This window comes from Fringilla coelebs (assembly GCF_963513975.1).
Source record: "Fringilla coelebs genome assembly, chromosome: 1".
In the NCBI taxonomy this organism is placed as follows: Eukaryota; Metazoa; Chordata; class Aves; order Passeriformes; family Fringillidae; genus Fringilla; species Fringilla coelebs.
The window spans coordinates 151,881,077-152,015,773 of NC_140028.1; the positions used below are offsets into that span (position 1 = coordinate 151,881,077).

The following is a 134,697-nucleotide window of genomic DNA, read 5'->3' on the forward strand; positions in this document are numbered from 1 at the left end:
ATAAAAAAAAAAATTTAAGATAGGACAAAAGCAGAAAGGAAATTTCCTTCAATTTTGGCAGATAAAAAAGAGACAAAAAAGTAGAAAATGAGACTAAAAGTTTTCGTTTAAGTGGACGCATGGGTGGCACGGGGTGGAAGGTTCTGAAATCCTTTTCAGACAGCAGAATTTATCCTCAAGTAATTTGATTTTCCCTTTATCTTTGTTCCACAAAGCTTCTCCAAGCACGTGTGAGAGCACCAGCATTCCCACAGAAACCACACGTTCCCAGAAAAGCAGCGAGGGTTGGAGCCCTTCAGACACTCGGGATTCCAAACAGAGCAGGGACAACAAAGCAAACACAAAATAAACAGAATTTCCCCCTCTTTAAAAAGAAAGGTTTTGAATATTTATGTTTCGCTTTGTTCTTCTCTGGGAAAATTCCAACTCTCAGAATCCGAGGAAAACCTCAGATTTCTTTGGGAGTCAGAAGTGCATTCCCAGCTGGTGCAACCACTGAGGAAACTTTGGGAATGCTGCCAGCAAAATCCAAAATCTTGGAATTTTGTTGCTAAAAATCCTGATGGTTTTAAAGACAATCTTAAGAGTTCTGAGAAAAGGGGATAAACCAACGGAATTCCAAGACACGGAGAAGTGGAATTGGAGATTCCAGCAAACACAGCATGGTTCTTCTCCTTGAGGGATGAAGGAATGGGAGAGATGGGAAGGAGCAGGACCTCCAGTTCCCACCAGTGTGTCCAGGGAAGAGAAGGGAGCTGGGAAGAGCCGGAGAACTCCTCATAAAGCTGGGAATGTTCATCCTGAAGAGGAGAAGGCTCCAGGGAGAGCTCAGAGCTCCTTCCAAGACCTAAAGGGGTTCCAGGAGAGCTGGAGAGGGACTGGGAACAAGGGATGGGGGGACAGGACACAGGGAATGGCTTTGAGCTGGAAGAAATAGATTTAGATGGGATTTTGGGAAGGAATTCCTGGCTCTGAGGAAAGTGAGGTCCTGGCAGAAGTGCCCAGGGAAGCTGTGGCTGCCCCTGGATCCCTGGAAGTGTCCAAGGCCAGGTTGGATCCCCCTGGGACAGCAGAAGGCGTCTCAGCCCAAAGCAGGAGGTGGGAATGGATGGGATTTAAGGTCTCTTCCAACCCAAACAATTCCAGGATTCCCTGAGCAGAATAAAGTCTCCTCTGGCTGCCCCTGACTTTATAATCAGATGAAATCTCAAATATTGCTGATCTGGGACACAACCAGCCTTTTCCCCCCTCACCAAAGGAATTTTAGGGCAAGAACAGTCGTGCTGCTCATACTCACCAAATGATGGATCCGAGGAGACGCCGGATCTTTTCCAGCCTCAGCAGGTGTGAGCGTGTGATGCCGACGTTGGAATGGGATGAGGAAAACATCCCCTTTCCTGTCAGGATATTGCTGCCAAACACTTCTGGTCACGGCAGCTCCAAAAGCCAAACAAGGCCTGAAAACCACAATAAAGATGGAAAAATCCTTTGGGATAAAGGTAAAGATTAAAAAAAAAAAAAAAAAAAAAAGGGGGGATAAGAGGAATCATTAAGAATGGAAGTATTGAGGATGGATTGATGGGGGATGATGGAGGGTTATCAAATCCAGGGGGAAAGGCAAAGGGAAAAGGGACTGGTCATTCCTAGTTTCAGTGGAAGAACCAGAGAGGCTCAAAGGAGATCAGGGACTGGAGTATCCAGCACAAAATCCTTGCCAGAGGATCCATGGATGCCTGAAACCAGCAGGATTCCAAAAGCAGCCCCACCACCTCGGGACATGGGTTAACTGGGAGAAGAGCAGTGGGCACCTGCCCTGTCCCATTCCCGCTTCCAGGAGCCAGCAGGGAGGCAAGGAGCGACTTTGGGCTGGGCCAGCGTGGCCATTCCATGGTCAGACATGGATTTGGGGAGAGAGATCCATGCCAGGGACATGAAATTCCACTCACTCATCCTGGGTGCTCCCCACTCCTTCTCCAAGGCTGGAGAGGGACTGGGGACAAGGGATAGAGGGACAGGACACAGGGAATGAGGGCAGGGATGGATGGGAGATTAGGAATTGGGAATTCCTGGCTGGGAGGGTGGGGAGGGGCTGGGATGGAATTCCCAGAGCAGCTGTGGCTGCCCCTGGATCCCTGGCAGTGCCCGAGGCCAGGCTGGAGCAGCCTGGGACAGTGGGAGGTGTCCCTGCCATGGCAGGGGTGGAATGGGATGATCCTTAAATTCCCTTCCAACCCAAACCCTTCCATCCATAAATGCACCCATCCCACTCAAGACCTCGGATTTCCTGCAGCTGAGCGTGCAGCAATGGAACCCAAGAAAAATGACCCAAAAGCTGGGCCAGAATCAGAAAAAAACCATTTGAAGTCCCTGTCATCCTGAGCATTACAAGAAACAGAGATCAGCTTGGTTTCATTCCTCTGACAGCAGGAATTTTTTCCAAATGGATGAGTTTTAAGCAGCTGTCACCAGCCCAAGGCCAGGCTGGACAAGGCTTGGAGCCCCCTGGGACAGGGAAAGGTGTCCCTGGCTGGAGCAGGATGATCCCTAAGGACCCTTCCAGCACCAACCTGGAATTTTGGGTTCTGTGATATTCCAACACCAGCTTGGAATTTTGGGGTTCTGTGATATTCCAGCACCAACCTGGAATTTTGGGGTTCTGTGATATTCCAGCACCAACCTGGAATTTTGGGGTTCTGTGATATTCCAGCACCAGCCTGGAATTTTGGGGTTCTGTGATATTCCAACACCAGCCTGGAATTTTGGGGTTCTGTGATATTCCAACACCAGCCTGGAATTCTGGGGTTCTGTGATATTCCAACACCAGCCTGGAATTTTGGGGTTCTGTGATATTCCAGCACCAGCCTGGAATTTTGGGGTTCTGCGATATTCCAACACCAGCCTGGAATTTTGGGGTTCTGTGATATTCCAGCACCAGCCTGGAATTTTGGGGTTCTGTGATATTCCAACACCAGCCTGGAATTTTGGGGTTCTGTGGTATTCCAACACCAACCTGGAATTCTGGGGTTCTGTGATATTCCAACACCAGCCTGGAATTTTGGGGTTCTGTGATATTCCAACACCAGCCTTGGAATTTTGGGGTTCTGTGATATTCCAACACCAGCCTGGAATTTTGGGGTTCTGTGATATTCCAGCACCAACCTGGAATTTTGGGGTTCTGTGATATTCCAGCACCAGCCTGGAATTTTGGGGTTCTGTGATATTCCAACACCAGCCTGGAATTTTGGGGTTCTGCGATATTCCAACACCAGCCTGGAATTTTGGGATTCTGTGATATTCCAGCACCAACCTGGAATTTTGGGGTTCTGTGATATTCCAGCACCAACCTGGAATTTTGGGGTTCTGTGATATTCCAACACCAGCCTGGAATTTTGGGGTTCTGTGATATTCCAACACCAGCCTGGAATTTTGGGGTTCTGTGATATTCCAGCACCAATCTGGAATTTTGGGGTTCTGTGATATTCCAGCACCAACCTGGAATTTTGGGGTTCTGTGATATTCCAACACCAACCTGGAATTTTGGGGTTCTGTGATATTCCAACACCAGCCTGGAATTTTGGGGTTCTGTGATATTCCAACACCAGCCTGGAATTTTGGGGTTCTGTGATATTCCAACACCAGCCTGGAATTTTGGGATTCTGTGATATTCCAACACCAACCTGGAATTCTGGGGTTCTGTGATATTCCAACACCAACCTGGAATTTTGGGGTTCTGTGATATTCCAACACCAGCCTGGAATTTTGGGGTTCTGTGATATTCCAACACCAACCTGGAATTCTGGGGTTCTGTGATATTCCAACACCAGCCTGGAATTTTGGGGTTCTGTGATATTCCAGCACCAATCTGGAATTCTGGGATTCTGTGATATTCCAAAACCAGCTTGGAATTTTGGGGTTCTGTGATATTCCAGCACCAATCTGGAATTTTGGGGTTCTGTGATATTCCAGCACCAGCCTGGAATTTTGGGGTTCTGCGATATTCCCACCAGGAACGCCATTTCCCGCTCATCCTCCAATCTCCTGAGCTGCTGGCTCGGGGTGACATCCCAGAGATTCCTGCTCAGTTCCCATGGGCTCCAGATCCTCCATTCCTCCCCCTGCAGAAGGACAGGGTGGATCTGATTCCCGGGAAGCACAGGAGACCTCTGGGATCAGCACCACTGGGATCTTCCCTCTTTCCTGTTTTCCCCCTCTGGATGAAGTTGAAGCCTTGAGGGAAAGGCCCCCTGCCCCCAGAGCTCTCCAAGGAGCCATCCAGCCTTTCCAGGTTTTATTTGGAAAACGTGAGCACTTTGTGGCAAGCACCATTTAAAATTTCCCATTTTGTTGTCGTCGTTCCGGCCGACGCAAAAAAATCCCTGGATTTCTAATTCCCGTTTATTAAACTCCATTAAAAAGGTAAATATAGCAACTCCCCTTCAGAATGGCTTCCTCTCCCTTTTCCCTTCTAATTGATTATTTCTCCAAGGTAAAACTTTTCATGCAACGGCCAAACATCAGTATTAATTAGATTAATTAGCAGGGGGAGCTGTTAATTATTTTTTTTTCGAGGGCTGTAAAGCAGAAATGAAACAAAACTCACTTTATATCCTCAGACAAGCGTGTGTGTGTTTATATATTCCCTAATTCCTGCCAGTTTTCCTCCTTTTTTCTCCTTTCAAAGCACTCCAAGCAATAACCCCGGGGATGAGAGAACCCTTTCTGTTTATCCTCCTTTTCCTTCCAATAAGGAATAAGCTCCAAGGGCATTATTTTAACAAGGCCCTCGTAATCCTTTAACGGGGTTTGTTGAAAATAAGACCCAGCACTGCCAGACACCAGGCAGCAAAAAGCTGCTTAGTGCCAAACTCCTTGGCACTGGAGAAGCTGGGAATTGGCAGAGTTTCCCTCCTGTTTTCTGTTGGAATCTGCACTTTCCTGGGAGCCCAAAAGGAGTTCAGGCAGCACCTGGGATGGGGTCCCTGTGCTGAAGGAGTGAGCAGGATAAAATTCGCTCTGGTTGATTCCAGGATGGGATGAGCCTGAAGGAATTGGAGGGTCTCAGTGGTACAGGGATGGAATCCTTGAAATGCCACAGAGATGTGGATCCCAGATCCTGGGGGAAAAATCAAAGGTGTCCACGCTGCTCTCCGTGGAGAAACACAGGAAAGCACAAAGTCTAAAAATCCTAAACCAGAGAGAAATTATAAAACAGCAAACTTGATATTAAACATGATCCTAGGAGGGTTTAAGGCAACAGTTTTGTGGGAAAAATGAGGATCCGAAAGAAATGTGCCCAGGAGAACCAGGGAAGGGGGAATCCTGCCCCTGTGTCCTGTGCTCAGGTGAGGCCCCACCTGCAGAGCTGCCCCAGCCCTGGATCCAGCACGGGCAGGAGCTGGAGCTGCTGCAGAGAGCCCAGAGGAGGCTCCAGGGGGATCCCAGGGATGGAGCAGCTCTGCTGGGAGGGAAGGCTGGGAGAGCTGGGAATGTTCACCTGGAGAGGAGAAGCTTTGGGGTGGCCTCAGTGTGACCTTGCAGGGCCTGGAGGAGCTGCAGGAAAATGGAGAGAGACAATTTCCAAGGGATGGAGGGACAGGACACAGGGAATGGCTCCCACTGCCAGAGGGCAGCGATGGATGGGAGATTGGGGAGGAATTCCTGGCTGGGAGGGTGGGAAAGGGCTGGAAATGGAATTCCCAGAGCAGCTGGGGCTGCCCCTGCATCCCTGGCAGTGTCCCAGGCCAGGCTGGACACTCGGATCCCCTGGGATAGTGGGAAGCGTCCCAGGGTGGATTTTCTCCTTTCCCAACAGCTCCAGCAGTGGCTAATTGACAATTTCCCTGTGATCCTGGATTTTCTTCACCTCCAACCTTCCAAATCTGAGCCAAAAGTTCAAACTTGCTCTCACCTTGCCCTGGCTGCTCCTGGCCCTGATCCAGGGAGCTGCCACCTCCTCCTGATCCTTTCAATCCAAAGGAAAAGTGTCTCCAAGGGTGGGATGGGGCCCTCAATCAATCAATCCATCAATCCATCAATCCATCAATCCATCAATCCATCAATCCATCACATCCCACACAGATAATGAGAGACATGGATAAACTTTTACAAAATCCAGATAATCTCCCCTGGCTGCTTCCCCTCTGCCCAGAGCTCATCCCAGCGCTCCCATTTTCCATCAGGAAAAAACAGAAAGGGAAGGAACCACCCAGGAAGAACCAACAGGGCCTGGAGATAAGAGCAGGTGGGAGAGCAGGAGATAAGGGGAAGGATCAAACGCTCTTCCCTGCTCTTTTCTTCCTCTCTGCTTCCTGCCAGGAGCAGCTCTGCCCTCCCACCTGTATTCAGGTGACAGCAGAGCTGGGATTCATGCCAGGGTCACGTTTTTCCTGAGGCTTTCCAGAGGCAACAGCCCTGAAATCCTAAATTCCAATGTTCTTATCCTGTGCTGGAGAGTCCCAGATTTGTGCCAGGAGATGCCACGGGAATTCCAAGCCTCGGGAACAGGTGGTCCCTGATCCAGGTGACAAAGCCACCAAAATTTCCAAATTTAATCATGCCAAAAGTGAGGTTTTCCTGAGGTTTTCCAGAGGTACCAGCCCTGAAATCCTAAATTCACATGTTCTAATCCCGTGCTGGAGTGTCCCAGATTTGTCCCAGGAGAGGCCTCAGGAATTCTGAACATCAGGAACAGGTTGGTGCCTGATCCAGATGACAAGGCCACCAAAAATTCCAAATTCAATCATGCCAGAAGTGAGGTTTTCCATATTTTCCAGAGGTACCAGCCCTGAAAACCTAAACTGAGAAGTTCTTACCCAGTGCTGAAGCTGGAGAGTCCCAGATTTGTGCCAGGAGACGCCATGGGAATTCCAAGCCTCAGGAGCAGGTTGGTCCCTGATCCAGCTGACAAAGACACCAAAATTTCCAAATGTAATCATGCCAGAAAAGTGAGGTTTTCCAAGTTTTCCAGAGGCATTTGAAAACTTAAATTCATGTGCTCTGATCCACAGCTGAAGGGTTCCAGGTGTGCCAGGAGATGCCACAGGAATTCTGAACATCGAGAAGAGGTTGATATCTAATCCAGCTGACAGGGGCACAAAAAAAAGAAAAAATGCAAGTGTTTGAGGCTTTCCATGTTTTCCAAAGGCACGAGCCCTGAAAACCAGAATTCCCATGTTCTTACACAGTGCTGAAGCTGGAGAGTCCCAGATTTGTCCCAGGAGAGGCCATGGGAATTCCCAGCCTCAGGAACAGGTGGATCCCTGATCCAGCTGACAAGGCTGCCAAAAAGTCCAAGTTTAATAATGCCAAAAGCGAGGTTTTCCTGAGGTTTTCCAGAGGCACCAGCCCTGAAATCCTAAATTCACATGTTCTTATCCCGTGCTGGAGAGTCCCAGATTTGTCCCAGGAGAGGCTACAGGAATTCTGAACATCAGGGGCAGGTTGGTGCCTGATCCAGACGACAAGGCCACCAAAAATTCCAAATTCAATCATGCCAGAAGTGAGGTTTTCCAGCTTTTCCAAAGACACCAGCCCTGAAATCCCAAACTGAGAAGTTCTTACCCAGTGCTGAAGCTGGAGAGTCCCAGATTTGTGCCAGGAGACGCCATGGGAATTCCAAGCCTCAGGAGCAGGTTGGTCCCTGATCCAGCTGACAAAGACACCAAAATTTCCAAATTTAATCATGCCAGAAAAGTGAGGTTTTCCAAGTTTTCCAGAGGCATTTGAAAACTTAAATTCACATGTTCTCATCCACAGCTGAAGGGTTCCAGGTGTGCGAGGAGATGCCACAGGAATTCTGAACATCGAGAACAGGTTGATATCTAATCCAGCTGACAAGGCCACCAAAAAAATCCAAATGTTCAAGGTTTTCCATGTTTTCCAAAGGTACCAGCCCTGAAAACCAGAATTCCCATGTTCTTGCACAGTGCTGAAGCTGGAGAGTCCCAGATTTGTCCCAGGAGAGGCCACAGGAATTTGAAGCCTTGGGAACAGGTTGGTCCCTGATCCAGCTGACAAAGCCACCAAAATTCCAAATTTAATCATGCCAGAAGTGAGGTTTTCCAGGTTTTCCAGAGGCACCAGCCCTGAAATCCCAAATTGAAAAGTTCTTACCCAGTGCTGAAGCTGGAGAGTCCCAGATTTGTCCCAGGAGATGCCACGAGAATCCCAAGCCTCAGGGGCAGGTTGGTCCCTGATCCAGCTGACAAAGCCACCAAAAATTCCAAATTCAAACATGTCAAAAGCGAGGTTTTCCATGTTTTCCAAAGGCACCAGCCCTGAAACCCAAAATTCCCAAGTTCTTACCCAGTGCTGAAGCTGGAGAGTCCCAGATCTGTCCCAGGAGATGCCACGAGAATTCCAAGCCTCAGGAGCAGGTTGGTCCCTGATCCAGCTGACAAAGACACCAAAAATTCCAAATGTAATCATGCCAAAAGTGAGGTTTTCCAAGTTTTCCAGAGGTACCAGCCCTGAAAACCTAAATGTTCATGTTCTGATCCACAGCTGAAGGGTTCCAGGTGTGCCAGGAGATGCCACAGGAATTCTGAACATCGAGAACAGGTTGGTCCCTGATCCAGCTGACAAGGCCACCAAAAATTCCAAATGTAATCATGCCAAAAGCGAGGTTTTCCAGGTTTTCCAGAGGTACCAGCCCTGAAATCCTAAATTCACGTGTTCTTATCCCATGCTGGAGAGTCGCAGATTTGTCCCAGGAGATGCCATGGGAATTCCCAGCCTCAGGAACAGGTTGGTCCCTGATCCAGCTGACAAAGCCACCAAAAAATCAGCTGGAGAAGCTGATCCAGGCCTCAAAGAAAACCCCAGAAGAGTTTCAAGTCATCTCTGTTCCCTCATTTTCTCCATCCCTCAGGGAATCTCATCATAAAATCCTGGAATTTGAATTGGAAGGCACCAAGCAGGATCATGGCTATCCAAGTCCTTGCACTTGGGTTTCCCATCCCAATTCCTACAGCCTGGACTTTGGGAGTCTCAGGGGTGGCTTGGGATTGTCAGGGAGGTGACCCCAGCACTTCCACAGCTCCAGGAATGTTCCACCCAAATTCCAAGCTGGAGCCACAATGGGAAATGGCTCCTCCACCACTCAGATCTCCCCCTTCCTTTGAAATTCCCAGATTTTGGGACCACAAAACCCAGTAACAGCAAGATTGGCACATCCAGGTGGCTCCAGAAAAGAGGGAATTGGGAATTGTGACTCTCTGGAAGTGGAGCTGTTTATCCAGAGTTTGGATGAAGCCTAAAATCAATCCCTCACATTAACACAAATCATCAAAACCACCAAAAAACGCGGAAATGAACCCAATTCAGAGCTGCTCCACTTCCCAAGAAAATATTTTCCCTCAGGACAGAGTTTAGGGACATGGTACTTCCCAAAAAAGCCTTCCCAGCTTATAAAATGGGATTACTGGAGATTTTGAGGGGCAGGGAAAAAGCTCCTTATCCTGGAATGATGGAATCCCAGGGTGGTTTGGGCTGGAAGGGACCTTCAGGATGATCCACGGGCAGGGACAATTCCAACTATCCCAGGGTGTTCCAAGCCCTGTCCAGGCTGGCCTTGGGATCACAGCAGGGGCGTCCCTGGGGGATCCATCTCACAGAGCTTCAGTCACCAAATCCCACTGGGATGCTCCAAGGGCTGGAGCGCTGGGAATGTTTCCCTGGAGAGGAGAAGGCTCCAGGGAGAGCTCAGAGCCCCTGCCAGGGCCTGAAGGGGCTCCAGGAGAGCTGGAGAGGGACTGGGGACAAGGGATGGAGGGACAGGACACAGGGAATAGCTGAAAGCTGAAGGAGGGGAGATTTGGATGGGATATTGGGAAGGGATTCCTGGCTGGGATGGAATTCCCAGAGCAGCTGTGGCTGTCCCTGGATCCCTGGCAGTGCCCAAGGCCAGGAGCCCCCTGGGATAGTGGGAGGTGTTCCTACCCATGGAATGGGATGGGATCATCCTTAAGGCCCCTTCCCACCCAACCCATCCTGGAATTCTCTTATCCCCACAAACAGGAGAACATTTGAATTCCCAATCCATGCTCCCACTCCCACCTCCCCCACCCAGCTGATCCAGCTTTATCCATCCACAATTCCCACCAGCCTTCCTTGTCTTCTTTAATTTTTTTTTTTTAAGGAATTTGGCCCAAGGTATTTCCTTGTAAATTGGAGCACAATTTTTTTTTCCATGATTTCCATGGATTTAAAAAAAAAAAACAAACCCCAACCGTGGTTACAGCCCAGGAGAGAGGGGGAAAAAAACCTCACCCCGTTCTCCAGGGGTGTTTATGAGCTCAAGTCTTCACAACTTCTTTTTTTTAATATGGAAATGTAGAAAAAGATGCATTTCAGGAGTTTTTCCTTTTTTTTTTATTTTCTGCCCCCCCCCTTCATCCCTCCATCCCACTCCTTTCCCTAACAGCCCTCCCAAAAAACACCCCGTGGGCATTTGCTGTAATAGAGCAGAAAAACGAGGCCAAACCGCCCGGGAGGAGCCGAACCCGAGGCGGAACGGGACTTTTCTCACTCTGGGAATTTGCTGTGCTTGGAAGCAGCCATCCATAAAAACAGGGTGGAAAACCAGGCGGCCCCAAGGATAGGGAGAGCGGCTGGCACCGGGATCGAGGGTTTCACTCTGGGGATGCAACAGGGGCGGCTCCCAAGGCGTTTCCTCTCTTTTTTGGGATGCCTTTTCCAAGCCTGACTCACCTCCGGCAGCTGGAAAGGCTCTGGAGAGGATGTGGGTAAGGAAGAATTCCCAAATCCAGGAATCTCCTCTGATGATCCAAGGGGAAGGACAGGCTGTTCCAGAGGGAGCCGTCCCTGAGCTCTCCAGAGCCTCATTTTGGGTCCTGTTCCCACATTTGGCACCTGGGACACGGAATTCCCGTCTGGAATCCCTCAACTCCCTCACGTTTTGGGATTCCCCGATGGAATTTCAAGCTGGTGTGGGATTCCAAAGAGTTTGGGATCTACAGCCCACAAAAGGAGTCGGGAGTCCCAGAAAATCCCAGAATCCTGGAATGGTTTGGGATGGAAGGGATCTTAAGGATCATCCCATTCCAATCCACCTCTCATGGAAAGAAGGGCTTGGAGCAACCTGGGATAGTGGAAAACGTCCCTGGGGATGGGGCTGGATGATCCTAAAAAATCCCTTCCAACCCAATCCACTTGGGAATTCCATCCAGCAGCACCTCCAGCTCCTGTTTTCCAGCTGGGTGTTCCCAGCACGTCCCAATTCCGCGGACTGCTCCTCCCCAGGGCAGGATTTCTTCCTGTTAAATCCATGAGAATCCCACCAGCCCCTTTTTCCAGGATTTTGAGGCCACTCTGGAATATCAGCAACTCCTCCCAGGCTCGCTGAAGATCACGGAATTCTGGAATGGTTTGGGTTGGAAGCTTAAAGCTCATCCAGGGCCACCTTCCAGCAGGGAATATTTTCCATATTTTTAATCCCAAATAAAGCCATCCTAAAGCCCAACCCCACAGAATCCATGAAATCCCATTCCACAGGAAAACGGGGATGGATTTTTCCCGCTAACTCCCAGCCAAGTGAAGACAGGAAAGAAAATCACAATTCCAAGAGATTTAATAAGGAATTACAGGTGGAAAATCCTTCTGGCACATGGAATTCAGCCAATGTACAGCTCCAGGATGGGTTTCCCAAGGAATATTCCAAGTTTTTTGGGATATGTTGGACTCAACACCACCCACAAAATACGGAGTCGGTGCTAAAACCACACGACAATAAAAAATATGGCACAAAGAACACCCAAAAACCCCTCAAATCCAAAAGATCTCCTTTTGGGAATTCTGGGTTGGACTCAATCCACCCCCAGATCCCACCCCAGCCTCAACAAACAGGGATTTGGTGCAAAATCCACTCGGAAATCCATGGAAAAACGAGGTGCAGGACGTTCCTTCTCCTCTCCTGGTAAACCAGCAGCGATTTGGGGTGGGAAACAACAGGAGAAATTCCAGGAGGATTTTATTCCCAGGAAATAATTGATGGATATGGAATTATCACTGGATTTTCCAATAAAGTGCATGCCAGGAAAAACTTGGAATAAATTTTACTCCAGTCCTAACTAAGCTGAGGAAATACAAACCTTGCAAACAACACCCTCGACGTGGTTCGGTGTCTTTTTCTCCCAAAATTAGGCTGGATTCCAAAAAAATGGGAAAAAATTCCCACAGAATCCAAGGATTTGAAGCCTCACTGTTCAAAAATATTGCACTGAAAGTGTCGGATTTGAAAGCGACACCAAAAATACTTAAATTGAAATCTAAAAAATAAATAATTAAAAAAAAAAATTTAACAACAGCTCCTTGGAGGTAAAAGAGCTGGAAAAGGTAGGGATTGATGAAAGGGGAATTTTTTCCTATGGAATATCAAAAATTTAGGAGGGGAATCCCTGCTCTCAACAGAGCCAAGTGTAAACTTCAGACGTTAATTGAAAATATTCCCTTTTTTTTAGGAATTCTGGAAAAGCCTTGAAATGTTTCATCACCACTGAGTGCAAATAAATTAAAAAATCAGGATCAGCTCCAAGGGATTTTAGGGAAAGAGCTGGAGAGAGAATTCATGGGCTGGACAGCAGCAAAATGAAAAAGCACATTAATGGATGAATGAATGAATGAATGAATGAATTAATTAATTAATTAATTAAGTCAGGTTTTGTCACATCCCTTCCTATTTACAGGGTTTGGCAGTGGAGAATCCACGAGTACTGTTTCATCCCGATTGGAAATTTGGATCTTTACACCCTAAAAAAGCTTCCAAGCCTCATCCAAGATCCAAATGTGATCCAAGGTCCAACCCTCATCCAAGATCCAACCATCCAAGATCCAACCTTCATACAAGATCCAAACCTCATCCAAGATCCAAACATTGGAAATTTGGATCTTTCCACCCAAAAAAAGCTTTCAAACCTCATCCAAGATCCAACCATCCAAGATCCAACCTTCATACAAGATCCAAACCTCATCCAAGATCCAAACATTGGAAATTTGGATCTTTCCACCCAAAAAAAGCTTCCAAACCTCATCCAAGATCCAAACCTCATCCAAGCTCCAACCATCTGTGATCCAAGATCCAAACCTCATCCAAGATCCAAATGTGATCCAAGGTCCAACCTTCATCTAAGATCCAACCATCCAAGATCCAACCATCATTCAACATCCAAATCTCATCCAAGATCCAAATGCCATCCAAGATCCAACCCTCATCCAAAATCCAAACCTCATCCGAGATCCAAACAGTGTCCAAGATCCAAACCTCATCCAACATCCAAACATTGGAAATTTGGATCTTTCCACCCAAAAAAAGCTTCCAAACCTCATCCAAGATCCAAACCTCATCCAAGCTCCAACCATCTGTGATCCAAGATCCAAACCTCATCCAAGATCCAACCAACCCTCATCCAAGATCCAACCCTCATCCAAGATCCAACCCTCATCCAAGATCCAACCCTCATCCAACATGTAAACCTCATCCAACATCCAAACACTGGAAATTTGGATCTTTCCACCCAAAAAAAGCTTCCAACCCTCATCCAAGATCCAAATCTCATCCAAGCTCCAACCATCATCCAAGATCCAACCATTTGTGATCCAAGCTCCAACCATCTGTGATCCAAGATCCAACCTTCATCCAAGATCCAACCTTCATCCAAGATCCAAACCTCATCCAAGATCCAACCTTCATCCAAGATCCAACCATCGTCCAAGTCCAGGAACTGCTTCAATCCTCTCAGGAACTCACCCCCAGCAGCGCCATTTTCCAAACCTCATCCCAAACCCCTCCCAAAGTGTCTCTGGAAAATCCAGTCCTGAACATCCCGGCTCCCCCTTCCTCCCGCTCTCCCCGGCGGTGCCGTTCCCGGCGGGAAGCTACGTCAGCCTCCTCATCCTGCGGTTCTGCCGGTCGATGGTGAGCGTGGCGCGCTCCACGGAGCTGCCGATGGAGTCCAGGGCCTCGTCCTGCCGCTCCAGCTCCGCCTCCGTCTCCAGGGCCAGGCCCTTCAGCTTCTTCAGGATCTGCCAGAGGGAAACACGGAGAGCTGCGGTGAGGGCTTGGGAGCAACGGGAGAATTCACGGACTGACTCCCCAGAATCCCAGAATTTGGGTGGGAAGGGACCTTAAGGACCATCCAGTTCCAGCAGGGACACCTCCCACCATCCCATGTAGATCCAGCCTGGCCCTGGACATTCCAGGGATCCAGGGGCAGCCCCAGCTGCTCTGGGAATTCCATCCCAGCCCCTTCCCACCCTCCCAGCCAGGAATTCCCAATGCCCAATATCCCATCCACCTCTGCCCTCTGGCAGGATATTTTTCCCATTAGAAAAAAAGAAAATGAAATAAATTAAAATCAAATAAAATCAAAGAAATAAAGTCTAAAAGAAAGAATAAAATAAAAATTAAAATTTAAAAATAATATAACATTATTAAAATACAAATGAATTAAAACCAAATAAATGCAATTTATAAGAAAACAAATAAAAAAATAAAAACAATTATATTTTAAAAAAAGTAAAATAACATAAATAACAAATTGAAAACAAAAATAAAAATATAATAAAACAAAAATTAAAATATAAATAAATTAAATAAAATGAAATAACATAAATTTTAAAATAAATTTTTAAAATTTTAAAAATTAAATTAAATAAAACCAAAATAAATTCCTGTATAATACCATAAAATACCATCCAATAAAATAGCTGGAAAACTGCAGGGAAATGAATTAGCAAAGAGTTCAGAAAAAAGAAGTCAGAGGGAAAAAAATAAAAAGAGGCCCCTCAGCTTGGGAAGGACCTCGGGACACTGAGCACATCCAGAGGGGACAGCGAGGCTGGAGAGGGGCTGGGAACACAAACCCTGAGAGGAGCCCTGAGGGAGCTGGGGGTGCTCAGCCTGCAGAAAAGGAGACTCAGGGCTGCCCTCATCACTCTCACAGCTCCTGAAAGGTGCCTGTGCTCAGCTGGGCTGGGCTCTGTCTGCAGCAGCACTGACACAGCCAGAGCACACAGCCTCCAGCTGTGCCAAGGGAAGTTTAGGTTGGTGTGCAAACCCAGAGCACTGGGAATATTTCTGTGTCTGCTCTGGGTGCCCTGACCCCAGGGCAGCACTGACTCTGACCCTCACTCATGGAGAAAGTTTCCCAGACTTCAAGATAGACTGGAAGCCACAAAAGTGTGCAATAGATTACAGAGAGCAGTGTGGGTGTGTCACTGGGTGAGAAATTGAGGGTTTGGGGTTTTTAGTGTGCTGTGGATGGCAGCAGGATGGAGGGCACAGGGTGTCATCCTGGGTTTCTTCCTCATGCTGCTTCTTCCTCCTTCTCCATGGGTTTGGGTGGCATTTTGTAATTGGGCAGAAGAGTCTGCACTGGGGCTCTGTGGGATCAGTTATTGGGTTAAAAGGGAAAATAATCCAGGTGTCAGTTCTTCATTGGACAGTTCAGTCTTAAAAGGCCTTGGGACAAGAGATTGTTGGGCATTTTGTGCCTTCTAATGAAAAGCTGCTGAACTCCCAGCAGTGAGACTGTTTCACTGATCAGAAATAATAAACACCTGAGTGTGAGCATGAACTGCTGTCTCAAGTGCCTTCAGTCCAGACCCAGGGAAACCCAGAACCAGAAACACCACAGGCTGGATAGCAGGGAAAAGTTTTTCCCAGAAAGAGTGATAAAGTTCTGGAATGTTCTGCCCAGGGAGGTGGTGCAGTCCCCATCCCTGGGTGTGTTTAACAAAGCCTGGATGTGGCACTGGGTGCCAGGGCTGAGTTGAGCTGTTGGGGCTGGGTGGGACTGGATGGCCTTGAAGGTCTCTTCCAACCTGGGAATTCCAGGGAATTCCATCCCCATTCTCACCTGTCGGAGCTCCTTGGCTTCCTCCTGGGATATTTTCTGCAGCTGCACCTGCTCCTTGTCCGTCCCTTCGGCGCTCCCCGCCGGCAATCCGGGATTCACCGCGGCTCCCAGGAATCCCGTGGCTGCCAAAGAAATCCCACATTAAGGAAAAATTCCTGCCTGGAAAGGAGGGGAAGCTTCAGGAATTCCCAGAGAAGCTGGGAAATCCCTGGGAATGCCCAAGGGTAGCTTGGGATAAGGGAATTGCTGCTCATGGAATCCTGAAGGATCGTTCTGGAATTCTGGGATCAAAGTGGTTGAGCTGTGCTTTGCCCCGTGGGAATTTGGGAGGAATCAGGATCCAATTCTGCTTTTCTGGGAATAATCAAAGTGTATTCCTTACAATTTCGTTTTATTTTTCTCTTTTTAATTTTCTCTTTATTTTTTATCTTTTATTTTGTCTTCATTTCATTTCATTTATGTTTTGTTATTTTAACTTCATTTTTATTTTATTTTTATGTTACTTACGTTATTTTATATTATTTTGTTTTCTAAATCATTATTTTTTAAAATTTCATTTCTTATTTAGGGAGTCTTTGGAAAACAGGATCATTTGGAATGTGGGCATTCATGCGAATTCTCAGCTGGTTTTTGGGATAAAATTGGATCAAAGCTGTTCCAAAATTTTAATGTTTATTCCCCCAAAAAAACCACTGGGAAAAAGTGTAAAGCAGCTAAAAAAGTTCCAGATAATAATATAGTAATAGTAATAGTAGTAATAATAATAATAATAATAATAATAATAATAATAATAATAATAATAATAATAATAATAATAATAATAGCAATAATAATATTGCTGTTTTGTATCAATGACAATAATAATAAATTCATACATAATTAACAATATTTTAAAAATAGCCAGTAAGTATTGGATAAAAATAATTCCCTAAATTCCTTTTTCACATGGAATGAAGCCAAAAATCGACATTTTTGGGAATTTCTATAAATTTAGGCATAAACTGAAGGCAGGATTGGTGTAAACAAAAGATCCAGGTGGGATTGTGGCAGTTTTGAGGGAAAATCTAGAATTTTCCCAGAGATTTCCATGCTCTGCAGGGATTTTTATCCTGGAAATCCTTGGATTAATTTCCTATTGGAAAACACAGAGAGGGGAACAAAAAAACCTGATTGGTTTTCCCTCCTGATTTAAGAAAAAGGGAAAAAATAAGAAAAGAAAAGGAAAAAAATCAATTTTCCATGGAAAAATCCCATAGGATCGCACACAGTCCGTGAGTGCCACCTTGTGACGGAATGGGAACGGTGACAAATGCAAGGAAAACACAAAAATCCTGGAAAATCAGGATTTTCAGCAGCTCCCCTCTGCTTCCCAAGATTTTCTAAATTAACCAGGGAAGGAGAACAAGACCCAGCAGGAAAAGCTCTGGAAAAGGGCTGGAAATCCAATTTCCTGGAATTCCATCAGGAACTGGGAATTTTTTGGGATAACAGGAAATTCCAGAGGCCAAAATTTACTTCCTTAAAAATCCAGCAGCTTTTCCGAGCTGGAATATTCCTCAAAACCAGGATATCCCCTTCCCTGCTGGAATTCCAACCAGAAATTGGTGGATTTATGAATTTATCCCAATTTTCCAGTTGTTCTTGGCACTGGATCTATCTTTTCTTTGCTCCTTTGGGATTAAAAATTAGGAAAAGAAAAGGATTCAGGGATGTTGGAAGGAATAAATTTTAAGCTGCTGAAAATTCCCAAAGTTGGGCTAAAAAATCCCATCCTGGAATTTTAGGATTAATAGTAGAGAATGTCAATTTTCTTCTTGGGAATTTTCAGTCTCCAAAGTTGTCTTGAAATGATTCCAAAATCTCTGGAATTCCCACACCTGGACTTGTGTAATATCAAAATCCTGGGGTTTTAATAGGGGAAAATCAGGTTTATCCCATGTTCTAATTCAAGATTCCTGGATATTTAGGGAAAGTATTCAGGATTTAAGGGAATGAAAGGTTTAATATAAATATTGGATATTGCACATGGGATACTGGATATGATTTATTAGATATTGGATGTGGGATATTGGATGTGGGATATTGGATATTAATTCCTGGATATGAGATATTAAACATTGACTATGGAATATTGGATATGGAATACTGGATATGGGATAGTAAATATGGGATACTGAATACTGGATGTTGGATATTAAATATTGGCTATGGAATACTGGCTACTGGATATTGAATATTGACTACTGGATATGGGATATTGGATATTAAACACTGTTATTAATTACTGGATATTAATTATTGGGTATGAGATATTAAACATTGGATATTGGATATGGAATATTGGATATTAAACATTGGATACAGAACAGGGAATATCCATTTTGAAACACTGGATACCAGATATGAAATGCTGGATATGGGATACTGAATATTGAATATCAGATGTTGGAGAGGGGATATTGGATATTAAATACTGGGTATTATTTATTGGAGATTAATTATTGGGTATTGGATATTAAATACTGGATATTGGATATGGGATATTAAATATGGGATACTGAATATTGAATGTTGGATATGGAATATTGGAAATTAAATATTGGATATGGGATACTGGCTAGTGGATATTGAATACTGACTACTGGATATGGGATATTGGATATTAAATACTGGATATAGAATATGGAATATCCATTATTAAATACTGGATACCAGATATGAAATACCAGATATGGGATATTAAATATAGGATAGGGAATATCAGATGTTGGACATGGGATATTGGATATTAAATACTGGACATTGGATATGGAATACTGGCTATTGGATATTGAATATTGACTACTAGATATGGGACATTGGATATTAAATATTTGGTATTATTTATTGGATATTAATTACTGGGTAATACTTGATATTTGATACAGAACATGGAATATCCATTATTAAATAGTGGATAAGCATATATGAAATATTGGATACAGGATATTAAATATGGGATACTGCATATCGGATGTTGGATGGGGATACTGGATATTAAATATTGGCTATGGGATACTGGATATAGGATATTGAATGCTGACTACTAGACATGGGATATTAGATATTAAATATTGGGTATTAATTATTGGATATTAATTATTGGGTATTGGATAATAATTCTTGGGTGTTAATTTTTGGCTATTGAATATTGGATATTCCCTTCCAGCTGGGAATTAACTCCAGGAAAAGCTGCAGCAGTGCCAAAGGCTCTGAAGCCACCTGGAGTTTATTCCTGGAATTTATCCTCACCATGGACTGACTGCAGGGCCAGTTTGCCTCTGGAATATTCCTTGGAAAACCTTTGGAGCCTGGAACCCCCTGGCACCCACCTGCCTGCCAGATGGACGTTCCCGAATCCACCTGATATTAAACACTGGATACTGGATATTAGATAAGGGATACTGGATATTAATTATCAGATATTGGATAGTAATTATTGGGTATTAATTATTGGCTATTGAATATTGGATATTCCCTTCCAGCTGGGAATTAACTCCAGGAAAAGCAGCAGCAGTGCCAAAGGCTCTGAAGCCACCTGGAGTTTATTCCTGGAATTTTTTCTTACCATGGACTCACTGCAGGGCCAATTTACCTCTGGAATATTCCTTGGAAAGCCTTTGGAGCCTGGAACCCCCTGGCACCCACCTGCCTGCCAGATGGACATTCCCAAATCCACCTGATATTAAACACTGGATATGGAATATTGGATATTAAACACTGGATACTGGATATTAGATAAGGGATACTGGATATTAATTATTGGCTATTGGATAGCAATTATTTGGTATTAATTATTGGCTATTGAATAGTGGATATTCTCTTCCAGGTGGGAATTAATTCCAGGAAAAGCAGCAGCAGTGCCAAAGGCTCTGAAGCCACCTGGAGTTTATTCCTTGGATTTATCATGGACTGACTCACGGCCTCTGGAATACTCCTTGGAAAAACCTTTGGAGCCTGGAACCTCGCTGGCACCCACCTGCCTGCCAAATGGACGTCCCCAAATCCGCCTGAGGAGACTTCCTGGCTCCAGCAAATCCCAGAGCATCCTCCAAGAACTGGATTTTCTTGCTGAACTGCACCTGCAGGATGGGGATGACCTCGGGCATGCGCGCGGCCAGGAGGCGGTAGGAGGTGTCGGGCTTGCCGATGAACCTCTGCCGCACGCTGATCTCGTAGGGCGTGTGCACCCAGATATCATCCACATCCCGCGCCTCGAAGCGGTGCAGGAGCTGGGAATTGCAATCCCTGATCTCCAGGCCCGAGGGAAGCACGGCCAGTTTGCCGGGTTTGGCGTTGGAGTCTGTCCTGTGGGTGATAATCACGGGGATCCGCAGGATTCCCTCCTGGCTTTTGGCATCCGGGGCCGCGGGGCTTTCCTTGGGCTTGGCTTCCACGGGGGTTTTCCAGAGTTTGGTGCTGAAGGGCCACCAGGAGGGAGATTCCAGCTCTGTCAACAGCCTGGAAGAGGGAAGGGAGAGCTGGGAGAGGGAAAAGCTCTGGATACTCCAGCAGCTCCCAGAAAATCCCCACAGACACGGAAATTCCTTCATCCCTCCTCAAACACACTCACAATTTCCCAGGATCCAGGTGGTTCAAACCCCACCTTCTCCTCATAATCCACTGGAAAAACTCCCAGAATCCCAGCTGGGAGAGAAGGAATGGAAGTGGATTTTTCCAGGCCCATTTCCATGTGTCTGTTCCTCAACATTCCCACACCTGCCCATCCATCACCATTTCCAAGGCCTTTTCCTGCTCCTTTTCCTTCATCCCCTCAGCCTGATGTCTTTTCCTTTGCTCCACACCAAAATTCCCAGAAAAAAACCCTAAAAATTCCAACTTGAGGCTCCAAAATCCGGCAGAAACTTCCCAGAAGTGTCCAGACCCCACCTTTCCATCAGTCTTGGTGCAGCTCCCTAAGGAAAACATTCCCAGCAAACAGGGAAGGGAGCCAGGGGCAGGAATTGTTCAGGTTCAGCTCCTGCTCCGAGGACAAACATTCCCCTTTTTTTCACATGAAAACCGACAATAATCATCCCTAAAATCCCAATTTAATTCTGCTTTCATTCCCTGTTTTAAATCCATTAAAACCTTGGGATACTCCCAGGAATTCCCAGCTCCATAAATTCAATAAAAACTGGGAAGAGCCCTCTGGAATTGCCTGCTGCAGCTCCGAGCTGGGTAATGTTCAGCCACCCCTGAATCCGTGGAATTCCAAGTCCCTTCCCACACCCCGAGTCCTCTCCCATTCCTTCCCTCTCCTCGTGCTCCAGGGCTGCATTCCCCAAACTCCTGCTGGAATTTTATCCACAGGCTTGCAAGATAAGGAAACACTTGGCACAAACATTCCCCAGGAGCCCTGGCTGTTCCCTGGCTGTTGGAGCATTGGATTCCTGCTTTGCCCTGGCTGTTGGAATTTTGGATATTCCAATCCTGCCCTGAGCTCACCCAAAATTCCCAATTGTGGCTCCTTTCCTTCCTTCCCATTCAATCCAAAGTGTTTTAAAGGCTTGGGGATATTCCTAGAAAATCAAAGGATTTCCAGGGAAGCTGTGGGGGGAAAAGGGGGGGGGACAAAAGAGGGTGGGAAATTAAAAAGGGCGGGAAGGGCAAAAAGGGAAGGAAAAAAACAGAGGGAAACAAAAATGGTGGGGGAAAAAATCATGAGGGAAAAATGGCAGGGAAAAAGGGTGGGAGAGGGAAAAAGGGCGGGAAAAGGGGAAAAAGGGCGGGAAAAGGGGGAAAAAGGGCGGGAAAAGGGGGAAAAAGGGCGGGAAAAGGGGGAAAAAGGGCGGGAAAAGGGCGGGAAAGAAGCCGGCACAGCTCCGGATTCCCAGGAATGGCAGCAGGACGGGCACTGCACACACTGCTCAGCTCCACTGATCCCAGTTTTATTCCTTTGGAGCAGAGCACGGGTGGGAGGAAGGAGACTGTGGCACTCCTGAATTCCCAGAGCTGAATTCCCAACATCCCCTGAGCCCACGGGCACAAAAGGCCTGGATTGGAAGGGATCCTATGGATGATCCCATTCCATGGGCAGGGAATTCCCATTGCCCCAGGGAGCTCCAGCCTGGCCTTGGGCACTGCCAGGGATCCAGGGGCAGCCACAGCTGCTCTGGGAATTCCAGCCCAGCCAGCAATTCCCAGTTCCCAATCTCTCATCCATCCCTGCTCTCTGGCAGTGGGAGCTATTCCCTGTGTCCTGTCCCTCCATCCTTGTTCCCAGTCCCTCTCCAGCTCTCCTGGAGCCCCTCCAGGCCCTGCCAGGGCTCTGAGCTCTCCCTTGATTTTTCCCTCCTCTAGGTGAGCATTCCCAACTCCCTCAATGTTTCCTCATGGAGCTGCTCCATCCCTCCAATGAAAAATCCAGTTTCATTTCCCGAAGCCCTCCCCCAGAAACTCCAGGCCCACCAAACCATTCCCAGCTGTGGGAACGCTCCCATTCCGAACCTGTCAGCCACATCCATGTCCCCCTCGATCTTGTGCAGTCCCCTCATGATGTTGTCGAACTGTTCCCCCTGGGAATGCAGCACCTTGGCCGTGTCCTCCAGGCGTTTCTGGGATCCCTCCAACATTCCCGTTAATTCCTTGCCCTTGCTGGACTCCAAGGCCGCTCCCGCTCCGGCCTCCTGGCTGGACAGCAGCTGCTCCCTCCAGAAATGTTCCAGGATGTTGAACACCACATTCCTGTTGGGATGCAGGGAGCTGAACCAGTGCTTGGTGCCCTTCTCCAGGATGGTCAGGGAGCTGAAGATTAAATGGGAAGATTCCTTCTTGATCTCGCCGATCCCGGAGAGATGGAAATCCACCAGGAGCTCTCCCGTTTTGTCAGCCGTGAATTTGATGGAAGTGGGAGTCAGGGAGAGCTTCCCAGGGATCCATTGTTTGCTGGTGTCCAGGTAGTAGGAGCAGGGCCAGGAATGGATCCGGATGTCCTCGTTCATCAGCTCGCTCTTCCAAGCCTCCTCTCGCAGGGAAACACTCTCCAATCCAGCAGGAGACACTACAGCCCAAGGGGGAAAAGCAGGAATCCTGAATAAACACACAGGAATTTATCTGGCTCCTGGCTCTCTTCTGCTGGATAGACAAGGAATTCGGGAAGCATTTCTAAGCACAGGAATATTCGCTCTGGAAAAGCCCATCATGCATTTTCCCAAGAATTCCATTCATATCCTGGAATATTCCCACTCCCAGCTCATCCTCAGCTTCCCACAGACCAACAAGCATTAAGGGAAATCCAGGATATCACAAAATCCCAGATTTCCTCTGGAAAAGCCCATCAGCATCACCAGCCATGCATTTTTCCACTAATTCCATTCATATCCTGGAATATTCCCATTCCCAGCTCATCCTCAGCTTCCCACAGACCAACAAGTACTAGGGGAAATCCAGGATATCACAAAATTCCAGATTTCCTCTGGAAAGGGCTGCCAGCATGTCTTGCCATCCCATTTCCCCAATAATTCCATTCTTATCTTGGAATATTCCCATTCCCAGCTCATCCTCAGCTTCCCACAAACCAACAAGTGCTAGGGGAAATCCAGGACATCCCAAAATTCCAGATTTCCTCTGGAAAAGTGCCCATCAACATCACCATGCATATTCCCAATAATGCCAGTCATAACCTGGAATGTTCCCTCCCCTGCTCATCCTCAGCTTCCCATAGATCAACAAGTACTGGAAAATCCCAAATATCCCAAAATTCCAGATTTCCTCTGGAAAGGGCTGTCAACATCACCAGCTACCCCATTTTCCCAGTAATTTCACTCATATTCTGGAATATTTCCATTCTCAGCTCATCCTCAGCTTCCCACAGACCAACAGACACTGAGGAAAATCCCAGGTATCCCAAAATTCCAGATTTCCTCTGGAAAAGCCCCATCAGCATCACCAGGTATGCATTTTCCCATGAATTCCATTCATATCCTGGAATATTCCCACTCCCAGTTCATCCTCAGCTTCCCACAGACCAACAAGTACTAAGGGAAATCCAGGACATCCCAAAATTTCAGATTTCCACTGGTAAAGTGCCCATCAATATCACTGGCCATGCATATTCCCAAGAATTCCAGTCATATCCTGGAATATTCCCTCCCCTGCTCATCCTCAGCTTCCCATATATCAACAAGAAAACCCCAGATATCCCAAAATTCCAGATTTCCTCTGGAAAAGCCGATCAGCATCACCAGCCACGCATTTTCCCAATAATTCCATTCACATCCTGGAATATTCCCACTCCCAGTTCATCCTCATCTTCCCACCAAGTACAAAGGGAACAAACCAAGAAGTACTAAGGGAAATTCAGGACATCCCAAAATTCCAGATTTCCTCTGGAAAGGGCTGTCAGCATCACCAGCTACCCCATTTTCCCAGTAATTTCACTCATATTCTGGAATATTCCCATTCTCAGCTCATCCTCAGCTTCCCACAGACCAACAGACACTGAGGAAAATCCCAGGACATCCCAAAATTCCAGATTTCCTCTGGAAAAGCCCCATCAGCATCACCAGCCATGCATTTTCCCATGAATTCCATTCATATCCTGGAATATTCCCACTCCCAGCTCATCCTCAGCTTCCCACAGACCAACAAGTACTAAGGGAAATCCAGGATATCACAAAATTCCAGATTTCCTCTGGAAAGGGCTGCCAGCATGTCTTGCCATCCCATTTCCCCAATAATTCCATTCTTATCTTGGAATATTCCCATTCCCAGCTCATCCTCAGCTTCCCACAAACCAACAAGTGCTAGGGGAAATCCAGGACATCCCAAAATTCCAGATTTCCTCTGGAAAAGTGCCCATCAACATCACCATGCATATTCCCAATAATGCCAGTCATAACCTGGAATGTTCCCTCCCCTGCTCATCCTCAGCTTCCCATAGATCAACAAGTACTGGAAAATCCCAAATATCCCAAAATTCCAGATTTCCTCTGGAAAGGGCTGTCAACATCACCAGCTACCCCATTTTCCCAGTAATTTCACTCATATTCTGGAATATTCCCATTCTCAGCTCATCCTCAGCTTCCCACAGACCAACAGACACTGAGGAAAATCCCAGGTATCCCAAAATTCCAGATTTCCTCTGGAAAAGCCCATCAGCATCACCAGGTATGCATTTTCCCATGAATTCCATTCATATCCTGGAATATTCCCACTCCCAGTTCATCCTCAGCTTCCCACAGACCAACAAGTACTAAGGGAAATCCAGGACATCCCAAAATTTCAGATTTCCACTGGAAAAGTGCCCATCAATATCACTGGCCATGCATATTCCCAAGAATTCCAGTCATATCCTGGAATATTCCCTCCCCTGCTCATCCTCAGCTTCCCATATATCAACAAGAAAACCCCAGATATCCCAAAATTCCAGATTTCCTCTGGAAAAGCCAATCAGCATCACCAGCCACGCATTTTCCCAATAATTCCATTCACATCCTGGAATATTCCCACTCCCAGTTCATCCTCATCTTCCCACCAAGTACAAAGGGAACAAACCAAGAAGTACTAAGGGAAATTCAGGACATCCCAAAATTCCAGATTTCCTCTGGAAAGGGCTGTCAGCATCACCAGCTACCCCATTTTCCCAGTAATTTCACTCATATTCTGGAATATTCCCATTCTCAGCTCATCCTCAGCTTCCCACAGACCAACAGACACTGAGGAAAATCCCAGGACATCCCAAAATTCCAGATTTCCTCTGGAAAAGCCCCATCAGCATCACCAGCCATGCATTTTCCCATGAATTCCATTCATATCCTGGAATATTCCCACTCCCAGCTCATCCTCAGCTTCCCACAGACCAACAAGTACTAAGGGAAATCCAGGATATCACAAAATTCCAGATTTCCTCTGGAAAGGGCTGCCAGCATGACTTGCCATCCCATTTTCCCAATAATTCCATTCATATCTTGGAATATTCCTACTCCCAGCTCATCCTCAGCTTCCCACAAACCAACAAGTGCTAGGGGAAATCCAGGACATCCCAAAATTCCAGATTTCCTCTGGAAAAGTGCCCATCAACATCACCATGCATATTCCCAATAATGCCAGTCATAACCTGGAATGTTCCCTCCCCTGCTCATCCTCAGCTTCCCATAGATCAACAAGTACTGGAAAATCCCAAATATCCCAAAATTCCAGATTTCCTCTGGAAAGGGCTGTCAACATCACCAGCTACCCCATTTTCCCAGTAATTTCACTCATATTCTGGAATATTCCCATTCTCAGCTCATCCTCAGCTTCCCACAGACCAACAGACACTGAGGAAAATCCCAGAACATCCCAAAATTCCAGATTTCCTCTGGAAAAGCCCATCAGCATCACCAGCCATGCATTTTCCCATGAATTCCATTCATATCCTGGAATATTCCCACTCCCAGCTCATCCTCAGCTTCCCACAAACCAACAAGTACTAAGGGAAATCCAGGACATCCCAAAATTCCAGATTTCCTCTGGAAAAGTGCCCATCAACATCACTGGCCATGCATTTTCCCAAGAATTCCAGTCATATCCTGGAATATTCCTTCCCCTGCTCATCCTCAGCTTCCCATATATCAACAAGAAAACCCCAGATATCCCAAAATTCCAGATTTCCTCTGGAAAAGCCGATCAGCATCACCAGCCACGCATTTTCCCAATAATTCCATTCACATCCTGGAATATTCCCACTCCCAGTTCATCCTCATCTTCCCACCAAGTACAAAGGGAACAAACCAAGAAGTACTAAGGGAAATTCAGGACATCCCAAAATTCCAGATTTCCTCTGGAAAGGGCTGTCAGCATCACCAGCTACCCCATTTTCCCAGTAATTTCACTCATATTCTGGAATATTCCCATTCTCAGCTCATCCTCAGCTTCCCACAGACCAACAGACACTGAGGAAAATCCCAGGACATCCCAAAATTCCAGATTTCCTCTGGAAAAGCCCCATCAGCATCACCAGCCACGCATTTTCCCATGAATTCCATTCATATCCTGGAATATTCCCACTCCCAGCTCATCCTCAGCTTCCCACAGACCAACAAGTACTAAGGGAAATTCAGGATATCACAAAATTCCAGATTTCCTCTGGAAAGGGCTGCCAGCATGTCTTGCCATCCCATTTCCCCAATAATTCCATTCTTATCCTGGAATATTCCCATTCCCAGCTCATCCTCAGCTTCCCACAAACCAACAAGTGCTAGGGGAAATCCAGGACATCCCAAAATTCCAGATTTCCTCTGGAAAAGTGCCCATCAACATCACTGGCCATGCATTTTCCCAAGAATTCCAGTCATATCCTGGAATATTCCTTCCCCTGCTCATCCTCAGCTCCCCATAGATCAACAGTTACTGGAAAATCCCAGGTATCCCAAAATTCCAGATTTCCTCTGGAAAGAGCTGTCAACATCACCAGCTACCCCATTTTCCCAGTAATTTCACTCATATTCTGGAATATTCCCATTCTCAGCTCATCCTCAGCTTCCCACAGACCAACAGACACTGAGGAAAATCCCAGGACATCCCAAAATTCCAGATTTCCTCTGGAAAAGCCCATCAGCATCACCAGCCATGCATTTTCCCATGAATTCCATTCATATCCTGGAATATTCCCACTCCCAGCTCATCCTCAGCTTCCCACAAACCAACAAGTACTAAGGGAAATCCAGGACATCCCAAAATTCCAGATTTCCACTGGAAAAGTGCCCATCAATATCACTGGCCATGCATATTCCCAAGAATTCCAGTCATATCCTGGAATATTCCCATTCCCAGCTTATCTCAGCTTCCCACACAACAACAGGCACTGAGGAAAATCCAGGATATTCAAAAATTCCAGCTCATCCATATTTATAAATTCCTGCTCCTTCCCTTTCCCCTCTGGCATCTCAACATCCAGGCATGTCAAACACATTGCAGGAATTCTCCAGGAATTGTCAATATTCCTCATGAATTCCCAGTATTCCCCAGGATTTGTCAATATTCTCCAGGAAATCCCAGTATTCTCCAGGATTTGTAAATATTCCCCACAAATTCCCAATATTCCCCAAGATTTGTCAATATTCTCCAGGAAATCCCAGTATTCCCCAGCAATTCCCAGTATTCTTCAAGAAATCCCAATATTCTTCAGGAATTCCCAATATTTTCTAGGATTTGTCAATATTCTCCAGGAATTCCCAGTATTCCCCAGGATTCATCAATATTGTCCAGGAAATCCCAGTATTCCCCAGGAAATCCCAGTATGCTCTGGGAATTCCCAGTGTTCCTCATGAATTCCCAGTATTCTTGAGGATTTGTCAATATTTCCCAGGAAATCTCAGTATTCTCTAGGAAATCCCAGTATTCTCCACAAATTCCCACTAGTCCCCAGGAATTCCCAGTTTTCTCCAGGAAATCCCAATATTCCCCAGCAATTCCCACTATTCTCTCCAAATTCCCAATATTCCCTAGGAAATCCCAGTATTCCCCAGCAATTCCCAGTATTCTTCAGAAAATCCCAAGATTCCCCAGAAAATCCCAAGATTCTCTGCAAATTCCCAGTATTCCCCAGGAAATCCAAGTATTCCTCATGAATTCCCAGTATTGTCTGTGAATTCCCAGTGTCATCCAGGAAATCCCAGTATTCCCCAGCAATTCCCAGTATTTTCTGGGATATGTCAATATTCTCCAGAAAATTCCAATATTCTCTGGGAATTCCCAGTATTTTCTGGGAAATCCCAAAATTCTCCAGGAATTCCTTCCATCCAATCGATCCCAGCTTTGGAATGGGCAATTCCACCCCTGGAATGGCTTCTCTCCACCCTTCCAGAAGTTTCTTGGAGCCAAGGGTTGGAATTTTCCTGGAATATCTTCCTCATGGCTGTGGTTTCCAGCACCAAGGCCTGCTTCCATCCCATAATTAATTTGGGAATGCTGATGACATCACTGGGATTGCATTGCTCCATGATCCATCCCCTTCTCCAAGGCTCTGATGTTCCACAGGATCACAGATTCATTCCAGGAGCTCTGGAATTCTGCTGTGCATTAATGAGATTCCCACTAATTACTCTCCTTAATTCCATCCCAATCCTGTCCCTCCAAAAAAGGAATTCCCAGGAAAACAAAAAAATTCCTTCTTTGGGAATGCTGAATTCCTGATCCCACCCTGAGATCTGCCAGGGTTTTCAGGCTGCTGCATCATCAATTCCTTAAAAAGTCCAGTTCCAAAGATTTTTTAAATTATTATTTTTAACCATTTTAAGCTCAATAATTTTAATTATTTTCTTAATTAAATACACTCAAAATTCCAATATAATTAAGATAAAGATTAGTCCGTGCTATATCCCAACAAAATCCTTTATTTGCTTTCCATCCCTTACTTCCATGGATTTTTAATAAATTTTTCATTATTAATTTCAGAGATGAAACGGAAAAAGAAATCAGCCATAAGCTGACAAAAAAAATTGGAATTTAAAGTGAAAATTCTCCACCTCTTTTGATCCAATAAATCCCCAACCCTGGAGAAAACTGTGGGAAAAGAGGGAGCAAAATCCCAGGAAAATCTGATTTCAAGGAGTGGTTACAGCCAAGTTTTCAGCAGGGAAAAAAATCCAAAGGAAAATAAAACCAAGGCTGTTCCCAACATGAAAACTCCCTAAAATAGCAAGGATTTATACTGAATAAATTAAAAGAAGCTCTTCCTGAGCCTCATCCCAAGTTTCTATTCTGGATTTGTATCCATGGAATTCTCAGGAAATTTTTCCCTCACGGTTTTCACCAAGGAAAAAATTCCAAAGGAAAATACAAGGAGGCCATTCCCAAAATGAAAATTCCTTTAAAAATCAAGGATTTATGTCTAATGATAAATTAAAATAATTTCTTCCTGAGCCTTACCCTAAGTTTCTATTCTGGATTTGGATCCATGGAATTTTCAGAGAGGAATTTTCTCCCTCAGGATTTTTTCCCAAGTTTTCACCAAGGAAAAAAATTCCAAAGGAAAATTCAACTGAGGCCATTCCCAAAATGAAAATTCCTTAAAAAATCAAGGATTTATATCTAATTATAAATTAAAAGAAGCTCTTCCTGAGCTCTTCCTGAGCCTTAGCCCAAGTTTCTTACCTGGATTTGGATCCATGGAATTCTCAGGAAATTTTTCCCTCACGGTTTTCACCAAGGAAAAAAATTCCGAAGGAAAATTCAACTGAGGCCGTTCCCAAAATGAAAATTCCTTTAAAAATCAAGGATTTATGTCTAATGATAAATTAAAATAACTTCTTCCTGAGCCTTACCCTTAATTTGTATTCTGAATTTGGATCCATGGAATTTTCAGGGAGGAATTTTCTCCCTCAGGATTTTTTCCCAAGTTTTCATCAAGGAAAAAAATTCTGAAGGAAAATTTAACAGAGGCTGTTCCCAAAATGAAAATTCCTTTTAAAATCAAGGATTTATATGTAATTATAAGTTAAGAGGCTTTTCCTGAGCCTTAGCCCAAGTTTCTTACCTGGATTTGGATCCATGGAATTCTCAGGAAATTTTTCCCTCACGGTTTTCACCAAGGAAAAAAATTCCGAAGGAAAATTCAACTGAGGCCATTCCCAAAATGAAAATTCCTTTAAAAATCAAGGATTTATGTCTAATGATAAATTAAAATAACTTCTTCCTGAGCCTTACCCCAAGTTTCTATTCTGGATTTGGATCCATGGAATTTTCAGGGAGGAATTTTCTACCTCAGAGTTTTTTTTCAGTTTTCACCAAGGAAAAAAATTCCAAAGGAAAATTCAACAGAGGCCATTCCCAAAATGAAAATTCCTTAAAAAACCAAGGATTTATATCTAATTATAAATTAAGAGGCTTTTCCTGAGCCTTAGCCCAAGTTTCTTACCTGGATTTGGATCCATGGAATCCTCCAGGAGCATTTTTCCCCCTCAGGGAAGAATTTTTCCCCCTCAGATATTTTTTTCTCTTCCAAATTTAAAAAAAAACAAACTTGAAGGCAAAGGAAAACACGACAGAGGCTGCTCCCAAAATGAGAATTCCTTAAAAAGCCAGGATTTGTAGAGAACAGGGAATGATCCAAGGCTGGCAGGGCAGTTCTGTCACTGCCCAGGTTTTATCCCTGGGTTTGTCTCTGTCCTGTGACCCCTGACTCACCTGCAGCTCCCGGCTTTACTCAGCTCCTCCTGGCCTGAGGGAAAACTTCCCAAGGAAAAACCCAGCTGGGATTTCAATCCTTTTTTATATTCCAAGGAAAAATCCAATTGAGAATGAAATCCCTCTTTTTTCCCCCCAAAAAAATCCAATTGGGAATGAAAACCTTTTTTTGTTTCCTTTTTCCCAAGTTCAAATCCAGTTGGGAATGAAATCCTTTTTTTTTCCTAAGGAAAATCCAGCTGGGAATTAAATTTTTTTTTATTCCAGGAATTAAATCCCTTTTTTTTTATTTTTTCAGGGAAAAATCCAGTTAGGAATGAAATCTTTTTTTTTTTTATTCCAAGGAAAAATCCAGTTGGGAATGAAATCCTTTTTTTGTTTCCTTTTTCCCAAGTTCAAATCCAGTTGGGAATGAAATCCCTTTTTATTCTAGGGAAAAAATCTAATTGAGAATGGATCCTTTTTTTTTTTTTCCCCAAGGAAAAATCCAGTTGGGAATAAAACCCTTTTTTTATTCCAGGGAAAAATCCAGCTAGGATTTAAATCCTTTTTTTCTTATTCCAAGAAAAAATCCAGTTGGTAAAGAAATCTTTTTTTTTTCCCCTAAGGAAAAATCCAGCTGGGATTAAAATCCTATTTTTTTTTCAACAAAAAATCCAATTGAGAATTAAATCCTTTTTTTTTCCTTTTTCCCAAGGAAAAATCCACTTGGGAATGAAATCCTTTTATTCTTTTCTAAGGAAAAATCCAGCTGAGATTTAAATCTTTATTTTTTTCCAAGGAAAAAAAATCCAGCTGGAAATTAAATCCTTTTATTCCAAGGAAAAATCCAGTTGGGAATGAAATCCTTTTATTCCAAAGAAAAATCCAGTTGGGAATGAAATCCTTTTATTCCAAAGAAAAATCCAGTTGGGAATGAAATCCTTTTTTTTTTTTTCCTAAGAAAAATCCAGCTGGGAATTAAATATTTTTTATTTCAAAGAAAAATCCAGCTGGGAATTAAATCCTTCTTGGAAAACCAAGGGGCAGAATTATCCTGGAGTTCAGGAGGAGAATCAGGGAAAGGTTTGGGAAGGGATCTCAAGGATTATCCACTTCCAGCTGCCAAGGGAACAGCTTCCACTATCCCAAATATTCCACAAGAAATTCCTTCCATTTCTTCCCAAAAAGTTCCCTCACAATTTGTTCCCAGATCAGATCTGGACTCTCCCATTATCAACACTCTTTTTTTAGGGAATAATTGGATTTTTGGCCACATCTGCCCCAAAATCCTGGAATTCCATGCACAGCAACCCCTGGGATTCATAACAGGGAGATGTGGATTTGACATCCATGAAAAGGCTGGGATTGGGGGAAAAAATAAACAAAGAAATCAAATTGCTGCTGAATTCTTTGTAAATTCAGGAATAGGTTTGGAAACTTGGGAATGTCACAGGTTTGGGAACTTGGGAATGTCACAATCCCTCATCCAGGAGACACCTGAGGGATTCCACAAGGAATTCCTTCAGCTTCTTCCAAAAAGTTCCCTCACAATTTGTTCCCAGATCAGTCTTTCCCTGGGGGGACTTTTCCATTATCCACACTCTTTTTTTAGGGAATAATTGGATTTTTGGCCACATCTGCCCCAACCCCCTGGAATTCCATGCACAGCAAGGCCGGGATCAGCAGCAGGGAGATGAGGATTTGGCACCCAGCAGCGTCACAGGGATTCTGCAGGAATTCTTTCCCTGAACATCATCCAGTGGTTGCTCCCATAAAAAGGAGCTGATTCACCTTTGGTGAGATCACCCAATTAACCAGGAGCATCACTAATCAGTTAATTAGGGGGAGGAGCTGGCACCATCCCTGGGTGATGATCCCATTGACATTTCATCCCCAGGTTTTTTGGGAATGATGGCCAGAACATTCCTGCACTTTTTATTGTTTATTTTCTCTCCTCTGCACAGCTGAGAATTCCACAGGGTGGTTTATTCCCAGAAACAAATCAGGGAAATGCTGAGCTTCAAACTCCTGGGAGCCACACTCAATAAATGAGTTCATAAATCCTATCCAGTCACCCTCCCTCTTTTTTTAATTAAGACTCAATTCCAGGATTAATAAATCCACAAATTCCAAATTTAGCATTCTCCAAGCTTTGAAGCATCCAGGCCTGACCTCATTCCTTCATTCCCAAGCCTCACTGCTGCTTCCTCCCCCCAAGCTGCAATTCCTGCCCAGGACTTTCATCCCTTCCTTTTTTCCCAAGAGTTTTTCTCCTCCCCACCCCAAAGGAACAGAGAATTCCAGAGAATTCCAGAGAATTCCAGTGGTCTGGGTAAGGAGGGACCTTATGGATGATCCCATTCCATGGATCCTCCACAATCCCAGCTGGATCCAAGCTGACCTTGGACACTTCCATGAAGAAATTTTCCCAGTATCCAACCAAAATCTCCCTCGCCTCCTGTCCCTGTTCCTTGGGAGCAGAGCCCAACCCCAAAAGCTCCCCCTGAGCCTCTTTTTCTCCAGGCTGAACATTCCCAGCTCCCTCAGGACTCCCCAGCCCACCCTCAGACACCTCAGCGTTACCTGGCGGGGGAGATGGAACAGGAAAGCCTTATCAACATGACTGCCTGGCAAAAGATCTTGGGAGCATGGAAACTGTGAGTGAGACTGAAATGAGAGCAGCTCTGAGATCCCTTAGTTACTGAAAACCTCGAAAACAAAGGTGATTCCCTTTGGATGGAACAACCCCCTCTGCCTGCAGGCAGCTCCCAGGGGCAGAGCAGGCCCTGCTGGCTGGGCAGAGGGCCCAGAGAGGAGATTTTGGGGTTTAAAATGTGACACAGGATGGGAATGTTGGCAGAGTGACAAAACTGTCCTTTGGCCCCTTAGGAAGGAAAGAAGGCCAGTGTAGCCATGATATTTTATGAAAAATCCTTTCCTTAGGATTTTTCTCCTGAGAAGCTGAGAGGCCTCAGGAATAAAATGCAAGCAATGATTGTCTGCTGCTGTGGGTGCAGCAGGTGGAGCTGGGATTGTCTCATGTGGTTGTTTCTAATTAATGGCCAATCCCAGTCCAGCTGGCTCGGACTCTCTGGTCAGTCACAAGATTTTATTATCATTCCATTCTATTTCCTTTCCTTTCAAGCCTTCTGATGAAATCCTTTCTTCTATTCTTTTAGAGTAGTTTTATTATAATACATATCATAAAATAACAAATCAGCCTTCTGAACATGAAGTCAACATTCTCATCTCTTCCCTCACCCTGGGACCCCTGTGAACACCACCATAATCAGTGACCCTGAGTGATGAAAAATTTGCACAGCCCAGAAGTTTCTTTCATCAATTAGGTGAAAAAGCCACCTCATGGACCCAAGGGACTTCAGCTCTAACTTAGGGACAGCTCATTGGACAGAAGCCAAAAGTCCTGCCTGAGCAACTAGAAAAAAGAGTGAACAAAGACACTAATTGATTTTGTGAGGTGTTTTACCAGGAGCAAGACCTCTGACACCTGGCTGGGTTTTTCTCTGTAAAGAGTTTTATTATTTTGCCTTTTATTAAACCTTTTTGTTTCCAACACTGCCACAGAAGCCATCCTGCTGGTTTTTATGCCTCCAGGGGTAACTGAGCTATCTTGTGTGTGTTACAGGCCTCCTAGAGCTCATTACACCTGGCTCAAAAAAAATACTCTAACATGGTAAGGTAATGACCCTTATAGGCTGTATGTAAATGCAGCTTGGTTAGTGAGAATTACAATATTCAGCACAGAAGATTTATTGTGTTATCTCTCATCCCCTTTAACACGCTCTTGCCTTCTTTCTCTTTACCCCTCCCTCTCTCTCTGGGGCCTGCTCTGAGCTGTGGCTGGGAGCTCCCAGCACCCAGGCCCTTTGCAATAAACCACAAGCTCCAAGGAGATCTCTCACCTCCATCCATCCCGACCGTCCTACCCCCCTTTGCTCCTACAGTGATCCCAGAATTTACCGGATCCCCCCCAATCCCCTCACTCGGATCCCCTCCCTATCCATCAATTCCCTCTCCAAACCCCAGCTCCCCTCCCGAGCCCATCCCAGATCCAACTCACGGAGCCTCCCAACCCCATCCCGAGCTCCTCCACTCCCGGCGCCCTCTCCAAGCCGCGGCTCGGAGCCGCCGTCGCTCCCGGTTCCCGCTGGGGAACCTCCCCAGCCCCGTCCGAGCCCGCCCCGAGCCCGACCAGCCTCACTCAGAGCCGCCAGGGCCCGGCTCCAAACCCCCCGGTGCCGGTCCGAGTCCCCCCTAAGCTCCATTTCCAACCCCAAGCTCCATTTCCCACCCTAAACTCCACTTCCAACCCCCAGCTCCACCTCGAGCTCTTCCCACCCCATTCGGAGCCAACTCCAGTCCCTCCCTCCCCATCCCGCCTCCCGGTCCCGGTCCAAACCCACACCGACCGTGGATCGGAGCCCCCCCAGCCCCAATTTGTGACCCCCCACCCCATTCCCAACCCCGAGCTCCACCTCCAGCCCCTCCCGCCCCACCTGGAGCGCTCCCAGTCTGACACCACCGCGGCCGTGGATCGGAGCGCCCCCGTTCCCTCTCCGGAGCCCTCCCGAGACACAGTTTGTGACCACTCCAGCCCTAATTTCAACCCCAAGCTCCACCTCGAGCTTCTCCTGCCCAATTTCGAGTCTCCCCAATCCCATCCAGGCCCCCCGGTTCCAGTTCAAGACCACACCGACCATGGATCGGGGCCCCCCAAGCCCCAATTTGTGACCCCCCAGCCCCATTTCCAACCCCAAGCTCCACGTCCAGCCCCTCCCGCCCCATATCGAGTCCCTCCAGCCCCATCTGGACCCCCCCGGCCATGGATCGGGGCCCCCCAAGCCCCAATTTGTGACCCCCCAGGCCCATTTCCAACCCCAAGCTCCACCTCGAGCTCCTCCCGCCCCATTCCGAGTCTCCCCGGGCCCATCCGGACCCTCCCGGCCCCGGTCCGACACCACACCGACCACGGACAGGAGCCCCCCAAGACACAATTCGAGACCCCCCTCAGCCCCATTTTTAAGCCCCAACTCCACCTCGAGCCCCTCCCGCGCCACTTGGAGTCCCTTCAGCCCCGTCCGAGACCACCGCGGCCATGGATCGGAGCCCCCCACTCCCTGTCCGGAGTCCCCCCTCCCCAAGCCCCAGTTTGTGGCCCCCCGGCCCCATTTCCAACCCCAAGCTCCCCGTCCAGCCCCTCCCGCGCCATCGGAGCCCCCCGGGCTCCCCACGCACCTCCCTCAGTGCGGCACCGACCCCGCTCCGCGCCTGCGCCTTCCGCGCGCTCTCATTGGCTGAGCCCCGCGCATCTCGGCCTTTCTATTGGCTAAACCCCGCGCCGCTGCGCTCCGCTTTTCACCTCCCCCCCGGACCCCACCCGCCCGACGCAGAGGTTCCGGCAGCGCCCGCCATAGCCTTTCATTGTCGCCGCCGACGCCGCCATTCGCGCCGCGGGGCAGCCCCGAGGGGAGCGGGGGTGAGTGTGGCTCCCTCAGGGTGCTCCCGGTTCCTGCGGGCACCTACGGTGCGGGTGGGACGGGAGAGCGAGGCGGGGATGGAGTGTGCGACGCCCTGTGGTGTCCGGGTCCTCCCCCCACACCGGGGAGAGCTGTGGGGGGAATTCCCTCACGGAGGTTCCCTAATCCCGGTGTTCCCATGGAGATCTCTGTGGGGGGAATTCCCTCACGGAGGTTCCCTAATCCCGGTGTTCCCATGGAGATCTCTGAGGGGGGAATTCCCTCATGGAGGTTCCCTAATCCCGGTGTTCCCTTGGGGATCTCTGAGGGGGAATTCCCTCACGGAGGTTCCCTAATCCCGGTGTTCCCATGGAGATCTCTGAGGGGGAATTCCCTCATGGAGGTTCCCTAATCCCGGTGTTCCCATGGAGATTTCTGAGGGGGGAATTCCCTCATGGAGGTTCCCTAATCCCGGTGTTCCCTTGGAGATCTCTGAGGGGGAATTCCCTCACGGAGGTTCCCTAATCCCGGTGTTCCCATGGAGATCTCTGAGGAGGGAATTCCCTCATGGAGGTTCCCTAATCCCGGTGTTCCCATGGAGATCTCTGAGGGGGAATTCCCTCAGGAGGTTCCCTAATCCCGGTGCTCCCATGGAGATCTCTGAGGGAGGAATTCTCTTATGGATGTCCCATAATTCTGATATTCCCTTGGGGATATGTGAGGGAGGGATTCCCTCATGGAGGTTCCTTAATCCCGGTGTTCCCATGGAGATCTCTGAGGGGGAATTCCCTCATGGATGTCCCATAATTCTGATATTCCCTTGGAGCTCTGTGAGGGGGGAATTCCCTCACGGAGGTTCCCTATTCCCGGTGTTCCCATGGAAATCTCTGAGGGGGAATTCCCTCATGGATGTCCCATAATTCTGATATTCCCTTGGGGATATGTGAGGGGAGAATTCCCTCATGGATCTCCCTTAATCCCCGTGTTCCCATGGAGATCTTTGAGGGAGGAAATATCTCATAGAAATCCTTTAATCTCGCTGCCATATCCCTTTGTTTCTCTGGAGCTCCCTGAGGGACAAATTCCCTCATGGATTTCCCTTTATCCTGATATTCCCTTGGAGCCCTGAGGGAGGAATTCCCTCAGGGATATTCTTTAATCCCCATGTTCCCATGGAGATCTCTGAGGGAGGAATTCCCTCATGGAAATCCTTTAATCCCACTGCCATATCCCTTGGAGATCTGCAAGGGAGGAATTCCCTCATGGATTTCCCTTAATCCCCGTGTTCCCTTGGAAATCTCTGAGGGAAGAATTCCTTTATGGACGTTCCTTAATTTTTATATTCCCTTGGTGCTCTGTGAGGGACGAATTCCAGGAATTCCCTCATGGATTTCCCTTCATTCCAATATTCTCTTGGAGCTCTGTGAGGGAAAATTTCCTCATGGATATCCCTTAATCCTGCTGTTCCCTTGGAGATCTCTGAGGGAGGAATTCCCTCACGGATGTCCCATAATTCCGATACTCTCCTGGAGCTCCATGAGGGACAATTCCTTTATGGAGGTTCCGTAATCCCAAAATTCCTTTGCAGCTCTGTGAGGGAGGAATTCCCTCCTGGAGATCCCTAAATCCCCTTTTCCCTCAGTGTTTCCCAAATCCCATCCCTGCAGCCTCTTTCCTTTATTCCCTCTGTGCTCAGCCTTCCAGTTCCCTCTTTTTTTTTTGTTTCTTTCCCATTTTTTCCCTATTTTTATTCTGCAAAGACTCCAAATCCTTGGGAAAAGCTCTGCAGTAAGTGGGAAGTGCCAGACTTGGGAACAAAGGGATGATCCCAGAGCATTCCCAAATATTTCAGGAATTTCTTTCCCTCCACCCCTTCGATTCATTAATTCCTTGGGAATATCCCACTGAAATTTTCTTTTCCTGCTTTTTTAGGACGGAACCAGCTCTGACAAAAGGAAGAAACATCCATAAAAAACATCCATTTCCCAGCTATCCCAAAATCCATGGAAAATCCAAATCATCCCAGCATTTATGCCCCCTCAATTTCCCCATGATTTTCCACACTTTTAAAGCCTCGAATCCCATTTTTACCAGGGATTTTTTTGGGATTATTTTTCCAGATTCCTTGGCTCAGCCAGGAATTTTTTCCAGCCTGCATGGACAGAGCAACCTTTGCCTGTTCCACCGCTTTTTTCCGGGATTTTGGGAATTCTTCTCCCGGTGCTCTCCCCGGGGGCCACGTGGATTTTATTGACAAGGCCGATTCCTTCACTTATTCCGATTTTTTCCGGGATTATCTCATTCCCAACCATCCCTGCATTTTCTCGGCCAAATTCACCGAGGATTGGGGCAGCAGGAAAAATTGGGTGACGTGGGATGGGAAACCCAACTTTGAGCATCTCCTGCAGGAGTTTGGTAAGTCCTGGGATTTCTTCCAATTCCTGGAGGATTTGGTATTTTAGGACTGAATTTTAGGGATAAAAGTACTAAAAAACCCACAAAATTCCAAGATTTTCCTAAACAAATATATGGGTTTTTTTCCCATTTATTCATTCCCAAATTTTATTTTTTATTTATATTTAAATAATTTTAAAATCTTGGGGAATTTAATTATTCCAAATCCTAAAGGATTCAGCTTTATAGGATTGAATTTTAGGGATAAAAGCACTTTAAAAACCCCGAATTCCAAGCTTTTATTCTAAATTAATCCATGGATTTTTTTTCCCATGGGAAACCCAACTTTGAGCATCCGCTGCAGAAGTTTGGTAAATCCTGGGATTTTTTCCAAATCCTGAAGGATTTGGTATTTTAGGGATAAAAGCAGTAAAACACCCACAAAATTCCAAGATTTTCCTAAACAAATACATGGGGTTTTTTCCATTTATTCATTCTCAAATTTTGTTTTTTATTTATATTTAAATAAATTTAAAATCTTGGAGAATTTAATTATTCCAAATCCTAAAGGATTCAGCTTTATAGGATTGAATTTTAGGGATAAAAGCAGTAAAAACCCCACAAAATTCCAAGATTTTCCTAAACTAACACATGGATTTTTTTCCATTTATTCATTCCCAAATTTTATTTTTTATTTATGTTTAAATAAATATAAAATCTTGGATATCTTAATTATTCCAAATCCTAAAGGATTCAGCTTTATAGGATTGAATTTTAGGGATAAAAGCAGTAAAAAACCCACAAAATTCCAAGATTTTCCTAAAATAACACATGGATTTTTTTCCATTCATTCATTCCCAAATTTTATCTTTATTTATATTTAAATAAATATAAAATCTTGGAGAATTTAATTATTCCAAATCCTAAAGGATTCAGCTTTATAGGATTGAATTTTAGGGATAAAAGCACTTTAAAAACCCTGAGTTCCAAGTTTTTATCCTAAATTAATCCATGGATTTTGTTTCCATGGGAAACCCAACTTTGAGCATCCCCTGCACAAGTTTGGTAATTCCTGGGATTTTTTCCAAGTCCTAAAGGATTCAGTATTTTAGGACTGAATTTTAGGGATAAAAGCACTAAAAAATCCACAACATTCCAAGATTTTCCTAAACAAACACATGGGGGTTTTTTCCATTTATTCATTCCCAAATTTTATTTTTTATTTATATTTAAATAATTTTTAAGTGTTGGGGAATTTAATTATTCCAAATCCTAAAAGATTCAGCTTTATAGGATTGAATTTTAGGGATAAAAGCACTTTAAAAACCCTGAATTCCAAGTTTTTGTCCTAAATTAATCCATGGAATTTTTTTTTCCCCATGGGAAACCCAATTTTGAGCATCTTCTGCAGAAGTTTGGTAAATCCTGGGATTTTTTCCAAATCCTGAAGGATTTGGTATTTTAGGGATAAAAGCACTAAAAAACCACAAAATTCCAACATTTTCCTAAACTAATACATGGATTTTTTTCCATTTATTCATTCCCAAATTTTATTTTTTATTTATATGTAAATAAATATAAAATCTTGGAGAATTTAATTATTCCAAATCCTAAAGGATTCAGCTTTATAGGATTGAATTTTAGGGATAAAAGCACTTTAAAAACCCTGAATTCCAAGTTTTTATCCTAAATTCATCCATGGATTTTGTTTCCATGGGAAACCCAACTTTGAGCATCCCCTGCACAAGTTTGGTAAATCCTGGGATTTTTTCCAAATCCTAAAGGATTCAGTATTTTAGGACTGAATTTTAGGGATAAAAGCACTAAAAAAAACAAAATTCCAAGATTTTGCCCAAAATTAATCCATGGATTTTTCCTATTTCTTCACGGTTTGCAGATTCCAAGCTGAAATTTATTTCCCCATTTTCTTTATAATTTATTATTTAGATCAATTTAAAATCTTGGAGAATTTCATTTTTCCCAATCCTAAATTGTTCCAGTCCTAATCAATACCTCCCCCCAAATGCATTTATGGGGAAAATTCCCTTTGAAGAAAAAACTGGAAAATTCAGGTCACAGCAAAGGAAAACATGGAAAATTTGGGGCACGTGGAATAAATAGCAGGAAAATCCAGGTCACTTAAAATAAACAACTCTGGATTTGGCTGGTGTTTCCCTGGAATGGTTCCTTTGGGATATCTGAATCCCGGAATTCCACAGGGATGAACTTTAGGGAGGTGATTTGATGGATCCTCCTCATTCCCAAGGGATTTGTAATTCCTGGATGGTGTTTCCCCGGAATGATGGTTCTGGGATATCGGGATGGGTCCTTTGGAATTTTTTTAAGCCCAAAATTCCATGAGGATGAGATTGAGGTGGAGATGATTTGATGAATCCTCCTCATTCCTGCAGAGGATTCCCAAGGGATTTGTAATTTCTGGATCATGTTCCCCTGTTATGATGGTTCTGGAACATTGGGATGGGTCCTTTGGAATATTTGAAACCTGGAATTCTGTGGGGATGAGATTGAGGTGGAGATGATTTGATGGGTCCTTCTCATTCCTGAGGAAAATTCCTGAGGGATTTGTAATTCCTGGATTTTGTTTCCCTGGAAAGATGGTTCTGGAATATAGAATATTCCTTTGGAATATTTGAAGCCTGGAATTCCATGGGGATGAGCTTGAGCGAGATGATTCGATGAATACTCCTCATTCCCGAGGAAAATTCCTGAGGGATTTGTGATTCCTGAAACATGTTCCCTTGGAACGATCATTCTGGGATTGGGGTGGTTCCTTTGGAATATTTGAAGCTTGGAATTCTGCAGGAATGAGTTTGAGGGAGGTGATTTGAGGAATCCTCCTCATTCCCGGGGAAAATTCCTGAGGGATTTGTGATTCCTGGATCATGTTCCCTTGGAATGATGGTTCTGGAATATTGGGATGGTTCCTTTGGAATATTTTGAAGCCTGGAATTCTGCAGGAATGAGTTTGAGGGAGGTGATTTGATGGGTCCTAGTCATTCCCAAGGGATTTGTAATTCCTGGATTGATGCTTCTGGGATTGGGATGGTTCCTTGGGAATGGTTCCTTTGGAATGTTTGAAGCCCTGAATTCTGCCAGGATGAGATTGAGGTGGAGACGATTTGATGAATCCTCCTCACTCCTGTGGAGAATTCCTGAGGGATCTGTAATTCCAGGAGAAGCCGTGGTGCCCGTTGCCAACTGTGATGTCAAGGAATACAATTCCAACCCCAAGGAGCAGCTGCCCTTCAAGGAATACGTGGAATATTGGCGGGAATACATCAGGAACGGCTACCGCTCCTCCCGGGGCTGCCTCTACCTCAAGGACTGGCACCTGAGCAGGTCAGGGCTCATTCCCAACACTCCGGCACTGGGAATGTTCCTCTGGAGAAGGAGAGGATCCATGGAATCCTCAGAGCCTACAGGGGCTCCAGAAAAGCTGGAGAGGGATTTGGGATAAGCATGGAATGGCAGGACACAGGGAAGGGCTTCCTCCTTAATTTGGGGAGGAATTTCTGGCTGGGATGGAATTCCCAGAGAAGCTGCTCCATTCCTGGAAGTGTCCAAGGCCAGCTTGGAGCACCCTGGGATAGTGGGAAGTGTCCCTGGTACTGGGTTGGAACTAGATGTTCTTTGAGATCCCATCCAACCCCAAAAATTCCAGGATTCCATGATTTTCAATTGTTCTAATTGTTTTGAGGCAAAGCAGATGAGCTCAGCATCAGCACGGAGGGAAAATATTCCAACATTCCCTGAGGGATTCCAAAGCCTCAGCCTCCAGCTCCAAATAGAGTTCTGAATTCCTAAAATCCCTGATATTCCAGGCTGATGTAATTCCCTCAGCCTAATTCCCACCTTTTATTCCAAGCCCAAGATCCATTTCAGCTCAATTTGGGCAGGAGTTCCTGGCTGGGAGGGTGGGGAGGGGCTGGGATGGAATTCCCAGAGCAGCTGTGGCTGCCCCTGGATCCCTGGAGGTGTCCCAGGCCGGGCTGGAGCAGCCTGGGACAGTGGGAATTGTCCCTGGCCATGGAATGGGATGATCCTTAAGGCCCCTTCCCACCCAAAGCATTCCATGTTTTCTCCCTATGGAAAATGGCACTGGAGCAGCTCCTCCAGCCAGAGCTGGATTGGCATTTGAGTTGGGATTATTCCATGGCCACGTTGGATTTGGGATCCTTTAGTATCCATTGGCTTTTCTGGGAATGTTCCCACTCCTTCAAGTTGCCTTCCCCCAGCTCTGCCTTTCCTTCTCCAGCTGGAAAAGAACCTTGGGAAGGAGTTTTCCCTGTGGGAATGGGGAGGGGTTGGGATGGAATTCCCAGAGAAGCCGTGGCTGCCCCTGAACCCCTGGAAGTGCCCAAGACCAACTTGGAACAATCTGGGATGGTGAAAATTTGGGATAAACTGCTCCTTCAACTCCCTTCCACCCCAATCCCCTGGAATTCCATCCTAAAGGCTCCATCTTGCTCTTCCCACTGCATTTGGGGGATCCTGTTTTTCCGAACTGCTTTTCCAAGCGTTTGTGTTTTCCAGAGCTTTCCCAGAGCAGGATGTTTACACCACTCCCGTGTATTTTTCCTCGGACTGGCTCAACGAATATTGGGATGCCGTGGCCGTGGATGATTTTAGGTTCGTCTACATGGGACCCAAGGGATCCTGGTAAGGCTCTCATCCCAAAAAATTCCTTTTCCAGCTGAATATCCCAGGAAATGATCCCATTATCTCTCAGCATAACCAGGCAGGTTTCCTGGTGTCCCAGCTGGCTCTGGATGGAAGGGAACATGGAAAACCCCAAATTGTGCCCACAAAAAAAAAAAAAAGGGTCTGGGAGATTAGAGGAGAAATTCCCTTGGGATCAGCCGCTTGGAATGTGCAGGGACAACTCCGGTGTTTTCCAGGGGAAAATTCCAAGTGAGAATTCCAGCCCAGTATTGGTTCTAAAGTTGCATCTGGGGTGTTTTTATCAGAATTCCCTTGGGATAAATTAAAGAGGAGAAGCACAGAGGATATAAAACATTCCATTATCCAGCCAGAATTCCATCAGGAATTTTGGGATCAGTATCCATATAATGGCCTTTTAATAGCCATAACTCCATCATCCAACCAAAATTCCATGAAGAATTTTGGGATCAGCATCCATATAGTAGCCTTAATAGCCAAAACTCCATAGTCCATCCAGAATTCCTTGAGGAATTTTGGGATCAGTATCCACATAATGCCCTATTAATAACCAAAACTCCCACCATCCAGCCGAATTTCCATGAGGGATTTTGGGATTGGTATGGCTACAATTGCCTTTTAATAGCCAAAACTCCATCATCCAAATAAAATTCCTCATGGAATTTTGGGATCAGTATCCATATAATGGCCTTCTAATAGCCAAAACTCCGTAAACCATCCAAAATTCCATAAGGAATTTCCCTTAAGGGAAGGGGCCTTAAGGATCATCCCATTCCATAAGGAATTTTGGGATCGGTATGGATACAGTGGCTTTTTAATAGCCCAAACTCCATAATCCAACTGAAACTCCTGAGGAATTTTGGGATCAATATCCATATATTGACTTTCTATTAGCCACAGTTCATAATCCAACCAAAATTCCATGAGGAATTGTGGGATCGGTATCCACGTAATGGCCTCTTAATAACCAAAACCCCATAATCCAACTGAAATTCCATGAGGAATTTTGGGATCAGCACCTCAGCTTCTCAACGACTCGAATCCCCGTTGGAATTTTTCGGGATTGATTCCCGCCCATCCCTGATTTTTCCCAGGACGCCGTTCCACGCCGACGTCTTCCGCTCCTACAGCTGGTCGGCCAACGTCTGCGGCAGGAAGAAATGGCTCCTGTATCCCGCGGGACAGGAGGAATTCCTGAAGGATCGCCACGGGAACCTCCCCTTCGACGTGACGGCTCCGGATCTTCGGGATAAGAGGATTTATCCGCGCTACGGCCAGAGCCAACCCCCTCTGGAAATTCTCCAGGAAGCCGGAGAGATCGTCTTCATTCCCAGCGGGTGGCACCACCAGGTTTATAACCTGGTGAGGGCGTGGATCCCGCTGGGAGCTGCTCTTGGATCGGGAAGTGGGATCCCAAAGGTTTTGTTGGGATGGATGGATGGAAATTGGGATTTCCAGGGAAAAGGTTGATCTGTTCTCCTGGGTGTTGTTGGGAGGTTTGGAGTGGTTTTCCCAGAGAAGCTCCATCCCTGGAAGTGTCCAAGGATGGCTTGGATGAAGCTGGGAGCACTCTAGGAGAGTGGGAATGGGATGATCCCTAAGGTCCTTTCCTACCCAAACCATTTCAGGAATTCCATGGCATAGATATTGGGTGAGGAGGAAGAGGAAGATCCCAGGGAAAAGCAAGAGGAAAGGATGGAAATCCTTCCCAGGAAGGAGGAATGCCAGCTTGGAGCACCCTGGGATGTGGGAATGGGATGATCCCTAAGGTCCTTTCCTACCCAAACCATTTCAGGAATTCCATGGCATAGATATTGGGTGAGGAGGAAGAGGAAGATCCCAGGGAAAAGCAAGAGGAAAGGATGGAAGTCCTTCCCAGGAAGGAGGAATGCCAGCTTGGAGCACCCTGGGATGTGGGAATGGGATGATCCCTAAGGTCCTTTCCCACCCAAACCATTTCAGGAATTCCATGGCATAGAATTGGGGTGAGGAGGAAGAAGAAGATCCCAGGGAAAAGCAAGGGGAAAGGATGGAAATCCTTCCCAGGAAGGAGGAATGCCAGCTTGGAGCACCCTGGGATGTGGGAATGGGATGATCCCTAAGGTCCTTTCCTACCCAAGCCACTCCAGGAATTGCATGGCATAGAATTGGGATGAGGAGGAGGAAGATCCCAGGGAAAAGCAAGGGGAAAGGATGGAAATCCTTCCAAGGAAGGAGGAATTCCAGCTTGGAGCACCATGCCCCATGGATAGTGGGAAGTGTCCCTGCCCATGGAATGGGATGATCCTTAAGATCCTTTAAGATAGGATTTTTGGAGTGGGAAATTGCATATTATCATCCCTAATAACTTAATTAGTGACTAATTACTAATTATCTGTGGATTATCCCAAATTTTTCCCTCAGGGAGACACCATCTCCATCAACCACAGCTGGCTCAGCAGCTGCATTTTGGGAATTTGGGACATTTTGGGTTGCTTAGGAATAGGATTTTTTGGAGTGTCACATTCCATATTATCATCCCTAATAACTTAATTAGTGACAAATTACTAATTATCTGTGGATTATCCCAAACTTTTCCCTCAGGAAGACACCATCTCCATCAAACCCAGCTGGCTCAGCAGCTGCATTTTGGGAATTAGGGACATTTTTGGTTTCTAAAGAAGGAATCAGGTTTTTGGAGTGGCAAATTCCATATTATCATCCCTGATAATTTATTTATTGACTAATTGCTAATTATCCCTGGATTATCCCAAATTTTTCCTTCAGGAAGACACCATCTCCATCAACCACAGCTGGCTCAGCAGCTACATTTTGGAAATTGGGGACATTTTGGGTTGCTGAGGAATAGGATTTTTTGGAGTGTCACATTCCATATTATCATCCCTAATAACTTCATTAGTGACTAATTATCTGTGGATTATCTCAAATTTTTCCTTCAGGAAAATTTCCATCTGCTGGCTCAGCAGCTGCATTTTGGGAATTAGGGACATTTTTGGTTTCTGAAGAAGGAATCAGGTTTTTGGAGCAGCAAATTCCATATTATCATCCCTAATAACTTATTTATTGACTAATTACTAATTATCCCTGGATTATCCCAAATGTTTCCCTCAGGAAGACACCATCTCCATCAACCACAACTGGGTGAACGGCTGCAACGTGGCCGTCATGTGGTGCTTCCTGCAGGATGAGCTGGCGGCCGTCCAGAGGGAGATCAGCCAGTGGAAGGATCCCATGGATGATTGGCACCTCCAGTGCCAGGTACTCCCCAATCCTGGATTATCCAGGGAGTTGGAATTCCGGGATTCTTGGAGTTCTCACAGCAGAATTTCCCTGGGTTTTAAGGAAGTAGGAGTTGGGGACGGCTTTGTTTTGTTGGGAAATATTCCCTGTAAAAGTTTGGGAATGCTCCCTGTGAAAGTTTGGGAATTGCTTCTGGTTGTTGGCTGTGTCCAGGTTGGAATGTTGGTTGGAAAGATGGAAAACTTCAGGATCAGGAGAGCTGGGAATGTGCACCTGGAGAAGGCAAAATTCCAGGGAGAGACCTCAGAGCCCCTTCCAGAGCCTAAAGAAGCTCCAGAAAGGCTGGAGAGGGATTTGGGATAAACATGGAATGACAGGACACAGGGAATGGCTTCCCAATGGAAAAATGGGGATTTAGGTGGGATTTTGGGAAGGAATTCCTGGCTGGGATAGAATTCCCAAAGAAGCTGTGGCTGCCCCTGGATCCCTGGAACTGGGAAGAATCCAGAAGACCAAGCTCCACAATCCAACCAAAATTCCATGAGGAAGCGGCTGGGTGGGATTCCTTCCAAAATCTTCTGGATGAGAAAAATTCCAATTTATTTCTGGAAGCTGTTCCCTCTCCTTAGGTTGATTTCCTTACAAAAATGAATATTTGGGAAAATTCCTACAATTATTATTTGGGAAAAACAACCCGGTCTCTTTGAACCCAGAAGCAATTCCGATGAAAAAATTCTCAGACATAATTATTTATGATTCCAAAGAATTCCCAACTTCATCAAATCCAATTTTAGGGATCTTTCCTGGATTTTTCCTGCTGTCATTCCCATTTTCACTCCATTTCCTCCTTCAGCTCATCATGAAATCCTGCACGGGCATCGACTACAAGGAATTCTACAACTTCCTCAAAGTCATCGCGGAAAACCGCATTTCCGTCCTGGAGAAGGGCCTGGATGAGGAATCCTCATCCCAGAACAATTCCAAAGCTGCCATTTCCACGCTGGGAATGCTGCACGCCGTGTTCGACCTGAAGAGGACGGTGAAGGTGCTGAGCTCGTTAAGCGCTAACGAGGATTTCCGGAAGCTGGACCTGACTTCCCTGTCCCCTTCTCCGGAGGCTCTGCTCCAGCACCTGGAGTCGGCCATAGACACGGCCCTGCTCTGAATTCCCACTTCCCCAGCTTTTTTCCAAAGGCTTTGGAAGGAGTGGACTTGGATGAGAGCTTTACTCCAGTGGGAAGAAGAAGAATGGAAGGAGGGAGAACATTCCCAGAGTTCTGAGTGGTTTGGAGGAATTAAGGAAAAAACCATCTCAGCCAAAGGAAAATCCAAAAGTTTTTTAGGATTCTGAGCAGGCACTCAGGGAAAAAATTCCCTATGGATCCTCTGCTGTTGGAATGAAGCAAATTCCCTGTGCTTAAGCTCAGCTTTGTTAAAACCTCTCCTATTTCCAGGTGCAGCTCAGCTTTCCCATCCTTTTTTAGGGAATTCCAGCTGAATTCCATGGAAGCCTGAGCTGGAGCCAGCACCTGGAATCGGCCATAGACACGGTCCTGCTCTGAATTCCCACTTTTCCAGCTTTTTTCCAAAGGCTTAGGAGGAAATGGACTTGGACAAGAGCTTTACTCCAGCAGGAGAAGGGAAAACATTCCCAAAGTTCTGAGTGGTTTGGAGGAATTAGGGAAAAAACCATCCCAGCTAAAGGAAAACCCCAAACTTCCTTAGGATTCTGAGCATCACTCAGGGAAAAAAACTTCCCTATGGATCCTCTGCTGTTGGAATGCTGCAAATTCCCTGTGCTTAAGCCCAGCTTTGTTAAAACCTCTCCTAACTTCCAGGTGCAGCTCAGCTTTTCTATCCTTTTTTAGGGAATTCCAGCTGCTGAATTCCACGGGAGCCTGGGCTGGAGCCTGGATTTGGGAATGTTGGTTCTGTGTCTTCCAAACTGGGATTTCCAAAGCTGAGAGGCTCAGGATTAAATTTCATTCAATTCAGCTCCAAGCAAAACCACTCATCCCAATAAAAAGCAGGAATGGGAATGTGCTCCCAAAACTCCACACCCTATCCCAAGGCCCAGCATTCCCTCCAGGAAAGTTCTGAGTGGTTTGGAGGAATTTGGGGGGAAAAAACCCATCCCAGCTAAAGGAAAATCCCAAATTTTTTAGGATTCTGAGCAGGCACTCAGGGAAAAAAAATTCCTTGTGGAATTTTTTTTGTGGATCCAGCACCTCCTGCACGCTTCCACAGCACAATTCCCACCCAGAATATTCCCAGTGGAACCTCCCCCTCCTGCTTTTCCTTGGAAAAATCAAAAACCTGGAAGCACAAATGGCTGCACACTGTTACCTTCAGGCCTCGCTTGAATTCTTCCCGAAATCAAAGCCGAGAAAAACTTGGAATTTCGGGAAGTTTTAGGAAGACAAACTGAAAATCCACCTCATTTTCCTTGAATCCCTTGGAATTTTTACCCCCCCTGCACTTTGCATGTCCTTTTCCAGTAGGAATTTTGCATTTTTTTTTCCTTCCCAAAAATATCAAGGAGCCGTTTTTCCTTCGTTTAGGAAATTCCCGGATCCTTGAAGATGACAAAGATTGGAATAAGGAGCACGCAGAGCCTGGAATCTTCAAAATTCCAAGAGTTTTATTTAAATAAAAATTCCTGGCAAAATTCCAGTGAGATTCTCTCGTTAATATATTAATTCTTAGTTAGTTAATAGAGTCATGAATCTGTTATTTATTAAAGGATAAAAATTGGGGAAAATGGGAGGAAAAATCTTGGGGGGTTTTGTTTTCCCAGAGTCAGCTGGATAAGGTAAAAAATTCCTTGGAAAAATGAAGAAATCCCAAGGAAAAACTGACAAAAATCCCATTTATTGAAAGCTTTGGATTTCCAATTTTTTGTTCCCAATAATATCAAGGATCCACTTTTCCTTCGTTTAGAAAATTCCCAAATTCCTGAAAAAAACAGCAAAAAAATTGGAATAAGGAGCACATGGATCCTGGATTTTCTTCAAAATTCCAAGAATTTTATTTAAATAAAAATTCCTGGCAAACTTCCCATGGGATTCTCTTGTAAACATATTAATTCTTGTAATTAATCTGTTATTTATTGAGGGATAAAAATTGGGGGAAATGGAGGAAAAAACTTGGGGGGTTTTGTTTTCCCAGAGTCACCTGGATAAGGTAAAAAATTCCTTGGAAAAATGAAGAAATCCCAAGGGAAAAATGACAAAAATCCCATTTTTTTTGTAAAGCGTTGGATTTCCAATTCTTCATTTCCAAAAATATCAAGGATCCGCTTTTCCTTCATTTAGAAAATCAGGAAAACTTGGGAAAAACAGCTGGAAAAAGCTTGGGGAGTTTTATTGTCCTGGATAAGAAAAAAAATCCCAGGAAAAATGAAAAAAAAACGGGATAAAAAATATCAAAAATAAGATTTTTTTTTTTAAGGATATTTTTAAATTCTTTTGGGATGCTGGGAACAGCATCCCAAATATCCATTGGGAATATCCCAAATATTCCTTTTCCAAAGGGAAATTCCAGCTGGGAGCACAAAGCACCTCTGGGGTTGGCAGGACACGAATCCAGCTGGGATTGGAGTTTTTATTCCATAATTTCTGGTTGTTTTCCTGGAATTTCCCCAAATCCAGGAGAAATCCGTGTTGTTTCCAAGCCCCCCAAAATTCCAAGGTGTGGGATCACCCCTGAGGTCTCCCAAGGTTAAATAAAAATCTTGGAGCATGGGAAAACCAGGAAATTTGGGAATAGCAGCTTCCAAATGGAATTGGAAAAGTCCTGAGTTGGGAAAAGTAAAAAAGGAGTGGTGGGAAAAATCTCCTCTCATTCCAGGAATTTTTAGGAGTTTTGGGATCAGCTCTCCTTCCCAGTCCAAGGAATCCCGTTAAAAATTGGGTTTTCCCAAAGAAATTCCTTCTTTTTCTGGGAATTCTCCAGTGCATAAAAGAAAAACCCCGTCCTGAGCAGGAAAAGGAGATTTTCCCTGGGAATTATTTGCAGGAAAAGGGGATAAAACTCCAAAAAAAGAAACCTTGGAGATGGAAATTCCAGCCCTTCCAGTGTTTTTGGGATCAGGAAAACCTCGGCTGGGGAGGAATTCTTCCCTTTAAAGGCAGCCAGGGGTAAAATTCCCGCTTTTTCCAGTGGGGTTTGGTCCAGAAAATTCAGGAAAATTCAGATTTTCCCCATGGATCAGGAGCTGTGGGAGTTTTCCTTTGGATGGAGCCGGATCCTCTGGATGTGTTCATAGCACGACTGAGGAGGGAATAGAGCAAAAATCAGGGAAAAATTTGGGAATTCTGGGATCAAATCCAAGCTCCTGCAGGCAGAGAATCCCTGCTGGTCCCAGGGAGAATTCCAACAGAATCCAATCTGTCTGGAATTAAGGATCAGGATTTTTTCCCAGCCTAGCAAGGGAATAAATTCCTGAAAATTCCATTCCAGAAAAGCTGGAATTTTGCTGGAATTCCTGGAAAAAATTCCCCTTACCTCCAATGCCGTCAGCAGGAAGTCCAGCATTCCTCCCTGGTTGGTCGGATCCATCAAATCCCGGATCAGGTGGATTTCAGCTCCCAGGTGTTGGATCCTACGGAAAAACAAATCCCAAAATCCGGGAAAAACCTCTGAGAGGGGTTGGAATTTGGAGAGGAGGAGGAAAACTGGAATTCCAGTGCTGGTGCACCCGGATCTGCTGGAGGGATCTGGGATCTCAGAATTCCGGAATCCCTGAATCCCAGAGTCCCAGAACTCCAGATTTCCAGAATCACAGAATCCAAGAATATCGGAATCCCAGCATTCCAGAATCCCAGAACTCCCAAATCCTGGAATCCCAACATTCCAGAATGCTGGAATCCCAGAACTCCGGATTGTTTGGGGCTGGAAAGCCTTCAAAGCCTTCAGGATGATCCATGAGCAAGGACTTCCCATTATCCCAATTTTTTCCAAGTGCTTCCCACTGGGAACACTTCCAGGGATGGAGGAGCCACAACTTGGGATGCTCCATCTCAAGAAAATTCCAGATCCATCCATAAGAAATTCCAACTGCTGGATGGAATTTTGGATTCTTTATCTCCCAACAAAATCCCAGTCCCTGTTGAGGATGGAAAAGGAATCCCAGAATTCCAGAGTGTTTGGGGTTGGAAAGGTCCTTAAAGATGATCCATGGGCAGGGACTTCCCACAATCCCAATTTTCTGTGGGATAAGAGATGGACACCCTGGAATTCCATGATAAAAGGAATCTCATTTCCATGAAATCTCCTTTGGGATAGGACATGGACACTCTGGAATTCCAGGATAAAAGGAATCTGATTTTCCATGAAAAGCCTGGAATATCATCTGGGATAAGAGATGGACACACTGAAATTCCAGGATAAAAGGAATCACTTTTTCCATTAAAACCCTGGAATATTGTCTAGGATAAAACATGGACCCTCTGGAATTCCAGGATAAAAGGATTCCCATTTCCATGAAATATCCTTTGGGATAAGATATGGACACTCTGGGATTCTGGGATAAAAGGAATCTGATTTTCCATGAAAACCCTGGAATAGGGTCTGAGATAAGACACAAAGACTCAGAAATTCTGGAATAAAAGGAATCTCATTTCCACTAAATATGCTCTGGGATAAAAGATGGACACTCTGGAATTTTGGAATAAAAGGAATCTCGTTTCCATTAAATGTCTTTGGGATCTGACACGGAGACTCCAGAATTCCAGAATAAAAGGAATCTGATTTTCCATGAAAACCCTGGAATATCCTTTGGGATAAGGAACGGACACCCTGGAATTCCAGGATAAAAGAAATCACTTTTTCCATTAAAACCCTGGAATTCCTCTGGCATCGGACACGGACACTCTGGACTTCTGGGATAAGAGGAATCTGATTTTCCATGAAATATTTTCTGGGATAAGTCCCAGACAGTCTGGGATTCTGGGATAAAAGGAATCTCATTTCCATGAAATATCCTTCGGGATAAAACACAGACACTCCAGAATTCCATCGGCACTTTACATCCCAAAAACCCAACCGCACCTCTGGAAAAAAAAAAAACAAAAAACAACCAACACATCCAATCCCCAAATCCCAAAAGTTTTCATTGGAATCCTTCCACCTGGAAATATTCCAGAGGGGAAAAAATTCCGCTCACTTGGCTCGGGATACGACGAACATGAGGAGCGGCAGGAGATCGTCCATGGGCAGCCGGTAATCCGCGTCCAGCAGCCGCGACACCGTGCGCTCCAGCTCCTCGTAGGTCTTCCGCAGGATCTCCAGCTTCTCCCTGGGATCCACCGTGGTGCTGTCGGGATAAAAGAGCCGTGGGAAAGCTGCCTCCGGAAAAACGGGATTTAAAAAGAAAAAAAAATCAGGGATGAAAGATTTCAGGAGATTTGGAGTTCGTGGATTGGCTCCAAAGAGAGGAGGAAAGAGGAAGCGCCAAGGTTGGGCCAGGAGATATTCCAGGGTGGAATGGGACATTTCTGGTGCTTCCCATATGGAATGGGACATTCCTGGTGTCTCAAATATGGAATGGGACATTCCTGGTCCCTCAAATATGGCATGGGATATTCCTGGTGTCTCCCATATGGAATGGGACATTCCTGGTGTCTCCCATATGGAATGGGACAAGGTTGGGACAGAAGATATTCCAGGGTGGAATGGGACATTCCTGGTGTTTCCCATATGGAATGGGACATTCCTGGTGCTTCCAATATGGAATGGGTCATTCCTGGAGATCCTCTTCCGCAGGATCTCCAGCTTCTCCCTGGGATCCACCGTGGTGCTGTCGGGATAAAAGAGCCCTGGAAAAGCTGCCTCCGGAAAAACGGGATTTAAAAAGAAAAAAATATTAGGGATGGAAGGATTTCAGGAGATTCGGAGTTCATGGATTGGCTCCAAAGGGTGGAGGAAAGAGGAGGCGCCAGGGTTGGGCCAGGAGATATTCCAGGGTGGAATGGGACATTCCTGGTGTCTCCCATGTGGAATGGGACATTCCTGGGATCTCAAATATGGAATGGGACAAGATTGGGCCAGGAGATATTCCAGGGTGGAATGGGACCTTCCTGGTGTCTCAAATATGGAATGGGACATTCCTGGTGCTTCCCATATGGAATGGGACATTCCTGGTGCTTCCAATATGGAATGGGACATTCCTGGTGTCTCCCATATGGAATGGGACCTTCCTGGTGTCTCCCATATGGAATGGGACATTCCTGGGATCTCAAATATGGAATGGGACATTCCTGGTGTCTCAAATATGGCATGGGATATTCCTGGTGTCTCCCATATGGAATGGGACATTCCTGGTGCTTCCCGTATGGAATGGGACATTCCTGGAGATCCTCTTCCGCAGGATCTCCAGCTTCTCCCTGGGATCCACCGTGGTGCTGTCAGGATAAAAGAGCCGTGGGAAAGCTGCCTCCAGAAAAACGGGATTTAAAAAAAAAAAAATATTAGGGATGGAAGGATTTCAGGAGATTTGGAGTTCATGGATTGGCTCCAAAGGGTGGAGGAAAGAGGAGGCGCCAGGGTTGAGCCAGGAGATATTCCAGGGTGGAATGGGACATTCCTGGTGCTTCCAGTATGGAATGGGACATTCCTGGTGTCTCAAATATGGAATGGGACATTCCTGGTGTCTCCCATATGGAATGGGACATTGCTGGGATCTCTCAAGTGGAATGGGACATTCCTGGGATCTCCCATATGGGGGACATTCCTGGTGTCTCCCATATAGAATGGGACATTCCTATCCATTTTCCCCAGGGTGGAATTCCTGTTATTTTCAAGGTGGATCCCATCCCATGGATCCACTTGTCTCGGAGCCTCCATTCCATGGATCCCCTCAAGCTCTTGGGATGCTCCACGGGAAGGATGAACCTCCTGGAGTTCCGTGTCCAGAGAAGCAGGCTCTGGAATCCCAGGAAATCCCAGCCAAGCCAAATTTGCCCTACAGGTGACAACAGTGAATTTCCCTTTGATCCCAGATTTTGTGTGGAATCATCATTCTGGAATGGTTTAGGGTTGAAAAAGACCTTAAGGAATATCTCATCCCATTCCATGGGCAGGGACACCTCCCACTATCCCAGCATTCTCCAAGTCCTGTCCAGCCTTTCCTTGGACACTTCCAAGGATCCAGGGACAACCATAGCTTCTCTCAGAATTCCAGGGGTTTGGGTGGAAGGGAGTTGAAGGAGCAGCTTATCCCAAATTTTCACTATCCCAGATTGTTCCAAGTTGGCCTTGGGCACTTCCAGGAGTTTATGGGCAGCCACGACGGCGTCTCTGGGAATTCCACCCCAACCCCTCCCCATTCCCACAGGGAAAACTCCTTCCCAAGGTTCTTTTCCAGCTGGAGAAGGAAAGGCAGAGCTGGGGGAAGGCAGCTTGAAGGAGTGGGAACATTCCCAGAAAAGCCAATGGATACTAAAGGATCCCAAATCCAACGTGGCCATGGAATAATCCCAACTCAAATCCCAATCCAGCTCTGGCTGGAGGAGCTGCTCCAGTGCCATTTTCCATAGGGAGAAAACATGGAATGCTTTGGGTGGGAAGGGGCCTTAAGGATCATCCCATTCCATGGCCAGGGACAATTCCCACTGTCCCAGGCTGCTCCAGCCCGGCCTTGGGCACTGCCAGGGATCCAGGAGCAGCCACAGCTGCTCTGGGAATTCTATCCCAGCCCCTCCCCACCCTCCCAGCCAGGAATTCCTGCCCAGGGAATGTCTGTGGGCGGTGGGAGATGCTCAGCAGGGAACTGCTGGATTTCATCATCAATGTCTTCATGGAGTTTTGGAGGACAAAATTCCATGGAATCTGCTTTGAACCAGAAAGAACATCCCAAACAGCTTTTCCTTAAATAATGAATGGAATGGCCTGGGAATGCTTTTGAAACAGGTACAAATTCCTGGTGTTTCCCAGAAAAATCCCTGGATTTCAGTGGGAAGAGCTGGACAGGGACTCACATGAGCTTCTGCAGACACTCGGTGGCAGACAGGAAACATTTATCCTTGATCAGGGAGCGCCTCTGGAAAAGAGACAGGGATACCTTTGGAATACCAGGGGCAGAGATTCCAGAGCCATCCCACAAAATCTCCATGGAAATCCATGGGCAGAGCCTCTGGATGGAACTGATCATGGAGCTCGGATTCCTGGGATTCATTCGGAAAAGCTCTGTCCTCATCCAAGCCCAATTCCATGTCCCATTCCCATTCCCAGCTGGCTCCAAGAGTTTTCCCTACCTGGTTGGAGGTCAGGGTGAGATCTTTGAGAGGCCACAGGTGCCTGGAAAGGGAAAAGCAGGATTTAGGATGGATTCCATCCTGAATCCCATCAGTTCTTCCATCTCCTCCTCCAAGGTGCTGCCAAAGCCTCGCAGGCTCCGTTTGCTCCTCTCCTGCTCCAGGTGGGATTTGCCTCAGGAACCTGGGAGCTCCCATCCCATGGATCCACTTCCCTCCATCCCATGGATCCACTTCCCAGGATCTCCCATCAGAGTTTGCATTCCTCAGGGATGGTCCTGGAATAATCCATGAGAAATTTTGGCACTTTTGGATCCAATTCCTCTCATTTCTTTTGGATGGAATCCAATTGACACCCTGGATCTGCTGCACTCCCAAAATCCTGGAGGAAAATTCCCAAGATGCTTCCCAGCACTTCCAGAGATGGATCCAGGAGCAGAAATGGATGAGGGAAACATCTGCCTCCACTTTTTCCATCTTTTCACATTTCCACATTTTAACAGGGAATACCTTGGAATGAACATTGCTTTTCCAAGATATTCATCAATTCCAGATGATTTGGAGCAAAAAATTTGGGAATTTTCCACACAAATATGAGAATTAGCAGGGATAACAGCAATTTTCCATTATAAATTTTCCTTTCAGCCAGACATTCCCGAGTAGGAATTCTGGGAGAAGCTCCAGTGAAAAACTGGGAAAAACCAATGATGAATCCAGCAACAACTCAACCTTTCTGAGATTTTCCCTGGGGATGGAAAAATCCCACTTACTTCTGCACATCCAGGAATTCCAGGAGCTGGATATCCGGGAAGAGGCTGAGCTCCACGATTCCCTGGCAGTAGAGCTCGTCCTCCCGCTGGTGCTGGAGCATGTAGAGCATGGAGAGCTCGGGATAGAATCCAGGCAGGATCAGCGGCAGCACCAGGCTGGAGCCCTTCCCGAGGCTGGAAAACAGGGAAAAAAACCTGGAATTTTCCAGGGAAACCCATGTGGATATTCCCAAACCCATGGAAGAGGCATTTCCAAGGGATTTTCCTTGTTTTCCCCTCTTCCGAGCTTGGCACGGTTGGGCTGCGGTGGCCACAAGTTGATCCAAGAGGGGCTGGTGCTCCAGGAGATCTTCAGGGAATTCCCTGGGAAAAGCCTGGAGCTCCAGGAGATCTTTGGAGTCCCTGGGAAAACCTGGAGCAGCAGGAGTTCTCCAGGAAATTCCCTGGGAAAACCTGGAGCTCCAGGAGATCTTTGGAGTCGCCGGGAAAACCTGGAGCAGCAGGAGTTCTCCAGGGGAGAGAACTTGGAGCTCCAGGAGATCTTTGGAGCCACTGGGAAAAACCTGGGCACTAAGCCTGGCTCAAACATACAAAGGCTGGGCACTAAGCCTGGCTCAAAGACGCAAACGTCTGGGTAATAAGCCTGGCTCAAACACAGGGCACTAAGCCTGGCTCAAACAGACAAAGGCTGAGCACTAAGCCTGGCTCAAGCAGACAAATGTCTGGGTAATAAGTCTGGCTCAAACACACGGCACTAAGCCTGGCTCAAACACAGGGCACTAAGCCTGGCTCACACAGAAAAAGGCTGGGCACTAAGCCTGGCTCAAAGACACAAATGTCTGGGTAATGAGCCTGGCTCAAGGACACAAAGTCTGGGCACTAAGCCTGGCTCAAACAGACAAAGGCTGGGCACTAAGCCTGGCTCAAAGACACAAACGTCTGGGTAATAAGCCTTGCTCAAACACAGGGCACTAAGCCTGGCTCAAACAGACAAAGGCCGGGCACTAAGCCTGGCTCAAGCAGACAAACATGAGCTCAGCCCTTCCTGAATTTCAGGATCCCTCGTAAATCCCACCAGGATCTAAACACGGAACCTCCGGAGGCGCCACCAACCTGGGATCCGCCTCCTCCGAGGGCGCGCGGCCCTTCCGCTCCAGGGCCAGCCGGAGCAAACCCCTGGAGACAAAAACAAGGATCAGTCCCTTCCCTGGGTTTTTTTTAAGGATAATTTGTTCCCAAAGGAGGACCTGTCCCAGCACCCAGTGGGAAATCGGTGAAAATCCCTGGAATTGCAACAGAATTGTTGCAATTCCAAGGATTTTGTTGCAGAAGTGTTTGAGGGGTTTCTGCTGGAGGAGCAGAAGTTCCAGGAATGGCTGAGAATTCCAGCATTTCCATGGATTCTAAAGAGCACAGTGGTGACAATTCCTGATCCCACTCTGGAAAAGCAGCTGGGCTTTGTCTTAATCTCCCAGAGAATCCTGGAATGGTTCAGGTTGGATTTTAGGAAGGTATTCCTGGCTGGGAGGGTGGGGAGAGGCTGGGATGGAATTCCCAGAAAATCTGTGGCTGCCCCTAGATCCCTGGAATTCCAAGGAGAGGTTGGAGGGGGCTTGGAGCACCCTGGGATAGTAGGAAGGGACTGGAGCTGGATGAGATTTCCAACCCAAAGCATTCCATGATCCCATTTTTCCTTCAGTCACGGATTTCCAGCCACAGGGATTTGTGCTCTGATTGACACTGTCACCTCGAGGAAGCGACTCTGCCAAGAACTCCCAAAGACTCCCAAGAACTCCCAAGAGCTCCCAAGAGCTCCCAAGAATTACAAAGATCTCCCAAGATCTCCCAAGATCTCCCAAGAGCTCCCAAGAGCTCCCAAGAGCTCCCAAGAGCTCCCAAGAACTCCCAAGAACTCCCAAGAACTCCCAAGAGCTCCCCAGAACTCCCAAGAACTTCCCAAGAGCTCCCCAGAACTCCCAAGAACTTCCCAAAAATTCTCAAGAGCTCCCAAGAATTACAAAGAGCTCCCAGGAATTCTGAAGAATTCCCAAGAATTACAAAGAGCTCCCAGGAATTCTGAAGAATTCCCAAGAATTACAAAGAGCTCCCAGGAATTCTGAAGAATTCCCAGGAATTACAAAGAACTCCCAAGAATTCAGAAGAACTCCCAAGAATTCTCAAGAGCTCCCAGGAATTCTGAAGAATTCCCAGGAATTACAAAGAACTCCCAAGAATTCGGAAGAACTCCCAAGAACTCCCAAGAACTCCCCAAAAATTCTCAAGAGCTCCCAAGAATTACAAAGAGCTCCCAGGAATTCTGAAGAATTCCCAAGAATTACAAAGAGCTCCCAGGAATTCTGAAGAATTCCCAAGAATTACAAATAGCTCCCAGGAATTCCGAAGAATTCCCAAGAATTACAAAAAACTCCCAAGAATTCGGAAGAACTCCCAAGAACTCCCAAGAAAACAGGAGCACGAATAAGGCCCAGCTCCCAATCCCACGATCCCAAAGATCCATTCCACGCTCCCACCCCATGGAAAAGCTCCAGCTTGGACTCACTGGTAGAATTCCCAAATTTTCTTGGAGTAGAACTTGACCTCCTCCTGGGCCATGGCCAGCAGGTGCCGGTTGGCCCCGATCCCGGAATAGGTTGCCTGGAACGCCACGGTCAGAGCCCTGAGCAGCTTTCCCAAGGGATGCAGGGAAGATTCCAATGCCTGGAAATTCCAATCTCATGGATCAGGAGGAGAGGAAAAGCCCCAAAGGGCGCCTGGATTTCTCCCGGAATTCCCAGCTGGAATTTGGGATCTTTTGGATGCCATAAATGCTCTTTGCTCCTTTTTCCAGCTGGGATTTGCTGGGAGATTCCAGAGGGAACAGAAGGTTCTCCAGGGAAAAGTGGGTGAGGGAAAAATAACCTTGCTATTTATTAGATAAATTCTTTATTAATAATTTTTCTATTCTATAAATTCTCTGGTTTTTAAACAAATTCTCTGTTTATTTTTAAATTCTTTTTATTAAATTCTCTATTTACTAATAAATTCTCTATTATTAAAGTCTCCATTATATAAATTCTTTATTCTTAAATTCTCTATTTATCATTAAAATCTCTATTCTTAAATTCTCTCTTATATAATTCTTTATTTATTCTTAGTCTCTATTACATAAATTTTCTATTATTAAATTTCCTATTTATTATTAAATTCTCTATTAATGCTCTATTATTAAATTAGTTATTATAGTAAATTCTCTCTTACCAAATATCCAATTTATTATTTAACTCTCCAGAATTAAATTGTCTATTTACTATTAAACTATCTATTTACTATTAAACTATTTATTATTAAGATCTTATTATATAAGTCCTTTATTTATTATTAAATTCTCTATTATTAAATTCTTTATTATTCAATTTACTGATTATATAAATTATCTATTTATTATTAAATTCTCCATTATTAAATTCCCTGTTTCTTATATAAATTCCTTATGTGTTATTAAGTTCTCCATTATTAAATTCCCTTTTTAAATATAATTTTTATTAGTTTATAAAAAATTTAGTATATTATAAATATAACCTTATTATTTATATTATATTTATCATATAAATTCTTTATTATGTAATTCTATATATATTAATAAATTCTCTACTATGAAATTACTTCTTCTATAAATCCTCTGTTATTCAATTATTTATCATTAAATCCTGGATTTTAATCATTTTATAATGAAAATTTTAATATTTTTTGATAATTTTATTAAATCATTTCAATCCTCACCTTCTCCAAATAACTCTGGAGCAACTCTGGCTCCTGGTGCTGGACGAGCTCTTCCAGGATCTCTTCAATTTTCCAAGAAATCTCCTCAGAGCCTCTGGAAAAATGGGAATTGAGGAGGGAGAACCACCCATGGATAAATCCCAACCAGCAAATTCCAAAGGGGCACAAAAATAATTCAAATAAATGGAATTTTCATGGATGTGCATTAATCTCAGCAGCAAAAATTCCGAATGAAGTGGGAAATTCCTGCTCCTTTTTCCTGAGCGGGAACAACTGGAAAATTCTTGGAATTACACAACACTCCTGGGTGGGAATGAGGGCCTGCATTCCCAACAGGAATTCTTGGGATTTCCACTTAAACAGACCAGGAATTCCCGGGATTTCTTCTTCAGCACAACAGGAATTCCCAGGATTCCCCCTTTGGCAGAACAGATATTGCCGGGATTTTCTCTTTGGGGGAAAAGGAATTCCTGGGATTCCTTCATTGGCAGGACAGCAATTCCTGGGATTTCCTCAGGAATTCCTGGGATTTCCTCAGGAGTTCCTGGGATTTCCTCAGTACTTTTGGCAGACCAGGAATTCCCGGGATTTCTTCTTCAGCAGAATAGGAATTCCCTCAGTAAAAGTTCCTGTTCCTTTGGCAGAACAGGAATTCCCCGGATTTCCTCAGGGATTCCTGGGATTTCCTCATTGGAAGAACAGAATATTCCCAGGATTTCCTCAGGAATTCCCAGGATTCTCTCTTTGGCAGAACGGGAATTCTCTGGATTTCCTCAGAGATTCCCAGGATTCCTTCATTGGCAGAACAGATTCCCAGGATTTCCTCAGGAATTCCCGGGATTCCCACAGTACCTCTGGCAGAAAAGATATTCCTGGGATTTCCCCATTGGAAGAACAGGATAATCCCCAGATTTCCTCAGGGATTCCCAGGATTCTCTCTTTGGCAGAACAGGAATTCCCAGGATTTCCTCAGAGATTCCCAGGATTCCTTCATTGGCAGAACAAATATTCCCAGGATTTTCTCAGGAATTCCCAGGATTCCCTCAGTACCTCTGGCAGAAAAGATATTCCTGGGATTTCCCCATTGGAAGAACAGGATATTCCCCGGATTTCCTCAGGGATTCCCGGGATTCTCTCTTTGGCAGAACAGGAATTCCCTGGATTTCCTCAGAGATTCCCAGGATTCCTTCATTGGCAGAACAGATTATTCCCAGGATTTTGTCAGGGATTCCTGGGATTCCCTCATTGGAAGAACAGAATATTCCCAGGATTTTCTCAGGAATTCCCAGGATTCTCTCTTTGGCAGAACGGGAAATCTCTGGATTTCCTCAGAGATTCCCAGGATTCCTTCACTGGCAGAACAGATTATTCCCATGATTCCCTCAGGAATTCCCAGGATTCCCTCAGTACCTCTGGCAGAACAAATATTCCAGGGATTTCCTCAGGAATTCCTGGAATTCCCTCAGTACCTTTGGCAGTACAAGAATTCCTGGGATTTCCTCAGGTATTCTCAGGATTCCCTCATTGGGAGAACAAATATTCCCAGGATTTCCTCAGGAATTCCCGGGATTCCCTCAGTACCTCTGGCAGAACAGATATTCCAGGGATTTCCTCAGGAATTCCCGGGATTCCCTCAGTACCTTTGGCAGAACAGATATTCCTGGGATTTCCTCAGCTCCTTGCTGGTTTGGATGTGGAATCCCATGAAAGATTCCTCCATTTCCTCCTTGCAGCCGGAATGGAGGAATTCCAGGAACTGCTCGAAGATTCCCGTCCATCTCTTCTCCACTGGGAATTCCTTGAGGCCCAGCTGGCTGGAAAACAACACAGGATTGGGATTTTCCATGGTCATCCCAAATTCTTGTGGATTTTCCCTCAAATATGGGAATGTTCTCTGGGATTTGATGGAAACACAGGGCTGGCAGAGCTGGGAATGTTTTCCCTGAGAAGGGAAAATTCCAGGGGCTCCAGGAGAGCTGGAGAGGGACTTGGGACAAGGGATGGAGGGACAGGACACAGGGAATGGCTTCCCATTGGAAAAATGGGGATTTAGATGGGATTTGGGGAAGGAATTCCTGGCTGGGATGGAATTCCCAAAGAATCTATGGCTGCCCCTGGATCCCTGGAAGTGTCCAAGCTCAGCTTAGATCCACCCAGGAGTGGGAGAATCCATGGAATGGGATCATCCTTAAGTTCCATTCCCACCAAAAACGCTCCCAGATAATCCTAAATGCATTCCATAAATGGGAATTCCTAAATGGCAATTCCCTAAAAACCCTTTAAGTTTCTCGTTCTGACAAGAAAAATCCTTGGGGGAAAAAAAATTCCAGATGCATGGGACAGAAATAATCCGGAATTTTTGATTTCCTGCTCTATGCACTGCTTGATATTCCTAAATATTCCTAATTAAGATCCTTTATCTCCTCAGAATTCCTGCAGAAAAGCTGAAAAAGAATTGAGCTATCACCAGGAGTTGTTCCTGCCTGGATGGCTCAGGGACAAGGAATTTCTGTCCCACAGATGCTCTGAGGGACTGGGAATGTTTTAGAAGAGAAAAAAGATGGAATCGAACTGGGATTTGGGAGGGGAACTGGAATTTGGGAGGAATTTGGGCTGGATGATATCAAAACATCTATTTCTGCTTCCCAATGGGAATTAATTCCATGAAAATCCCAGGATTGCATTCCAACATCAATTCCCTGCTCCCCTATGGAATTAACCCCAATTCCAGGATTTTCAGTCCAACATCCATCCCTCCCTCCCACCACACTGAACCCCCCGGGCTCCATCCCTCCCTGTCCCATTGCCCACAAATCCACACTGGGATCAATTCCCAGGAATTCCTGTGGGGCTGGATCCGGAGCATTCCTGAGGATCCCATCCCAAGGACCCCCTTCCGCAGGACCCCATTCCCCAGAATCCCGAGGATCCCCTTCTCGAGGACCCTATTCCCCAGAACTCCGTTCCCAAGAATCCCATTCCCAAGGGTCCCATTCCTCAGGACCCCATTTCCCAGGATCCCAAGGATCCCCTTCCTGAAGACCCCCTTCCCCAGGATCCCGTTCCAGGGGATCCCATCCCAAGGACCCCCTTCCCCAGGACCCCAAGGATCCCCTTCCCCAGGACTCCACTCCCAAGGATCCCCTTCCCAAGGATCCCATTCCCAAGGATCCCCAGGACCCCCTTCCTGAGGATCCCATCCTGAGGACCCCCTTCCCCAGGACCCCGTTCCCCAGGACCCCATTCCCCAGGACCCCAAGGACCCTGTTCCCAAGGATCCCCTTCCCCAGGACCCCACTCCCCAGGATCCCCTTCCCCAGGACTGCACTCCCAAGGACCCCCTTCCCAAGGATCCCCTTCCCAAGGATCCCATCCTGAGGACCCCATTCCCCAGGACTCCAAGGACCCTGTTCCCAAAGATCCCCTTCCCCAGGACCTCAAGGATCCTGTTCCCCAGGACCCCGTTCCCAAGGATCCCAAGTATCGCCTTCCCTGCGATCCCATCCCGAGGATCTTGTTCCCAAAGATCCCTTCCCAAGGATCCCATCCCGAGGACCCCATCCCCCAGGACCCTCCAAGCACCCCATTCTTCAGGATCCTGTTCTCCTGGACCCCATTCCCCAGGACCCTGTTCATTTTCCCAGGACCCCCTTCCCCAGGATCCCCAGGACCCTGTTTCCCAGGATCCCCAGGTCCCCATCCTGAGGACTCTGTTGCCCAGGTCCCCCTTCCCCAGGTCCCTGTTCCCAAGGACCCCCTTCACCAGGACCCCGCTCCCCAGGTCCCTGTTCCCCAGGACCCCATTCCCAAGGATCCCCAGGACCCCGTTTCCCAGGATCCCCAGATCCCCATTTCCCAGGATCCCCGTTCCCCTGGATCCCTGTTACCCAGGATCCCCAGGTCCCCGTTCCCCAGGAGCCCCTTCACCAGGACCCCGTTCCCAAGGATCCCCAGGTCCCCGTTCCCCAGGACCCCCAGGTCCCCAGGATCCCGTTCCCGAAGATCCCCAGATCCCCATTGCCCAGGTTCCCGTTCCCAAGGATCTCCAGGTACCCATTCCAAGGATCCTCCAGGTCCCTGTTGCCCAGGTCCCCCATTTCCCAGGACCCCGTTCCCAAGGATCCCCAGGTCCCCCTTCCCCAGGACCCCATTCCCCAGGTCCCTGTTCCCAAGGACCCCCTTCCCCAGGACCCTGTGCCCAAAGATCCCCAGAACCCCGTTCCAAGGATCCCCAGGATCCCCGTTCCCCAGGGTCCCCAGGTCCCCTTTCCTGGGTCCCCTTTCCCCAGGATCCCCATTCCAAGGATCCCCAGGTCCCATTCCCCCGGTGCCCGTTGCCAGCCCTCACTCGGTGGCCGGCGGCCGCTGGGGCTGGGGGGCCGTGCTGAGCACGCCGTGGGTGCTGAGCCCGCGGCCCCCGCGCGAGCTGAACGTCCCCTCCAGCACGTAGCCGTTGGCCATGGAGAGCCTCCCCTGCAGAAAGGGTTACAAATGTCATTAAAGTGGTAAATTGGATGAGTTTTTATTTAAAAATGAAATTATTTATTTTCATTTCTCAGTTGTTATTGAATTCCCTTTTATTGTTGAATTCTCAATTTATTATTGAATTCTCAATTATAAAATCCCCTTTTCATTATTAAATTCTCTATTTATTATGAAATTCCTTTTTTATTATTGAATTCCAGAGAGCTTTCTCTGCAGAAAAATCCGGAATTACAAATTAAATTAAAACCTATGCATTTTAATAATTTTTACTTTAAAAAAATTACTAAGTTCAATTTATCTGCATCAATTCTCTATTCAATTCTCAATCATTATTAAATTCTTTGTTGTTAAATTCTCTATGTGCTATTAAATTTTCTATTATTAAATTCCCTTTTATTATATAAATTCTGGAGAGCTTTCCCTGTGGAAAAATCTGGAATTATAAATTAAATGAAAATTTTTCATTAAAAAAAAACTTATTTCAATTTGTCGACATCAATTCTCTATTATTATTAAATTCTTTATTATTAAATTCTCTATTATCAAATTCTCTCTTTATTATATCAATTCTCTATCATTAAATTCTCCATTGATTATATAAATTCTCTGTTGATCATTAAATTCTCTAATTATTATGTAAATTTGCTATTATATGAATTTCTGTTTATTATTAAATTCTCTATTTTCAATTAAATTTTCTACTTATTATTAAATTCTTTATTATTAAATTATCTATCATTAAATTATTTCTTACATAAATTCTTTATTATTAAATTGTCGACTTATTTTTAAATTAGTTATTAAATTTTCTAGCCTTAAATTCTTTATTTATTACATAAATTCTTATTTAATTCTCTAATTATTATTAAATTCTTTGTTTATAAATTATCTATATAAAATGCTCTATTTACTTTAAAATTCTTTATTATTAAATTCTCTATTTATAAAGCCTCTCTTTATTAATTCTTTCCTTTTAAATTCTTTAATATTAAATTCTCAATTATTATTCCACTCTCCATTATTCAATTCTCTATTAACTATTAAAATCCCAAAAATGAAATCCAAATCAATATCCCCAATCTGGCTTGGAATTCCAGCTGCACCTAAATCCTGGATTCCTCTGGATTTGCCACCAAATCCAAACAGGAATTTTGGAGGGAAAATATCCCAGCGCTGGAACCAATCCCTCAAATTCCACCCCGGAGATTTCCCAGGGATTCCCAGATTTTCCCCATCCTGGGGATTCCCAGATTCTAAGGAAATCTTGGATTCCCCACCATTTTCTCAGCATGGAATGTCCTTGGAGGAGGAAGGTGATGACAAATTCTCCCTCAGCTGCCAAAGCTCATTAGCGTTAATTAACGAGCATTAATTGTGCCGTCTCCCAGAATTCCTGCCAGGCTCATCCCAGATTTTTTGAAAACTCGTTTTCCCTGCCCTGGGGATTTTTTCAACACTTTGGAGCAGGAATTTCTGTCGGAATCCAACCACAAAAGCTGGGACGTGTCAGGGCAGGGCCCGGATTGCGAAATCCCAAATTTCCGCTGCCTCGGTTACGGCAGCGCCGGGTTCTGCCTCATTTCCTGTGGCCCCAACGCCCAGAATGTTCTTTTTTTAAAAATAAAAAGGGATCTTGGGTGCAGCTGCAAAGCACAGCCAAAAACGAAAAAAAACCACTCAAAAAAAGAAAAAAAAAAACTCAAAAGAACACTGCAAAAACGAAAAAAAACACTCAAAAAAAGAAACACCTAAAAAAAGAAAAAAAACACTCAAAAACCAAGCGCTCAAAAAAGAAAAAAAACACTCAAAAACACTCAAAAAAAGAAAAAAACTGGAAAAAACCACTCAAAAACCAAACACTCAAAAAAGAAGAAAAAGCTCAAAAACTCAACCAAAAATGTCCCATAAAGCCCAATAAAACTGTAAAAATTCAAGTAAAAATATCTCATAAAACTCAACTAAAAACCCCCCCAAAAAATTCCAAAAATTCAATCAAAAATGTCCCTTAAAACCCAATAAAACCATAAAAATTCAAGCAAAAATGTCTCATAAAACCCAACCAAAAAAAAAAAAAATCCCAAAAATTCAAGCAAAAATGTCCCTTAAAACCCAATAAAAACCCAATCAAAAACCTCCAATAACTCCCTCAAAAATGTCCCATAAACCAAAAAAATTCAAGCAAAAATGTCTCATAAAACCCAACCAAAAACCCCCCAAAAAATAAAAAAAAATCCCCAAAATTCAACCAAAAATGCCCCTTAAACCCAATAAAAACCCAATCAAAATAACTCCAATAACTAAATCATAAATTTCCCATAAAACCCAATAAAACTGTAAAACTGTAAAAATTCAAGCAAAAATCTCATAAAACCCAACAAAAAACCCAAAAAAAAGAAAAAAAAAATCACAAAAACTCAACCAAATATGTCTTGTAAAACCCTATTAAAAACCCAAGGGGGAAAAAAACCCAAAACAACTTAACCAAAAATGTCCCATAAATCCCAATTAAAAACACCAAAAAAAAAAGAGAAAAAAATCCCAAAAACTCCTTTAAAAATGTCTCATAAAACCCAATTTTAAAAAAACAAAAAAAGATTAAAAAATCCCAAAACCTCACCCCAAAATATCCTGTGAGACCAAATAAAAACCTCAAAAACTCAACTCAAAATGTCCCATAGAACCCAACAAAAATCCAACAAAAAAATCCCAGAAAACTCTACCAAAAATGTCCCATAAACCCAATGAAAAAACGTCAAAAAAGAGTAAAAAAATCCCAAAACCTCAACCAGAAATGTCCTGAAAAACCCAAGAAAAACCCAAGAGAATAAACCCCAAAGACTCAACCCAAAAACCCCAAACCAACCAAACCTGAATAAAACATGAAAATCCCAAATTATTCTCAGAATTCCCAAAATCTCCAGCTGCGCCTTTCCTTCCGTGCTAAATATTCCAGAAATTTGGAAAATGGGGGTTTTAGAGGAAGCTGGGGGAAGCAGAGCAGGAAGGAATGAAGTTGGGAGATGAATCCATGAGGAATTCCGGGAGAAGAGGGAGGGAATTCCAACCTTTCCAACAAATGTCAGCTCTTCCGTGAAGTTCCCTTCGTAGACGGAGTCGTCTTCCAGGAGCAGAATTCCCGAGCCCTTGGGATGAAAGGAAAAGTCGGGAATTTGTGGTGTGAACTTCCCACCTGGTCCAACTCATCCCAGAAAAAATTTATGGGATGCAGATTCCAAGAATTCTGGTTTTTTTAAAAGCCAAGCATCTCTTTTCAACATCAGGGAGAAGCTCCAGGAGAAACCCACGGAGAAGTCCTGTAAATTATTCCATGGATTGTCCAAGGAAAAGGAACAAAAACCAGGAAAAGCCACCGAGGATTGTCACGGGGTCAAAGTCGTGGTGCTCCCAATCCTGGGATATTTTAGGGAATTCTTTGGGAAATTATTCCAAGAAAACAGCAACTGTGTGGAATTCTCTGTGGGAAAGGGATCCAGAAGGATCAAAATCCAATTCCAAGCACAGGAGGCATCCCAAGAATCCCTGGAAAATCCCGGAGCTCTGGTAGTGCCCATTCCATGGGAAGTTATTCCAGGGGATAATTCCTATCCACTGGGAATTTTCTGCCCTCTGGGATTTATTCCATCGTTTAAGCCCAAAGGTTTCTTCATCCCCAAACCAGCTGGGATCACTTCCAGAGCTGGAATATTTTCCTCTGGAATGAAAATACTCCAAAAAACTCAACCAAAAATGTCCCATAAAACCCAATAAAGAACCCGAAAAAGGAGAAAAAAAATCCCAAAAATGTCCCATAAAATCCAATAAAAAACACCCAAAAAAGAAAAAAAAAATCCCAAAATCTCAATCAAAAATGTCTCATAAAACCCAATAAAAACCATTTTTCCCTAATTTGGCAAGTGGGAATGGGGTTGTTGCGGTTTTTTTAAGGATGGATTTTTTAGGGTTGGTTTTTCTTAGGGATGTTTTTATTCGAATGCCAATTCCCTTTGCTTTCCCAACCAAATTCCCAACATTCCATGAACTGGACGGGTGAATTGCCACTGGAAAAGTAAGGATTTCGTGATTTCCAGGAAAGATGGAATGTTATGGAATTCTGGGAAAGGTTTGGGCTGGAAAGGACCTTCAGGATCCATGGGCAGGGATCTCCCACTGTCCCAGGGTGCTCCAACCTGGCCTTGGACATTCCAGGGACCCAAGGTCTGCCACAAATCTCTGGGAATCCCATCCCAACCCCTCCAATCCAGGAATTCCTTCCCAATATCCCATCAATCCCTGCCCTCTGGAAGGAGAGAAGAAACAAAACCTTGCTCTTCCAAACCATAATTATGGGAAAATTATGGAATATCCTGAGCGGGAAAGGCCCACAAGGATCCAAATCCTTGCACAGACATCCCAACAATCCCACCCTTTCCTGGAGTTTTCCAGGCATTCCTGGAGCTCTGGCAGCCTTTGGAATGTGCCCATTCCCTTGGGAGTGTCCATCCCGAGCACCCTCTGGGGGCAGAACCTTTCCCTGATCTCCAGCCCTCTTTGTCCTTCAGGATGAATTCAGGAATGAAACCTCGCTCTCACCCTCGGCGGTGGAATCCCCATCCCAGGGATTTCCAGATTCCAAGGAAATCTTGGACTCACCACCATTTTATCCGCATGGAATGTCCTCTGGTAGCAGAGCCCCGACTGCGTCACCACGATGCCTTCTCCGTGTCTGTGGTCATCCAACCACATCCCGATGTACCTCTCCCCCCTGGAGTGCAAGGAAAACTGATGGATTTTCCCCTGTTTTCCCAGCTCTCAATCCATCAGATTTGTCCTGCTCTGGGTGGTTTTTCCTGACACAGCGCTCCAGGATGGATGTCCCGCACAAACTGAGCTCCGGAAATATTTTCCAAGGAATTCAAGCCTTACATCCCCCGCCATCCATCCCAAATCTCCAGGATTTATCCCACCAAACTCAAAGCTGTCCCACACCTCAGATCCATCCCACCTTTACCTCTCCTTGTCTTCCCAGACTCCGTATCCGTTCTTTTTGTCGTTTTCCCACTGTCCCGTGTATTTGAAGGGATGCTCAGCCGAGAAGTTCTCCAGGATCCCAAAGCCTTGGCGCACGTTGTCCTTGAAGTAGCCCCTGTAGACCAGGTCATTCCCGTACCTGCAGGAAGAGGGATGGAATTCCAGCCTGGGAATATTTGACAGCTACTCCTGGAGCAGAAAACCAGGGAAGCGAGGAGATCAGGCTCATCCATCTCGAAATATTCCAAAGATTTTTCTGACAGCATTGAATTGGATCCTTGTTTGCTGTTGGGAATGTGCATCGCCCAAACGGGATATTCCAGAGCTTCCCAAATTATCCAAGGACTCAACACATGAGCTTGGAGTTTTCCTGGGAGAGACCACTCAGGCCTCGACCTCTCACCAGCCTGGGCACAGGAAGCTCTGGTGAATCCAGGCTGGAAAATCGGATCCATGGGAAGGAGGCCAAGCTTGGATCCAGCTCTTTGTGGGGCCACCACAAAGCCCGTCCCTGGTCCCTCGGGGAAGAGCAGCTCCGAGTTAAATGCAGGAGCAGAACATCCAGGTTGGGGGACAGGCTTATCCCACAGGCCTGTCCCACTTGGAATGTTGGGTCTGTCCCATTTGGTGTGGAGAAATCAGGGATAGGGATGAGCAGGAACAGCCCAGTGTTCCCAGCAGCCAAAGTATTTGGGGTGACCTCGGAAGAGAAAATTCCAGAGAAACCTCAGAGCCCCTGGCAGGGCCTGGAGGGGCTCCAGGAGAGCTGGAGAGGGACTTGGGACAAGGGATGGAGGGACAGGACACAGGGAATGGCTCCCACTGCCAGAGGGTAGGGATGGATGGGAGATTGGGAACTGGAATTCCTAAGGAAGCTGTGGCTGCCCCTGGCAGTGCCCTGGAATGTCCAAGGAAAGGTTGGAGCAGCCTGGGGCAGTGGGAGGTGTCCCTGCCCATGGAATGGGATCATCCAAACAATTCTGGAATTCTAAATCCCCACAAAGAATTTCCAGAGCAGGCTCCAAAGATTTCAGGAAACATTTCCCCCTTTAAATCCCTGGAGCCCATCCTGGATTTTACTTACTCACAGATTCCATAGCCCCTCATCTTGCCCTGGTACCAGTGGCACTTGTAGCAGTCGTAGCGGTCCTCGGAGCACCGCGGGACCAGGCAGATCCCAAAGCTGCCAGGGGCACATGGAAAAGGTCAGCATGGAAAAACAAAAAATCAACATGGGAAAAAAAAATCAACATGGGAAAAAAAGTCAACATGGGAAAAAAAGTCAACATGGGAAAAAAGTCAACTCCATTGTAGTGGATGAAGTTTAAAATTGAACTAGAATTTCATGGATTTTTTTTTCCTGTAAAAACTCCTCACATGAGGTTTATAAAAGGATCTAAAAATAACCTTAAGACCCTTCCTAGGAATAAATTCCCATGGATTTTGGGATCTGGGATCAGGTTCCAACTGGGTGGAAATATCTGCATTGAAAGCAGCAACTCCATTGTAGCGGATTAAGTTCGAAAACCAAGGATTGTCCAAATTCCCAATATTTATGTGCTTGGATCAGCCCTACCTGGGACACTTTTCCCAGATGCCACTGGACTTTTTCCAAAGGAAAACTCATTCCTTTGGGAGCTGCACTCCCAGATCCTCATTGTTCCTTCTCCAGAGTTTCTTTCAGTGCTGGTTTCCCCCCCCTCTTTCTTCCTTCCCCAAGTTAGGGGCAGAGTTAAATGTTCTGGGATTCCCAACTAAAGTGTTTGGGATATATTTCCCCCACCTTGGAAAAATGAGGAATCCTAAAGTCCTACTTCCAATAAAATTGAGATAAATAATACTTGAATTTCATGGGTTGGTTTCTTAAATCGTGAGGAAAAACTCAATTAAGTGAGGTTTTAAAGGGATCTAAAAATAACTTTAAGACACTCCCTAGGAATTAATTCCCACAGATTTTGGGATCTGGGATCAGATTCCAGCCCCTGGGGTTAGTCACTTTCAGTCCCCTCTCTCCAGGTCACAAACTCTGGCAGGAACCATTCCAGTTTATTTTCAGAGCAGGGAATATCCCGTTTTCCAAGGCTTACCCGTGCTCCAGGCCCTCCTGGAAATCCCCGACGTGGTTGCGTCCGTCGCGCCACTTCAGCGTCCCCCTGGAACCCAAGGAATTCTCTCACAAGGGACATCACGGCATTCCCAGATGGAACAGCACCTACTAAAGCCCAGCCTAAATATTTAGGCCATCTTAGATGGAGCTTGGAGCCCAGTGGAAGGTGCCCATGGCAGGGGGGTGGAATTGGATCTTTCCCAAAGTTCTTTCCGACCCAAACCATTCCCAGATTTTATGGCAAACATCCAAAACCTTCCTCGGAGGACGGAGACACAAAAGGCACCCCCAGGCCTTGGTTTTCAGCAGGAGGATTTAATCCCATAATGTTTTCCTGCTCTGGGCTGAGTGGGAAGAATCCATTCCATGCCCTAATCCCAAAAGTATTTTCTGGAGGTGCTGCCTCGTGCCTTTAGGAGCTTGCACCTGATCCCGAATTAATTACAGGGATGAATCCAGCTGGAGTTCCTGCCTGGCACGTCCCCGTGGACACGGTGACACCACAGCCTGGAATTCCAGCGCCTCAGCCACTGGGAAAACAGAGAGGAAAACCATTGCCAAGGGATCGTTCAGCCCGTGTTTTGTGGGGGCTGGAGAAGGGATTCCAGGAGGAGATCCCACAGCAAGGAGAGCCAGGAACGGGCAATGCCAGGGAAATTCCTGCCCGGCCGTGCCCGGCTCCGGAGCCGTTTCCCTCCCTCCCAGAATCCCACTCCACCCACACCCACTGAGAGCTTTAATTCCGGCTCATCCCAGAAAATCGGATCCCTGCACATTCCCCAGCCGGACACAATGGAATTACAAAATCCTGGAATGCTTTGGCTTGGAAAGACCTTAAAGATCATCTCAGCCCGTGGGCAGGGACACCTCCCACTGCCCCAGGCTGCTCCAAGGGTCCAGCCTGGCCTGGGACACCTCCAGGGATCCAGGGGCAGCCACAGCTGCTCTGGGAATTCCATCCCGGCTCCTCCCCACCCTCCCAGCCAGGAATTCCTGCCCAAACTGAGTTGAAATGGATCCTGAGCTTGGAATAAAAGCTGGGAATTAGGCTGAGGGCATATCAGGGATTTTAGGAATTCAGAACTCTATTTGGAGCTGGAGGCTGAGGCTTTGGAATCTCTCAGGGAATGTTGGAATATTTTCCCTCCGTGCTGATGCCGAGCTCATCTGTTCTGCCTCAAAATCCAAACTGGAACAATTCAAAATCATGGAATCCTGGAATTTTTGGGGTTGGATGGGATCTCAAAGAACATCCAGTTCCAACCCCATGCCAGGGACACTTCCCACTATCCCAGGGTGCTCCAAGTGTCCAGCCTGGCCTCGGGCACTGCCAGGGATCCAGGGGCAGCCACAGCTGCTCTGGGAATTGCATCCCAGCCCCTCCCCACCCTCCCAGCCAGGAATTCTTTCCCAACATTGAATCCAAATCTCCTCTGGGTCAGTCTGCCAGGAGATGGTGCAACACCAAAACCGTGAGGAGGTTGTTTGACTTTCACCCAGGCTGTTGTTTCAAACACCTCCACGAGAGTGGCTCTTTTCCAAGTTTTCCAGAGGATTGGTTGGATGTGTTTGAAGTTTCAACATTTTAATTTTAATTTAAAATTAAATCTCCTTTGGCTTTGTGGGTTTGAATGGAAAAGGGGAGCAGCTAAAGGAAATGAGGGAACAGCTGGAGCTGAGCCAGGTTTAGGTTGGATTTTAGGAAAATGTTCTTCCCCCAGAGGCTGTTGGGCATGGAACATTCCCCAAGGAATGGGCACATTCCCAAGGCTGCTCCAGGACTTTGGACAGGGTGGGATTGTTGGGATCTGTACAGGGCTTGATTCCCGTGAGCCCTTCCCACTCAGGATATTCCATAAGCTCATGCCTGCTCCAGGCACAAGGATGTTTAAGCCACATGTGAGTGGGAGTCTGGCCTTCTCCCAGCCCAGGTCACCTGAAATTCCAGGACAGCCACTACAGAACTCTGGAATTCCAGGACAGCCAGTGGAGAGCAGCAGTGTTTTTGCCAAAGAACCCAAATTCCCACTCCCACAGCTCTGCTCACGTGCTCCTCCCTCGGAAATCCCAGAGCAGCCACCAAGCCCAGGATGCTGCTCTGGAACCTTCCAGCAACGAAATCACAGCAGAGGAATTCCACAAGTTGGAAGGGAACTCAAATCCAAGGAATTGAACCCCTGAAGTCCCTGAATTCTGCCAGAAATCTCCTGGGATGCCTCACCTGAGTCACTGCATTGGGGGCAGGAGAGGTTTGGATTAATCCCAGTTTTCTAGCCTTAAGGCAGGAGAGGACAAAAACCAGGAGATGGTTCTGAGGGGGTGAAGGTGGGGACGAGCCCAAGGTCTCCTGCCCCAGATGCTCCTTTGGTGCTGTTCCAGGGCATGGCACAATCTCTTCCACTGAATATTCAGGATTCACTTTTGGATTTGGGGCTGGAACTGGATTCCAATCCCTTCCAAGCCATTTATATTCTGGATTCTTTCATTATTTTAAGGCTCTTTCAAAGTGAGTCTCTTTCCATCCTTTTTGCTTGCAGAGCAAACTGTGTAAAACTCACGTGAAATACAATTTCCCAATGTTTTGGTGGCTGAGGAGCTTGGTCATATTCCAGATTTCTTCCCAAAAAAATCCAGCGTTCTCTATCCTACGTCCAAAAAGTTTTGGTTGGGATCTTTGATTTACAGACATTCCCTCACCTAAACTTGGATTTATTGAATATTTCCCAATGTTCCCATTTGAGCTCCTTTTGGATTTAAGCTTTTTTAAATTCCTGGGATAAAAGTCTGGATGTTCAAGTTAGGATAAAGTTCAAAGAGGTTTGGCTAGCAGAGCATAAAATTGTTCACCCCAAAATGGTTTTATTGGGGATTTTCCTCTCATGAGGGTGAGATTTTCATACCCCAGGCTGAGATCTTGATTTTAGGCCAAGCCTAAATCCTAAATAGAGGCACCAGCTCATGCAGCACCCTCAGGGTGACCAACACCACGTTTCTGGGGCAGCCTGGAGGATTTAATCCATAAACCACCAGTGAGATGTCCACAATAAATCCCAAGTTTTAGGACTCAGGCTTTGCTAAACCTGCCCTCAAGCCCAGAATTCCCTCTGGGAATGAGTGAGGCAGGAATCAGAGAGCTGGGCCTGGATTCACATCCAACAACTTCATGAAGAATCGAATTCTAATCTTCTCCCCACCCTGGAAGTGCCAAAAAAAGGAGCAGACCCTTGGTGAGGTGGTTGAGTGACCTTGGAGATCTTTCCCAACCTCCACAAAAATGCCAAATCAGCACTTCCAACCCTGTTCCCGCTTGGAAAAGTGGCCCAGAAGATGCTTCCAACCTTATTCCCACTTGGAAAAGAGGCCCAGAAGGTTCCTCACTTTCTCCAAGAGCCACTTGACCTCATAGGTGGATCCCTGGAGCCTGTCCAAAAAGGAGCAGCCCCTTCATGATGTGTTTCAGTGATATGGAGAGGTTTGGGTTGACCTTGGAGATCTTTCCCAACCTTCATGGAAACTCCAAGCACTTCCAACCTTATTCCCACTTGGAAAAGAGACCTAAAAGGTGCCTTCTCAGAGCCATTCACCCTCATAGGTGATTACTGTGAGCAGCCCCTTCATCAGTGACCAGGAGATCTCACCCAACCTTCACAGAAACTTTAAGCCAGCACTTCCTTCCTTATTCCTACTTGGAAAAGTGGCCCAGAAGATGATTCCAACCTTATTCCCACTTGGAAAAGAGGCCTAAAACCTTCATAGAGCCCCTCACCCTCACAGGTGGCCACCCTGAGCCTGGCCAGAAAAGGAGCAGCCCCTTCATGATGTGTTTGAGTGACCTGGAGAGGTTTGGGTTGACCTTGGAGATCTTTCCCAACTTTCATGGAAACTCCAAGCACTTCCCATCTTATTCCCACTTGGAAAAGTGGCCTAAAATGTTCTTTCCTAGAGCCCCTCACCCTCACAGGTGGTGACTGTGAGACTGCCCAAAAAGGAGCAGCCCCTTCATCAGTGACCAGGAGATCTCTCCCAACCTTCACAGAAACTTTAAGCCAGCACTTCCATCCTTATTCCTACTTGGAAAAGTGGCCCTAAAGGTGTTTCCCACCTTATTCCCACTTGGAAAAGAGGCCTAAAACCTTCCTAGAGACCCTCACCCTCACAGCTGGCCACTCTGAGCCTGGCCAGAAAAGGAGCAGCCCCTTCATGATGTGTTTGAGTGACCTGGAGAGGTTTGGGTTGACCTTGGAGATCTTTCCCAGCCTTCACAGAAATGCCAAACCAGCACTTCCAACCTTACTCCCACTCGGAAAAGGGGCCCAGAGAGTTCCTTACTTGCCATGGGGCTTCCCCCAGAGCCACTCTCCCTCGTAGGTGGCCCCACGGAGCCGTCCCTCCATGCGGAAGACGTAGGTGAAGAAGCGGCGGGACGGGGCCTGGCCGCCCTCCCCGCGGCTGCCCCAGAGAGGGAAATCCCGCTTCCCGTTCAGCGCCTGGCGCACAGCCTGCTCCAGCTTCCACTGCCACACGGCCTGCGGGCACGGAAAACACGGAATGAGCACGCATCCCAGGGAAATCAACCGCAGACAGCTCCAGGGAAGCGGCGGGGAACTCGTGGGTTCCCATCAAAGCCCTTCCGCAGCTTCCACAGGGGTTGGCCTGGAAGGTGGATGCTGCAGCAAGGCACAAGAGCTGTGAGGGAGGAATTTCCACTTGGATGTTAAAAAACAGGGGAAAATTCCACTTGGATATGAAAAAAAAAAAAGGAATACAAATTTCAAGTTGATTTGCCCATGGGATAGGCCTGTCCTGCAGGAAAAGCAGCAACAAATCGAGGGGTTCCCACCAACATTCCTCACCAGCCATCAACTCTGAGCCACCTCTGGCCATCTAATGCAGGATTTTTTTGGAAAAGGAGCCAAAAATCCCAACCCACCCTCACCAGAATTATTATCCTGTTTTAAATAATAAAGAGATGGGAGTATCCCAAAGCCTGACCTTCATCTGAGGGTCCTTGGTGGAGAGGACAAACGTCTCTTCCGGGGTTGTGATGCGTAGGCTGTGCCTGGGAGGGGAGAAAAAGGATGGAAAACACAATTCCCAATCCATCAGCTCTTGCCATTCTCCCCCTGGAGATCCTGGTGCTTTCCCAGGTGGTTTTTCTGGAGAGATCTCAAGTTCTCCAGAGTTTGATTAAATAATTTTGGGATACATTGGCAACGAATGGGATGAGAGGGAATGGCCTCAGGTTGTGCCAGGGGTGGGTCAGGTTGGACATCAGTGGGAATTTTTTCATGGAAAACGTGGCCAGGCATTGGAATTGCCCAGGGAGGTTTGGAGTGCCCATCCCTGGAAGTGTCCAAGGAATTCTGGGCTGGGAACAAGGTGGGGATGGGATGCAGGTTGGATTTGATCATCCTGGAAGGCTTTTCCAACCTCAGAAATTCTGAGATTTCAATCAGGCAGCAAATTCCAAGCCGGTGAGATCCCATTATCCATATCCCAATCCCACAGCTCAGAAAGGAGATGGGATAAAGCTTTGGATCCTTTTTTTAACTCCCAGTGGGAATTTCTCACTCACAGTCCTGGATCCGATTTCTCTCCGCAGTTTTCATCCACCCATACCAGCTTCAGATCAAAACTTTGGAAGCTGTTTCCCTAAAAAAAAATTTGGAAAAGATGGTCCTGTTATTGCTGGAATGGCATGGAATGGCAGAGCTGGAGTGGCAGCACAAATTCCTGCCTTTTTTGGTCCATCCATCCCACATTGGGAGGAGAGACCTTGGAGATGGAAAAGCCACCAGAAAAGGAGGGAAATTCTTGTTTGAACTGTCCTAAAGCTCTTCCAAAATTCCATGGCCACATCCAGGAGTAAAACATTCCCACACAACCCTGATCTCCACAGGAATTCCTGCCCTATCACATGGCAACATTCCCAAATCATTCCAGCCAGTATTCCCAGAGATTTGTGGTTGCCCATCCTTGGAAGTATCCAAGGAAAGGCTGGACAGGGCTTGAAGCAACCTGGGATGGTGGGAACCAAGTAATGGGGTGGGAATGGATCATCTTTAAACTCCCTTTCGATCCAATCCATTCTGGGATTTATTCAGGATTTGGACTCCAGGTGGCCCCACCAAAAATATCCAAGAAATCCCAAATTTAAGGAACCACTTTTGGGATCAGCAGCACCCAAACAAAATGAACTCCCATGATTGGAATAAAAGGAAAATTTTAATTTCTCATCTCCTTTCCCTGCCTCACATCCAGGCGTTCACACGGAGCTGCTGCCTGGAGGGATGGAGTTTTCCAAGGAATTCCACGCTGTTTTCCCAGATTTGGGAGGACAGAAAAGGAAGGGACATCAAAATTCCCAACGAGGTCAATCCCAACTCAGTTGGAATTCCCAAACCTCCATAAAGCTCGGCAGCAGCAGGTGAGACACAGGTGGCAATCATGGACTGAACATGGAGGTAATTCCATGGATTTGCTGATCCCGTGTTCCCATCCCAGCCACCGACACGATCCAAGCTGGAATTCCCTCATGGGAACACATCCTCACACCCCAAAATTCCTAAAACAGCCCCAAAACCACCTCCAACATCTGCAGCTGTGGCACAAACATGGAAAATCCTGTTTATCCTAATGCGTGGGAGCTCATGGAATGTCATCCTTGATCCATCAAATCCCTTGGGATAACTAAGGGCCAAAATTCCCTGTGCAAAAGGGTGTGGACCACTCAAAAGGTGCCTGTGGTGGTAGATAATCCACATTTCCTGGGAAAACATTCTATGGATTTCCTCTACTCCTTCCCAGATTTCCTTTATTTTTCAGAGCAAACCACACGCAGATGGATCTGAGACAAATTCTTCCCAACTTTTCCCAACAGCCAAACTCTGCTGTGTGGTCAACATCAAAAAACTGGAATTTTGCCACCATTCCTTTGGAAATTCCTGTCATTTATGCCATTTTGTTGGCATTTGAGGTCCGTTTATCCGTGCTCCCTTCCCAGTCCCTCCGGAGGATCCCGGACTCACCTGGATGAGCACCAGGACGTCGTCGAAGAGCAGGAGCCGCTCGGAGCGGGCGGTGCCCGACGCGATGGGAAGGTTCCTGCTGTCCTCCAGGAGCCTCCTCTCGGGGACACACAGCACGTCCTGGAGCAGCAGGAAAAACCAGGATTGGGAGACGACATGGAATTCCAGGCAGGAATTCCTGCAGGGGTCAGCTGGCTCAGTGTGTCCACAGTGACGCACTTGGGACATGAATTCATCTTCCACCCAACTCTGCTCTGTCAACTTCAGTCCTCAAATTCCCAATCCATACCAAATTCTCAATCCATATCAAATTCCTGATCCATATCAAACTCCTGATCCATATCAAATTCCTGATCCATATCAAATTCCTGATCCATATCAAATTCCCTCTGGCTCGGGGCTCCAGTGACAGTGACACACTTGGGACACAAACTCGGCTTTGAAACCCCCAGGGAGTTTCTCCAACTCTTCCAACTCAGCTCTGCTCTACTGAATCCCAGCCCCAAATTCCCAATCCATATCAAATTCCCAATCCATATCAAATTCCCTCTGACTCAGGGTTCCAGGGACAGTGACACTGCTGGACACAGAAGTCAACATTACAACCCCTGGGGAGTTTCTCCAGGTCTTCCACCCAGCTCTGCTCCGTCAACCTCAATCCTCAATTCCTTGATCCATATCAAATCCATATCACATCCATATCCAATTCCCAATCAAAATCAAACTCCCGATCCATATCAAATTCCTGATCCATATCAAATTCCCAATCCACATTGAATTCCCTCTGGCTCAGGGTTCCAGTGACAGTGACACACTTGGGACACAAACCTGGCTTTGAAACCCCCAGGGAGTTCCTCCAGCTCTTCCACCCAGCTCTGCTCTATTGAATTCCAGCCTCAAATTCCCAATCCCTATTAAATTCCCAATCCATATTAAATTCCTCATCCTTATCAATTTGGAGATCCATACCAAATTGCTGATCCATATTAAATTCCCAATCCATACCAAATTCCTGACCCAAATCAAATTCCCAATCCACTTAAAATTCCCGATCCATATCTAATTCCTGACCCATATCAAATTCCCAATCCATATCAAATTCCTCATCCTTATCAAATTCCCCATCCACTTCCAATTCCTGATCCATACCAAATTCCCAGTACATATGAAATTCCTCATCCTTATCAAATTCCCAGTCTAGTTCAAATTCCTGATCCGTACTGAGCTCCTCATCCTTATCAAATTCCCAAAGCACACCGAATTCCCGATCCCTGTTCCATTCCCTCGGGACTCACAGTGAATTTGTAGCCCAGGGATTTCCAGAGCTCCTTGGTGAAGCTGGCTTCATCCAGGACCTGGCCGATGAAGGATTCCAGCTTCCCAAATTCCTGTGCCACAGTGGCCACCACATCCCGCTCTGACCCCTGGGAAAGAACAGGAAAACTCCAGGAATGCTGCAAATTTGGGTCAAAGAAAGTCCAGGCTGGATTTTAGGGAATATTTATCTGTTTAAACATTAAATTTAAATATTTATTTATTTTATATATCCAGGCAGGATATTCAGGAATATTCAGGATCATGTCCCTCCTGGAATGAGGGATGTCCAGGCTGGATTTTAGGGAATATTTATCCATTTAAACATTAAATTTAAATATTTATTTATTTTATATTTATCAATGTCCAGGCAGGATATTCAGGAATATCCAGGATCATGTCCCTCCTGGAATGAGGGATGTCCAGGCTGGATTTTAGGAAATATTTACCAAAGAAGTTCCAGGTCGGATTTTTGGGAATATTTATCAATGTCCAGGTTGGATTTAAGGGAATATTTAGCAACATCTCCATCCTGGATCAAAAAAAGTCCAGGCTGGATTTTAGGGAATATTTAGGAAAGGAGTTCCAGGTTGGATTTTTGGGAATATTCAGCAACGTGTCCATCCTGAACTAAACAAGTTCCAGGTTAGATTTTGAGGAATATTTAGCAAAGGAGATCCAGATTGAATTTTAGGGAATATTTCTTCCCACAAAACCCATCAAGAAGATCCACCCAGCATTCCAGGGCATTCCCACCTCCTGGAGCTGCTCCTGGAGCTGCGAGAGGAGCTGCAGGTAGCTCTGGATGTGCTCCCGGAAGGGTTTGTGGAGCACCAAGTGCAGGGCCAGGCCCAGGGAGCTCTCGGAGGTGAAAGCCCGCAGGAATTCCTTCAGCACCGCCTTGTGCAGCTTCCAGGCCTCGCTGGAAAATTGGGAATGATGAGAAAAGGGTCGTTAATTATCCCAGAATTCCCGCTCTTCTGTTTTCCAAACTTTCTGCGTGGTGAGGATGGAGGAAGCCGTGAAAAATCCAGGAATGTCCTCCTTAGAAATTCCTGTTTGCGGTTGCTGCTTCCATAAAAATCTGGGATTAGTGGGAACTCCCAGCTGGATTCCCACCCCTTCCCTAAATCTCCAAATCCTAAGTTTCCAACTCTGCAAGAAGCTGGGGGTGGTTGGGAAGAGGGAACTGGGAAATAGGGAATCCACCCATGGATAGCAGGAGCCATGGAAAAATTGGGAATGTGCTCCTTAGAAATCCATGTTTTCACTCCCTGCTTCCATAAACATCTGGGATTAGGGGGAATTCCCAGCCAGATTCCTCTCTCCAATTCCATCTTTTCCCTAAATCCCCAAATCCCAAGTTTCCAACTCCAGAAGGAGCTGGGGGTGGTTGGAAAGAGGTAAATCCAATCCTGGAATTGTCCGAGGTTGGAAAGGGCTTGGAGAGACCTGGGATAGAGGGAGCTGGTCCAGGATGGGATGAGAGGATTTTTTTGGGAATTTTCCAAACCATTCTGGAATTCTGGGATTCTCTGGTGTCCCCGTATCCCAAAGATTCCCAAAATTCCCAAGGATTTTCCACCCACTGACCTCTTGCTCCTGGCAGCCTGCTCGAAGCCCTGGACCACAACAAAGTTGGCGAAGGTGACGAAATACCTGGAAAAAATTCCAAGGAGGAGTTTGAGAGGGAAATTCGGGATGAATTTATGGATCCCAACTTTTTGGGAAGTTCCCTTAATCCCATAAAAACACCTCTGGAAAAATGCAGGCCCAGATGTTTGATGAATTGGGATCAAAGGAATTCTTTCCCAGTCTTAATTCCAGGATTTTTTTGGCAGACTTGGATAAGGCAAAAGTGCTGATAATCCTGGGATCCGTCTCCATCAGATTTTATGGAGTGAAATTCCATAAACGAATTTTCTGCTCCGAGCTGTTCATTCACAGACTCTTCACCACAGAATTCCCAACAGAACTGGGAAAATTTGGGAATTCTGGGATGGAAATAATGGAGTTGTTACACTCCAGCTTTATTTTTCCAAGTAAAATTCGGAGTTTTCTTTTTCCATCTCATATTCCCAAGGTTTTCTTCCAAGATCTGCATTTTCTGTCCCAAAAATTCCTAGCAAATCCTACATTTTCTCCCAGCAAATCCCACATTTTCCATGTAAATCCCACATTTCCCCAGCATTAAACCTGGGTTTAATTCCAAAAAAAAAAACCAGGAATAAAATCTCAGGAAAATTCCTTTGGATCATCCAAAACCTCATCCACCTGGGAAATCCCAAACTGGGAAATCCCAAACTGGGAAAGCTTTGGCCGCTTCCATGGAGAAGCAAAAATGTGGAATTGAAGATTTTTATGGAATTTCAGCTCTCCATAAAATTTCATTCCCGCTGGGATCTCCGAGTGCAACCCAAAACCACAAAATCCTGGAAAAACCAAAATCCAACCAATTTTCCGAGGATATTTTCCCTCTGTGAGCTCCCATCCCAATTTTTCCCAATATTCCCAATGGGATCAACCCGATCCCGTTTTCCCAAATATTCCGGCGCTCACTGGATGTAGAGGCTGAGGAAAACTTCTCCTTTCCAGAAGATGTAAAAATCCTGGATACAACCGGAATTTTCCGACTGGGACTTCCCCCTCAGGGTCCGGGAATTCTCCTCTATGAAATTCCAGAGGGTTTGGAAGCGATCATTGAGGAGCACCAAGAGCTGGAAATTCTCCTTTTCCTTTAGATCCTGCGGCTCTGGGAGGGAAAAATTGGGAAAATCCTGTGGGAAAGGTGCAATTCCAAAGGGATTTTGTGGAATTTTGTGGTTGAGAAATTCAGGGAAATGGAAAATTCCAGGAATTTTCAGAGTTGTTTTAGTGGGAAGGAATGAATTGAATAATTTGGGAATGTAGAGAGAAGAAAATATGGGAAGAATGAAACAAAAGGAGAAATTCCAGGAATTTTCAGAACTGTTTTGGCTGGAAGGAATGGATTAAATAATTTGGGAATATAGAGGTGGGAAAAATGGGAAGAATGGGGGGAAAAGGGGGAAATTCCAGGAATTTCTGGAGGCCGTGCAGCTGTTTGTTACTGGAATGGGACAAACTCTCTCCCAAACTCTCTGGGCCCTCATCCCTCTGTCCCAGAGAGAAAATTCCCACCCTTTTCCCAAGGAACCATTCCCAGTTTCCTTGGAGTCATTCCAAAAAGAATTCCTGAAAAAGCCCCAGCCAGGAAAATCAGGGCCAGGAATTTCCCTGGATCAGGAATCCTGATCCCAGTGAAAACACGGATTGATCCCAAAAAACCACCCTGGCCTCGTTCCCCATTCCCAATTTTAAGGAAGACATTCCCAAAAACATTTCTTCTTCCCAGCAGGAATTCCAGCTGGAAATCCCTTCCCAGACTGATTCCAGGTGGGAATTCCAGAGAAAAATTCCCAGAATTTACCTGCCTGGAGCAGAGGTTTGAGGATGAGGGCGTCAATCCGGGCCAGGCAGGAGGAGAAGTTTTCCTCCAGCTGGAGCAATGATCCCAAAATTCCCGAAATTCCAGCTGTGGACATGGCCTGCAAAACAGAGGGAATGAATCAAATCCCTGGAAAATCCATGGGATTCCATCTCCAAGGTTTTTCCTTGGATTTCCAGCAAAGCCTCCCTGGCCTTTGCCCCATTCTTGGGTGGGCCCGATCCCAAAAATCCTCAAGAAAAGTGGGAAGAGGAACTGAAACCAAACAGCTCAAGTGGAGACAACCCAGCCCAGTTTTCCCAAATTTTCCCAAATTCCCAATGATCTCAGAGCTGGAAAAGCCTGGAATTAATTCCTTGTGTTAATCCTGATGGGGATTTTCCCATTCCAGAGGGGTTTTTCCAGGAGAAAATCCCAGAAATCCCAAGGATGAGTGAGAAATCTCTTCCCACCACTCTCATTCCTGTCCCACTCATTCCCAGCCCTCTTTCCTGAAATTCCCAATCATCAGGAAAAGCCTGGAATTCCTTGTGTTCATCCCAGTGAATTCCAGACGGGTTTCCCCAGGAGAAAATCCTGGAAATCAAGGGATGAAGGAAAAATCTCATTCCCATCCCACCCATTCCCAAATTCCCAATGACCTCAAGGCTGGAAAGCCTGGAATTAATTCCTTGTGGTTATCATGATGCATTCCAGAGGGGAAAAATCCCAGAAATCCACGGGATGAAGGAGAATTCTCTTCCCACCCATCTCATTCCCATTCTTGTCCCTCTTTTCCCAAATTTCCAATGATCTCAGGGCCACAAAATATTCAAAAAAGCCTGGGATTAATTCCTTCAGGAATTAATAGAATACGTCAGAATTATTTTTCTTTTCCCAAGGAAAATTCCCCCACTTCCCAGAGAAAGTTCCCACAATTCCCAGAGGAAATTCCCCCAATTCCTGCAGAAAATTTTCCCAATTCCTGCAGAAAGTTCCCCCAATTCCCAGAAGGAATTCCTACAATTCCTGGAGGAATTTCCCACAATTCCCAGAGAAATCCCCCCAGGGTGCTTTCCTGCCCAAAGCCTTTCCCAAGGGAATTCCGGGTGCTTTGCATGAGGCCTTTTCCAACACCTTTGGAATGTCAACATTCCCAAACAGGTCAGGCCTGTGGCTCAGCTAGGCTGGGATTAACTAGAGCTGGTTTTAGCAACCAAACCTAAAGCCGGGAGGCTTCCCCAGGTTTATTTTCCTCCTATTCCCAAAAACCCAGCTCTGGAATCAGGAATCTGCAAATTACCAACTTTAGTCACTGTTCCTCCCTGTTATTCCCGAATTTCTTTGGAATTCCCAGATTTTTTGGCCTCCAAAACACACTGAAGGCTGGAATTTTGGGATAAACCCGCCTACATTCCCAAAAATTCCCATTTTCCTGCTCTTTGGGATTGAAGCCACTCCAGGGAGCAGCAGCACATTCCAAAAGGGTTTTCCCTAAACAGCCTCAGCTTTAGGCCAGGCCTACATAAACCAAATTTAAACCCAGCCCCAAATTAAACCCAAGTTCAAAACATGCCCCAAATTAAACCCAAATTTAAACCACAGGCTAAACCCAGCCCCAAATGAAACCACCGTTTAAACCCAGCCCCAAATGAAACCAAAGTTTAAACCACAGACTAAACCCAGCCCCAAAATAAACCAAAGTTTAAACCCAGCCCCTCCATTGCCTTTAATTCTTTATTATTTTTAAAAAGTCTATAAAGCGCCGCTTTTCTCTCAAAACCGAGCCTTGGATTCCGACTTTCCATGGAATTCCGGAGCTGTTGGAAGGGTTTTTTTAGGATCACCTCCTCCCGGACAGAAACCTGCTAAACCGAGCTTATCAACCCGGCTTTAATTCTTGATCTCTTGGCACCGCCGCGGCTTCCCCAGCTTTGTTTCATCCGCCCTGGAATTCCAGGCGAGGCTGGAAAATCCCTCCCTGCAGGAGCAGGATCGGGGAGTCCCGCCTAGAAAAGCCGCGGTGGGAGCTTAGGACCGGGTTTAGGCTGGGCTTTCATTTTCGCCGGGAGTGAAATCCCTTAAAAAGAACTGAAATTCTTTAGGGAAAAGCGGGGTTTTATGGGAAAATCCGGGAAAATGCGCTCCGGAATGTGGAATTCGATCCCGGTTCCACCTGGGGAAAACATTCCCAAATTTCCTCCGGACTAAATCAAACTGATCCCAAAACCGAGCAGGAAATCCCAAAATTTGCTGGATTCTGGAGTGACCCACCTGGAATGAGGCAGCGCAGGAGAATTCCCGGCTGGAAAAATCTCCGGGAGGCGCAGAAATCCGGGAATTCTCGGTGTTCCCGAGGCTGGAATTTTTCCCTCCCATATTTCCCTCCCACATTTGGAGGCAGAGCCCCGAATCCCAAACACCCACGGCAGCCGGGATTACAAAATCCCAAATCTTGGCTCCCCAAAGTTCCTGCTCCTCCTTTTCCTCCCCCCCGTTTTGTTTTTTTTTTCTTTCGTTTTTTTTTTATTATTTAAATAATCCCGGATTTTGTCAGGCCGGATTTTGTCATCCCGGATTTTGTCATCCCGGATTTCGGGGAAGTTGAACTTTCGGGAAGTTGAAATTTCGAGAAGTGAAAGGAAAAAAAAAGGTCAGGAGGGGTTTGGGGCAAGTTTCGCTTCTCAGCCTCGCTCTGTTCCCACAGCGCTTCTCCCCCCCCCAAAAAAAAAACTTTGGGATTTTTTCCTCCTCCTTCCAGGCTCTCTCCCATTTGCTGCGAATTCCAGGAATTCCTTGGAAAAGGAGATTTTTCCTGCCATTCACAGGCGGCTCGGGAGGCGCCACGAGCCGCTTCCCTTCCGCATCAAAACCCCAAAACCAACCCCAAAACCAACCCCAAACTTCCCGAATCCCTCGGTCAGGAGCTCCCAGAGGTCTCTGCTGCACCTCAGCCTTTAACTCTTTCCCTTCCTCCTAAAAATCCTAAATCCAACCCTAAAATTCCCAAATCCATCGGTCAGTTGATCCCAGGTTTCTCAGCCAACTTTAACCCTTTCCCTTCCTCCTAAAACCTCCCCAAAAGCCCCAAACTTCCCGAATGCCTCGGCCAGGAGCTCCCAGAGGTCTCTGTGCAGCTCAGCCGCTTTTAACTCTTTCCCCTCCTCCTAAAATTCCCAAATCCAACCCTAAAATTCCCGAATCCATCGGTCAGGAGGTTCCGGGATTCTCTGTGCAGCTCAGCCTTTAACTCTTTCTCCTCCGCCATAAAAAACTTCTAAATCCAACCCTAAAAATCCCAAATCCATCCCAGACACTTCAGCCACTTTTAACTCTTTCCCCTCCTCCTAAAAACCCTAAACCCGACCCCAAAATCCCCAAATCCATTCCTCAGGAGATCCCAGAGTTCTCTGCTCCAGCTCAGCCACCTTTAACACTTTCCCTTCCTCCTAAAAAATCCTAAATCCAACCCCAAAAATCCCAAATCCATCCCTCAAGAGGTTCCAGAACTCTCTGGGCACCTCAGCCACCTTTAACCATTTCCCTCCTCCTAAAAATCCTAAATCCGACTCCAAAATTCCTAAAACTTTTTAAGGAGACCCCAGACATCTCAGCCACCTTTAATTCTTTCCCCTCCTCCTAAAAACCCTAAACCCAACCCCAAAATTCCCAAATCCTTTTCTCAGCGGGTCCCGGAGTTCTTTGCTGCACCAGAAATTATCGTCCGTCCTCCTAAAAATCCTAAATCCAACCCCAAAATTCCCAAATCCATCGGTCAGGAGATCCCAGACACCTCAACTACCTTTAACCATTTCCTCTCCTCTTTAAAATCCTAAATCCCGCCCCAAAATTCCTAAAAGCTTTTCAGGAGATCCCAGACAGTTCAGCCCCGGGGACCATGTCCCCGCCTCCTAAAAACCCTAAAACCCACCCCAAACTCACAAATCCTGCTCTCAGGAGCTCCCAGAGTTCTCTGCTGCACCTCGACCTTTAACTCTTTCCCTTTCTCCTAAAAATCCTAAATCCGACCCCAAAATTCCCAAATCCTCTCAGGAGATCTGACTCCTCAGCCGCCTTTAACCATTTCCCCTCCTCCTGGAAACCCCCAAAACAACCCCAAACCCACAAATCCCTCGGCCGGGCGGTCCCAGAATTCTCTGCTTTAACTCTTTCCCCTCCTCCTAAATCCAACCCCAAAATTCCCAAATTCGTCCTTCAGGAGTTCCCACACACCTCAGCCAACTTTAACCATTTCCCTTCCTCCTAAAAAATACTAAATCCATCCGTAAAATTCCCAAATCCATCCCCCAGGAGATCCCACACACTCCAACCCCAGGAACTCTTTCCTCCCCTTCTAAAAAAGTCCTGAAACCGGCCCCAAACCCACAAATCTCTCGGTCAGGCAGTCCCGGAGTTCTCTGTGCAGCTCAGCCACCTTTAACCATTTCCCTTCCTCCTAAAAATCCTAAATCTGACTCCAAAATTCCTAAAACTTTTTAAGGAGACCCCAGACACCTCAGCCGCCTTTAACTCTTTCCCTTTTCCTAAAAATCCTAAATCCGACTCCAAAATTCCCAAACCCATCCCGCGGGAGATCCCAAAGTTCTCTGCACGCCTCAGCCACCTTTAACCATTTCCCTTCCTCCTAAAAAACCCTAAAGGCAACCCTAAAATTCCTAAAACCTTTTCAGGAGATCCCAGACACCTCAGCCCCAGGAGCTCGTTCTGCTCCTCCTAAAAACCCCTAAAACCAACCCCAAACTCCCAAATCCTTCTCTCAGAAGCTCCCAGAGTTCTCTGCTGCACCTCAACCTTTAACTCTTTCTCCTCCTCCTAAAAAACCTTAAGCCCAACCCCAAAGTTCCTAAAACCTTTTAAGGACACCCCAGACTTCAGCCTCCTTTAACTCTTTCCCTTCCTCCTAAAATATCCTAAATCCAATCCTAAAATACCCAAATCCATTCCTGAGGGCATCTCAGGCACCTCAGCCCCAGGAACTCTTTCTGCTCCTCCTAAAAACCCTAAATCCAACCCCAAACCCACAAATCCATCCCTCAGGAGATCCCGGAGTTCTCTGCTCCAGCTCAGTCACCTTTAACTCTTTCCTTTCCTCCTAAAAAACCCTAAAAATCCCAAACCCATCCCTCAGGTGGTTCCAGAGTTCTCTGTGTACCTCAGGCTCCTTTAACGATTTCCCCATCTCCTACAAAATCCTAAACCCAACCCCAAAGTTCCTAAAACCTTTTAAGGAGACCCAGACACCTCAGCCGCCTTTAACTCTTTCCCTTCCTCCTAAAATATCCTAAATCCAATCCTAAAATACCCAAATCCATTCCTGAGGAGATCCCAGGCACCTCAGCCCCAGGAACTCTTTCCGCTCCTCCTAAAAACCCTAAATCCAACCCCAAACCCACAAATCCGTCCCTCAGGAGATCCCAGAGTTCTCTGCTCCAGCTCAGCCACCTTTAACTCTTTCCCTTCCTCCTGAAAAACCTAAATCCGACTCCAAAATTCCCATATTCGTCTCTCAGGGTATCCCAGACACCTCAGCCATCTTTAACTCTTTCCCCTCCTCCTAAAAACCCTAAAACCAACCCCAAACCCACAAATCCTCCTCTCAGGAGCTCTCAGAGTTCTCTGCTGCACCTCAGCCACTTTTAACTCTTTCTCCTCCTCCTAAAAAATCCCAAATCCAACCCTAAAATTCCCAAAACCCTTTAAGGAGACCCCAGACACCTCAGCCCCAGGAATCATTTCCCCTCCTCCTAAAAAATCCTAAATCCAACCCCAAAATTCCCAAATATTTGCCTTGCATGTCCAGAATCCTGGGATTTTCATGTTCCTGGGAAATGGGGCATGGTTGTAGAGCTGTGATCCCAAAACCCAATCCCACTTTTTTCACTGAGACAACACAAGCCTTTCCCTAAAGGATGAGAGAGGGACTGGAAAACAAATCCCGAGAAAAAACCGGGATCAGCAGTGGGAATTTGCTTTGAAGAGCTGTTGGAAACCAGGATGGAATTCCAGGGTTAATTCCAGAAAATTCCCTTGTAGGAAAATCCCGTTGGGATGAGCAGGACGATTTAGGGAAGAATGGGATGGGATGGAATGGGCCGGGAGAGGCCGGAATTCCATGGGAATTCCCGGGGCAGTTCCCCCACCCGGCTGCCGCTGGAATTTCTCCAGGAGTTCCAGAACCAGTCTGGCTCGACCGACAGGTCCCAGGAATATTTTATTCCCAGAGAAATCTCAGCCCTTGGATCGGGATCAAGGATTTGTCCCTTCCTTTGGAGGGTTCCCGGTTGGATCTGTCCCATTCCAGCTTTTCCAAGGGCGTTGTCCAAACATTCCTTGTGCTCCGTCACCGCCGGGACAGCTTTTCCTGTGGCCTCGGGAGCTGGTGGCCTTGGAATGGCCTTGCCATCCACATCCAACCTTCCCATCCTCCTCCAACCCTTCAGAACCTTTCCCATCCATCTCCAACCTTCTCCATCCATCCATCCATCCATCCATCCATCCATCCATCCATCCATCCATCCATCATCCATCCATCTCCAACCTTTCCCATCCATCTCCAACCTTTCCCATCCATCCATCCATCCATCCATCCATCCATCCATCCATCCATCCATCATCCATCCATCCATTCATCCATCCATTCATCCCTCCATCCATCCATCCCTCCATCCATCCATCCATCCATCCATCCATCATCCATCCCTCCATCCATCCCTCCATCCATCATCCATCCATCCATCCATCCATCCATCATCCATCCATCCATCTCCAACCTTTCCCATCCATCCATCCATCCATCCATCCATCCATCCATCCATCCATCATCCATCCATCCATCCATCATCCATCCATCATCCATCCATCCATCTCCAACCTTTCCCATCCATCCATCCATCCATCCATCCATCCATCCATCCATCCATCCATCCATCCATCATCCATCCATCCATCTCCAACCTTCCCCATCCATCCATCTCCAACCTTCCCCATCCATCCATCCATCCATGGATTCCATCCATACCCATCCGTCCGTCCATCCATCCATCCATCCATCCATCCATCCATCCATCTCTAACCTTCCCCATCCATCTCCAACCTTTGGATAGGGAAGAGAGACAGGAGAGATGAAGTCTTGGAATTGTTTGCTCTGGAGAACCTTCGGAGATTCCTTCCATGCCAAACATTCCAGGACTTTTTTCCTGTGGCCACATGAGTTGGTGGCCTTGGAGTGACCTTTCCCATCCCTATCCAACCTTTCCACTCATATCCAACCTTTCCAAACCTTCCCATCCATCTCCCACTTTTCCCCTCTACCTCCAACCTTGTTTACCTTTCCCAACCCTTCCCAACCTTTCCCATCCCTCTCCATCCTCTCCCAGCTCCATGGGGACAACCAGACCCCGTCCCACTGGGCCGGGAGCCACCTCCAAAGGTGAGGGACATCCATGATGATCCACAAAAAACAGGATCCAGGATCATCCAGCTCCTGCTCCTGCCCAGGACATCCCAAAATGTTTCTGGGAACATTATCCAAACATTCCTTGGGTTTCATCAGCACCCAGAGTTGGGCAGGAGACAAGTTTGGAATTGGCTGCCCCAGAGAACCTTTGGAGGTTCCTTCCATGGCAAACATTCCAGAACTTCTTTTCTGTGGCCACACAAGTTGGTGGCCTTGGAGTGACCTTTCCATCCCTATCCAACCTTTCCACCCATATCCAACCTTTCCAAACCTTCCCATCCATCTCCCACTTTTCCCCTCTATCTCCAACCCTTCCCAGCCTTCCCCTCCACCTCCAACCTTTCCCATCCCTCTCCATCCTCTCCCAGCTCCATGGGGACAACCAGACCCCGTCCCACTGGGCCGGAAGCCACCTCCAAAGGTGAGGGACATCCATGATGATCCACAAAAAACAGGATCCAGGATCATCCAGCTCCTGCTCCTGCCCAGGACATCCCAAAATGTTTCTGGGAACATTAGCCAAACATTCCTTGGGTTCATCAGCACCCGGAGTTGGACAGGAGAGACAAAAGTTTGGAATTGGCTGCTCCAGAGAACCTTTGGAGGTTCCTTCCATGCCAAACATTCCAGGACTTTTCTCCTGTGGCTCCACGAATTGGTGGCCTTGGAGTGACCTTTCCCATCCCTATCCAACCTTTCCACCCATATCCAACCCTTCCAAACCTTCCCATCCATCTCTCACTTTTCCTCTCTACCTCCAATCTTTCCCAACCCTTCCCAAACTTTCCCATCCACATCCAACCTTTCCCATTCATCTCCAACCTTTCCCATCCCTTTCCAGCCTCTCCCAGCTCCATGGGGACAACCAGACCCTGTCCCACTGGGCCGGGAGCCACCTCCAAAGGCGAGGGACATCCATGATGATCCACAAAACACAGGATCCAGGATCATCCAGCTCCTGCTCCTGCCCAGGACATCCCAAAATGTTTCTGGGAGCATTATCCAAACATTCCTTGGGTTCATCAGCACCCAGAGTTGGGCAGGAGAAACAAAAGTTTGGAATTGGCTGCTCCAGAGAACCTTTGGAGGTTCCTTCCATGCCAAATGTTCCAGGACTTTTTTCCTGTGGCCCCACGAGTTGGTGGCCTTGGAGTGACCTTCCCATCCCTATCCAACCATTCCATCTGTATCCAACATGTCCCAGCTCCCTGGGGACAACCTGGCCTTGTCCCCACCTCCAAAGGAGAGGGACATCCATAATGATCCACGAAAAACGGGATCCTCCCGGATCATCCCGGGACATCCCAGAACATTTCTGGGATCATCATCCGAACATTCCTTGGGCTCCATCAGGACCCAGAGACACCAAGTGCCCTCAACCCAGGGAATCCCCCCACTGGATCCCATTCCCAACATTCCATCAGGCCCAGCAGGAATTGAGGAATATTCATCCCACCATTGTATCCCATTCCAGATATTCCATCCTATTTGGGGAATTTGGGAATATTTATCCAACCATTGTATCCCATTCCTGATATTCCATCCAATTTGGGGAATTTGGGAATATTCATCCCACCATTGTGTCCCATTCCTGATATTCCATCCAATTTGGGGAATTTGGGAATATTCATCCCACCATTGTATCCCATTCCTGATATTCCATACAATTTGGGGAATTTGGGAATATTTATCCCACCATTGTATCCCATTCCTGATGTTCCATCAGGAATTGCAGGGATTTAGGAATATTTATCCCGCCATTCTATCCCATTCCCAACTTTCCATCCATCTCAGGGATTTTGGGAATATTTATCCCACCATTGTATCGCATTCCTGATATTTCATCCTATTTAGGGATTTTGGGAATATTTATCCCCCCATTCTATCCCATTCCCAACATTCCATTAAAACTGCAAGGATTTGGGAATATTTATCCCGTTCCAAACATTCCTTCCAATTTATGGATTTGGGGAATATTTATCCCACTGTTACATCCCATTCCTGATGTTCCATCCAGTTTAGGGATTTTGGGAATATTTATCTCCCCGTTCTATCCCATTATTAACATTCCTTTAAAACAGTAGGGATTTGGGAATATTTATCCCATTCACAATGTTACATCCCTTTCAGGGATTCAGGAATATTTATCCCATTCCCAATGTTCCATCCATCTCCAAGATTTGGGAATATTTATCCCATCCCTGACATTCCATCTAACTCTGGGATTGGGAATATTTATCCCATTTCCAGTGCTCCATCCAGCTCAGGGATTTTAGAATATTTATCCCATTCCCAATGTTCCATCCCTGTCAGGGATTTGGGAATATTTATCCCATTCCCAATGTTCCATCTAACTTCAGGATTTGGGAATATTTATCCCATTCCCAATGTTCCATCCATCTCCAAGATTTGGGAATATTTATCCCATTCCCAATGTTCCATCCATGTCCAGGATTCAGGAATATTTATCCCATTCCCGATGTTCCACCCATGTCCAGGATTTGGGAATATTTGTCCCATTCCCAATGTTCCATCCATTTCAGGGATTCAGGAATATTTATCCCATTCCCAAATTCCATCTAACTTCAGGATTCAGGAATATTTATCCCATTCCCAAATTCCATCCATCTCAAGGATTTGGGAATATTTATCCCATTCCTGATGTTCCATCCATCTCCAGGATTTGGGAATATTTATCCCATTGCCAATGTTCCATCCATGTCCAAGATTTGGAAATATTTATCCCATTCCTGATGTTCCATCCAACTCAAGAATTTGGGAATATTTATCCCATTCCCAATGTTCCATCCATTTCAGGGATTCGGAAATATTTATCCCATTCCCAATGTTCCATCCATCTCAGGATTTGGGAATATTTGTCCCATCCCTGAGATTCCATCTAACTCCGGGATTGGGAATATTTATCCCATTTCCAGTGCTCCATCCAGCTCAGGGATTTTGGAATATTTATCCCATTCCCAATGTTCCATCCAACTCAAGGATTTGGGAATATTTATCCCATTCCCAATGTTCCATCCATTTCAGGGATTCAGGAATATTTTATCCCATTCCCAAATTCCATCTAACTTCAGGATTTGGGAATATTTATCCCATTCCCAATGTTCCACCCATGTCCAGAATTTGGGAATATTTGCAGGAAATGCGGCACAATTCCAACGGAACAACATTTTCCAGAATTCCCAGCTCCCCATCCTCCCTTGCGCCTTCGGCCCCTTTCCCAACGCTCCAGACCATCGGCTCAGACATTCCCAGACCCCTCAATCCCCACAAACTCCCACGGGAACAATTCCAGAGGCGTCTCCACCGAGCAAAAATTCCCTTTTACCTCGGGATCAGCCGGGATCCGGACCCATGGGAACGGGAAGGGGAAAATTCCCGGCTCCGGCTCCTTTCCAGCCCCAATTCCAAAGGGAAGGACGCGAAATTCTTGGAATTCTTTCCTCCCAAGGTGCACCACAACATTCCCGGTCTCCATGGAAACCTCGGCGCTGGAAAATTCCATGGGCTGCAATCCGAGCCGGGAACGGCTGGGGAGGATTTAAAGGGAAACGGCACCAAATTCCCGAATATTTCCTGAATTCCCGAGATTCCTGGATTTTCCCGGATTGAATAAAATTAAATAATAAAATAAAAGAAATAAATACAATTAAAAAATGAAATACATAAAATTTAATAAAATAAATGATATTAAAATAAAAGTTTAAAATTAAAAATAAAATGAAATCTAATTAAAATAATAATATTTGTTTTGCCTCATTGTTGAAATAAAAAAAATAGAAGCAAATCAATTAAAAGAGAATGAAAAGTAAAATAAAATTTTAAAGTTCAAATAAAAATAAATAAAAGTAAAAATAATTACATAGAAAGAAAAGCAACAATGAAGTAAAATAAAATTAGGTAAAATTAAATAAAAAATAAACCAGGAATTCAATAAAAAATAAAATTAAACAAATTTAAAATAGAGAATTAAAAATTAAAAAAATAAAGTTTAAGATAAAATAAATTAGGAAAAAATATATAGAGAAAAACTAAATTTAAATTAAATCATAATAATTGATAAAACATAAAAATTGAATAAATAAAATAAAATTAAATAAAAATAATATTAAATACATTTGAAATTTTAATAATTACAAATAAAAAATAAAGTTTAAGATAAATTAAAATAAAAATAGAGGAAAAAATAAAATAAAAATTGAATAATTTAAAGTAAGAAAACCTATAAAATAAATTTTTAAAAAAATTAAAATCCAAGGGAGAAAAACCCTTAGTTTTTAACAAATAAAATAAATACAAATAAATAAAATTAAAATATGAGAAAATTGAAAATAAAACCTCTGGGAATAAAAGGAATGACCTGGATTTCATAATCCAGAATTCCCAGATCTGATATTCCAGCACCTGGAATGGATTCCCAGAAAATCCTCCCACCCACATCCCGGGATTTCCATTCCCAGAGCTCTGGGAATAAAAGGAAGGGGCTGGAATTCCCATCCCAGAATTCCCATTGATATTCCAGCACCTGGAATGCATTCCCAGAAAATTCCCTGAACCAGATCCCAGATTTCCATAACCAAAAGTCTGGGAATAAAAGGAAGGAGCTGGAATTCCCATCCCAGAATTCCCATTGATATTCCAGCACCTGGGATGGATTCCCAGAAAATCCTCTTACCCACATCCTGGAATTTCTGTTACCAGAGCTCTGGGAATAAAAGGAAGGAGCTGGAATTCCCAACTGATGGTTGAGGCAGCAGGAATGACCTGGAATTCCCATCCCAGAATTCCCAGAGTTTATACTCCTAGTCCATGGGATGCATTCCCAGAAAATGCTCTCATCCAGATCCCAGATTTCCACAAAACTCCATTCCCATTCCCCTTTATTCTGGGAATAAAAGGATGGAGTTGGAATTCCCAACTCATGGACAAGGCACAGGGAATGACCCAGAATTCCCATCCCAGAATTCCCAGAGTTTAAACTCCCAGCACCTGGAATGGATTCCCAGAAAATTCTCTTATCCAGATCCCAGATTTCCACAGCATTTCCCAGAATTTCCATTCCCAAAGGTCTGGGAATTAGAGGAAGGAAGTTGGAATTCCCAACTGATGGACAGGAATGACCTGGAATTCCCATCCCGGAATTCCCAGGTTTGATATTTCAGCACCTGGAATGCATTCCCAGAAAAATTCCAAACTTCCATTCCCAGACCTCTGGGAAAAAAGGAAGGAGCTGGAATTCCCAACTGATGGACAGGAATGACCTGGAATTCCCATCCCAGAATTCCCAGAGTTTATACTCTGAGCCCATGGGATGCATCCCCAGAAAATCCTCTGAACCAGATCCTGGAGTTTCCATTCCCAAAGCTCTGGGAATAAAAGGAATGACCTGGAATTTTCATCCCAAAATTCCCAGAGCTGATATTCCAGCATCTGGAATGAATTCCCAGAAAATCCTCTTATCCACATCCCAGGATTTCCATCCCCAAAGCTCTGTGAGTAAAAGGAAGGAGCTGGAATTCCCATCCTGGAATTCCCATGGATATTCCAGCACCTGGAATGCATTCCCAGCAATCCAGATCCCAGATTTCCACTGCGTTTTCCAAAATTCCCAAATCCCTGGGAATAAAAGGAAGGAGCTGGAATTCCCAACTCAGGGATGAGACACCAGGAATGACCTGGAATTCCCATCCCAGAATTCCCAGTTGCTATTCCAAGCTCTTGGGATGCATTCCCAGAAAATCCTCTGAAGCAGATCCTGGAATTTCCATTCCCAAGCCTCTGGGAATAAAAGGAATAACTCAGAATTCCCATCCCAGAATTCCCAGATTTGATATTCCAGCACTCAAAATGAATTCCCAGAATTCCTCTTATCCACATCCCAAATTTCCACAGTGTTTTCCAAAAGGAAAAATTCCAGAACTCTGCTTTGTTGTGGATCTGGGAATTCCAGCTCCCCACAGCCTGGCCAGGCCTGGCATTCCCATTGATATTCCAGCACTTGGAATGAATTCCCAGAAAATCCCCTTATCCACATCCCAGGATTTCCATTCCCAAAGCTCTGGGAATAAAAGGAAGGAGCTGAAATTCCCATCCCAGAATTCCCATTGATATTCCAAGCCCATGGGATGCATTCCCAAAAAATCCTCTGACCCAGATCGCAGATTTCCATTCCCAAAGCTCTGGGAATAAAAGGATGGAGCTCAACTCATGGCTGAGGCACTGGGAATGACCAGGAATTCCCATCCAGAATTCCCAGTTTAATATTCCAGCACCTGGAGTGAATTCCCAGCAAATCCTCTGAAGCAGATCCCAGATTCCCATGGCATTTTCCAACAGGAAAGAATTCCATTCCCAAAGCTCTGGCAATAAAAGCATGGAAATTGCAATTCCCAGCTCATGGATGAGACCCTGGGAGTGACCCAGAATTCCCATCCCAGAATTCCCAGTTCTCTGAGCTCATGGGATGCATTCCCAGAAAATCCTCTGACCCAGATCCCAGATTTCCATTCCCAAGCCTCTGGAATCCAGGATTCCCCACGTTCGATCCCTTTTGCTTCCAGAGGGAATTTTTTAACCAAACCCCAAAATCCCAGGAATTCCTCAAGAGCTCCCCGAGTTTTATCCCCATTTTTTTGGGAACCAGGAAGTTTGGGAAATGTGGGAATATAAAGGAAGAGAGAGAAGGAGAGGAACAAGGAAAATCTTGGATGCAGGAGCCTCATTCCCAAAAAATTAAAATTCGCTGGAAAAGCAGCTCTGGGAAGAATTCCTTAAAATCTTGGAGCTCCAGCTTGGAATTCCAGAGGAAATTCGGGAAGCAGGAATTCCCTGTCTCGCTGCTGCCACCGCGTGGCTCTTCCCCTGTCCCAAATTCCCGAATTCCCAAAGATTTCCCCGGAGAAAATTCCCCCAAATCCAAATTTCCAAATTGCTGGAATATTCCCAGGCTGATCCAGGATTAAATCTTGGAGCTGCTGGAATTTCCCTTCCCCGCGGGAATGGTTTGATCCTGGAATTCTGTGGGATTCCCTAAAAATGTTGGGATAGTCCTGGATCCCTCTTCGTGCTGCCTGAAATCCCAAAATCCCAGAAATTCTGAAATCAAGGAAGATTTGTGGGATTTTGGGATGGATTTCCCAGAAAAGCTGGAATACCCCTGGGATATCCCGTGGGATCTTGGGAGCTGCTGCTGCCCATGGAATGGGAAGAGCTTCAAACCCCTAAAAATTCAGGAATTCCACAAAATCAGGGACACAGACCTGAAATCCCAGAATTCCAAACATCCAGCTGGGCTTGAATCCCAGGGGTTTGGGGGTTTTAAGGGGGAAAAAAAATAAAATCAAGAATTTCACTCCCAAAGCAACAGGGTCTGGGGGGAAAATGGGGAAAAAAACTGGGAAAAAAACCAAAAGGGGGGAAAAAAGGGGGGAGGGGGAAGGGCGGGAAAAAAGGGGGGAGAACCTGAAAAAAAAAATAAAAGGGGGGGAAACTGGGGGGGAAAAAGGGAAAAAAATAAAGCCGGGGGGGGGGGGGGGAAGGAGGAAACCTGAAAAAAAAAAAGTTGTGAAAAAAACAACTGGAGAAAAAACGGGGCGGGGGAGGACCGGAAAAAAGCCCAAACTGGGAAAAACAACTGGGAAAAAAAATGGGTGGAGAAACCTGAAAAAAAAAGCCTGGGACAAAAAAATTGGGAAAAAATGAAAAGGGGGGGGGGGGGGGAAACGGGGGGAAAAGAAATGGGGGGGAAAACCCGGGGGGAAACCTTAAAAAAAAAAGCCGGGAGAAAAAAACTAATTTAAAAAACCTGGAAAAAAACAAAAAAAAAAGCCTGGGGAAAATAAAAAACCACTGGGAGGGAAAAAAAAAAAAAAAAAGGAAACCCTGGGAATAAAACCCCCAAAAAACCCCCAAAAAATATCCCACCAAAAAACCAAACCAAAACAAAGCCACTGCGGAAAAACAAACAAACAAACACCAAAATAACACCTGGAAAAATCCTAAAAAAAATCCAGGAAAAAACCCTGGAAAGAAAAAAGCCTGGGAAAACCTGCAACAAAAAAACTGGGGGAAAAAAAATGGAAAAAAACTGGGAAAAAATTGAAAAAAAAAAACTAAAAAACACCTGAGGAAAAAAACTGGAAAAAAAATACTGGGACAAAAAAACTGGGAAAAAAATCCCGGGGGAAAAGAAAAGCTGGGAAAAAGAAAAGTGGGAAAAAGCCGAGGGAAAAGCCCCAGGGATGCCGGGGAGCAGCAGGAATTGCTGCCCCGGAGCCGCAGGAAGCGCTCCCGGTGCTCCGGATCCCCCCTCCCGGGGCTCCGTCATCGACACCGCCTCATTAATTTAATTAATTAATTAACGGCTTCCAGCGCCGCGCCGCTCGGAGAACGCGGCTGGAAAAGCCAGGCCGGGACTTTGAACGAAATCCCAAAAAAAATTCCAGGCTCGGCAGGAGGGGGAAGATCCCGGCAGGAGAAGAAAAGAGAAGATGGCGAGGGATCCGAGCTGGGAATTGTTGGGATTTTCCTGCCTCGTCCTGCTCCGATCCCGACTTTCCCTGGCGCAGCTGATCGAGGTGAGGGAAAAAATCCCGCTGGAAAAAAAGTGGGAATGAAGGCCGGGAATGGGGGATTTCCCTGGAAAACAACCAGGCGGGAATTTAAGGTGGATCCAAGGAGGTTTTTTGGGAATTTTTGGTGCTTGCTGAAAGGCTGGCTTGGGAATTTCGGGTTGGAATCGCGGGGCTTTTCCCGGTTTTCCAATTATTTGAGGAGTGGGGCAAAAATGATCCCAAAAATCCTATTGCTGATGGATATTCCCATGAAGGATTTGGAAAATTTTGGAAATATTTGGGATGGGCTTTCCTCCTGCCGCCTTCCCTCATTCCCAGGAATGCTGGATTTAATGGAATTGTGGGATTTCATGGAATTCCTGCCCCTCTGTGAGAGCTTTTCCCTGAGGATGACTCTGCATTCCCAAATTTATTGAAAACCCAGGAATGATCCAGGAGGGAAGAGCAGCTCCCGAGCCCTGGCTGCAATTCCAGAGGGAAATTCCTGCCTGGAACACAAATCCCAGCTCCCAAAAACTTTCACTTTTCCCTCTGGATCCTTTTCCCTGCTCCACCTGGGAATTCCTGGAGCAGAATTTGGCTGCAATTTCTGCCATCAGAACATTCCAGGAATTTCCCAGGATTTCAAATTCTCATCCTTTCCCTTTTCCATATTTTTTTCCAGCATTTCTGACTTCTAATCCCTGCCCTTATCCAGATTTTTTTTCCAAAGATTTCCAGCCTCTCATCCATGTTCCTGATTTTTTACAGGATTTCTGGCCTCATCTCCCTCCCTTTCCCATTTTTTCCAGGATTTCAAACCTGTCATCCTTCCTTTCCCATTTTTTTCCCACAATTTCCAGCCTCTCACCTCTGCCCTTATCCTGATTTTATTCCAGGATTTCCTTTCCATATTTTTTCCAGGATTTCAAACTTCTCATCCCTGTCCTTTTCCATATTTTTTCCCAGGATTTCCAGCCTCTTCTCCCTCCTTTCCCATTTTTTTCCAGGATTTCCCTTTCCTGCTTTTTCCCAGGATTTCCAGCCTCTCATCCCTCCCTTTCCCATATTTTTTTTCCAGGATTTCTAGCCTCTCCTCCCTGCCCTTTTCCTGATTTTTTTGGGGGGATTTCCCTTTCCCATTTTCCCCAGGATTTCAAACCTCTCACCCTGCCCTTATCCTGATTTTTTCCCAGGATTTCCATCCTCTCATCCCTCTCTTTCCATATTTTTCCCTCAATTTCCAGCCTCTACTCCTTCCCTTTCCATTTTTTTTCCTCCAGGATTTCCTGTCTCTCATCCCTCCTTTTCCATTTTTTTCCCAGGATTTTAAACCTCTCACCTCTGCCCTTATCCTGATTTTTTCCAGGATTTCCGGCCTCTCCTCCCTCCCTTTCCCATTTTTTTTCCAGGATTTCAAAGCTCTCATCCCTCCTTTCCTGATTTTTCCCAGGATTTCCAGCCTCTCATTCCCAACCAAATCCCTGCTTTTCCCCCATCCCATCCTACCTCAGCCTTCCATAAATCCAGGAATCCTCTCCAAGGCCAGGCTGCTGCTCCAGGAACAATTCCAGGTTTTCTGAGCTGTCCAACCATTCCCAAGGGGAGAAATGAGGCAGAACTTCCCCTGACAGTGCAGAATTCCCAAATTATCCTTCCCTGAATCCCAAGGACGACCCAGCCAGACGGAAAATTTCCCATTTTATTCCAGACAATTCCCAGAAAACAAAAATGAAACATCCAAACCCCAAAAAATCAGGATGAACAGTGAGAATTCCTGGATCTGCTTGGTTTATTCCAGTTTTTTTTTCCTGGAAAAGCAAAAGGCCTGTGAGGAGTTTATTCCTGGAAATAATTGGATAATGGAGTTATCCTGAATAATTCGATTCCAGCTCAGCCAGGCTGGAGCAAACAGAGGAGGAAGAAAAAGCTGGAGAGGAAAATAATTCTGGCAGCTGAAAAAATTCCCAAAAAAACCCCAAAAAATAAAGAAAAATAAGGAAAAAAAGCAGGGAAATACTTGAGAAGGAGACAAAAATCCCTTTAAATCTTGGATTAGACTGAGGAAAATCTTGGCTCACTCCCAGGCCTTTGGAAAAAGTCCCAGGGCTGGAAGTTCTCCCAAAATTTGGGAAGATGATCAGAAAATCCTGGGATGGGTTTGAAATCCCCAAAGCCCAGGATGAGCCCTTAAATTCCAAAAAATCCCTAAATCCCAGGATGAGCCCATGATCCCAAAAATCCTTCCCTGCTCCTGATCCCAGAGATCAGGGAACAATGGGATTGTGAGGGATTTCTCTGGGAATTGGATCCCGGATCTGAGCCAGTCCTGGGAGGATAAACTGGGAATAATCCTTCATTCCCAGTTTGGGAGAAGATTCCTGGAGGAATCACCTCATTGCAGAGGGATTGCTCAGGAATTCCACCTCCTGAAAAACTGGGAATTTTTTTGGGCGCCGGGTGTATTCCAGCTGTTTTCCAGCTGCTGCTCCAAGATGTTCCCTAAAAATCCCATGGAATATTTCACAGGATTTCCATCCTTTAGCTTCAGGCTGAGTTTATCTTTCTGTTAAAAAATTCCACAACTTTTTTTATCCCAGAATTTCCTTGTGGTTCCATTCTGCTGCCTTCTGGATCCACAGCTTTCCCACATCCCGAGGACATGGTTCCATTCAAATTCACTGGTAAAATGAATTTTTCCAGGAGTTTTTCCAGGAGTTTTCCCAGGAATTTTCTCATTCAGGCCCTCACTGACGGAGATCCCAATCCTTAAAATCCATTGGAAAAGCGGAGAAAGGAATTCCAGAACGAGCCAAAGAACGGCTGGGAAAAGGAGATTCCTTAAAAACCCCTCCAACATTCCCAAATCCTTGAGCTCTCACCACCCTCTCCACCATTTCCCGTGCTCTCACCGCCTCCCGGAGTATTTTTGGGAATTTTGCCCTCCTAATCCATCTTTTCCTGCTGGTTTTTCCCTCCCTTTTTCCCAGGCCACCACGGCGCCTCCCAAGAAGAAGCCGGACCCGGTGACGTCGGAGACCGTGGTGATCTGGGGGCTGCGCCTCTGGCAGGTGGTCGGGATCTTCGCCCTCTTCGTCCTCTCCATCAGTGAGTCCCGGAATTCCCGGGAATTTTCCCTCTGGAAAACTCCCCAGGGCGCGCTCTGGAATCCCGGGAATGCGCAAGGAGGGATTCTCTGGCGGGAATCGCCAGGGGTTCCTCTTGGGAGCGCCTGGAGATGTTCCGGGGATGGGAATCGGCTCCAGCGCCGCATTCCTGCCCAAATCCGGGATGGAGCCGTGGGCCTGGGAATCCTGGAATGCTTCACTTTGGGAATTATGGAATGCTTCAGTTTGGGAATTATGGAATGATTTGGGTTGGGAATCATAGAATGCATTGGGTTGGGAACCATGGAATTATTCGAGTTGGAAATCCTGGAACTCTTTGGGTTGGGAATCATGGAATCTGTTGTGTTGGCATTTGTGGAAATGATTCAGGTTGGGAATTATGGAATTCTTTGGGTTGGGAATCATGGAATGCTTCAGTTTGGGAACCATGGAATGATTCGAGTTGGAAATCCTGGAATTCTTTGGGTTGGGAATCCTGGAATGCTTCGGGTTAGGAATCATGGAATGTGTTGGGTTGGCATTTGTGGAATGATTCAGGTTGGGAATCATGGAATGTTTCAGTTTGGGAATTATGGAATTCTTTGGGTTAGGAATCATGGAATTATTCAAGTTAGAAATCCTGGAACTCTTTGGGTTGGGAATCATGGAATGTGTTGGGTTGGCATTTGTGGATTGCTTCAGTTTGGGAATTATGGAATTCTTTGGGTTGGGAATCATGGAATGCTTCAGTCTGGGAACCATGGAATGATTCAGGTTGGAAATCCTGGAATTCTTTGCATTGGGAATCATGGAATGCTTCCATTTGAGAATTATGGAATTCTTTGGGTTAGGAATCATGGAATGATTCAGGTTGGGAATCATGGAATGATTACAGTTGGAAATCCTGGAATTCTTTGCATTGGGAATCCTGGAATGCTTCAGGTTGGGATTCGTGGATTCCCTTCAGGTGTCTGGGAATTCGGGATTTCCTCTTGGCTGGAATTCCCAGCTGAGTGTGGGAATTCCAGAGGGAGGTTCCTGCTCAAAACTGGAGATTCCCATCTGGAATCTCTTTCCAAGATAATTCCTTCCCTGGGAGTGATCCCGGAGCTTCCTGGATTCCCATCAGCTGTCCTGGAATTCGGGAATTCCTCTGGGCTGGAATTGAGAATTCCTGAGGGATTTCCCAGCTCCAAATTGGAAATTCCCTTCTGGAATCTCTTCCCAAGAAAATTCCATCCTGGGAGTGATCCCAGGAATTCGGAAATTCAAGGAGGATTCCTGTGGGATGGAATTGAGACATCCTGAGGGATTTCCCAGCTCCAAATGGGACATTCCCTTCTGGAATCTCCAATTCCGTCCCTGGGAGTGATCCCAGAATTTCCTGGATTCCCTTCAGGTGTCCTGGAATTCCTCTGGGCTGGAATTCCCAGCTAGGTGTGGGAATTAATGAGGATCCTTTTAAGGAGTCCGGGAAATTGGGAATTCCTCTGGGGTGGAATTGAGAATTCCGGAGGGAATCCAAACTGGACATTCCCACCTGGGATCTGCTTTCGAGAAAATTCTGTCCCTGGGAGTCATCCTGGAGCATCCTGGATTCCTGTCAGGTGTCTGGGAATTTGGGAATTCCTTGGGAATTCCAGAGGGAATGGCACAAGCTCCGCCCCCATCCCTGCCTGGGGTGGCATTTGGGATGAGGAAAATCTATGGAAACAATCCATGGAAAGCTGGGAATTGGGAATGGAGTGAACCGTAAAACCAGGGAACTAAAAATAGCAATGAATCTGAAAAGAGGAAATTAAAAATAGCAATAAATAAAGAAGTATATAAAAAAAAAAATTTAAAAATAAAATTGATCAAAAATATAAATTATTATATTGTATTTATAATAATATAAATCAATATAGTATAAAATATAAAAATTTTAATAGGCATATAGAAATATAAAATTTAAAAATGGAATTAAAGACACAAACAGAAAAATAAAAAATTAAACTAAACATTAAAACATAAAATTAAAATTAGAAATAAATACAAAAGTAGAAAATTGAAAAATAAAATGGAACATTAAAACATAAAATCAAAAAATAAAATACATGTAAAAGCAAAAGTAAAGTGAGAACTAAGTATAAATCTAAATAAAGTAGAAATGCATAAATTATGCTTTAAAGGTAATTGAATTATAAATATAATTTTAAATAATATTATAATGAGTATTAGTTTATCATTACATACTAATTTAAAATAACTTGTATTATTATAGAGTAATGTGATTAATATAAATTATATTTATGGCACAATGTATTTCTGTTATTAATAATATATTTATATAGTTGGGTTTTTAAAATTTTTATTATTAGTAAAAAGTTTAAAATAAACGTCAATCAAATCAATTCATAAATACAATCCAAAAAATAAAATAAATCAATTATTTTTTGAGGGTATTTGGACTGTAAATATAATTTTAAATAATATTATCATGAGTATGACTGTATTAATGACACTTTAATTTTTAAATAACAATTTTTATTATTATAAAGTACTAGAATCAAGAATTAAAAATGTATTTATGGAATAATACATTTCTATGTAATAAATAATGATATGTCTATATAATGATATAATTAATTGTAATTATAGTTATAATAATAGTTTTGGTTTTAGTACTATTAGAATAAATAAGGAAATATAATTCATTAAAATTTTATTTATGGAATAAAATATTTTCATGCTACTAAAATTATATATTCATAGAATATTGTAATTAAATATATATATAATTACTAGTTACAATATAATTATAATAAATATTTATTATAATTGTAAACAATAAAGATTAAATATATAATACATAGTTAATCTAAATATAGAACTATGTTACAATTAATAACCTATTTCTATAATAATGTAATTAATTACCATTATAGTTATAATTAATAATTATAATAATACAATAATCATATAAGTATTAAATATTTAATTTGTGTTTCTGTTATGACCAATAATCTACTTCTATAACAACATAATTAATTGCAAATATAGTCTTAATTAATGGCTGTGATATTATATTTAATTAATATTTTTAAACTAATGTAATGTTAATATAATAATATTAATAAAATATGAATAACACTACACTACACCAATCCAATCAATCCAGAAATCTGATCCAAGCCTGGATTCCACCTCCCAGCACATCCCACAAGGTGGCACCATCCCATTAAAAACGGGGGAAATTCCAAATCCCAGGTTTCCCATTCCCAGGAACTCCCCCAGATTCCCGTGTTTCCTGCTCCCATTCCCAGGATCCAGCCCAAATCCTCATTTCCCGTTCCCAGGAACTCCCCCAGAACTCCAGATTTCCCTCTCCTATTCCCAATAACCCACCCAGAATTCCACATTTCCCCCTCCCATTCCCAGTTAAATCCTCATTTCTCCCTCTCCATTCCCAGAAACTCACCTGGAATTCCTTTTTTCCCATTGCCATTCTCAGCTATCCCCAGAATTCCTCATTTCCCTCTCCATTCCCAGAAACTCCCTCAGATTCCCGTGTTTCACATTCCCATTCCCAGGAACTCCCTCAGAATTCCTTGTTTCCCTCTCCTAATCCCAACAGCTCCCCCATAATTCCACATTTCCCATTCCAAATAACTCACACAGAATTCCATGTTTCCCACTCCCATTCCCAAGAACTGCCCCAGAATTCCTCACTTCCCTCTCCCAGGAACTCACAAAGAATTCCACATCTCCCTCTCCCATTCCCAGGAACCCCCCAGGATTCCCATGTTTCCTCCTCCCATTCCCAATAACCAACCCACATCCTCAGTTCCCATTCCCAGGAGCTCACCCAGAATTCCATATTTCCCATTCCCATTTAAATCCCGGTTTCTCCCTCTCCCATTCCCAATAAGTCCCCCAGAATTCCATGTCTCCCATTCCCAGTCCCTCACCCAGAATTCCATGTCTGTCATTCCCATTCCCAATAATTCACCCAGAATTCCATGTCTCCCATTCCCAGTACCTCACCCATGATTCCACGTTTCCCATTCCCAGTCCCTCACCCAGAACTCCATGTCTCCCATTCCCAATAACTCACCCAGAATTCCATGTCTCCCATTTCCATTCCCAGTCCCTCACCCAGAATTCCATGTTTCCCGTTCCCAGTCCCTCACCCAGAATTCCATGTTTCCCATTCCCATTCCCAGTTCCTCACCCAGAATTCCATGTTTCCCATTCCAAATAACTCACCCAGAATTCCATGTTTCCTGTTCCCATTCCCAGTCCCTCACCCAGAATTCCACGTTTCCCATTCCCAGTCCCTCACCCAGAATTCCACGTTTCCCATTCCCAATCCCTCACCCAGAATTCCACATTTCCCATTCCCAATCCCTCACCCATGATTCCATGTTTCCCATTCCCAGTCCCTCACCCAGAATTCCACGTTTCCCATTCCCAGTCCCTCACCCAGAATTCCACGTTTCCCATTCCCAGTCTCTCACCCAGAATTCCACGTTTCCCATTTCCATTCCCAGTCCCTCACCCATGATTCCACGTTTCCCATTCCCAGTCCCTCACCCAGAATTCCACATTTCCCATTCCCCGTCCCTCACCCAGAATTCCACATTTTCCATTCCCAGTCCCTCACCCAGAATTCCACATTTCCCATTCCCAGTCCCTCACCCAGAATTCCACGTTTCCCGTTCCCAGTCCCTCACCCAGAATTCCATGTCTCCCATTCCCAATAACTCACCCAGAATTCCATGTTTCCTGTTCTCATTCCCAGTCCCTCACCCAGAATTCCACATTTCCCATTCCCAATAACTCATCCAGAATTCCACGTTTCCCATTCCCATTCCCAATCCCTCACCCAGAATTCCACGTCTCCCATTCCCAGTCCCTCACCCAGAATTCCACGTTTCCCGTTCCCATTCCCAGTCCCTCACCCAGAATTCCATGTTTCCCATTCCCAGTCCCTCACCCAGAATTCCACGTTTCCCATTTCCAGTCCCTCACCCAGAATTCCACATTTCCCATTCCCAATCCCTCACCCAGAATTCCACGTTTCCCGTTCCCAGTCCCTCACCCAGAATTCCACGTTTCCCGTTCCCAGTTATCACCCTGTGCTGCATCTTCAAGTGCCGGATCCCGCGCACGCGGAAGGAGATCGAGGCTCGCTACGCCCAGCGCCAGGCGGCCAAAAACTACGCGGACAAACTGGACACGGTGCCGCCCCTGGGCGAGCTCACCGAAATTCCCGGAGGTAATTCCCACTTTTCTGGGGGGATTCTGGGAATGCAAAGTTCCTCAGTGAGCTCAGCAACATTCCTGGAGGTAATTCCCACTTTTTTTGGGATTTGGGAGTGCAAAGTCCCTCAATGAGCTCAGCAGCATTCCCGGAGGTCATTCCCACTTTTTTTGGGATTTTGGGAATGCAAAGTTCCTCAGTGAGCTCAGCAAAATTCCTGGAGGTATTTCCCACTTTTTTGGGGATTTTGGGAATGCAAAGTCCCTCAATGAGCTCAGCAGCATTCCCGGAGCTAATTCCCACTCTTTTTGAGATTCTGGAAATGCAAAGTCCCTCAATGAGTTCAGAGACATTTTTGGAGGTAGTTCCCACTTTTTTGGGATTTTGGGAATGCAAAGTTCCTCAATGAGCTCAGCAACATTCCCGGAGCTAATTCCTACTTTTTGGGGGGGTTGGGGCAGTGCAAATTCCCTCAATGAGCTCAGCAGCATTCCCGGAGGTCATTCCCACTTTTTTTGGGATTCTGGGAATGTAAAGCTCCTCAGTGAGCTCAGCAAAATTCCTGGAGGTAATTCCCACTTTTTTTGCTGGGGAATCTGGGAGTGCAAAGTTCCTCAGTGAGCTCACCAATATTCCTGGAGGTAATTCCCACTTTATTTTGGGATTCTGGGAGTCCAAAGTCCCTCGATGAGTTCAGCAACATTCCCGGAGCTAATTCCCACTTTTTTGGGGGATTGGGGCAGTGCAAATTCCCTCAATGAGCTCAGAGACATTCCCAGAGGTAATTACCACTTTTTTGGGGATTTTGGGAATGCAAAACCCATCACTGAGCTGACCAACATTCCCAGAGGTAATTCCCACTCTTTTTTGGAATTCTGGGAGCACAAAGTCCCTCCCATGGTGCCACCACCAAGGTCAACCTTCCCAGTATGGACTCAGGATATTGGGATAAAATCCTTTGGATAAGAGGGGCTTTTTCCATCGTTTTGAGTTGGAATCATTCCTTCATTCCCAAATTAAGTTTGGAAAAGCTTCTCAAATCCATCAAATCCTATTTTAAACCAAATCCCACTAAAAAATCCTATGAAATTCCACATCTCCTCATTTTTGGAACCCTTCTAGGGATGGTGATTCCAACACTTCCCAATTCTTAATCTCACTTCCAATCAGGAATTTTTTCCCCTAATATTTAATCCAAACTTTTCCTGAGACAACTGGAGGCCGTATCCCATTTTCCCATCAATTTCCATCCCTCACCCTCCTTAGTGAGAAGGAGAATTCCATGCTGAAATTTCCCAGCAGGAATTAATTTAATTTCAGGGCCTGCCCTTGGGTTGGGGACTACCAGGAGCAAAACTGGCGTGGTTGGAATTCCGCATTCCTGGTTTTTCCTTCTGGAATGTTCCTTCTCCGCTGCTCTCACTCTCCTTTCCTGATTCCGTAGGCTCTTCTGAAAATCTCCTCACTCTCTCTGGCCATGGCCAGTCCAGACCTCTCCACTCCCTGCCTGTGCTGAAGGAAGAGGATGAGATGGTTCTCCAAGGAATCTAGGGAATTTCGATTCCTGGCCGCCTGTGGCTTCTCTTTTCCAAGGGGATCCATCAATCCTTGGGCTTGCTGCTTCTCCATTCCTGGATTTTTCCTGTTTCCTCAACACCTTTTGATGCCTTTTTTCCTTCTGTCCTGTGTCTCTGCTGTAATTCCATAAAAACAGCACCTCCAAAATTTCAATCCGTGGGAAAAGAGGCAGATCCCAACACTCTAGGGATTCAGGAATTCCTTGGAGAAATTCAGTCCTACGCCAGCAAAATGCAGAATTATGAGTGGAACAATGGGAATTTGCACAAACCCTGGGATTTCAGGGATGCCTGAAACTGGGAATTCCCAGCTCTCCCTCTGGAGCTGAGCCCAATTCCATGATTAAATCCTTGTCCTTCCGGTTCATCCTTATCGGATGAGATGGTTCTCCAAGGAATTTAGGGAATTTCCTGGCCGCCTGTGGCTTCTCTTTTCCAAGGGGATCCATCAATCCTTAGATTTGCTGCTTCTCCATTCCTGGATTTTTCCTGTTTCCTCAACACCTTTTGATGCCTTTTTTGTCCTCCTCTTTCCTGTGTCTCTCCGGGAGCTGTAATTCCATAAAATTCCATTAAAATGACATTTCCATAATTTGGGATGTGCTGCTTCAATCTGTGGGAAAAGAGGCAGATCCCAACACCAGGAATTCAGGAATTCCTTGGAGAAATTCAGTCCTACACACCAGCAAAATGCAGAATTGCCGGTTGAACAACGGGAGTTTGCACAAATCCCGGGATTTCAGACGTGCCCAGATATCTGGTCCAAAACTGGGAATTCCCAGCCCTCCCTCTGGAGCTGAACCCAATTCCATGAATAAATCCTTGTCCTTCCACTGAATCCTTGTCCTTCCAGTTAATCCTTATTGGATGAGATGGTTCTCCAAGGAATTTAGGGAATTCTGATTCCTCTCCGCCTGTGGCTTCTCTTTTCCAAGGGGATCCATCAATCCTTGGATTTTCTGCTTCACAATTCCAAAAAAGCCTCATTGGGAGCAATCAGCTGGATGGGAAAATCCCCAGTAGGAATGTTTTCCCTTTATCCCAGATTTCTAGCAGGGAGCTGGAATTTTGACAATTCCTGGGTTGTTGAATCCACATCAATTCCTTTTCCTTTTTTTTTTTTTTTTTTTTTTTTTTTTTTTGTATCCTTGGAAACAGCTCAGGTTGCAGAAGAAAAAAAAGAGGAAGAAGTTCCCACTGTGTCTGGAAAAGTGGACAAGGACAAGGCTCAGGGAAAGAAGGATGGATCCAAAGGCTCCAAGAAAAAGGATGGGGAGGAGCAGAAGGAAGAATCCAAGAAGGAAGGGAAGGACGGAGCCAAAAAAAAGGACGGAGAAAAGGGGGAGAAAGGGGAAAAAGGAGGAAAAGAGGAAAAAGGAGGGAAAGGAGAAAAGGGGGAAAAGGAAAAGGGGGAAAAGGGAAAGGACACAAACGACAAGAAACAAGGGAAAAAGGGGGAAAAAGAAGGCGAGGCTGGAAAATCTGGAGGCGCCAAAAGCGATGGAAAAGCCGGTGGGAATTCCAAAGCTCCGGCAAAGAAGAAGTGACCTCCTGGAAGGACAGTGCTGGAATTTTCTTGGGAATGCTCCAGCAAATTGCTGGTGGAGGAGCACTTGGAGCAGGATGTGCTTTTCCAGATATTCCTGTGGGATGCTGTTGGATGCGTGGATTTCTTCCCATTTGGAGATGGAGCCGCCAGGATTCGTCTCTGCGAAGGAAAACTGGGAATTTGGTTGGATAATCAAGAAAAATATCCAGTGGGAATGGGATGGAACTGACCTGAAAGCTGTGATGGGACTGAGGACTTTGGATAAACATGGGAATGCTCAGGGATGAGGATCCAAACTAAAGGAGAACGGGATTCATCCCGAATTTCTTCTTCTGGAGGACCGGGAGAAGTTGGAGAAAGATTTCCTGGCGCTCAGCACCTCCTTGTGGGGAATTGTAGGGATTCTGTAAATTCCAGGAAAATCCCAAAGGATGGAATTCTCCAAGGTGTTGGTCCTGAGGATTCCAAGAGGTTTTTGGACACATGGTAATTTTTCCTTCCTTCTCTGGTGCCTCTTTTCCTGGGTTGCTGCAGGAAACACCAGGAATTCCATCTTTTCCAGCAGATTTATCCACATTTTCCCAATTTTTTGCTGAGGAAAGCCAGTTCTGAGACCAGGAATTCTGCTCCACTTCCATGTGGCTGCTATTCCCTCCCTTCCTGGGAATTCCTGAGGAGTGGATTTATCAGGAGCGGCGTTTTCCGGCTGTTTGGGAATATTCCAGCAATTTCTGCCTTAAAATTTCCAGCTGGAGGGATTTAGCTCCAGATTTTTTTGGGGATAGTGTGGAAAATCTTGGGATAATTAAATCTCAGGATATCCTGGAACTGTCTGCTCCATAGGGAGAATTCCTTCCAACCCTTTATCCCCAGGAATTTATTTTCTATTTAATTGATAGAAATTATTAATTTTCCCGCTGTTTTTTCAACTCGGATTAATCAGTGCCAAGATATTTCCCATTTTCCCCCTTTTCCTTATCCCAATTTTCCTTTCCCTTCTCTCCCACCCAACTCATCCTGGTGGGCAACGAGCCTGGAAAAATGAAGGGAATTTTCTCTCTGAGTGAGATCCCTCAGCTCCAAGAAGTCCCAAAATTCCAGAGCACCTGAAAAGGTGGAAAACTTAAGGAGAGACGTTGGGAGTGATGCCCAGAACCACGGGAATGTTTGGGAAGAGAATGATCCAGGGAAATCTGGAATTCCAATGTTGGGAATTCTGCCCCTGGACACAGAGGAGCCCTAAATCTCCATCCTTGGAATGGCACCGATGGAAAAGTGGGAATACAGATACAAAGGCTGGATTCCTTTGGAATTTCCATCCCAATCCCAATTTTTCAAGGCCCTGTTTAATCAGGAATCATGACAATAAAAAAAGTTTTTTCTGTTGGATTCAGGCTTTGCTCCCTGGGATCTGCAGGATCCATGGGAATTTTGGGAAGGGATATTTATGCCTTAAAAACTCCAGGATGGGATCCAGCTGGGATTGGGGCAGGAAAACTCAGATTTCCCGTCCTGCAGTTGGAATTGTGCTGGAAATTTGAGATATGGCTCCAAATGCAGAGGGATTTATTCCCAATCCAAAGGTTTCCAGGAGTAAAATCCACTCTTTTTCTTTTCCATGGAATTCCTTCTCCCTCATCCGACTTCCATCCCTATCTTGTTAAAGATAATCAAAATTCCAAACAAAATGTTCATTGGGATTGGGGAACCCTTTCAAATCCACCTCAATCCCTTCTTTTCCAAGCAAATATTCCAAATCCTGTGGATCAGGTCCCAAAGATTTGTGGGAATGTCTTATGGATTTTTAAAAAAGGATTTTCTGTTTAAAAATGAATTTATCCTGTGGGAATAATTGGGTTTGGAATTATCAGGATGGGGATGAATGCAGGGAATCCATTCCTGGGATTTGGGAATCCATTTCTGGGATCAGGGAATCCCTTCCTAGAGTTTCCAGGGATCATCCTGCCCATAAAACTCATCCCAATTCCTGAAGTGGAAACAGAGGGAAGAAATTCCCAGCCCTGATCCAATGTTCTCCCTGTTCCAGGGGGATCTGGAAGTCAGGAAGTGAAAAAAAAAAGGTGGAAAATTCCAGCCCAGAGCAATTCCAGAACTTTGGGAGTTGCTTTTCCACCAGCAGATGGAGAAATTGCCTTGGAAAAGCCACAGCCACAGGAAGGAATTTTTAGTGGGAAATCAGGTTTATTGTCCTGTGTTTGGGTGGAAATGGAATTCCAGAGGCCAAAAGTTGCATTTAATTCCCAGAAATCCAAGGAATAATGGCAGGATCACTCATTTCCTTGGATTCAGGTGATGCTGGTCCTGGAGGAGGACAAATCACCCAGTCAGGACCGGGAATAAATTCCAGGATCTCCACATATTCCAGAAATTCCCACTAGAGGGGATCTTGTCTGGGATGTTAGACCCAGTTTTAAGAAATTTGGGCTTGAGATTGAAAATAAAGCCTGGATTTGGGAAATCTTCCATCTAAAGTTGCTCCTGGCGTTGATTTCTCCCCATTTTCTCCCTGGACTGGTTTTCCATGGAAAAAAGAAGGGAAAATTGATTGCTCCAGCATTTGTTAGCCACACTCCCAGCCCTCGTGGAAAGGGATTGTGCTGCTCCCTCAGTCCTGCCCCAGTGCCCAGGAATGTGGAGCCCATGGAAACACCTGGAAAGGAGGAATGGTGCTGGCTCAGCCCTCCAGCAGCAGGAGCAGTGACCTGAGCCCCGGGCTCCTGTGGGACATTCCTGGGACATTCCTGGGACATTCCTGTCCTCTGTTAAGCAGCTCCTGAAAAATCCCCCTCGGGAATACCAGGAACTGCCTGACCCCGCTTGGACTGAAGCCAGGGAAGCAAATCCATGGAAAACACACCCCAGCAAGGTCCTGCTGTCCCCTCTGGGAACTTCCCAAGGGCAAAGTCAGCTCTGTGCCTGTTCCAAGGAAAAGGAGTGAGAGGTGAGTGTGGGTGGGCAGGAAGTTACAAACTCCACGGGGTCTTGTGGAATTGTCACCTCAGCTGGATTTTGGTGTCAGGATCGTGGATGTTTCCAGAGAATTCCACATTATCCCTCTCCTTACAATCTACGTGGAGAAAGGAACATTTTGGGAATATTTTGTATCAGCCTAATTTAGCTGTTTGCTGTGGGAAGAGAGGAATCTTTGCCTCAGTTCAGGAATTCTTCCCTGGATCCCATCAAGGGTCTTTCCCTCTTGTACTGAAGCCAGGGAAGCAAATCCATGGAAAACACACCCAGCAAGGTCCTGCTGTCACCTCTGGGAATTTCCCAAGGCCAAAGTCAGGTTTGTGCCTGTTCCAAAGTAATCCCAAGGAAAAGGAATGAGAGGTGAGTGGGGGTGAGCAGGAAAACCAACTCCATGGGATGTTGTGGAATTGTCACCTCAGCTGGGTTTTGGTACCAGGATCATGGATGTTTCCAGAGAAATCCACGCTGTCCCTCTCCCATACAATCTATGTGAAGAAATGAACATTTTGGGAATATTTCCCATCAGCCCAATTTCCTGTGGGAAGAGAGGACTCTCTCCCTCAGTTCAGGAATTCTTCCCTGGATCCCATCAAGGGTCCTTCCCTCTTGGACTGAACCCAGGGAGGCAAATCCATGAAAAACACACTCCTGGTGACAGCCAGGTCCTGCTGTCCCCTCTGGGAATTTCCAAAGGGCAAAGACAGAGGAGCTCCCAGTTTGAGGCTTTTCCAAGGAAAAGGAGTGAGGGGTGAGTGTGGGTGAGCAGGAAAACAAACTCCACGGGGTCTTGTGGAATTGTCACCTCAGCTGGATTTTGGTGTCAGGGTCGTGGATGTCTCCAGAGAAATCCACGTTAGCCATATAATCAGTTGGAGAAATGAACGTTTTGGGAACTTTTCCCATCAGCCCAATTTCAATGTTTGCTGTGGGAAGAGAGGAATCTCACCCTCAATTCAGGAATCCTTCCCTTAATCCCATCAAAGATCCTGGAGAAAGGGAGGCTCAAGGAGGGGACAGCCAGGGGGAAAATTTAGGATCTGCTCCCTGGGAACAGGGACAGGAGGAGAGGGAATGACCAGGAGATGTTCAGGTTGGACATCAGCAGGAATTTCCTCATGGAAAAGGTGCCCAAGGATTGGAGGTTTGGAGTCCCCATTCCTGGAGGGATTTATTATCCATGTGGCATTTGGGATTTAAAGTGTGGACTTGATGATTTTAGAGGATTGAAACCAATCCATGATTCCATAAAAAAAGCAGGAGAAGGGCTCTGAAGCCACCTGGCTTCCAGGAATGGAAGATGTAAAGTTCAGGTACTCCAGTATTTCCTGAACATCCCTGGAATGCACTGGGTTTTCCAAAGGTTCACCAGATGTTTCCATCTGGATGGATCCCACGGACCCCAGAAGGGTCTGGGGAGGATTAGGGATGGCTCAGGAAAAATCAGGAATGACACGAGAATCCCAAATCTCTGAAGCTGAGGGGGATTTTTCAAAGCTTTTTTTTCTGCCGGCTGCGTGGGAATTTTATTGGAGGATTAATCCAAATCCAAATTTATTTTGGTTTTTTCATTTGGGCAAAGTAAAGCCCTCTTCCTATTTATGGAAACTTCTGGATCGTGCTCCCATTTTCCATGGGAATAAGGAAGCCAAACTCCTCCCGAATCTCTTTCCTTGCCCTCAGTTCAGTGTCAGCATCAGGAATGAGGTGTTTGGATTGAAATCCCAAAATCCTGGAATGGTTTGGGTTGGGTCATCTCATTCCAACCCCCTGCCATGGCCAGGGACACTTCCCACCAGAATCAAGGGATCAGGGAGCCTTATCCAGGTTGGAACTACCCAAAATCAGGGAAGCACTGCAAGAAAGAGGAGTGGTTTCTATGGCAACCATTCATCCCTGCTCCCACCATTCCTGTCTCCATTCCTGGATTTTTTTTTCTTCCAGCTTCCTGCCCTTCCCTGTCCCAGTCTGGCACCTCAGGAAAGCCAAGGAAAGGAGATGTTGAATTCTGAAATGCAAGGAATTCTCAGAACTTTGGGCCTGTAAGCCAAGCTTAGAATTAAACCCAGGATTTGATCTGAGACCTTGGAAAAGGCTTCCAAACTGAGATGCTTAAAGTGAGAATGTGGATTTGGAGTTTAAAGCAGAGACACGTTAAGCTGAGAAGAGGAAAGTTTAGAGTTTTAGAGTTTAGATAAATAAATAATAATTTTTATTTAATTATTATAATTAATAATAAAAAAAATAAAAGTGGTTACAGAGGTAAACAAGGGGTTTAGGCTGGGCTTTAGTAGGTGCTGTTCCATCTGGGAATGCCGTGATGTCCCTTGTGAGAGAATTCCTTGGGTTCCAGGGGGACGCTGAAGTGGCGCGACGGACGCAACCACGTCGGGGATATTTGGGATTTGGGGGAATTCTGGGATCAGCAGCTCTCACTGGGAGGATATTTGGGGTTTGGGTAATTCTGGGATCAGCAGCTCTCACTGGGAGGATATTTGGGATTTGGGGGAATTCTGGGATCAGCAGCTCTCACTGGGGAGGATATTTGGGATTTGGGGTAATTCTGGGATGAGCAGCTCTCACTGGGGAGGATATTTGGGGTTTGGGTACTTCTGGGATCAGTAATTCATACAGAGAGGATATTTGGGATTTTGGGGTAATTCTGTGATGAGCAGCTCTCCCTAGGAGGATATTTGGGATTAGGGGTAATTCTGGGATCAGCAGTTAATACAGGGAGGATATTTGGGATTTGGGGTTATTCTGGGGTCAGCAGCTCTCACTGGGAGGATATTTGGGATTTTGGGGAATTCTGGGATCAGCAGCTCTCACTGGGGAGGATATTTGGGATTTGGAGGAATTCTGGGATGAGCAGCTCTCACTGGGAGGATATTTGGGATTTGGGAGAATTCTGGGATCAGTAATTCATACAGAGAGGATATTTGGGATTTGGGGGAATTCTGGGATGAGCAGCTCTCACTGGGGAGGACATTTGGGATTTTTGTTAGTTCTGGGCTCAGCAGCTCTGGCTTGGGGGATATTTAGGTGGAAGATCATTTCAGCTTCGCCGTCCCACCCCCACCTGGCGTTTCCAAAACTCCACTTGGGCTTTGCCGCAGCTTTTGGAGGCGACTCCAGCAGGGAATAAAGACGACCTTGAGAGAAGACAGTGGCGTGATTATGCCCCAGCTAAATCCAGTTTTAATTCCCTCCAAGTGCAGGTCCTAATTTGCAAATTGCCGCTCTGGGATAACGATCCCAAATCCCGCGTGGAGCTCAAATAGAAACAAATCCCCAGGGATCAGGTGGGAGCTGATTAAAGGCAGCAAACCACAAAATTTTGCTTTTTTTCTTGCATTCATCACTTGGGCTGAACTCTGGGTTTGGTTTTGCCTTTCCAAAAAAAGAGGCTCCCACAGTGGCTGAGTTGAGTTTTTTATTTTTTGTAATTTTTTTTCCCCCTCTGCCTGGAAGGATCCTCACCTCATTTTTGGGTGGTCAAATATAGTTTGAGCACCTTGGGTTGTTATTTTTTTTTTGGTTTGTCTTTCAGAATAGCCCAAATCTCCCCCAGCGCTGTCTGGAATTTAATTGTGGGGTGCACACGGAACATTCTTCCTGGAAAAAGGAGGAGGAGGTGGAGTAGTAAAAATGGTTAACCAGAAAAGCAAACAAAAGCCGCCAGAGCCGTTAATTAGGATTGAAAATAGAGTTCTGTGGGATATTCTGTGGGATTGTTCCTGGGAGGGGAGCAGGGGCCCTCGGAGCTGGGGTTTGGGAAGGGAGGAACAGCCAGGTGGGGGAGAGAAGAGCCAAGCTGCAGCCTGTAATTTTCCAAAATGAGAACATTTGGAGCAGGAGCCGTGGGATTTGAGGTCAATTCCCAAGGAGATGGAGGGGCTGTGTTAAGCTCAGCTCAGCGTTTTCACCCAGCTTTTCTTCAGGAAGGAAATTTGGGAAAAAACTGAGATTCAGCTGTTCAAAAAACTTGTTCTGCTTCCTTTACCCCAGCAATAATCCTGTCATTAATAGATTTCTTCTTTATTAGAGAATAATTAACATCTCAAAATTATTATTATAATTACTAATAATTATCTCATTTTTATTTGATCCTAGAAACTCTTGGATCAATGCTAAAATCCATGGGCTCAAAAATAACCCGGGAAAGGACAATTTTCCTACAAAAAAAAAGAAAAAATCACCTGAAATGAATGGAAAAATTCTGCCAAAAAAAAAGCTTTAATAAGATTTTGGGTGGATCCGGGGTTGTTTTGGGTTTTTTTCCACAATCAAATTTGCAGGAGGTTTTGATGGAGAGGTTGATAAGCAGTGGTTGTGAATCGATAGGAGGTTATTAATTGAGGATTGATAAGAGGTGATTGTGCTGTTGATAAGCAGCGATGGGGAATTGATAAGAGGTGGTTGTGATGTTGATAGGAGGGGATTGTGAGGTGGATAGGAGGTGATTATGAATTGATAAGAGGTTAATTGATAAGAGGTGACTGTGAGGTTTGATCAGAGCTGATAGCATGGTTGATAAGAGGTGATCGTGCGGTTGATGAGAAGTTAATTGATAAGAGGTGGTTTGAGGTTGATAAAAGGTAATTGGGAGTTGATAAGAGATGATTGCGAGGTTGATAAGAGGTGATTGTGAATTGATAAGAGGTGAATTGATAGGAGGTGATTTGGAATTGTCAACAGGTTAATTGATAGGAGGTAATTGAGAGGTTGATAAAAGGTGATTGTGAGGTCGATAAGAGGTGAATTGATAAGAGGTGATTGCAAGGTTGATATGAAGTGATTGTGAATTGATAAGAGGTGACGATAAGAGGTGATTGGGAATTGACAAAAGGTTAATTAATAAGAGGTGATTGCCAGGTTGATAAGAAGTGATTGTGAATTGATAAGAGGTGAATTGATAAGAGGTGATTTGGAATTGACAAGACGTTAATTGATAAGAGGTAATTGAGAGGTTGATAAGAGGTGATTGTGAGGTCGATAAGAGGTGAATTGATAAGAGGTGATTGCAAGGTTGATAAGAAGTGATTGTCAATTGATAAGAGGTAATTGTGACATTGATAAGAGGTGATTGTGAGGTTGGTAAGAGGTGAATTGATCAGAGGGGATTGCGAGGTTGATAAGAGGTGATGGTGAGGTTGATAAGAGATGAATTGATAAGAAGGGATTTATCTGCTCTGCTGCCAGTCTGGAGGAGGAGGAGGGAGTGCTGAGGTGGGAGAAGCCGAGGGGCCAGCAGGGAGCTGAGCTGGACACGCACGGGACACAGCGGCCACTTATCGTGAGGGAAAGCATCCTGCCAGCCAGGAAAAAGGAATTCTTGTGCATTCAGCAGGAATTAGGGACAATAAATCTCTTTCCTGATGCCATAGAAGTCAGCTGTAGCACCCCTCTTTCCTTGAGGACATCATTCCAGGCCCTGAAACAGAGCTGTGTTCTATGGAGTCACAGATTCCCGATTTCCAACTGTGGGGAACTGGCACCAGGGCAGAGATTTGGGATCACTCTGCTTGAATATCATGGAAGGGTTTGGAAGGAATCTTAAACTCAATCCCAATCCACTGTCCCAGGCTGCTTCAACCTGGCCTTGGGCACTTCCAGGGATCCAGGGGCAGCCCCAGCTGCTCTGGGAACTCCCCTTCTCCCCCATTTTTTTCACATTTTGCAGCTTTGTTTCCTTTGATCTCCCTTCCATCTCCTTTGGCAATTCCCAGTTTTCCCTTTGGCTTACTCCTGCCTCTCCCTGCTCCTTTGCCTCTTCTGGCCCCATTCCACAAATCCTCCATCTACTGGGATTTTTTTGGCACTTCCCACTTGTGTAAAATCCGTGAATTTCATTCATGCCTGCGCTCAGCTCTCTGCCAGATGATGAATGAGGATGTTATCTCCCACTGATCCGTGGGGATATCCCACTGAACTGCTCCCCTGCCATGCCATGGAATATTGGGGATGATTCATTGCCCTCAGCTCTTTATTTGCAGCATTTTTGGCCTGGGCAGCTGCTCGGGGAGAGGCTGATTTTAATGTCTGCAGCAAGAAGAAGTTCGTGGTGCAGATCAGAGATTTTCTATCTGCTGGAATCCTTTTAATCCACTTATTCCATCATGAAAAGGGATGGGCTCCGTGTGGATCTGAGTTTAATCTGCTCAGGCTCATGTGAAGTTCATCAAAATTAACTGAAAACAGCGGCTCAGCCCCGCTTCTGGCTGCAAAGAACAGCAGACTGAGGCTTAAATTAACACGGAATCATGGAATTGCTGAGGTTGGAAAAGACCCTTAGGATCATCAACTCCAAGACCTTGAGGATCATCAACTCCAAGACCTTGAGGATCATCAACTCCAAGACCTTTAGGATCATCAACTCCAAGCATTAATCCAGCACTGCTGAGGCCACCACTGACCATGTCCCCAAGTGCCACATCCACAGGGCTTTAAATCCCTCAGGAATTGTCTCCTGGACTGCCTTTCTAGTGAAGGGAGTTTTCCTTACATCCAATTTCAACCCCTTCTGGCGCAAATCCCCTCTTTCCTTTTCCCTGGGAGAAGAGGTTGACTCTGCTCAGCTCCCAGAGACTTTGGGAGATTCTTCCGAGATCTGAAAAATAAACCCAGTTCAAGGAGCCTCAGGAGCCAGGCCAGGTAAATCCAGGAATTCCTGTTTGGAAATCCAGGAATTCCGTCCCATCACTGAGCAGTGGCTCAGACAAACTGATCCATAACCCCCCTTTTTCAACCCTTCCCAAGGGATTAAATCCTGCTTTTCAAAAGTGGAATAAATGAAATCCGAGTGAATTTTTGTGTGTGGAGAAAATGGAAAAGAGAGGTGAGCAAAAGAGATTAAAGAAACTACGGTTTGTGAGGGAAAGGGACATTAGGAATAGATTTTAGTCATGTTAAAATATCTGGATTTCTTTGTTTTTAAGGGAAATCCATTTCCTGCTGTGTATCCACACTTTTCTCTTTCCTCCAGCTGCCTCCACACCATGTCAAGGGCCGAATTTAATTGGGCACCCCCTGATTTTATCAAGTTGAGCTAAATTATTTCCTACGCTCAGTGAAAACTGCAAAATCCCTGGAGTAATCCTGAAGAGATGCATACAAAAATTCCAGAGAATTTGTAAAAGCTTGGAGAGACAGGATGAGAGGGAGTGGCTTCAACCTGAAGGAGAGCAGGGTTAGTTGGGATATTGGGGAGGAATAATTCCCTGGGGGTGTCTTGGGTTGGAAATGCAAGATGTGGCTGGGGGTGTGTATTTTATTTACCATCTGTCAGAGCTGGGGCAGTTATCTCTGTTCATGGGGCAGTTTTCTTTCTCTCTGCCACAGCCCATCCTCCCTCCAGCAGATCTCTGCTGTCCATGGCCAGTCAGTGTCCCTGCAGGGCTGATCAAATTCCACCATCCCATGGGGAGATGCTGCGCCCAGGGCAGGAGCCAAGCATTCCTACCTGGATCCAATCTGCCCTGGAACAGCACAGCAGCCTTTGCCCCCTGCATTCCCAGAGGAGCAGCTTTCTCCTGCCCTGCATTCCCAGAGGGATTCCAGGCCCATCTCCAGCAGCCCTGCAGCTGCAGAGGAAAACTCCCCCCTTGTGCAGGATCCTGCTGCAGCAGAGCCACAGCTGGCACTGCAGGAGGGCTGAGACCCCATGGGATGGGACTGTGCCACCCTGGGATGGGACTGTGCCACCCCTGGGATGGGGCTGTGCCACCCCCTGGGATGGGACTGTGCCACCCCCTGGGATGGGACTGTGCCACCATGGGATGGGACTGTGCCACCACCCTGGGACTGTGCCACCCCCTGGGATGGGACTGTGCCACCCCCTGGGATGGGACTGTGCCACCCCCTGGGATGGGACTGTGCCACCACCCTGACACACAGGGGGACAGGGACTGCTCTCACTCTGGCAGTGGTGTTCTGTATTAGTGCATTTCTATTTCTATTTCTATTTCTATTTCTATTTCTATTTCTATTTCTATTTCTATTTCTATTTCTATTTTTGCTGATACAAAACCTGTTATTCCTACTCCCATAACTTTGCCTGAGACCCCTTTAATTTCCAAATTATAATCATTTGTAGGGAGGGGGTTTGCATTTTCCATTTCAAGGGAAGCTCCTGCCTTAGCAGACACCTGGCTGTTCAAACCCAGACAGGGAGCAGTGAGGGGCTGGGTTGGATTTCCCAGAAAAACCGTGGCTGCCCCTGGATCCCTGGAAGTGTCCAAGGCCAGGCTGGAGAGGGCTTGGAGCAGCCTGGGATGGTGGAAGGTGTCCCTGCTGCTTCCCACAGCCAGCAGGGATGGGATGATCCGCCGGGAGTTGTCCCTCATCCTTCATTTCATCGCCTCCTCTGCCAGCTGGACTTCAAGGGGAGAGACTTTAGGCACGGAGCTGAAGTTGGAGCCAGGAAGTTGGGAATAAAAAGCTTCGTTTTGTGATCCCAGGCCAGTGGAAAAGACATCTGTGAATTTTGGGATGAATCAGGTTCCTGCTGGAAGCCATTTCCAGGGAACGTGTTCCCGGTGTCTTTCTTTGCACCAGTGAGGGCAGAGTCACTGCTGATGTCACCCTGCATCCAGGCCATCCCTGTTATCCTAATCCTGAAGTTAATCCAGGCTCTCAGCAGGGATGATTCCCAAATTTCATTCGAGCAGAAGGTCCGAAACCACCAGACAATTCCTTTGGAGGGCTGGGAGTGGATTTAGACTCAATAAACATCTGGATTTGGAATCAAATGACATTTTTAGCTGGATTTCTCCTCAAAAGAGCAGGATTTTAGGGAAGAAGGCTCCATTCCCTAGCAGCCAAGGGGGGGATTTACAAGGCAGATGGGGATGCTTAAAATAAAGTATGAAAAATGATGGAAGTTCGTTTTTCCTCTCTGTCAGTGTGAAAACATCCCCAGTCCTCCCCCTATCTCCATCTCCAGGATAAATGAGTGCTCCACCCTCATTAAAACCTTCTGCACTAATTAAACACCATTTTTAGGAGTGTTAGAAGCTTTGGAAGAGACAAAAATAATCTCATCTTTATTAAATAATTAAGGATAGAAAAACTGGAGTGGATCCAAAGGTTCTCCCTGTTGTCCCCCCTGAAATGAGTTTCTGGCTTTCATTAAAAAAAAAAAGGTTTTAAAATGAGGGGGAAAAATAACATAGGTTTAAAAAAAATATCTCTGTCTCTGAGTGGCCCAGGGTTTCTATTTTCAGCTCATAGCCAATGGATTTTGGGAACTGAAATCCAAAATCACCCCTGGCTTTGAACAAAACCACCCAAACTGAAACCAGCAAACCACTGGAGAAGTCTGGCTCTCCAAATACACCTTTTTCTCCTCAAAAGTGGTTTGGGAGAAAACGCTTCATTTTACAACCACAAAATGCTGAGTTCCAAAAAAACCAGTAAAAATCTTCATTCCTGACTTCCCGATTTTGCTCCCATGAGAGCACCAGGACGGTGGGAGTGGAGAGCTCTGGATATCCAGGCCATGGCTCCTCAAGAGGGAATCAGGGAATTTGAAGCCTTTTGGAATTTAATTCTCTGAGGGAATGGGCTAAAAACTCCTTTTTGGCCCCAATATCTGGGAGTTGATAAAATCTCTGTGAGGGTGCTGAGAGAGCCCTCTTTCCTTCCTTGAAGATGCCTGAAATTCAGTGAAAAATCCACTGCAATGTGGTTCAGGAAACTCCAGGTGTTGAAAACCATTCCTGTGTCCAGCAGGGACTCATCCCAGTGTATCCCATCCCAAATCCTGGGTGTGGTGGAAGCCCTTCAGCTTTCCCCATTAATTAGAGGGATTAATGCTGGATTTGCGCAATTTAAAATGAAGGTTTGCTAAAAAATCCCAAAGTAAAAAATTCTCCATCCCTTCCCCAGTTGCTCACCACAAGTGATTCCACATCCTCATCCCTGAGGACTCACACCTTGGAAAATCCTGGGATTTTTGAGCCTCTTTAGTAACTGCTTTGCCCTCAGAAGACCCAAAACTGAGTTTAATCCAGACAAAACAGTTTAATCTCATCCATCCTTCAGTCTCCAAAATTAAGGAAGAGATTTTAGGAATTACAGCAGTAGGAGGGTGTTGAATCCCTCATTTATTGGCCATTGGATCTTTCCATGGGATGGCTTGGACTTCCCAGCCCTTTGGGAGGGAATACAAAGGGTGGCTCCTCTGCCAACATCCGACCTGTATTCCCAAAAAAATCCCATGGCAACAAGGAGTTTCCAGTCTTGAATAGGGAATTCCAAAGGGAAATCTGTTTGCTGCCTTCAACCACCTAAATCCCAGCTGAAAGCAGGAAAACTCCCTTAGAAAATGGAGAATTCCCTTAACAAATGGGGAATTCTCTTCAAAAATGGAGCATTCCCTTTATAAACGGGGGATTCCCTTCTAAAAATGGAGAATTCCCTTTCAAAATGGAAAATTCCCTTTCAAAATCGAAAACTCTCTTTGTAAATAGAGAATTCCCTCAAAAAATGGAGAATTCCCTTCTAAAAATGGAGAATTCTGTTTAAAAATTGAGAATTCCCTTAAAAATGGAGAATTCCCTCGAAAAATGGAGAATTCCCTTCTAAAAATGGAGAATTCTGTTGAAAAATTGAGAATTCCCTTAAAAATGGAGAATTCCCTTCACAAATGGAGAATTCCCTTTACAAATGGAGAATTCCCTTAAAAAATGCCAACATGGAAACCTCCCAAGTCCTTTCCTTTCCCTCAGCCCACGGAAATGCTCCAGCTGGATTTAAATCCCTTCTATCCATAGAATCCTGGAACGGGTTGCCTTGGAAGGGACCTTTAGGAGCCTTTAGTAACTCCAACCTCCCTATCTCCTCAACTTTTCCCAAGGATATTTTGGATATTCTAACTTCTTCCTGCTTTTGGGCCCTCAGGCTCAAATCTCCAGCCTGGAAAAGGAAACCTGGATTTGCTGATAATATTTGGAAAGAACTGTGGATCCCCTCTCCCGGAACCCCTTTTCCCCCTCATTTTCCCTCTTTTTCCCATTTAATTCCCATCCCTCTCTGCCCCACAGCCTCCAATTTGCTGACGGTGCCTGATTTTTGTTTGCTTTGCTGTCTTAATTTCACCTCCGGCTGCCAAGCACAAACTGCACGAAGAAATAAATCCCAGATTTTCCCTTTCTCCCAGCGGGAAGCTCCATAAAGATTCCCTCATTAGCAGCCTCGGAGCTGCCAGAGATGCTCTGGAACAGCTCCTTCCCCTCTGAGCTTTAGGGGCTCGAATCATTCACACAAATGAAAATATCTTCTTTTCCTGATTATTCCTCTGTAGGAAAGCGATTCCAGGCATGCCAATCCATGATAATCACTCCCAGGGCTGCAGTTCCTGGTCATTGGAATGCAAAGCACTGCAAGGATCAGAGGATCCATCAAAAACCACCAGCGTGACTTTGGGATTTTGTTGATTTTGTTCATTTTGTTAGTTTTGTTCGTTTTGTTTGTTTTGTTCGTTTTGTTCGTTTTGTTAGTTTTGTTCGTTTTGTTGATGATGCAAGGGAAGGACAAATCTCCCTCAAAAAAAAGCAAGGTGCTGTAAGGATCAGCAGATCCATCAAGAAACACCTGGCAAATTCCTGGGCATTGGAATGCAAAGCACTGCAAGGATCAGTGGATCCATCAAAAACCACCGGCATCACTTCAGGATTTTGTTGATTTTGTTAATTTCATAAATTTTGTTGATAATGCAAGGAAAGGACAAATCTGCCTCAAATCTGCCTCAAGCTGCTCTGGTGGTTGGATTTGGTTGGACACAGCTTGGAGCAACCTGGGATAGTGGGAGGTGTCCCTGCCCATGAATGGGATGAGCTTTAAAGCCCTTCCCACCCAAACCCTTCCAGGGTTTGTTTTGCTCTCCTCAGGTTGACTGAGGTCATTCCATGGTCTCCAGACTGGTGGAATTGGGCAGTGTGGAATACCAGCAGGGGGTGGATTTTTGGAATTCTGCGGAAGCACATAACAAAGCTCAGTGATGGTGTCAATCCATCCTGCCCCTGTGCTCAGGTGAGGCCCCACCTGCAGAGCTGCCCCAGCCCTGGATCCAGCACGGGAAGGAGCTGGAGCTGCTGCAGAGAGCCCAGAGGAGGCTCCAGGGGGATCCCAGGGATGGAGCAGCTCTGCTGGGAGGGAAGGCTGGGAGAGCTGGGAATGTTCACCTGGAGAGGAGAAGCTTTGGGGTGAGCTCAGTGTGACCTTGCAGGACCTGGAGGAGCTGCAGGAAAATGGAGAGAGACAATTTCCAAGGGATGGAGGGACAGGACACAGGGAATGGCTCCCACTGCCAGAGGGCAGGGATGGATGGGATACTGGGGAGGAATTCCTGGCTGGGAGGGTGGAGAGGGGCTGGGATGGAATTCCCAGAGCAGCTGTGGCTGCCCCTGGATCCCTGGAAGTGCCCAAGGCCAGGCTGGAGCGCCTTGGGGTAGAGGCAGTAGTCTATGCCCATGGAATGGGATGGGATTTAAGGTCCTTTCAAACCCAAACCACTCTGGAATTCCATGATTTTTCAGGTCTCTGAAGAACTGGTCCATGTCCACAAGGGACTGAAGGCCATCCTTCATCCCAGGTCATCCTGAGCAGAAAAAGATTGGAGTAAAATGTAATAACATTATTTGGCCATCCCAATTTCCCCCAACCCTCATTTTTAATTTGGTTATTTTCAGCTGCATTTAATTAACACTCAAATCCTTCCAGCAGCTTTAGATCCTTCCCTGGCCCTTCCAAGCACCCCCAAATTAAAGAATGCTTCCCCTGTACTTAATCCATTAAAAAACAGGAATACAGACCAGAGGGTTTGGATTCCCTTTTCAGTTTTTTTTTTTTTTTTTAAAGCTGAGACATTCCTCATTTTATTATTTCCCACATTTTTAAACCACTGCAGAAAGGGCTCTCATTTGCAGGTCCCAAATTCTGGCTCTGAGTCCAGCTTGTAAAATATTCCCTGAGTTTTCAGACAGAGCAGTACAGTAGAGTTATTTATAGGGATTTTTTTTCCCCCTCTTCTCATTTAGGGAGGAAAAAAAAAAAGGAGAAGGGAAAAAAAGGAAAATTTTTTTGTGCAAAAAGCGTTTTGCATTAAGGAGATCTGGCAGCTCCTTCGTGGATGGTTTTCCTTCAAAATCAGCACAATTCCTCTGCTTTCCACTGTGTGTGGATCCATCCGAAGGGAACACTCCATAAAAACATGTGGAGTTCATTCATGTGGCTGCGAGAGCTTTGTTTGGTTTGGCAGCTTCCAGCCGAGAATGGACGCGTTGGATCTTCTCCAGGGCTTTCCAGAAGTGCTCCGGATGGATCAGGGTGGAAGGGCTGGAGGTTGTCCTGCATGACCTTCCCTTGCTCCTGGTTGGTCTGGGGACAAAGCCAAGCCTACAGGCTGAGCCTAAAAGCTGGATTTGCCAAAAATTATTTGGATTTGCCAAGAATGACTCAACCTGTGCCACACATTGATGGGATGGGAAGGGAAGGGAAGGGAAGGGAAGGGAAGGGAAGGGAAGGGAAGGGAAGGGAAGGGAAGGGAAGGGAAGGGAAGGGAAGGGAAGGGAAGGGAAGGGAAGGGAAGGGAAGGGAAGGGAAGGGAAGGGAAGGGAAGGGAAGGGAAGGGAAGGGAAGGGAAGGGAAGGGAAGGGAAGGGAAGGGAAGGGAAGGGAAGGGAAGGGAAGGGAAGGGAAGGGAAGGGAAGGGAAGGGAAGGGAAGGGAAGGGAAGGGAAGGGAAGGGAAGGGAAGGGAAGGGAAGGGAAGGGAAGGGAAGGGAAGGGAAGGGAAGGGAAGGGAAGGGAAGGGAAGGGAAGGGAAGGGAAGGGAAGGGAAGGGAAGGGAAGGGAAGGGAAGGGAAGGGAAGGGAAGGGAAGGGAAGGGAAGGGAAGGGAAGGCAGTCACTCCCATGTGGGACATGGACTGTCCACCAGGATCTGCTGTGGTGGGACAAGAGGAGGTGACTTCAGGTTGTCTCCATGGTGAAACCTTTCCCAGCTTATTCCCACCTTATCCAGGGATTTCTGCTCCCTGTGCCAGCTGGGCTCCATCCAATGCTGGATTGGATCTCCTTGTGCTACTGGTGAAGCTCAAGAGCTGCCAGTTGGCCACCAGGGCTCGAATTTTCCTAAATTTCAGTGCTTCTATCCAGGGATTTCATTGTTGCCAGAGTTCAACGGGATTACCCCAATATATACATAACGGATTCCCACAGTACCCTTCCCTGCAGGTTTAGGAATGAAGGAGTAGCTTTGGGATGTGGTTCTAGCCATGGAAGGAAGGAATTATTGAGTTAGGAAAGACTTCCAAGGTCACCAAATAATTGAAAGTAGAAAAATCCTGAGCATTTCAATCCATCGATCCTTTGGAGCATTGAGCTCCCAGGAAAACTGTCAGTGCAGGAATTCCATCCAGAAGTTTACAGGACCTATGGCTCTATATTGTACATGTGAGACATTGGATTATCATGGAATCCTGGAATGGTTTGGGATGGATGGGATCTCAAAGCTCATCCAGCCCCACCCCTGCCATGGGCAGGGACACCTCCCACTGTCCCAGGTTTCTCCAAGCCCCCTCCAACCCGGCCTTGGACACTTCCAGGCATCCCCAATTTCTCTGGACAATGAAATCTGTATGTTTGTGTTGCACCTGGCATGAGGAGATCACGGTCCTGAGTGGAACCCACAAAAATCCCAGTGAAAAAATAACGGAATACTCGGAAAACCCAACTCCTTCCCCTTTCTGGCCAAGAAGTTGCTCCTTATCCAATGAATTTGCCTTTGCACCAGGACTGGGGGTGCTTAGGCAGGAAAGATTTCCCTGGGCATGGTGGGATTTGAAGGCTGGACTTTGGAGGTCTTTCCCAAGCTTAAAGATCCCAGGATGGAATCCCAGACCTCTGGGATCACCAGAGCACCGAGTGCCAGATCCAGGAATTCCTGGGACACCTCCAGGGATGGGAACTCCAAGGTTCCCTGGGCAGTTCCAAGGCCTGAGCACCCTTTCCATGGAGAAATTTAGGAATTAAGTGATAGATTTTGGGATACCTGGACATGACACCTTATCCTGACCTGTTCCAGGTGCCCTCCTTTTCCTGAGGGGTTTCACAGTTCCATGGCCCCATCACCTCCTCTCCCTGAAGATTCCCACCCATCACTTTCCTGGGTCTAAAAGAAAAGGAAGGAGAAGCGGGAAAATATCCACAAAATTCAGACTCTCAGCAGGAATATTCTCATTCCCAGACTTCTCTCCCTGGACTGCTGCTGCCGTTGATTTACTGAACAATTAAAGAACATCTGGAGAGCTGGAATTTGTCAGGGATGGTCAGTCCATGCCTGGCTTTTCCTGTTGGTTTGTGTTTTTTTGGGAATGCTCCAGGAAGATTATTTGGATATGAGTAACCCCAAATGCCATTTAATCCGTGACATGCTCTGGATTATCCAAATGCTCCCCTAATCCTGTGTAAAGAGTAGAATTGAGAGATCAGTTTTAATTGGATACAAAAATATCAAATACAGGCAGCTGCAATGTGGCAAAAATTGAATTAATTTCAATTTAATTTAATTGGTTTAAATTAATTTAATTTAAATAAGTAGTTAAGGGTGCTGGGATGCCAATTTTAACAAATAATCTCAATTATGGTTGTTTAGTCCCCCAATTTTTTAATCTAATGTGGGCTGTGTTGGAATCAGAGCTCATCCTGCTGTTTCTCCTGGACAGAAAGAAAGGATAATTCCCCCCCCCAAATCCATTATTTTCCTGTTAATTGGAGTCTCACTGCCTCTCTTCCAAATTTTTTTTGAAAGTACTTGTCTTGCAAAGGTGTAAACATGGAGGAAGGCAGATATTTATTTACTGATTTATCATATTGCCCCAGATTGCAAGGCAAGATGTATTCTATTTGCCATCTGTATGGCAGTTGTCTTCTCTTAAGTGGGCAGATTTCCTTATCTCTTACACACCCAATCCTTCCTCTGGGGGGACATCTGCTGATAAGGGGCTATTGAATGTCACTGCATGGCTGATAAGAGCTACAGCATCCCACTGGGAGATGTGAGCCCTGAGGGAGGAGCCGAACATTGCTACCCGGATAGAATCTGGAGATTCTGGAACACCAGCACGGCTTCTCCCCTGGATTCCCCAGAGGAGCAGCAGCTGCCTCTGCCCCTGGATCTCCAGAGGATTCTGCCCCCTTCTCCAGGACCCCTGCTCCAACAGAACCACCCCTGGCACTGCAGGAGGGCTGAGCCACAATTCCAATGGCCCTGCTGCCAGCACCCTGACCCACAGGGTGTCAGGTTGGGTTCTGACTCTGTTGGTGTTGTTTTAGTTACTGCATTGTTTATTTTATCCTTTTATTGTCTTCCCTATTAAAGAACTGCTGTTTTCTGCTCCCCTATTTTTTGTCTGAGAGCCCCTTAATTTAAAATTCATAACAATTTGGAGAGGGGAGGGTTTACATTTTCCATTTCCGGGGAGGGTCCTGCCTTCCTTAGCAGGCACCTGTCTTCCCAAACCAAGACAGATTTTATTTCCCTATTGGTTTATTTGCACAGGATCCATAAGAATGAAATCTAGGGACTGGGGTTGATTTTCCTCCAAGGGAATAACGATCCAGCGGGAGCTCCGTCCTCCTTCCCGTGCTCCGATTATCCCGCTGCTCCCGCCATCCAAGGAACGCTGCCAGGCAGAGCCATTCCTGGGATCGCTGCCAACCACTTGTCCTCCAGCAAGGAGCTCCTTGGGCGAATTCCAGCTGGGATGAGTTCCCCAGGCTGGAAAGAGGTGCGGGATCCGTAGGATTCCTTGGATTGATCCAGAAGAGGGAGCTCCCTTTGAAGCAGACATTGTTACAAAGCATGGGAGAATCTCCAAAGGATCGGATGGAGGCGTTGACTCAGATGAGTTAATTATTGAATTAATTGATGGCATCAGCAATTATTTAGGAGGAGTAAAATCAATGATGGGGGGGGGGAAGGAAGTGAAAGAAAAAAGGAGGGAAAAAATGAGCCTTTTTAAAGGATTTCAGATTTTGTCAAAAATCTGTCAAAACATGGGAGAATCTCCGAAGGATCAGACGGAGGCATTGACTCAGATGAGTTAATTAATGAATTAATTGATGGCATCAGCAATTATTTAGGAGGAGTAAAATCAATGATGGGGGGGGAAAGGAAGTGAAAGAAAAAAGGAGGGAAAAAATGAGCCTTTTTTAAAGGATTTCAGATTTTGTTACAAAGCATGGGAGAATCTCCGAGGATCGAATGGAGGCGTTGACTAAGATGAGTTAATTAATTAATTAATTGACAGCATCAGCAATTATTTGGGAGGAGTAAAATCAATGCTGAGGGGGGAAAGGGAAGTGAGAGAGAAAAGGAGGGGGGGGGGAAAGGAGCCTTTTTTAAAGGATTTGGGTGACATTTTCCTCCTCTTTCTCCAGAATCTCTGAAGGATCGGATTGAGGCATTGACTCAGATGAGTTAATTAATGAATTAATTGATGGCATCAGCAATTATTTTGGAGGAGTAAAATCAATGATGAGGGGGGGAAAGGAAGTGAAAGAAAAAAGGAGGGAAAAAATGAGCCTTTTTTAAAGGATTTCAGACTTTGTCACAAAACATGGGAGAATCTCCGAAGGATGGGACAGAGGCGTTGACTCAGATGAGTTAATTAATTAATTAATTAATTAATTGATGGCATCAGCATTGATTTTACTTTGGGAGAAGTAAAATCAATGCTGAGGGGGTAAAGGGAAGTGAGAGAGAAAAGGAGGGGGGAAAGGAGCCTTTTTTAAAGGATTTGGGTGACATTTTCCTCCTCTTTCTCCAGAATCTCTGAAGGATCGGATCGAGGCATTGACTCAGATGAGTTAATTAATAAATTAATTAATGGCATCAGCAATTATTTAGAAGGAGTAAAATCAATGCTGAGGGGGGAAAGGGAAGTGAGAGAGAAAAGAAGGGGAAAAAGGAGCCTTTTTCAAAGGATTTGGGTGACATTTTCCTCCTCTTGCTCCAGAATCTCCGAAGGATCGGATGGAGGCGTTGACTCGGATGGAAAAATCCAAGGATCCAGATTTTTATCCAGAAGCCTTTGATCTCTTAGCTTGGAAAGTCACTGTCAGGATTTCAGGCTCTTCCTTGAAAATTTTGGGGCTTTTTTTAGTCCTGCTTGAAGCCCATCCATTCCTCTCTGGGTGTTTCTGTATCCCAAAAATCACAAAAAAGGAAAACCAGGAGGAATTCAAATGTCAGGAAGCTCATTCCCATTCTGGGTGTCCTTTGAATTTAATTTTATTTAAAATTTATTAATCTTTAATTTTTTTAAAGTTTTTTGCCGTTTCCCAGGCTGGAGATCTCAAGCCAAAAACAACTATTTAAAAAGCATGATTAAAATAGCTACAATAATTATAAATTATAAATATAAATTATAATAATATAAGAAATATAATCATAATAATTATAATTTCAAAAGTAATTAATTAATGAATAAAAGAGAGGAAAAGGAGGGAATGCCATTCCTTAGAATCCAACACACAGGAATGAAAAACTCATTTGCATACAATCAGAATTAATTTGCCTTAATTAGTTAATTAACTAATGGCATCAGAAATTATTTGGGAAGAGTAAAATCAATGTGAGAGAGAAAAGGAGGGAAAAAAGGAGCCTTTTAAAAAAGATTTGGATGACATTTTCCTCCTCTTGCTTCAGCTGTTTGGAAAGGACGGGAAATACATCTCTAATTTTAGTCAGAAACAGTAAAATAACTAAAAACTGCATTTTTTTATTACCAAGAAAGTGCCTAATTTCAATAAAAGATTGCCATTCATGTCATAAATTACTGCTGTTAATAATATTTATTACTATAATATTTATAGATAATAACAATTTTTAAACTATTATTAAATGAACCTGAATACTTCCCTGGCAATTTTTTTATTCCCTCTCAAAGCCCAGCATTGTTTTCTCGGGGTTTGGCCCTGAAGAAGTCCCAGAATAAAAATAACTCCTCAGGTCCATGAATGGATTTTAAAAGGTCTGGAATTACAAAGAAAATACTGGGGAAAAGGAGAAAAAACAACAGGCACCGTTCAGAAGCAAGAAAGCTGAAAATACTCAAAATATTTTGATTTAATTGGCTATAGCAGCAGGAAAAACATCCATAGGATTGTTCTGGTTTTCTTGGATGTAATTCCAGGGGATGGAGTGAAATTTTCACGAAGTGCCAAAGCTCTTTCCAGGAGTTCAGGTTTCCCAGTGGCTCTGGGAACGTCAAAGTGGGAAAAGTTCCCCCAAAGAGCCTCAGCAGGGAAGGAGGAGGAGGAGGTTGGATCTGAAATTGCTGCACTTAAAAGCTCTTGAAGAGGAAAATTATGGACGAGGAGGTGCTGGAATGTGGTGAAAAATTATCCCAGCGTGCTGATGGCTTCCAGGATTGGGATTAACAACGGGGCCCTGTTGGAATTTGGAAAGGCTGAGCTTGGAGCAGCAGGAAAACGAAGGAATTCTGGTTTGCAGGGGCCAGATGGTTCCAGGATGTAAAGTTCTTTTTCCTTGTTTTTGGGGAGTTATAAATAACTTTTCTGTCCCTTGTTTTGGCAGCTTTGGCTGCAAAATTTCCCGGGGTTCTGAGGCAGCCCCTCAAATCCGATTGTCATTAATTACTGTGCCTTGAAAAGGCCGGGAGGGGAAGGATGGAGGGGGAAAATGAAGGATGTGAACGCACAAATAGACAGAATTCAGGGGGTCAGGAAAGAGGCATTGTTTAGGAATCCAGGAAAAGCTAAAACCTGTGGGACAGGTGACATTCATCCCAGATTTTGGCTGGATAAATGAAGGACTACAGAGAATTCTGCATGGACACGGACACAAAGAGGGAAGGAAAAATGTCAATATCATCAGTCCTAAACCAAAATTCCTGGCTGGATTAGGACAGGGTTATTCGAGGTGCTCCCACTGTCCCATCACAAGAGGAGAAGATTTTCCACCTTCGACTCCTTCCAGAATCTCCATGGATTGCATCGAGAGGCCGAAGCTTGGGCTCTGGTGTCTGTTCCAACTCCCTGCCTATGGAGTCTGGAAATTCCCTGTTTGGAACAGGAGGGACCTGATGCTCCTCCAGAACATGGATTGGGAACGTGACACTGCTGGTTG

General features: G+C 45.6%; 4 protein-coding genes across 9 annotated transcripts; 2 read left to right on the top strand and 2 right to left on the bottom strand.

The window, feature by feature from the left end:
• Positions 1 to 11,612: 11,612 nt before the first annotated feature.
• Positions 11,613 to 36,302, bottom strand: SNAP47 (synaptosome associated protein 47). Of its 5 annotated transcripts, none has more exons than XR_014616718.1 (6): positions 36,264 to 36,302; positions 22,365 to 22,917; positions 19,894 to 20,375; positions 15,876 to 15,997; positions 13,686 to 14,040; positions 11,613 to 13,357 (listed from the first exon to the last, which is right to left on the bottom strand). XR_014616718.1 is itself a non-coding variant. In XM_084220872.1 (5 exons), exons 2-5 carry the CDS (start codon positions 22,856 to 22,858, stop codon positions 13,894 to 13,896), a joined length of 1,245 nt encoding a protein of 414 aa, XP_084076998.1. In that variant the 5' UTR covers positions 22,859 to 22,917; positions 36,264 to 36,302; the 3' UTR covers positions 11,613 to 13,893. The 5 variants fall into 5 exon arrangements, 1 of the variants encoding a protein (XP_084076998.1); XR_014616719.1 differs by having other exon boundaries at positions 11,613 to 13,189; positions 13,280 to 14,040; XR_014616720.1 differs by having other exon boundaries at positions 11,613 to 13,072; positions 13,182 to 14,040.
• Positions 36,303 to 36,393: 91 nt separating this feature from the next.
• JMJD4 (jumonji domain containing 4) lies at positions 36,394 to 47,987 on the top strand. The gene is made up of 7 exons (XM_084216106.1): positions 36,394 to 36,504; positions 38,417 to 38,899; positions 42,073 to 42,238; positions 43,433 to 43,558; positions 44,674 to 44,941; positions 46,691 to 46,837; positions 47,673 to 47,987. Exons 2-7 carry the CDS (start codon positions 38,641 to 38,643, stop codon positions 47,982 to 47,984), a joined length of 1,278 nt encoding a protein of 425 aa, XP_084072232.1. The 5' UTR covers positions 36,394 to 36,504; positions 38,417 to 38,640; the 3' UTR covers positions 47,985 to 47,987.
• Positions 47,988 to 48,133: 146 nt separating this feature from the next.
• On the bottom strand, positions 48,134 to 86,655 carry ALS2CL (ALS2 C-terminal like). 2 transcript variants are annotated; one of them, XR_014616532.1, is made up of 27 exons: positions 86,305 to 86,655; positions 84,034 to 84,151; positions 83,145 to 83,337; positions 82,179 to 82,244; positions 81,342 to 81,507; positions 80,567 to 80,695; positions 79,272 to 79,391; positions 77,819 to 77,895; positions 77,236 to 77,302; positions 76,573 to 76,769; positions 72,224 to 72,289; positions 71,221 to 71,319; positions 70,117 to 70,275; positions 69,759 to 69,870; positions 68,174 to 68,251; positions 64,972 to 65,096; positions 62,264 to 62,437; positions 60,624 to 60,717; positions 59,404 to 59,561; positions 57,957 to 58,019; positions 56,844 to 57,017; positions 56,074 to 56,116; positions 55,798 to 55,859; positions 52,986 to 53,135; positions 51,326 to 51,422; positions 48,642 to 51,091; positions 48,134 to 48,258 (listed from the first exon to the last, which is right to left on the bottom strand). XR_014616532.1 is itself a non-coding variant. In XM_084216089.1 (26 exons), exons 1-26 carry the CDS (start codon positions 86,422 to 86,424, stop codon positions 51,029 to 51,031), a joined length of 2,970 nt encoding a protein of 989 aa, XP_084072215.1. In that variant the 5' UTR covers positions 86,425 to 86,655; the 3' UTR covers positions 48,501 to 51,028. The 2 variants fall into 2 exon arrangements, 1 of the variants encoding a protein (XP_084072215.1); XM_084216089.1 differs by lacking the exon at positions 48,134 to 48,258 and having other exon boundaries at positions 48,501 to 51,091.
• A 13,341-nt stretch (positions 86,656 to 99,996) lies between these two features.
• TMIE (transmembrane inner ear) lies at positions 99,997 to 120,453 on the top strand (the record flags this gene model as incomplete). Its single annotated transcript, XM_084212049.1, has 5 exons — positions 99,997 to 100,101; positions 103,068 to 103,185; positions 108,295 to 108,444; positions 111,165 to 111,322; positions 120,424 to 120,453. The coding sequence occupies exons 1-5, from the start codon at positions 100,015 to 100,017 to the stop codon at positions 120,451 to 120,453; spliced, it is 543 nt and encodes a 180-aa protein (XP_084068175.1). The 5' UTR covers positions 99,997 to 100,014.
• Between the last annotated feature and the right edge of the window lie 14,244 nt (positions 120,454 to 134,697).

Bases quoted from the DNA above. Each gene is read 5' to 3' on its own strand.
- JMJD4 (XM_084216106.1), top strand. From the start codon at position 38,641: ATGGACAGAGCAACCTTTGCCTGTTCCACCGCTTTTTTCCGGGATTTT. The intron at 38,900-42,072 runs GTAAGTCCTGGG...CTGTAATTCCAG, and splicing joins GCATCTCCTGCAGGAGTTTG to GAGAAGCCGTGGTGCCCGTT. The intron at 42,239-43,432 runs GTCAGGGCTCAT...TGTGTTTTCCAG, and splicing joins AAGGACTGGCACCTGAGCAG to AGCTTTCCCAGAGCAGGATG.
- ALS2CL (XM_084216089.1), bottom strand. From the start codon at position 86,424: ATGTGGGAGGGAAATATGGGAGGGAAAAATTCCAGCCTCGGGAACACC. The intron at 55,860-56,073 runs GTAGGGAAAACT...TCTCTTTTCCAG, and splicing joins TCACCCTGACCTCCAACCAG to AGGCGCTCCCTGATCAAGGA. The intron at 53,136-55,797 runs GTGAGTCCCTGT...TTATCCCGACAG, and splicing joins GAGTGTCTGCAGAAGCTCAT to CACCACGGTGGATCCCAGGG.
- SNAP47 (XM_084220872.1), bottom strand. From the start codon at position 22,858: ATGAACGAGGACATCCGGATCCATTCCTGGCCCTGCTCCTACTACCTG. The intron at 20,376-22,364 runs GTTCGGAATGGG...TCCCTCTTCCAG, and splicing joins GACATGGATGTGGCTGACAG to GCTGTTGACAGAGCTGGAAT. The intron at 15,998-19,893 runs GTGGGTGCCAGC...TTTCTTTGGCAG, and splicing joins GACGTCCATTTGGCAGGCAG to CCACGGGATTCCTGGGAGCC.